The following is a 128,671-nucleotide window of genomic DNA, read 5'->3' on the forward strand; positions in this document are numbered from 1 at the left end:
TCTTGGGGATGTACAGTCATATACCTCATTGATCACAAAATTCCTACCAGCAACAACACAGAGGTTGAATTAAATTTGAAAGGTACAAAAAGCAGATGACATCTGCTAAAACGAGAGAATACTGTACAAATGAATGGCCTGAATATGTTCCAAACAATCTCATTCTGAAACAATTCTTCGAGGAGTGAGGACATCTCAGTGTCGTGAATGACTTGCTGATTTATGATGAGAAGTTGGACATACCAAGAGTCCTTGGACTCAAGGTTCTTCCGACAATCCAGCAGAGACACCTGCGCATTACAACGTGTTGAAATTCAGTATGGTGGCCAGGGATCTCAAAACCATTAGAGGAAATGATTTTGAGCTACAACACCTGTGCAATCCATCGTCAAGAGCAAAGGGAAACACTGATGGTATCCTCATTTCCATCCAGACTATGGTAACATCTCAGAGTGATCCTTTGAGCTCAAGGAGAATACATTCCTCATAGTTGTTGACTATTACTCCAGATGAATTGAGGTTAAACATCTTCATGGTACAAGCTCAGAAGCAGTCATTATATCACTAAAATGAATTTTTGCCACACATGGCATTCTAGATCTAGTCATTGCAGACAATGGTCCACTGTTAGCAAATGGATGGTTTAAAAAATTTACTGATATGAATTTGCCCACATAACTACTTCACCAGGTACCCACAAGCTAATGGAGAGGCTGAAAGCGGAGTAGACGGTAAAACCTTTGGTGAAGAAAAATGGTGTTATTAACTTAGCACTGTTGAGCTACCATTCCACACCACTTCAGAATGATTTGGCCCCATAAGAACTTCTGATGGGAAGATGACTATGGACACAACTTCCTGTTCTTCCACATGCTTGTGCAATGTCCAAACACGAAAGAATAAAGCGGGTCTCAGTCGCGCTCCTCGCGTTCAATTATCAGACGAGACTCAAGTTCCTTTATTGACCGGTTTCTTCGAGCATATGCAAGGGGGCCCGTGTGTATCCTGCTTAGATCACGCACGAGTTCCACCGAGTAACTACGTGTCAGGGTTCTTATACATTTCTGGAGATCCAGTTTAATTTAATTAAGTTCAGTTTAATTTAATTAAGTCTAACATGAGCCGTGATTACATTAAAATTCACCAAATCAACTATTTACACAGTTTCTGAACAAAGCACATTTAGTGACTGATCAAGGACACCCACTCTGTCTGACCCTGCCCTCTGCCGACAGCTGCACCATTCCCCCCTTCAACATACAGAGTGAAAGGTTTTGGGGTTCATGCACCGTACACCAATTTATTCTGGAACTTTTTCAACTTCACCTTTCCTTTCTGAACCTTTTTAGAAAGCTTATCAAAAATATACTTGTAATCTCTCGCTCCAGGCTCGCTTGTTCTTTCAGCCAAAATCTCTATCAGTCATTTCCCAGCATATGCCATTGTGACGCCTGGCTTCATTTAATAACCACTCCACATAGTTAACTACAACGTAAAACTGTTTGCTTCTCAAATGATAACTGGACTACAGGGGATCCCACTCCTGACACCAACTGTAAGATTTTGGGGTTCGGGACCACAGGTACCTAAATAGGCAGTTGACTAGTCATAAGTAATTTTAAGATGGTTTATTAGATTGATTAAGAAACAACAGTTTAGATATGATATAGTAACTAATTAGAAAAAGTATGCGACCGGTAACAGCTTGTGATAACATTTTAACTAGAGAGCGGAATGCTGTTAGGAAACTCTTCCCTCGGTCTCTCGATCTTCCTCCTCCTCCTCTGGTCTATCTTCCATGTGAAGAAGGCAGCTGCCCAACGAGCACTGCTACCTCACCAGCACCTCAGCCCCTACCATCAGTATGACACCAACATATATGCCCTTTGTTGGGGGTCTGGAAGCTTACCTAGTGTCAACCATCTATGTAACTATTCTGACCAATGGACACAGGACAGGAACACAAGACATCAGGGTGGTTACCACCCACCTTTTGTGTCACCTTACTCGAGGCCGGCATTTTAGTTTACATCTTGCTGAGGGTCATATCCTAACCCTTTCTAAACACTTGCATAAATAAGGGGGTGCACAAGACACTATTCTATCAGCTTAAGAATGTCAACATGACAGCCTGAACTAAGACTGTTCAGAGGTCAAAGTGTTTGTGAAATCCTCTTCCCAGAGAGAATCAATGCTGTTTAGAAATTCCTATCAAGTTCTATATTATGCATAAAATACTTACTTAGCAAAGGCCCCAATTTCTTACAGTTTCCCCCTTTCAGAAGGAAACATCCTTATTGATTCCTCAAAGCTAATTTTTAGCTAACACAGATTTTTCTGAAATACAAGCTGTTTCCCTAATTTCTTGATTACATATTGTATATAACATACTAAAGCTACTAGAATGATCTGATTACTTGGTTTGGCACTCCCCTTTGAGAGGGAAATGTCCTTAGGGCGGGATTTTCTGATTCACCTGCCGCCAGTGTCGCCCGATCCCACCGAAAGTCAACAGGCTCCTGGCTGACCCGCCACATACCCCACAGCGGGACCCGCCACGACAGGGCTAGAAAATCCCAGCCTTTTACTTTTGTAGCAGTGCTGCTAATTTCCGAGCTCTTAGCACATAGGTATATATAATTAAAACAACAGATTATGATCACGGCTCGTGTTAGACTTAGTTAAATTAAACTGAATTTAATTAAATTAAACTGAATCTCCAGAAATGTATAAGAACCCTGACACGTGGTTATTCGGTGGAACTCGTGCGTGATCTAAGGAGGATACGTAGGGCCCCTCTTGCATATGCTTGAATAAACTGGTCAATAAAGGAACTTGAGTTTTGTTAGATAATTGAACGCAAGGAGGGTGACTGAGCTCCCGCTTCAAATGACGCAGTCGGCAGCATCTGTCAGACCCACCCTGAGGACAGAATCATGATCTGGTGAGTATTATTTCAAGGGTTTGAAAAATACTCCCGGACAATTCGTGTCAGACTAGAAGTATGGGCAAAAGGCAGATCTGGATGTGCACGAGGGATAGAGAGAGTATGCTGATAGCGAGATAGGTATACGAGAAATGGCAGCTGCCGCAGAAGAGCCACCCTCAGGCCGGAATCATGATCCGGTGAGTATTATTTCAAGGGTTGAACAATACTCCCAGACGATTCGTGTCGGACAAGAAGTGTGGGCGGTAAGGCAGGTTCATAAAAGAGTGGGATGGGGAGGGGACAATGTCACTCCACCTCATGGATTTAAAACATTCTCCAGCTCTCCCTTCACCTGTATCCATCTTGTGGTAAGTTGTTGTTAAGTATTATTTCTCCTTACCCTTCAATTGAGTCAACTACAGATTCTTATACTTGTACCTTACTTTGACTCTAAGATGGTAATAATGGTCAGGGAGAGTAAAATTAATTGTCTTAAAGTCAGTTTCTCTATGAAGTATGTGTCAGTGGCTTAATCAGTTTAAAAAAAAAATTCTTACTTTTCAGGCCGTGTTAACCATTTCATGTCACGCTGTTTGTCAGGTAGCTGAGCAAGTCTGGGACCCGTTCTTCAGTGCAGCTGCACCATGTTCTCTTGCATGTCAGTTACTTCACAAGTTACAAATCACTTCCGCACACTCACACCAGCACCTCAATTCCTTATTCAATCCTCTGTTGGAATTTCACATTTATTAGTCATCTTCACACGTTTCCCTATCTATTGGATGTGGTCTCTAGGGATTCTCTTTTTACCAAATTTTCTATTCGGGCAGTGTTCCTTCCGCTACACATCACTTCATCGTGCTTGGTGGTAATCTCTCTGCCCTCTCCCACTAATTCTTGTTTTGCATTTGTGGAAGGTTTATCAGGTCTATAGGGATTGTGCTGTGCATTCTGCAAATCAACTTCATCATCCAGGATTTCACTGTCTTTAAAAGGATGCACCATTCAATAATTCTTCCTGACTTTCCAATAATCTTCTCAAAAGATCAAAGAGTGTCTCTGTCTCAAGATCTTTGCTTATCTCCCCCTGTGCGGTCCCAATGTCTCAGATGGTGGCCAGATTATCAAATTCAGTTCTCTTAAGAAGTTCATAGGCAAAGACACAGGTATCTTCAAGAGAAAGCTGTCACCTATCTACTCTTTCCTTTCACTACAGCGTACATCAATACTAGATTTATATATTCCATTGAATTACACCCAAAGTGAGTTCTTCCAATTCTCATTTGGGGCTGTGTCCTTTTTCCCTAACTCTATCTCTTATTCTAAGTGGGGCATCCCATTAATTGCCATTGTATCTCTTTCAGGAGTTCTGGAGAAACTTTATATCCCAATAAGTGTTTTCATAATATCTTTAAAACAGAAATTAAATATTCCCACTTGATTCCAGGTATTTTGCTTGGGTGTTCTTTCCCTTAAACAACATCCTATTTTCTCTAAAGCGGCCCACTAGATCAGGCTTGTCCATGGGCCAACCCCCAAGGGAGGATGTGGCAGGGCCCTGATACAGCATGTGGGGGGAGGTGGGAGTCGGGGGAGACTGACAGACCGGCATCAGGATGCACCATGGCGCTACATCAGGTACATGGGCAGACAGTGACTTTTTGTGGCAGGCAAAACCAAAGGCAGATGCCTCACTGAATCAGTGCTCAATCAGGCTGTGAAAGCAAGGCAATAAATTAGCCTTCTTACCTGCAGCTTGTTCACAGAGATGCAGATGTGTGTTGTTTGGAATGACAGTGAGATAAATTTCCATTCCTCTGGGCCTGTTTCTTTTTCTTCTCAAAATTTGCGTATTGGCCCCCCAAAAAAGAGAAAATTTGAAATGTAACCCCCTAAGCAAAAAGGTTGGACAAACTTGCACTAGATTGTGCCTGACTTTTTTTATTTTAAAAGTATCCCAAATTCAAATAGTGTTGTTGGGCTGGCAGGTTTTGTCAGTATTTAGTTTATTTCTTCCAAAAACACTTCAGTTATTTTCTTTTCTGATACTGAGAAACCACCTAGATTCTTTTTTCCATTAGCTTTTATTTTGGAAAAATTAGACTTTGGTTATCCCCTTAAACATTAGGCATTTCCTTTTTGAATGCTTGAAATAGCAACTCATGTCCAGTTATTTATCAATTCCAATTTCAGAAGCAGGCTTGGTGGTTTTGCAGAGACAAAAGCATTTGTAATCAGCTTAGAGGTGATTTCCATGTCTCCCATACCCAAACATTTTATCTCAAAAGATAACAAATAGTAACAAATGGCCTGAATGGCTAAGGACAAGTCTCTGAAAAACCTTTATGCTGTGCTTTAATTCTCAAAACTGCTGGGTTCACTCGGAGCTGGAAACCATCATCACTGTTTAAAAAAAGCACAAACAATCCATTGTGGCTCTGGCCAAGAGCCCAATGGGTTAATATGTCCAATTATATCTGTAAATTTAGAAACTTAAAATCTAATCATGCCCAATATACATCAGTAATCCGAAGATTGTGTGATGAATTTTTTTTTAAAAAACAGCTGTCAGCAGAAAAAGTTAACTCCACAATAAAAACAGAAAATGCTGGAAAAACACAGCAGGTCTGGCAACATCTGTGAAGAGAGAAACAGTTTGCTTGGGCTTCACAGGAACAGCACCTCATCTTCCAATTAGACACATTACAGCCTTCCAGACTTAACATTGAGTTCAACAACTTCAGACCATGAACTCTCTCCTCTATCTTTACCCATTTTTTAATCCCCTTTTTTAAAACATTTTTATTTTTTATCTATTCATTTTTATTTTAAAAAATTTTTATTAATTATTCATTGTTTTATACCTTTTTTATCCCCATGTTATCCCCTTTCCTATGTTTTCCCCTACCACTGCCACCCCCAAAAAGCCATCTGTTACTTGTTCCGTGTTGTTCTTCCACAGAGTGCTGACCCTTGTTCTACTATTAACACATTCTGCTTCCTTCTTCCTTACCTTTATGCCACTATCAGCATCTTTTTTAGCCCTTACCACTACCATTAACACTCCCTTTGTCTTTCTGTTCATGACATCTTTGTCAATCTCTCCTTAGCCCCCACCTATCGCTGACCTTCTATCCTGCTTCACCTGCTCCACCCCCTTAAACAATCGTTAGCTCTGAATAAGGTTCATACGGACTCGAAACGTTAATTGTTTCTCTCTCCACAGATGCTGTCAGACCTGCTGAGTTTTTCCAGTATTTTCTGTTTTTATTTCAGATTTCCAGCATCCGTGGTATTTTGTTTTTACCTTAGAGTTAACTGTCTTGCTTGTTTTGGAGGGTGGGTGGGGTGGGGGGTGGAGGCGCAGTAACCTTGGCACGCAATCCTGTGATTCGCGTCACGTAATTTAAAAAAACCTCCCCGATCAGAAACCAAACTCCATTTTAAACTTAGAGATAAAAACAAAAAACTGCGGATGCTAGAAATCCAAAACAAAAACAGAATTACCTGGAAAAACTCAGCAGGTCTGGCAGCATCGGCGGAGAAGAAAAAAGTTGACGTTTCGAGTCCTCATGACCCTTCAACTTGTTCTGTTGAAGGGTCATGAGGACTCGAAACGTCAACTTTTTTCTTCTCCGCCGATGCTGCCAGACCTGCTGAGTTTTTCCAGGTAATTCTGTTTTTGTTTTCCATTTTAAACTTGTTTTGTTTAGTTCTTTTGTTGTGTCCAACTTCCCCGAATGTTTGGTTAAATTTAAATTATTTTGAAACCATTCAGCATTTTATAAGATGTTTATTACCAAATACCTCTTGTGTTATCCTCTTGCACCTTCAAAACCATTGTCAAGTTCCGATATTTGTTGCTTAACCGAATTTGAAAAAAATAATCAGTAAAAAGTGTCTTCAGTTTGAACTTTAGTCGTTCTTCTTGTGGTCACTCTGATACAACATGTCTTGAGAAGTTCAAATTGCATTGCTGCCAAACTGCAGGCTTACCTTTATATTTCGGGAACAAACAGGCCTTCACAGTTCTACACTAGGGCAGTTCAATTTTTTTTCTAAACAGACGCACACAGTAGTTAAAATCAATAAAACATGTCATTTGAATTTTATACATTTTAGCTTCTTCCCTGAACTCAATTTTTTTGAATCTTCGACATTTACAATCAACACCCTGCTTTAACAATAACTTGACTCGAATGTACAGTATACTCTCAGATGGGCAAAAGTACTCCATAGGGTGGGGATAAGGATCGTGATTGATGTCAGAACAGGAGTCCGGTCTCTGTGAATACACCAATGGCCAAGGGCAGAGTGAGGCAGTAGGGTGGGAGGGTGAACGTTTGATGGCAGTGAAAGAAGGAACATTGAGGGTGGTTGGTGGAGACTCAGAGGCTCCTGGGGGTGGGAAGGAGGAGTTCAGGAGGTTAATGTGGATGGGGGTGGGATTTTTAAGAAGGAAGGGAACGTGCACGTTCACCAGGACATCCCTGAAGGAAAAGGGTTATGGCTGGGAGGTCACGGAGGGGAGGTGAAAAGCGATGCCGGGGAAATGAACTGTGATGGGGGAAAGGAAATGGGTGACTGGGGGAGGATAAAGGACGGGTGAGTGAAAGTAAAACCGAATTAGCACCATGCTGTCCAAATTGAAAGTGAAACGAGGGTTGTGGTGGGTGAGATCAGGTGCTGCATGGGCACGTGATGAGCAGGTGGGTGGAGATGCGGGTCAACTCAGACAGACAACTGAAAGCGAACCCCAGCAGGCAGCATTCAAAATGCTAAGCACATTGAGGTGAGTGTGATACGTGAAGGATCCACGTGTGTGGGAGAGTGCTTGCACGAGGCACTGAAAGGCCCTGCCACATACACACACACACACTTCTCCCTCCAGAATCACTTGTTAGCCAGCTGCTCCCTCTGTGGCGACAGTGGATGAGGTTGAGGGGCTCACAGGCAAAGGGGACTCGGAGGGAGAAGAGTCCTGAGTGGGTAACCCAGGTGTGTCCAGTTGCCACTCCTCCTCCCTCCGGGTGCCCGGGGGCTCAAGCTTGACTCCTTGAAGGGAAAGGGCACCTGGAGGGACATTGAGTTGCTCCCTTTCCCTCTCATATTGTCACTGCAGGAACTCACCCATGGATCCCACAATGGAGTGCAGGTCTGTTCACATCTCCGCATTCTGCTGGACCAGGGTCTCCATGGCGTCCGCCATCTTCCCCACGGGGACCTCCAGATGCGCACATGTGGGCACCACTTCATCAGAGAGCAGGCTGACGCATTCCTCTGACTCACTTGCCACTCTGTTTAGGGCTTCCAACAGCTCTGCGCGATGTTCCCATACCTTCTGTTGACTCTCCAGGATGAGTTGGAAGGTCAAATCTAGAGTCTCATCATCTGACTCGGACCTCATAGGTACCTGACCCCCAGCAGTCCTCCGAGTTCCAGGGTGCTCGCATGAACCTGTTTCCTCCTGCTGCGGACGTGTCTGTGTGGTGACCACTGGATTGTGAACCCGAGCTTGCTCTAGATCTAGGTTCCACCAAGGCATGTGCCTCTGCGCTAGTGGAGGATGTGGGTAAGCGCTGTGACAGGTCTTCCAGGCTGCTTATTTCCAGCTCTTCAATGGAGGAGGCGTCCTCTTGGCTGGAGGTGAGGACGTGGTTGGAGCTGAAGGACTGGCTGGCTGAGGGTGTCGGACGCTTGGCAGAGCTCCCTGTGAATCAAAGTAGAGATGTTCTGCATGGCAGCAGAGTCAAAAACAGGAGAGAGAGCACTCACATTTGCATTGAGAGGGGGATGATGTAGTGCAGGATTCTCACGAGGATGTTCGCCGCTGACCCAGCTGGGAGGGGAGGAGTGGGGAGAGGGAGGAGAGGGGGCTGGCCTTATAAATGATACATTCCCGATGTCCGATGGCAGGGAACATGGCCTGCCATCAACAGGCTGAATGGACGATTGCAAACTAGTTTCACAAAGCCGTGAGTTTTGGCCTCCTTGCCATATTGTGCGCTCACGCCACCAAACACGCCTGACGCCAGTGGGCACAGAAAATCCCAGCCCATATCTTGAATGCTGTGTCCATTTTGGTGACTAAGACACAAGGGAGACATTTAAGTGCTTGAGGCAGCGTAGAGGAGATCATAAGGCTGGCTGCAGTGTCAAAGATCTCAGTTATGAGATGAGTTTAGACAATTTGGCTCTTTCAACCTTTGAAGGAACTGTCTGACAGGTGATTATATTGAGGTAAATAATAGTGGTTTGGAAAAGGTAAATGCAAAAATTACTTTCAAATTACAAGAGCCTTGAACTAACAAAATGTGCAAATTTAGAATTGTTAGTGTTAATTGTATAAATAATAGTTAAATGTCTACAGGTAGGGGTCACTCATTGGATAATAACTTGTGCACTCAAAGAGACACTTAGGTCTGCTCCTGGGCTTGGCCAAGGTGGCCATCAACAGGCCCAGGCAACGGGTGACGGCGGGGGGTGTTGTCCGACCCAACTGTCTGCCGGCCGCTCTGCCACAGCTACGTTTGCGGCCGGGTGGCCCTGGAGAAGGAGCACGTGGTGTCCACCAGTATGCTAGAGGCCTTCCATGCTCGGTAGGCACCACGGGGACTGGGGTGCTTTATTGACCCCCTCGAATCACATTTTGATTTGATGTTTGTAAGTTTCCTTTAAGATTAGTTTTTCTTTCTGCAATATCCTTTTAAGGGGCTGTTCTTTTAATTTGTCCCTCGTTTTCTTAATTTAGTTTAATTGGTTGCTCAAAAGAGTTAAGAGACACTCAGGCCTGCTCCTGGGCCTGGCCAAGTTGGCCATCAACAGGCCCAGGCAGCAGGTGGTGGGGGGGGGGGGGCGTCAGCCAGCGTGTCTGCTCCTCTACCATGGCTATGTTCGTGGCTGGGTGGCCCTGGAGAGAGAGCATACGGTGTCCACCGGTACGCTAGAGGTTTGTCGTGATCGTTGGGCGCCGCGGGGGCTCGAGTGCAGCATCACCTTTGGAAATGACATTTTGAAATGAGCTTAAAAGTTTCCTTTCACGTTTTTGTTATAGTTACAGTGTCCCACCAGGGACTGTCACTCCTTACTGATTATTCGTTTCTCAAAAAGAGTATTCATTATTTTGTTTCTCAAAAAGAGTATAAAGGGACACTTAGGCCTGCTCCTGGGCCTGGCCAAGTTGGCCATTAATGGACCAGGAGCAGGTGGTTGAGGGTGTTGTCCAGCCCGACTGTCTGTCCCTCTACCGTGGCTATGTTCGCAGCCGGGTAGCCCTGGAGAGGGAGCACATGGTGTCTGCCGGTACATTGGAGGCCTTCTACGACTGGTGTGCGCTGCGGGGGCTGGGGTGCATCACCACCCTGGTAATGATATTTTGGTTTAATTAGTTAAATTTCCTTTCATGTTTTTGTTTTAGTTACAGTGCCTCACCAGGGTCTGTCACCCCCTTCTCATTTATTGATTTTAGTTTAATTTTTTTTTGTTTTACTTAAAAGATTATAAAGAGACACTTAGACCTGCTCCTGGGCCTGGCCAAAGTGGCCATTAACAGGTCCAGGCAGCGGGTAGGCGAGGTGGGCGTCCAGCACCTGAGTTTTAGGGTTAGGGTGAATGTCTCGCTTGCCTATTTCCAAAGGTAGATTCTGGGAGGATGTTTACTTTTGTGGGACAATGTAGAACTAGCGGGCTCAGTTTCAAGATAGGGCTTTGCCATTTAAGACAGAGAGAGGAGGAATTTCTTCTCTAAGGCTCATTAATGTTTGGAATTCTCTTTCACAGAGAACAGTGGAGGCTGGGTCATTGAGTATATTCATGGCTGAGATAGACAGATTTTGGTTTGACCTGGGAATCAATGGTTATGTGGGGTGGGGGACAGGCAAGAAATGGAATTAAGGCCACAATCAGATCAACCATTATCTTACTGAATGGTGGAGCAGGCTCGATGGGCCAAATGGCCTACTCCTATTTGTTATGATCTTATTTCTTATGACCTTATACAGTAATACATGGTAAGGATTAAAGGGTGGTTGTAGATAAAGTAATGGAGAAATGGACAGGGGCCAGACTTGGGGCACCAGCTAAGTTTCTGACTGATAGTGGGGTGGAATTTGCTAATGACTAGTTTAGAGACATGCAAAAACATGAACACGTGGTCATGAATACTGCAGCTGAAAGCCCTTTCAGCAATGAACTCTGTAAAAGGAATCATGCAGTGATAAACGAAATGCTGCGTTAAATCTTAGCAGATCAACCAAACTGCAAGTTGACAACTCACTGGCATGGGCAGTTCACGCAAAGAATTCACTTCAGATGGTTGGCAGGTATAGTCCCTATCAATTAGTCTGTGGGAGGAATCCCAAATTACCTTCAGTGCTGGCAATAGTCCTCCTGCCCTAGAGTGGACCATGATTAGTTCAACTTTTTCTGTACATTTGAATGTTTTACATGCAGGGAGAAGGGCTTTCATCAAGCCCGAGGTCTTGGAAAAAATTTGGAGACCTCTAAGGCATTGTTTAAGACTGTCCAGTCATGAACTGGAACAAGAGTAAAAGAATGGAAAGCAAGAAACTGCAATGTGTGTTTGTATAGTCGATCTGAGAGTGACCCTTGCAGTAGAAAATAGTCACCTACTGGAGAAAGAGACTCCGACCATGCAAGATCTTACAGTCCTGAAAGATATCAAAGTACAAGTAGAGGCTGCAGCTTGTATAACTTGCAAAATGAAAGAAGAGCTACAGAACAGTCTCAAGATGGAACTAGAAGCAGAAATCCTAATGGTCTCTGCCAACAAACTAAAGGGTAAACTAATAAGGAATTAGATGGAAGGAATTTGGAGTTTATTCTGAGTACCAGATAGGGGACATTCTTGCAGATGGGACTTATGAGGCTAAAGGTGAGTCTCATTGCTTGGGGTTTTGAAGAATGAATGGGTGATATAGATGTTAGAGTGGACTCACCCACATATTGAATCCCATATCCACAGCTTCCACAAGAGCCAGTGTTTCCACAGCTAGCGTACTTTTAACCATCTTTTTTAAATTTTCTTTACTTCCTAACTAAAGGACTCTGTCATATGAGCAGGGACATGTGTTATGAATTTTAGAAATCTTTATTTTTAATGTTTTAAACTCTTCATCTCCCTGAGGCAGCTCTATGCCTCAGGGAGCTTTTCCAGTCTGCACCTGTGCGCATGCAAGAACTTGCGCCATCGCCCTCCCCCCTTCTCCCACCCCCCCAACACAGCTAGCGCTCAGTGCTGCCATGCATGTTTCATGCTGGTCGAGCCTTAATTGGCTTGCCAGTGTAAAATCGCAATCCGGCCCCAATTGCGGGCAGTGGTCAGCTTCCCAACCACCCCCACCGAGCCCACCTGATGAGGGAAAAATCCTCCCCGTGAAAAGAAAATGGAGAAATGCGCACTTAAGTTTCCTTCCTTGGGCGACCCAAAGAGCATGAAATTAGTTATTTTTTAGTGATGCTTCTCATGTCAATCTTCCTGTAGGGCATTCATGTGCAGCGGGCTTCATAATATTTTTAGTTGATGAAAATAGGAAATGTCCTTTAGTTAGGAAGTAAAGAAATTTTTTAAAAATGTTTAAAAGTACGTTAGCTGTGGAAACACTAGCTCTTGTGAAAGCTGTGGATACGGGATTCTATTTGACAAATATTTTGGGAGAAATTCTATTCAAGGGGTATACTGAAAACACCTTGCCTATTGAATATGACATAATTGTTCGTTGTCCTGGTCTGACAAGGCCTGGTCTTTGCACTGGGATAACATTCATTTAACAAAGAGTTAAGTGAAATAAGATTAAGGATTGGTCTTGCTAGTGTGTAACAAATGTTAGAAAAAAAGAAAATCTCCAAGCTCAAATGAGTTGATGCAAATGATCAATTATCTATTGTTTCACAAAAAGGAGCGCTTGTACCAAAAGATTACTGGGAGTCCGAGAAGAGGGATGTCCTGGAATGCTATAAGAGAATCTGGAAAATCATTTTTACTTTAATTTGTCTTGAAATAATGTTTGTGATTATTATTAAAATCTTTTTTTGAAAAAAGAGAAAAGAGGACCATGTTAATTGTATAAATTAAGGTTAAGTGTCTACATGTGCAGAGTACTCATTGTACAATGACTTGTGCACATAAAAAAAAGAGACACTTATTGACAACTGGTGATGGGTTGTAGAGGCTGAGCTATACATTTGCAATGTCTTACTTTGTGAATAAATTTAAAACTGCGTTAAGATTGACTTCTGGCCTCCTTCACCAACTGGCTATAGAGATTTAACAGCATGAAATTGCTCTTTGCATAAACAGCGTAAATATATGGAACAAACTGTATGAAAACACTGAAATTGGTTTTTAAAAAATTGATATTACAATTTAGGGTCTTTCTGGATGGTTACGTTGAGGTGGACAAAATGGCCCTCCTCTGTTATCTTGTGATCTTGTTGTGTAGCAAATCACTCAGTCCAGTGTTGATAGATGATGTTTTACAATACTAGACTGACTCTTCATTGCCGTACCGAGTGCTGCACTGTTGGAGATGCCATCTTTTGATGAGGTATTAAACTGAGCCTCCATTACCTCCTCAGTTGGATGTAAAAAAATCTAATGGCACTATTTTGAAGAAGAGCAGGGACATTTTTCCTGGCGTCTGGGCTAATATTTGTTTCCCAACTACCCTCACTAAAACAAAACATCAAGTCATTTTCACATTACTGTTTGTAGAATATTGCTGTAAACATTTACTATATCACAACAATGATTCCACTTCACATACTTCATTGCCTGTAAAGCGCTTTGGGATATTCTGAAGTCGTGAAAGGTGCTATATTAATACAGATCTGTCTGTCCTTTGCATTACTAAAGAGGAGCATTGATAGAAGCTGGAGAGCAGATCACTTGGTTGACTTCTGGTTGCAGTTAAGAGCATATTATAGGAAGACCTAAAAGGAAATCTGAAGGGAGAATGTTGGTAGTGGGGGAATTAAATGACTACTGTTATGAATAGCTGTATTCTATTCGATATACTGTGTAAACAAACATGGCTGATTTAAAAAAAAAATCTACTCTTGCAAAACACAGCATCAGCATGATAGATACATTTTTGAGCATAAAAATTTTAAGTGAGTTTGACCTTCAGGTTGAATATAAAGCTTCTGGCTCAGGGAACTTCTGAGCAAATTACCATTTGTAGCACGTTTTCTGTTCATCACTGGATAAATTGGCCAGCCTTTGGTATTCTTCCATAACCGTGCTATGAGATTCAGTTACAAATTTTACTCTTGGTTTTTGAATGCATCCATGAGATTCATGTTTTGATTGCAATTGCATCATCCACTCAAAGTCATGCTGCAATTCAAATGAATGTGAACAAACATATTTTAGAACTTTGAAATTCACAAGTCAGCATATGGCTCCTCAGAATCTCTGAATGAAACCTTCATGCAAAAATTAAGCAAACTGGTCTTCCCTGTCACTTCAACATCTCAGGAGCTGAGTTGTTTTGCAGTAAATGAGCTAAATCTATCTGTACATTGCATCTTGTTTTCTGTTTGAGCCACCACCGTTCAGAAAACATTTGCTAAAGATCACTTTCCAAAATGTAATTTGTATTTCAAAGACACAAGCATAGAATTTTTCCAGGTTCTGATCATTTTAGTTCATTTTAAAATTCTGTTCAGATTAGTCAGAATTAATGACAAACAAAGAACTATAAAGTAAAAATGTGGCTGAGACTGTAAAATATTTAATTAAATATTTGCAGCTTTTTTCCTTCTCTTTAGTCAGCATTGTGTAGCTTGCTTGACTAAGAGGGTGAACAGACTATCTGTTTTCAGCCATTTGATCCTGCACAGGCTGCTGGAAGACTTGAGATGAGTAAATTCAATAATCCTTTGTTCTATTGCCCTTCTCCTCCAGGTAGCATGCTTTAAGAGGGCATTGGTGACCATGGGCTTTGCTTGGCAAAGAACTGCAGTGGTTTGCCATTGTCTTCTGCAATGTGCCTAACCAGGAAACTCTCCTGCTCTTACCACCTGCCATCAGGTATATCAGAAAGATTTACAGACTGATAATCAACCTGTTCGGCCATGTTACAAACACACCTTCTGTGGCTATCATGTCCTGAAGTGGGACTTGAACCCGGAGCTTCTGACCCAGAGGTAGAGACGCTACCGCTGCACCACAAGACCTCCTTCTGCTCCTCTACCCCATGAAAAAGCACATCCCTTGTTCGGTACTTATCTGGAAGACCTAACTGAGATTGCTTGATGTGCAAAGAAGTTTGAAAGAGAACCTGAATGATTATTGCTGAAGTTGGTGCAGCAGTCCATTGAGCCACCAGGCTGTCCTTGCATTTTTCCTTTTAAAAATAGAATTGAAGGTTCCTGCAAATATCACTTCCAATAGTTTCTTTGCATTAAATTGTACTTCAAATGAAATATATTGGCTTAAGGAATGCCTATGTTGTTAGCTTACCAACATGTTCACCTTTGAAATAATCTTCAAATCTGCTTATCTTTTAATTTGTTTTGTTTTTGACATCGAGAGAAATACATCAAGAGGTGACCAACTAATCTGAATCTTCAGTACAGCTGAGAGAAGCCATTGGCAGCTAATATTTACTGACAGCTGATGTTGAGCTGTTGAAAGAAGAGTCAGTTCTGCTACAAAGTGGCTTGATGTGTGTTGTTTTCACCATGCAAGTCTGGTTAGTCAGTAACATAAATTTTGGATTTTTTTTCCCCCCTTTAGTTGTAATCTGCAAATGTAGACATTGGATTTCATGCAAGGTTTGTTTTGCTGCAGAGAGCTTTATTGTTGGCAAGTGAACTGAGTTGAATTGAACTAGACATGCCTATGGGGACAAGAGCTTTATTTATTTCAGTATAAATATTCCATCTTAAATCATAAAAAGTCATTTTGAACAGTTTTAATTACTGAATATATTCAAGTTGGTGTTTTGCTTTTATGATCTCAAAATGGAAATGGTGGTTTTTGTGTGATAAAATCTTTAAGGAAATGGTGAAAAATGCTGAGTTGTGGATTTTTGCAATAGGTAAGAAAATGTAGCACAAGTATACAAAATGAATAAAATTGTAAAAGCAGTATTCAGTATGAGATACTGGTCATTTCAAATGAATTACAAAAGCAAGATGATATGGTAACACAAAAGAATATATTGTTAAACACAGCAGAGTATTGTTTATTATAGATTGTTATGCAGTCAGTATTAATTATATACATGTGTGATATTGCTCTTAATAGATTAATTAATAGTCTTTCCCTTCCTCCCCCCGAGTATAGTCTTAACCCCAGTTTCTGATATCACTGTCTTATAATGATTATAGTTCAGAAGACAGCCACTTGGCCCATCAAGTTCATGTTGACACTCTGCAAGGGCAGATTAGCTAGTCCACCTTTATAGCCTTGCAATTTTTTTTAATAAATAGAGATAGACTATCTGATCTTGTATTTCATTCTGCCTACATCATTCACAAGTCAGAAAAAGGTGTCTTTCATTGGTGGACTAGGTCTTTGCCATGGCATTCTTCGCCCTGGTAAGATGGAGTGTTCTGCCACAAGGTGCTGTAATTTTTGGCTAGGTTGCTTTATGTTGAACCTGGTCCTCTCCTAAAAAGGAAAGTGGCAGGTTTGACAGATGCTACTTTGTTTTGGTAGCTCTTTGTGTCCCTGTATTGTGTACCCAATACTCGTGTCCGTATCAATGTATATTAAAGGCACAGGTTTATTGCTGGCTAGTTTATGACAACATATTGTGGATGAAGCTCATAAACTATGACACACACTGCTTTACTAAATTTATATTTTCTGATTCAAGCTCCACTTTTGAAACTTGTATTTTCTTCTATTTGTGGTTTTTCTTCAATTTGAGGTGTTTCTATGCTCTTGTGTTTCCCCAGCTTGATTCAGAGAAGAAAACTCACTGCCAGTCTTCCAGCAATGGGGTTGCTCTTGATCTGACCATTGAGGTTGCAGATGCATAAAGAATTAGCTCCATATCAGTCTGCATGTCGCTATCATTTTCTGATAGTTTTTCAACAGCTGTATTGCTGGACAAAGTTATAGTTACTGAAGATTTAATTGATTGTTTTGAATTGAAAATAGCAGCTTTAACCTTGTAGTACACAAGCAAGTTAGTTGTGGGCGTTGCATTTTATAAGTTCACATAGCTTATCATTTTTCTAAAGTAGCTAGTGAACTGAGATGGTAAAGTATTGCTAAATCATATCATCTTTTTTATTGAACAGGAGCATTTCTGCTTAAAAATAAACCCGGTGACAGATAGAAATGGACATTTTACTGTAGTGGAGTTGTAAGGAAGTGTCTGTTTTTTCATAACCTAGTTCCATATGCAAATTAAATTTTGATTTTCATAGTTTATGTGATCCCTTTTAACATGATTGAACATTCTCATGCCATTAAAAAGATTTGTGCTTTCAGTTAGAGAAATGTGGCCCTAATTTTGGACACTTCATTAAAAAAAACTAGCTTTTAAATCTTTGCAGTTTTTAAATAAACTGATCCTAAACTTCTATTTTACAGATCAAAATAGAGGTGAAGTGCTGATAGTGCATCCATATTTAGTTTAAAAAGATATTTGCCATACCTATTGAAAAAACTTGGGTTTTGTATTATATAATGGCGTTTTATTACTGTTATATATAAATAGAATGCACTTTAATTTTAGCTGCACATTGATTTGTAACTAATGAAAGCGTATTCATTCTAAGTAGTATATAGGGTGCAAATATATGAAATAGTTTTCTTTCATAGCATTTGTTTAGTAAGTATGCCCTTAAGCTCTCATTCTGGATGTTCTTTCAAATTTCACTGTCACTGAATCAAAAAGCAATAAGAAGGATGTTTCTATTCCTGGAAAACATGAGGAATTTTATGCAGCCCATAAGAGCAGGAAACGTGTGTGTGACTAAATTAGGCAGGATGCGAAATTTTGATTTCTCAATAGCAAACTGAGATGCAATGATAAAGTCAGTGGCATGTTTGTGGTGTATTGGAACATTACGCCAACCTGTGGTGGATTTCTACTTGTAATACGTTTGCTCATTGAATGCTCATTAACATGAAACAGTTTTCAATGAAATTCTACGTTCAAGTTAGTCAGTGGCGCACGGGAATCTCATGGTACCCAGTTCACGATTGTTTAAAGGCGGCTTGCACCTGTTGGCTTTTTTCCCAGTTGTGTTGTAAGGTCAATGGTTTTCCTTGTTTAACTCTATGGCACAAGGGAGGGTAGCAGGCTGGGACTGGCAAAGGTGAGTCAGTGATGAGGGGGTTTTTGGAGCAGGATTGTGGGCATAGAGGAATGGAAGAGGGATCCAGTAGAGGACAGAAGGTTGGGTCAGGGGCGTGAAGAAGTGAAGTGGAAAGGGACTGGTGTTCTGGTTGGGGTTTTGGAAGTGGTGGGGGTGGGGAGGGTGATGGGGTGGTGGTTTCTGAGGACAGTCAGGTAAGAAAGTGAGGGACCTAAAGGATGGTGTCAGTACTGTCCATTGTGTACTGTCCACTGTCCATTTGTGTCCATTTCAGGGTGTTGGCTGGCAGAGTTCTTACAGGGTGTTCACCTGCAACATTTCAATTACCCCCCCACCTAAGAGTGCTCTCAGATAAACATCCTTTACAATGCATAGAAGGGAGGGCCAGCTGAGTGTGAAAGATCAGCATGTCCCACAGAGTGGTGAGTACAACACTGGGCACCAACATAAATAATGAATGCAAAATACAAGATTGTATCTTCCATAATAAAATAAATGCCCCTAACTCCCCTGTAATCATCAATGGATGCCAAATATGAGACATGTCAGTACATTTAGCTCTCTGACTAAGCTAGTCTCAACATAAGTGAAACCAATGTAATGTGAAATATTTGCAGGTGGAATTTAATTTTGGAAAGCACCCATGCTACATTTGTTGCCTCCTTATTTGCAGCCTTCACTTGCATGGTAGCTCAAAAATCACCAAGGAAGGCCATGCATAATTAAATGTGTCTGCCACAGCTTCCTCCAGACATTTAGGGCAGCCTCTGGTTTCCTACTGCTAATAAGACAGTGTAGAACTTCACTTAGCCCTGAAACTGTGTCTACAGTGCTTCTTGCCACTCAGATAGCAGATTTAACTCCTCTCGGGTACTCATGGCATCCACCCACATCTGACATGGCAACAGCAGCAGGATATGCAATACCTCAATTAACATATTTTCAGAGGTCAGAACATGGTGAGCTGCAAGTAATGGCTTACATGTTGCTTGGCTGGGCAGCACACTCATAACTGATAGCCAATGCTTAATCATGCCCATGTGGGATGATTGAGTAATTACTATGTTGATAATGTGGGAGAACTGAATCTATGGGAGTTCATAATTGGATGCTGATGGAGGCCTGCACTCCAGGGCTTTAAATGCCTGTGACCATTGAAGCAACTAGCAGCAAGATGGTATCCAAGAGACTTTCAAATCGTGCAAGTGAACATATATTTACAAGTGCCAAGACTATATACAATGATTGTACATTGTGTGTGCCTACAATATGTCTTAACCTTTTGTTGCTTACCGCTATATCTAATTGTAGCCCTGACATTCGCAGCGGAAGTGGGTGCGGCCTGCTGACTGATGGCTTTGGCGGGCGTCCTTTGGTTGCCCAAGGCCTAGAGGGCCCCAGCCTGCTAAGGGTCTCCTGGTCAGGTGCAGGTGAATTCTGTTACTCACAATAAGAAGTTGTGGTGGAAGAATTAATCCAGGCTGGTCTTTTGGTTCAAGCTGGTTTATTTTCAAGACAACTCCTCAGTACCACTGACTTCCAAGTAATTTCCACAGTGTTCCAGCTGTTTCTTTTTATTCTATTTAGATGGGATAATCAATGCCCATCGCCTGTTTAACTAGCAATTGTCTTTAACAAGCTGATTGACAGGTTCCCCTCTTTTTTAAATTAAAACTTTGAAAAAACAATTTTTTTTTTTAAACAAACAGAAGGAAATAATGTCACGTAATTCCACATCGATATAGCTTCCGTATTTCCTTTACCAAATATATATACAAACAATTATGAAACAACACAAGCTTTTTTTTCTCCATTGCATCATAACATAAACACCTCTTCCAATACATTTAATAATTTCTTAGAGCAGGAACTTCTTTTTGTAAAACAGTCTGATAGTTGGTGACTTGTGTCAACCCATTTTATCTTAAGAGACCTCTCTTCTCTCTAGCATTTCTTTTATGCTGGCTAGGTCAATCCTTAGCCTTTTTTCCGTGATACTTTTCGTGGAAAGAACATTGTCCCAAAGAGACTGGTTATCAACCTAACATTCTGTGGACAAACTTCTCACATTGCCCCTTATCCAATATACTGACAGAAATATTATATGAGTAAACCCCCATATCTATTGCTTCTACCAAGGCCAGCGTTTCAGCTGCTAAGGTGCTTTTCACTGCCCTTTTTATTTTCTTGGCCTCCTAAGCCAGCAGGCAACATTTATCATTCTTTCCCACCAAGGATATGATAAACCTTGCTGTGCTAGAGTACCCATCTGGAAGATTGGCACGTGAAGCATCACTAAAAATAACCAACTTCATATCTTCTGGATCACCCAAGGCTGGAAACTTGAGCACACATCGCTCAGAATTCAAGTGTTTTATTTGCTCTCATAACTTGCTCAACTGTAACATGTTTCATTGTGGTACTCAGCTCCTACACATCATAACTAGCATCAGGCCTAGTCTGAGTGCACAGCCAGTTCAACTTCCCAATCAAACTTCTCGACTGTTCCTTGGTAGCAGGATCTTCTTTTTAGTGAGGATCCAACTTGAGTTATTGGGATATGATTAATATTTCACGACTTGCTCTGCTTAATGTCTAAACCTATGTATTTAAAGGCCTATGAAGCCTGACGTCCAACCTGGAATTCCTTCTTTATCCTTGATTACCCATTGTCCAAATTCTTCAGAGCCTTCCCACAGGAAATCATCAACATGCATGATAAAGAGTCCAGCTAGTTTCTCCTTATGGTACCAGTAGAACATCGCAGGGCCTGCCTTTAACTGAATGCAACCTGTTTTACACAGGACAGAACTCACGGAAAAATACCATACTCTTGATGCATCATTCAACCCATAAACACACTTGTTCAATTTCCATAGCTTTCCTTCTACATCCCCAGCTTCTTTGGGTGGTTAAAAGAAACTTCCCTTCGAAACTTCTCCCCCTGTAAAAACGCAGCCTTTATATCAATCGATTTGCACTCCCACGAATAGGATGCCAAAATAGCTAAAAAAAATCTTCAAATTCACTTTCCCCACAGTAGGTGAGTCCACTCAGACATCCTGATCTCCTAGTCTCTCTTCAAAGCCTCGGGCTACTAATCTCGCTTTGGCCTTATATGTGCCGTCTGGGAGTACCTTTTCTGTACAGATCCATCTGTGAGATAAAGCTGGCTGTCCTGTCAGGTATTTCAGAATATACCCCAAATTCCTTCCAACTTTCTAGCTCTTTCCATTTGCCTTCCTTGATCAGCTTATTTTCCAATTTATTAGCAGCTACTAGAATCTCAGTCATAAGGACATCTACTTCTAGATGTTCATCTACTCTACTACTAGAGAGCAAGCTAGACTGCTAGCTTGCTCTCTAGTCCTCCTTGTTAAGCTACAGCCTCTACTTGCATTCCCTTCCCTTTCTGGACTACTACTATATGATCATTCTCCCATGCGAGCAGAACCCCTGTTCTCAAATCTGATTTTTTCCTAGGGTCACGACCATTTTCTGGTCCACTGTCAGAACTCATACTGTACTCTGGTTTTCCACATCTTTACCTCAGTTTGCCAATCGATAGGTCTTATCTCCTGTCCTTCATCCTACACATATAGCCAATGTTTGTATTTACCAGTGGCCTTTCCTGCTCTCCCTATGAGTGGCATCCCTCCATATACTGATCCTTTTTAGCATGTAAGCTATCTCTGTTCCTGCTTTGGGTAGTTGCCCTTGTGGACGAATAGTGTTGTCCTGTACCTCAGTATTACTTTGTTCATGGTCAGTCAACCCTATATCTGCTGTCGTCTGCTCTTCATACCTACCTACCTACCTACCTGTGTGTGTATGTGATGTGCACGGTGCCTCCTCATGCTCTATGTCCTGTTCAGAACCTGTAAAGGTATAGTCAGTACCAATTAACCATGAAGAATGTACCCTAACAGTTTAATTGCCGTGTTGCACAATTACTACTTTCCCATTACTCCCTACTACCTTGCCAGGTCCTTTCCACTCTTTCCCTTATAATATACCATGTCTCCTTGTCTAAACTGTATTCCTGATGGTCTTGTGGTGCTGTAGGGCTCGCCAAATTTTCTCCAAAACCTCAGCTTTAATGAAAGCTTTTCTGTCCCCATGCAAAAAGTGTTCAGATGAGCTGAAAAGTTGGAGCTAATGCTAGTCCCTTCTAGAGCAGGGGGAGCATCCAACACCCTTGGCAACTTTGGATTTCTTCCATACACCAACTGGTGTGGACTGTACCCACCCCCTGCCCAACCATTTGGAGAGAGTTCATGCTAGTGCCGTATGCAATTTACAATCTGGTTGATCAGCCAATATTTTATGTAACATGTCATCTATTACTGCATGGTTTCTTTCGCAAAGACCATTACTAAACAGGCTCTCAGCTGCAGTGTGCATAACTATGATGTTTAAATTTCCGCACATATCTTGAAATCCATCATTGGCGAATTCCCCACCATTATCTGTGAGGAACTTCATTGGTGTTCCTAATCCTGTTCCTATCCATTTCGCCATGACCTTATTGACAATGGTCCTTTTGTCTTTACTATGTATCGTAGTGGAAAGGCTAAATCTGGTTGCCATATCTATGAATTGCAGTAAAAAAATACCCCTATCCTTGTCCCAAACTTTTAAGTCCATTGCCACTGCATCGTTAAACTCTCTGGCTAGTGGCAAGCTCACAACAGGATGTGGTGGTGTCTTGCGATATTTAAGGCAAATTTCACACTGAGCAGTGATTTGTTCAATAAGGTCATCATATCCTTTATGATGATTACCCCCCCGCATCTCGAAGCAGAGCCTTCAGTTTCTGTGGCACCAGATGTGCAAACTGTCTGTAATTTCCAAATGATTTTTTTGTCCACCAAATTCTTATTCTCAGCAGTTAACAAAACTTCATGAATTTTTGATGAGAAATCTCTGGCTTCCTTAGTGGCAAGCAGTAATGGCCTGACCGAGTAAAATGTAGATCCACATTTTTTACCCCCCAAACACGACTGCTCTATCATTCTTCATATCTAGCGTCATCTGAACCTTCTCCATCGCAGATCACCTCAACAATAGTGGTATCTCGCAATACCACAATAGTGGAAAGCCTTAATATCCCCATTAGCACATTTCTTAGCTAATATCACCACTGTCAACACCTCTGTCTTTTTGTCTATGACATCTTTGGGCAATCTCCACCTATCACTGGCCCTCTATCCAGCTCTACCTGTTCCACCCCCCCCACCAGCTTATATTTCACCTCTTTTCTATTTTTCCTTAGTTCTGAAGAAGTTATTCGGACTCGAAACGTTGACTGTGTCCCTCTCCGCAGATGCTGTCAGACCTGCTGAGCTTTTCCAGGTATTTTTGTTTTTGATCAAGATACTCATCACCAGATTCAAACTCAGTGATCAATACAATTCCATCATGGCAGTCACCATCATCATTTTCAGTTTCAGATGAATCCATCTTGTCGGTCACTTCAAAAACATGATTCCTTCGCTGTGGGCAATTCATCATGTAATGATACTGGGAATCACACCAAAAAACCATTCCCCGTGCATTTTTTGGGTTTAAATGCTTACGATCACCATCCCTGACTTGCTTTTTGTCCCGACTCTCAAATTAGCTAGGGTTACGATAATTTTCAGACCTCTTGTCATTAACCCCATCTTTGTATTGGAATCTTTGTCTAATATTTGGTCGACCTCAAAATTCAGCCACCATTGGATCCTCTATCCTTTGTTTTACGGCATAGTTGTTTACAATTGCTAAGAAAGTGTTAGGGACAACTGTTGCCCCAGAACTTTTTTCAGGGCAGCAGCCATTTGATCTAGGAGGGGTTCTATTCTCTGGAATTGAACCCCTGTTAGCACTAAAAGACTATCAACATGAGAAATGCAAGCACAGCAATTTAAATGCCAATACTGATTCCGGAAGCTCAAGTTCAAATCTGTGGTCTGCTGTACAATTTATCAAAATCCATGATATATTCTTCCATGATTATCTGATTTCCTAAACCTATCAAAAATTGTCCAAGCTTCATAAGCTTCCAATTACTCATCATTTTTGTGAAACTTATCCAAAAATTGTAACAGAAGGTTCAAGACCTCTTCATGATCCAAATCATCCACTTTCCACTCTGAAAATACCCTACTCATCTTAATTTTGGCTGGTAATGATAACACCAAAGCCATACCTTGCTTCTTCTGGGATATGGAAGTAACCCAGGTTCACATTTCAACTTCAGCCTTCCATTGCTGATAAGGTTCAGAGTCAGAAAAAAAAAATTGGTGGATAGTCAAAGTTTGCGATTTAGCACCATCCTTCCACCATTCCATAACTTAAATGGTCAGCAACAGTACACTTCTTTTCCCTCGGAGGATTGAGACAAAAATCTTCATATATAGCAATCAACCAGCAAAGCTTAAAGTTCATCCTCAGCTACCATGTTACTCACAATGAGAGGTTATGGTGGAAGAATTAATCCAGGCTGGTTTTATGGTCCAAGCTGGTTTATTTTCAAAACAACTCCTCAGTACCACTGCCTTCCAAGTAACTTCCACACAGTGTTCCAGCTGTTTCTTTTTATTCTATTTAGATGGGATAATCAATTGCCATCACCTGTTTAACTAGCAATTGTCTTTAACAAGGTGATTGACACACTCCTTAGCCTGACCTGCTGGAGGCAATTGGGTCACTGGCAGAGGGGAGGTGAAGTGGCAGGGCACCCTTGGAATGTTTTGGGATGAAGCCCCAAGATACCACCTCCCTGTGGGCGCCCGATGGTGCGAAGGGGCACCTTGAGGGAGGTTGAGGTGCCCTGTCCCCCTCTTGCCTAGCCACTGCTGCACTGCACCAATGTCTACAGCGACAGAGTGCAGATCTGAGCACACATCCAGCAGCCACTGTGCATTCTGCTGGACCTGGGTCTCCAAGGCAGCCACCACCCTTTCCATGGAGGCAGCCAAATGCTCATGTGCCAGAACCACAACAGCAGACTGGATGTGAATGGACTCTTCCAGCCTTTGATCCAGTCTGTGCATGGACTCTGACATCTCTGCCTGATGTTCCCCTCCTGTCTTTGCATTCTCAACAAGCCCCTTAGGGCAGAATCCAGAGGCTTGTCACCTGCATGGGGCTGAGCAGGGGCCTGGTAGAAAGACAAAAGAATTGATTTTAATGCCACTGATTGCATGAACAGTTCAAGAGCATGCATGCCCATGGCAGCTGCTGAGCCCTTCCCAGTAAGAAGCTGGTTGTCCTCTAACTGATATGAGATTGAGAGCATGAAGTAGCTGACACACATATTCAGTACAGATGTCCAATCTGCTGGTGAGCGCAGCAACCCAAACTCCTGTGTGAAATCGCTCTGCACTTGTGCACTTAGACTGCCTTATGACAGTGTCATTTTGCAGTGAGTAGATAGTGCACTTACCCTGGTGGATCACAGCAGATCATTCATCCTTTTGCAACACTGCTGGGCATCTCTGCACTGGACTCTATGACCGCTAACATCCGCTGCAACCCCTGTCCAGGCCACCGTGGTCAGGTGGGAGGGCCTCCTGCTGCCATCCCAGGGAAACAGCGCCTCCCACCTTTTCTGGACAGCCTGGAGGAGAGTCTGCAGGGGAGGCTTCAATGAACCATGGGGCCGCATGTTGTTTTCTTCTTCGAGTGGAGGGAGTGCATAGTGGGGTTGTGGAGATTGGAAGTTGGGTCATAGGGCATGGGTGATTGGGAGGAGTAGACAACCAGGCCAGGGGAATGGTTAGGGTTGTGGAAGGGTATAAGTAGGAGGTGCTGGGTTGGGTTGCACTATTATTCACTGGGTTACATCAAAGATTAAACAGTGTAACAATTCCAGGATAAGTATTGGGGAAAGTAACACAAAACTAGCCCAAGTCCTCCACACTGAGATCAGTGTACGAGACATTTGCAGAGGGTCCAGGGAAAAGCAAATCAACCTAACGGAAGTTTAAAATTCCCGGGCAATTACAGCAGCTTTGCACACATCAGGACTTCCTCAGAGTGTGCATTAGGAACTTATATTCAGTGCATCACTGCTCCCAATACCTGAAAAACTGGCTCAACAAATCCCAAACTAATGGATGAATTTCATTGAAACTTGGTATACAAATAGGGCATGGCCCAAGAAAGAACTGATTAGTTTCTGGATAAAATCCGGCTCCTGGAATTTTTTTAAAGGATTCATTAACATTTGGAGATAGGGTAAATTGACTTTTTAAAAAAAATGTTATTGATTGTCTCAGCTGCCCCGGATGGAATTTATCACAGCTGTCAAAATGTGAGCAGAATTTTCAGAGCAGGTTGTTAGATGTGGATTAGCCTGAAGCCTCTTCATAAGATAGAAGCTCTGAATTAAAAGATTTCTTTTTACAGCTTTGTAGTTACAAAGCATTAAATAGACAGGGAACAGCCTCAAGGAAGAACTGTGTAAGTGGAATAATGTTGAGTTAACACAGCATGGTGGAGGTATGCACTCTGAGTGCCCTCTTCACTTGTTATTAACTGTTTTTCTCTGATTACTGAAGACATTTCTTTTTAACCTAGTTTTTCCACCAAGTTAGGCTTAAGGTCAGTGTGAAAAGTGCAACCACCAAACTTCCTACTATTACCAGAGTAATATTTCCACTTCTCACATTGTCTGATTAAATGATTTGTCAAAATAACTGAACTGATGCTGGTTTCTCTTTTGCTCAGAGGAAAGAATTGAATTGTTTCAGTTAGCTAGATTGAAACTGAAGCTCTTGAGTTTAAAAGAAAATTGCAATGCACCCCTATGTACTTTCTAATGCCACCTTTGCACTTGTATTACTAATAGCTGTCAATTTTTGTAATGTTTTATTGAGAAAATAGTGTATTTACATTTTTATAGTAATAGCATTGAAATATATTTTTTAATTATAATATTTTAACAAATTTACCTATTTTATCAATATCTGGTCTTGCAGGTTCAACTATAAATGTGAGGGAAATAATTTTGCCAAATATCCAAAGGCTTCCAGCATTCATCTGTATGATATACTCCAGTCGTGGAACTGAGATGCATGTGAAAATGTGCAGGATAGTTGTGTCCAATCTCTATATTTTCTTACACTTTTAGTCAATAATAAACATGGTCCCTGCTGTGAGGCAGCTGCTGAGTTACTTAATTAGTTAGCTAGTTAGAACTGGTTCCCTAGTTAGCAGGAGGTGTCAGCTGTGGCTCAGTTCATAGCACCCTCGCTTTTGAATCAGAGGGTTGTGGGTTCATGTCCCACTCCCAGAAACCAAGAACTGTGATTGTGCTCGAAAGAGTTGCAATCTGTGACTGTTGATAACTCGAAAGAGTTTCTCTAGTTAGCAGTAGTTGACTCAAGTCACTGGAATCTCAGCTAGTATAAATATATGAGGTTTAGCAAATGCACAAAGTAAGTAGCATGAAGGCTCAGCTTTCCCTGAGTGCAACAAGGCCAAGTGCTTAACTCTAGGAATTTGGTATGTGAGGGAATTTGATGCAGTGAGGGAGGAGGTGTTGTTTGGTCTTTTTACAAAAAGTGGTCTGAGAGAGGCAGCTGAAGACTGAGAGACCTGATAGTCGATGTCTGGAGGCATTAATTAGGTGATCAGGTAGATGATTGATGAGTTTTCAGTTTCTTTTCTCTCTAAACTGGGGCGGTAGTTTAAACTGGTGCTGGGGAGATGAGTATCATATTAAATTTATGGCATAACTATACTCCTTAACATAACTATGGATAATCATTGAGTGATGTTTCTAAATTTGAAATCTAGTCAGTTAAATAAAACACAATAAAGATGGCAGGGCAGATGTGTGGCAACTGTAGTATGTGGGGACTGGTGGACATCAGTGTATTGTCCACAGCAACCACATCTGCAATAAGTGTAGCTCGAAGAACATTGTCTCACGGGTGATGATCACGAGTCTGAGCTTCTGGCGATGCATCAGAAAGGGGGAAAGTTACCTGGGCACTTTGTTCTAGGACGCAGTCACACCCCTTCAGATTTGGCCTGTGGTTAGGTACAGGAGGCTTTGATTGTAAGAGAGGTAGGTATGGGGATGCAACAGGTAGCAATGGAGGAGTCCAAACCCTTGCAATTGTCCAACAGGTTTGACACTCTTGCAGTTTGTGTGGACAAGACCAGGGACTGTAGGGAGGATGAGCAAAGTGACCACAGCACTATGGTGCAGGGGGCCATTAATGTGGGGGGAGCAAAAAGGAATGTACAGTAATTGTAGCAGGAAACAATAGTTACTGGAATCGACATGTTTCTCTGCAACCGAGGGCGAGAGTCCCAAAGTTGGATTCTGTACAATATAAATTCTGTTGATTGAAAAAGCCTGGTGATCCTTTTATTATTAGTAGCAAGAATGAGGAATATTCTGAAATATTGTGCTCATATTAAATCATAGTACAAAATGAGTGGAGTTTGATAAAATGTTGGTACAGGATTTTTAAAGGCGTAAGGTAAACTGTTGGGTCTGAACACATGGAGGGCTCAGCAGGAGCAGGCTGGTACATTACTTCAGTTTTCCTTGTGCTGATTCTAAGGCCAAATTTGTCACATGCATGGGAGAGCAAGTCCACGTTTAATCACATTTCCAGCTCTGAGTTGACCGCTAACGCACAGTCATTGGAAAACCAGAAATCACAAAGCATGTCCTTGGAGGCCTTGGTCCTGCCTGCAGTTGTCTCACTTTGAGCAGCTTCCCATCCCAAGCAACATCTGATTTCCATGCCAGGATCACCATCATGGAAGACATCGCAGAACAAAGCGGAGATAAACATGCTAAAGAATGTTGGTGCTAGTACACAGCCTTGTTTCGCTCCATTAGCGACTGCAAATGGGTCAGAAGACTCACCATTATCCAGGACATATGTGAACATACCTTCATAGAAGTGTCGTAAGTATACTGGAGGTTTGAATGTAGTGTATGTTAGAGAGGGTTGTATAATAGGGAATTAAAGGCACTGTGTATGATTGGAAACGGGCTGTAGAAAATTGAAACATTGTATATGGGGGGGGTGGTGTAGAATGGATAATTGAAGGCACGGCCTATATTAGAGAAGGGGTGTTACTGAGTGTATATTGACGACAAACTATGATGTAATTGGTTCTGCCTATACCCCCTTTTGCTTCTCCCGGTTCCTCAGTCTGTCCTTGCTCTCTGATAGCAATGTCCACTCTCTCGAGTTCCTGCTGTCGGAACAGCGAGCTGTTCAACACCCTGCTCGACTGGGAGAACTCTGCTGCCCGCAATCAACCGCATGTGCCCCGAACGTCCGCCAGTGTTCAGGTGCAGAAGGTTAAAGTTCTGGTGATATATACTGGAGGGACCATCGGCATGATGCCACAGAGTAATGGTGAGTGAGAATGCCCAAGTCCGATGTAGCATAGGAGGCAGCACCTGCTTCTTCTGGCAAAAAATGAAACAAACTCCAGGAGTAGCCGTTTCAAAAACCAATGGGTTTCAAGGTGAAAACAAGTAGGGACAATTGAAAAGGGAGTTGAAAGAAGAATGACTTGAAAACACTAGTGGAGTAGCACTAAAAATATACAGATACCTAGACCAAAGTTGCAAACGTTGAGAGTGAGCTAAAAATGAATCGCAGAGCTGTACTTATAAAAGACCACCTAAAGTAAGAATTTACAAGAAACAGTACAGCTCTACTCGATAAACAAATGTTGGGCTTCACCCACCCCAAAGCCGGTCACTCACATAGGGAACAGGGCTGTGAAAAATCAGGTGGCGTTTGTCGTGGTGGGTAAGAGCTGTCAGTGATGGCGGTCTCTGTCCTATTTGTATTAAGGGTTAAATATTGGCCAGGTTACTGGGGTGAACTCGCCTACTGTTCTTCAGATACTGACGTGGAGTCTTTTATGTTTGCCTGAGAGAGCGCATGGCGCTCCGGTTTCACACCTTTTATGAAAGTCAAGATTTCCAACATCGCGACACTCCTTCAGTATTGCATTGAGGAGTCATTCAAGGTGATGTGCCCAAGTTTCTGGAATGGGACAAGTCCAGAACCAACAAACTCGGAGGTAAAACCAAAAACAACTTATATTCGTGTAGCGCCTTTAACATAATAAAACATCCTAAGTATAAGTTGTTGGTTTTAGCTCCTGAGTTTGTTGACACCAAACCACCAAGGCACTATTACGCCAGGTGGCCATAAGCTTTAAAGCTAGGTTTTAGTGAGTGTCATAAAGGAGGAATGGGAGGTAGAGAGGTCTTGGTTACTGAAGGAGCAGCCACTAAAAGAATTATCTCACTAAGCAAGGGCAAAATGAATTTTGGCATTGGACATTAGCAGCTCAGATCTAAAAACTACTTTTGAATGCCAATTATCTCACGGAAAAGGAAAGTTTTATGCTTTATGACCTTGATGGGCAATGTAGGAGTAGGCCATTTGGCCCTTTGAGCCTTTGCCAACATTCACTAGATCATGGCTGATTTATTTTTTAAATTTCTGTTTTTTTAAATTTTAACAACAATTATAATGGATAATAGTACAGAAAATAGCTTACAGTAAAGCAATAATTTAATAAACTTACATTTGAAAGAGAAGGGAAAGAGAAGTAGGAGCAAGAAGAAGAATAAGGAAAGAGCAAAAAGATGAAAAAAACCCTCCCCAAAAAATAAGCAATTCAACTACAATTATAGGACAGATATAGTTTCACATGATATAACATATACAACCTAATTAGGATCAGTTATATGAAAGTCGAGAGCTATAGTTCCTCAAAATAACCTAGGAATGCTTCCAAAGCTACATAAAATCTATCAGTGGAGCCTCTTATAGTGTACATTATTTTCTCAAGTTTAAGATTCTGCATAAAATCACATATCCAATTAGTGAAAGAGGGCGGGGCAAACTGTTTCCAATTGAATAGAATAATACGTTTAGCCAATAATGTTGAAAGACGAGTGCATCAGTCTGGATTTTAATAAGTGGGATGGCATTTGGTTCTGCTCCAAAGAGTGCTGTAATAGGAAAAGGTTCAATGTTGCTACTAAAAATATTTGTTCAAAACAAAGCCAATTCAGGACACAACCAGTACATATGAATTAGAGAGACTGGGGCAGTATGGCATTTATCACAGGTTGGATCAAAATTTGGATAAATCTGAGATAATTTAACTTTGGATAGATGGATACAATGTAAGATTTTTAATTGTAGCAACCCATGTCTTGCACATGCAGATGTGGAATGTACATGAGAGAGGACAGACTTTCAGTTATCTTCTGATAAGTCTAGTCAAAATCTTGTCTGCAAAGAGTTTTTAAAGTAGGAAGTGAAAGGCAGTGTTGCGAAAAAATTAGAGAATATAATTTGGAAATGAATCCCCTAACAAAAGGATTTAGTTCTAATATAATATCTATCGGTGATTTGGGGGGCAACAAAAGAAACTGAGCTTTTTGTTGCGGACAAAATCTCTGATTTGTTAGTAGCAAAAGAAGTGTGTACAGGGCAGATCATATTTCATAGAGACAGAGAGAGAGTCAAAAGAAGCAAAAATATTTTCAATGTATAGGTTAGCAAGGGTTTTGACACCTTTCGCATGCCAGACTTGAAAGGCAGAATCTCCTAATGAAGGCGGAAATAAATGATTTGCGTCAATAGGGCTGTATAAAGAGAGAGCTTGTAGCCCAAAGTGTATTCCGAACTGGGTCCAAATCTTAAGCGACTGCCTAACAATAGGGTTTGAAGAAAAGCGACTGGTTGAGGAAGGAATGGAGGAGCACCAGAGAGCAGGCAGAGATGTGGATTGACAAGAGGCTGCCTCCAATTGCACCCATGCTAAACTAGCCGAGTCAGAATGAAACCAAAAGAAAAATTACGGATATTAGCAGATCAATAATAAAACTGAAAATTTGGCAGTGCCGAACCACCTCAATGTTTGGGACTTTGTAGAAAAACTTTACGAATTCTGGGTGTTTTGTTATTTCAAATAAAGGAAGAAATGAATTGGTCTATTGCAACAAAAAACACTTGAAAGTAAACAATGGAATGCACTGAAATAAGTATAGGAAATTTGGCAAAACATTCATCTTTACAGAATTTTTACGGCCCACTATTAAGGCTATTAGGAAAGTAATTTAGATAATTAATAGCAGGCAAAGAGCCCAATCGGCCTTCGTGTTTTTCAGGAAACCTCATCCACGGGTGGGATGAGCTTCCCTGAATGTTTTATAAAATCAATGAACAAAATTTTCTAAATTGACAAACATGTCCCAGCTCGTGTGACACTGTCACGAGGGGACATGTGTAAATAATTTTTCTCTTTCTTTATTAAAAAATTTCAATATGTACTTAATCTCCCTAAGGCAGCTCCGTGACTCGGAGATTGCTGCGCTCTTTCGTGCGCATGCCCCGTCTCTCCCCACCCCCACCTGCACAGGTAGCGCTGAGCATCACACTGGGCAGGCCTTAATTGGCCCACCCATGTAAAATGGCAGCATGCAGCCAATTGCGGGCGGCGATCAGCTCTGCGCCTGGTGCCGCCAAGCCTGCCCGACACAAGTAAACTTCTGGCCTGTGACTCAATGACTGTGTATATGTACCTTATTTTTAAAATTTCATTCCCCTTCTGGCTAGATGTGAAATTTATCTCATGAATTAATGGTGAGTGCTAAAATGTTTCTATTCTCACAATCTATAACTAAATAATCATAAAAAGTGTAATGTGTATTTATAAATTGAGAAATACGAATTATGCTTCATTACAGCATTAAGTCATCTTGTTTTATTCATACAATCTGGTCATGCAGCAAAAATATCTTACAGATACTCTTGTAATAAATTTCCAATATATAAATTTCAGCTACTACTTTGGATTGGACTGTTAGAAGGTGGAAAGTAGCAGACTGGGATACGTCATCAGTGAACTTAATTTCTTCTAGTTACAACACCAGGGTACAAAATATACTGAGATTTTCTATGAACTGACATTCTAATGATAAAGTTTATTAGCTGTCCCTTAGCTCCAATATCAGAAACATAGGTCATTTTGGACGAAAATTACTTCAAAGTTGCTCAGTGCGATAGCCCAGATTGCATGTTGTCCAATTTTGGGTTTAGAGAACATAACTGCCATATTCTGTGCAATCCAGCTAGTTTGCAGAAGGACAAATGAGGATGGAACAGAGATCTTTGGGCAACTTTAACTTAACCCACCTCCTGGGAAACTGATTAGATCGGGGGCAATGCTAATTTTATTCCCTGCCTGATTTTACTCTCCATTGAAGCTAATGGAGAATAATATTAATTGGGATGTAAAAGTGGTGTTCCATCTGATCCTGTGGGTTTCCCACCCATCGAGTCAGCTTTGAATTACTACCAAAGGGGCCTACCTGTATATTAGCCTATAGAGGAGTCACTTTGTTAGTAATCCATCTCATTTTATTGCAACGTCCATGACTTTTACACAAACAGCATTGTTTTGTTCCATGTCTGATACATGCTCTAAATTTTGGAATTGTTAAGAGTTTGGTGAGACACTGTACTTTCACTTCTAGAGCTTGGCTTCAAATTAGGTTCCAAGAGTTTCTTTCTCATTCAAATATAGCAAGTTTACTGTGCTTATATGATTTCTCTCTTGCTGATTTGATGTGCATGTCCACAAAAGGTTCAAAGAGCAAGAGATTTACTGACAAGCTGGTGAAACAGAATGCGGAGGGGGTGGGGTTTATGGTGCCTAGAAGAGTGGGAAACGTGGCAAGCGGGCTGACTTACTTAGGCAGAATGCAAAGTGCAGAGACAAAATCAACAGCAGGTTTGCAACAGTGCTGTGGCGGGTTCAAACTTGTAATACGTTTGCAGGCCATGAATACTCATCCTACCTTCAAGGTAAAGTCAGCAGTGCACAGGAATCTCATGGTACCCAGTTCATGGTTGTTTAAAGGTGGCATGCACCAGTCGGTTTTGTGCAGTTGTGTGTCAGGTCAGCAGTTTTCCTTGTTTAACTCTATAGCACAAGGGAGGGGAGCAGGAGAATGGCAGCTCACGTGGAGGCTAGGGACCAGCAAGGGTGAGTCAATGTTGAGGGGTGGGACATGTGGAGTGAGATTGGGGGCATGGAGGAGTGAAGTGGGAAGGGCCTGGTGTGCTGGAGGAGAGGTGGTGGGAACAGTCAGTCAAGGTAATAAAATGAGGGGCCTAAATGGCACTGTCCAAATCTGTGTCCATCTCAAGGTGTTGGCTGGTAGAGTCCTTTATAGGGCTTTGAGCTCATCTACATTTCAATTAATTCCACTACGAATGATCTTGGACAATGTCCTTTACAATGCATAGAAGGGAGGGCCAGGAGAGCCTGCAAGTTCAGCCGTGTCCCACAATACAACACTGGACACTAATATGAACATTCAATAAAGACTGAATGCAAAACCACAACGTGGTTTCTTTCACATTAAAGGAAATGTCCCTAACTCCCCTGTAACTATCAATGTGTGCCAATCATAAGGCATACCAGTATTTAGCTCTCTGACTAAGCTAGTCTCAACAAATAATGATGATGCACACATGAATAAAATGAAACCAATATAATGTGAAATATTTATACAAGTGAAATTTAATTTTGAAAAACACCTCTGCCACCTTTGTGCTCTCAAGACTTATGCTAATGGCAATGGAGTTGAGCAGGAAAGTTTTGGTGGTGACGCAGAGCCTCCCTGTTTGACCAGGGGGCTCTTTTAAAGTCCACCCATAGCTGCAGCACTGTCAACTGTCAACGGGTTTCACCACTGAAAAGCAGCCCCTGCCATTGAATCATGTATTTCCCGTGCATAGCGCCTGCACTTAGAATTTTAATTATAATTGCTTGGGAAACTGGAAAAAGAAAGAAAGTGGAAGTGGTGTTCACTCTGGTTATGCCATTGAGAACAGCATGCTTTCTAAAATTAGTTATTCATGGGATGTGGGCATCACTGGCTAGGCCAGCATTTGTTGCCCATCCCTAATTGCCCTTGAGAAGGTGGTGGTGAGTTGCCTTCTTGAACCGCTGCAGTCCATGTGGTGTGGGTACATCCACAGTGCTGTTAGGGAGGGAGATCCAGGATTTTTACCCTGTTGACAAAATCGCACCCCCCCACCCCTCCCCCTCCCACCGCCCACCAAAGTGTGTAAAACAGAAAAATGGTGCACATAACATGCTCTTTAAGGGAATTTTAGTGTTGGGATTTTTGTACCATTTGAACTAAAGTTGTTTGAACATTACATGACTGGTTTATTATTGGCACTTTATTTAATAGTTTTGTATGTATGTCATGGAGAATCTTCATAAATGTTCCAAAACTAAACACTTCTCTGTGTATAGCTGGGAAAGTGTAGCAACAATTACAATGTTACCAAAGATAAATTCTTCTAAAGGAAGCAGGCTTGACCATTGCTTTTGGTTACAAATGTTTGTTTGATATGTTTTGTTTGTTTTTAGGACTTGCACCACAAGCAAAAGCCCTTGTCAAAGCCCTTCGAAAAATGAGCTGCCTACATGATGAAAATTATGCTCAAGAAATCAAGCTTTACGACTCTTCTGATTCATCAGAAAATACTTTGGTTCTTCCGTAAGTCATAGAGTCATAGAGGTCTACAGCACAGAAAAAGGCCCTTCGGACCATCGAGTCTGCACCGGTCAAACAAGTACCTAACTGTTCTAATCCCATTTTCCAGCACCAGGCCCATAGCCTTGAATGCCATGGTATCGCAAGTGCACATCCAAATACTTCTTAAATGTTATGAGGGTTTCTGCCTCTACCACCCTTTCAGGCAGAGAGTTCCAGATTCCCACCACCCTCTGGGTGAAAAAATTCTTCCTCACATTCTCTCTAAACTTTCTGCCCCTTACCTTAAATCTATGCCCCCTGGGTGGTGGTGGGGGTGGGGAGATGGTGGGGGGGTGTGGGGGGGTTGGGGGGGGGTGGTGGGGGGGTTGGTGGAGGGGGGCGGTGGGGGTGGGGGTGGGGGGGGTGGAATCCCATCGGGAGTCGGCCTGGGTCTTTACAATAGCTACCCAGAAGTTAGAAGAGGTTTTAATTCTTCTAATTTTTTCTGGGTAACTATTGATATAACGCCATTGGAACCATATGAAATTTGCAATTTAAATTGCATTTTCAATGGTTCCCTGTGTAGGACAATTGCGAAGAGGAAGTTTGCACTTTTGGACAATTGCCATGCAAACCCTTAGCTCGGAACTTCTGAAGGGGTCTCCCTAGCGGCCCAATGGGGTACCCCCCTCCAGTCCAATGCTGGGGAGCTGGGAAGTTACGGCCCAGTACTAAACTTCAGAAATGCATGGATAACAAACCTAGATTCCATACAGGATAAGATTGAATTGGATTTCTATCTAGATCTGACTCCTTTCAGGAAAAGTGATATACTGGTAGATATTATACTCCGCTTGGCTTGGTTCATGGCACTCTTGCCTCCCAGTCAGAAGATGGTGTGTTGAAGACCTGCACCAGGACTTGCTTGCATAATCCAGGCTGACACTTCAGTATTGGAGGAGCTCTGCTTTATTGGAATTGGCATCCTGTGAATGAAATATTAGATTTTAAGATAGTTAAAGGTCCATTTCAGTATTAAAAGAAGAGCAGGAAATGTTTTTGGTGTCCTGGCCAATATTCTTCCTTAGCCAACATCCCCAGAAACAGAAGATGTCATTCATTCCTCACTCCAGCGTAGCCACAGCTGATTTTGCTGAACAAGATGTGACAAAAAAATCCCTGGATTTATTGGATATTTTCCATAGGGTTTTCAGGCCCCACCGAGGTTGGGAACAAAGGTGGATAGGGACCAAATACACTGGCACCAGCTGGCGGCCGGTTTTCCAATGCCGTTTTTAGCACTGGTCATTTTAGGGGAGGTGGGTTCAGAGCCTGCTGCCACAAGGTGGGCAACCAACCAGACTGCCTTGTTAAGGGAAGCTAAAGGAGGCCAACTTTAATTATGCAGTCAACCTCCAGGTTCCCAATGTGATTGGGGGGTGGGGCAATTTAATGGCCTGGAGAGAGGCACCCAGTTCCAGGATAGGAGGCCAGGTCTACAAGCCCTCCCTGTCTGTCTGAGTGCAAATGAATAACCTGTAGAAGGATTCCTGCTTTGCCTAGCAGCCCCCCACCACCACCACCCTAGTGGTGGCCTGGCTGCTTTTCTTAATTTTGATTTGTATTGTTAAAAATATTGCTGAAATGGCACTTTCATGTTGAAGCACCTTCTCAGGTAATCATCCTTTACTGCAGCCTGCTGTACTGCTCAAGCTAAAAGCCTTCTGATTGGCCTTCCAGTTAGGTCAGACCGCCTCCTGCCCTTGATTGGGCAGGGAACCTGTCTTTATGCTGATTAAGGGGGAACATTGGTTAAAACCCCAAAGAGTGACTGTTTCCCGACGGGGTGGGTTTTGGAAATACTCCCGACGCTTGTTTTCTGCCCCTAAATTGAAAATTCAGCCTCTATATTTTCTTAATTTCATAAAGAATAAGTTATTCACATTTTGATGCTGATTTTCAATGTTACCAGAGCTTTGCATTTAATGGGGTATTTTGGTTTGCAAGTTTCAGCCTCTGCAAAACCATTGAATCCCACCTGCTTGAAAGTGAGGTGCTGTGATGGAAGTTACCAGTGGAGCAGTTGATTTGTTCTTTTGGTTGATGATATGATGTAAAGAGGGGCTCATTCAAGGGAATTGTTGATACTGCCAACAAATTTCTAAACAATGAACTGTATGATAATCTTGTTTTGACGAATTATCACATTCACCAGTAGGACGCAAGCAAAAGGCACATATTACTGTTACATTTAATAATAATAATTTACCAATTAATAACATTAATAATTGACAAAATATTCTAAAGTAACTGCTATTTAAGAGATGATAGATGGCTAAAAAGAATTGTATGTTGTTACAATCCCTCTGGGGATTGTTAACATTTAAAGAGAAATTTGAACACTCAGTGATTAATCGAAAGAACTACACCACAAGATTTCACGCTTTTAAACAAAAACAAACTTTATTGTATGTAAAAGGAAATTAAACAAAGCAAGCAACACTAACAACACTATAGTACATAAAGGTTCATGCTATAAACTTAGTTCTATTTTTTAGTTCCCCCCAAGAGTTCCCTTATACATTATGATATTTTGAAGCTTTATTTACTACTTCTGGGACCAACCCAAAGATATGCCACAACTCTCTGAAATTCCCTTTAATTCTCCTCTGAGTTCCAGCTATTCTCCAAGGTACAAGTTTTATGGGGATCCTTCGGTTAGCTTTTGGCTAAGTAACCCTCCAACTTGCCTTTAAGACCTCAAAACTGTGGACTCCTCAGTTCAAATGTAGGGCCTTATTGCATTCTTGCTTAGTGGTTTAAAAATTAGGAACACCCTGGTTCCTAATGACCTCTATGCTTCTAGTCCTACAGTTGTCCCACAGTTCCTGCTGACTGACAAAGCTGACTGCTTCCAAGCTAAGTGCAAAACTGCCAGTTTTCTGTGAGGAACACCCAGGCAGATTAAAACAAAGGAACTGTCCGAACCTCGCAGCCCACCTCCATGACAGAGTGGTATACTTTGGGATGCTCCCAACAGAAACGTAAACTAATTTTTTCCTTCAACACAGCCCTTTGGTTTTGTAACTCACATGAATAATTTATATCTTCAATGGATATAATTGCCCTTTCACCAGACCCCCTGGGCCCATGAAGTAACCCTCATGTTTACAAAGCTGATTTCAGCTTCTTTTCATCTGGAAACTGCATGAATAATGCAGATCCCTTATTGGAATAATTATAGATGTCATGGCTCTACCAAAAGCTCACTGATGGGTTATCCAATGTTTAAGTTTCTCACTATCAACCCTGGTCTTATTGAATAAATACAGACTACCTTTTAAATGTTATAAACTCAGGCTTGTTTGATTTGCATTTAATATCTGAGTTGTTACCGGTTTCTCAAAGAGGTGTTTCTATTTAACTTACATTTTTTAAAAATCAAATTGCCAAACTGAGTTATATTTCTAAAATGTATGAATTATGAAACTGGATATTCACAACAATGTTGTGTTGGTAAGGGGAAGCACATCAGATTTCATTGGCACAGAAGTTAGATATATTTCATGCATATTGTCATGGATGCCATATTGCTTGTGCAAAACCCAAGAAAAGTTTATTTAATTACCTATTTATTGATGTTGGGTAAGTTTTAAACATGGTGGAAATGAAAATCTTCCTATTTGTTCCTTTTACAGTCTATCTAAGTCAAATAAAAGGGTTATATACACGATAATTGAATATTCACCCTTACTGGACTCCTGTAACATGACCACAGATGAATGGATTAAAATTACAATTGATATAAAGGTAAGCTGAGACTTGGGTCAAATATCTCATGTTGGATGATTTTGCTGATGAGTATGGTAGTCACATAGGCAAAGGCCTCAAATTTCTAGTGTGGGGGACTGTATCTCAAGCAGATCTCTTACTAACAGACCAGAATTGTGAGCAAAATCTAGATCCGTCAGTTTCTGCTCCAACTGTATTCTTCCCAGAAATCCAAAGCAAGGGAACTGCCTCATCTTTCAGTCACTCTGCCTTGCTGCAGTCATTTGGAGGCATGCCGAGGGCTGGTGGCGGATAGGGTTCTCAAACTTCTCTGGTAATTCCATTCCAGGTTAGGTCCAGTGGATCCCAAGACTGATAAGGGAAGCATGAGTCCTGCACTGGGCCTTCAAATGGCTCCAAAGATCTCTTGTACCACCATGGTAATCCATCTCAAAAGGTTCAATAGGCTTTAAAGTCAGTGGGAAGCTAGTAATTTTGGGCCCTAGATTTTCATCTGTGTTGATATTAGGAGCTAGAGATAGTTTTAAATAAGCTATATGCGTGTGTTAGGAATAAGCTATAGCTTTAAGTTCAATTTTTTTTTATTTGTGGGCTAAAAGGGTGAAACCTAGGGCAGAATTTTTAGGTTGGCGTGCGGGTGCGCGCCTGACCTGCTCGAGCATGAAATAACACGTGATGGTGTTGGGTGAGCTTCCCAACGTCATGCTGCGCACATGCGATATTTCGGTCAGCAGGCGTGCACGATAATCGTAAGCGCGCCCGCTGATAATTAAGAGGGAAATTAAGCCCACTAAAGTTCCAATTGTCCCCAATTTTTCATGGTCCGTCCAACCTTACGGTTGGTGGACGGGTGAATCTGCCAGGCGGACTTTGCATTTTTGATGAAATCTCATCCAAGGGCTGTTATTAAATAAAAGTATATGGATAGAATTTTCATCATGTATATTTGGCTCCCAGGCAAAAGCAATAATACCCTCTTTCATTTCCACAACATCCACAGGAACCTGCTTTTCCCTCATTCTGAAGATTTCAAAGTTAGTCACAAGACCCTGTATACCCTTCAGAGTTCTATCTACTTTCACACACAAGTAATCTCCATTTTTCTACCAGTGTAATTTACAGTCCACCACGTTGAACAGATTGCGCACTCTTATTTCTTGTCATGTCGGAAGCTGCATTAGAGTGACTCTGGCTGGAATATCTTTGTTCTCTGGCACCCAGAATGCAATAACATTATCACTGGGAGACCACGAGAAATCCTTTATTCCACTAATCTTCAGACTCTTATCCAACAGTCCCATTGAAGGCATTTCATAAATACTAAGTGTGTCTTGTGCCATTCGTGCAAAAAACTTCCCATCATGGCTCCATTTGAATATAGGCCAATGAGCTGAGCTCCCACAATGAAATCCTTATTTCTTCTGGCCTATTAACACATCCTGAATGATGATGGCTTGAGGATCATCTTTAGTGTCCATTAAAGAGATAAATGACACCATGTATCTTTCACATGGAGAGAAATTGATTAGCTGGACACCATGGTGGCTAAAACGATGAATCTGCTTGAACTTCTCCCCACCCCAAAGAGCAAAACCACACTGATGGAACATTGCTAAGTAAGTGCCTTTGGGGGACCAACGAACTTATGTCTCTGTCCAACGTGCACGTTCTTCAGTGACAACAGGTTCCTTTATGTCATTCCACAAAATAGCTGTTCTATCTCCAGACGCATAGATAATGCTGCACTGATCTCGACAGTCCGGATCCTCTAATCAGTATCGAAGATACCCAAAATCTTTGAATGGTTGTTTCGGTGGAATTTCCCAATCATCGCTGATGGTCAAAGGTTACGGGGAGAAGATGGGAGAATGGCGTTGAGAAACTTATCAGCCATGATTGAATGGCGGAGCAGACTCGATGGGCCGAATGGCCTAATTTCTGCTCCTATGTCTTATGGTCTTATGGTCATGTATATGTTCAAGTGACTGATTCTAATGTGTGGACATTTTTTTCCAGATTTTAAAATCTTGATTTATTAGTTTTAAATTCTTCAGCTCCCTGAGGCAGCTCCCTGCCTTTGGGGAGCTTTCATTCCGCACTCCCCCATGCCTGTACTCACATCAGTGCCTGCCCTCCTCTCACCCCCACCCCGGCAGCACTGAGCATTTCCGCGTGCATTTCACATTGGTTGGCCGTTAATTGGCCAGCCAGTGGGAAATTGCAGTTGGGGGGTTGCTCCAGGGCCCGCTGATTGCGCCTGCATGCCAACCTAAAAATCCTGCCCCTTGGTCTAGTTTCATTTAGTATTTTCTCTGTGATGGAGTCAGCAAGTATGAAGCCCTGTATCACTCGAGATATAAATAGTACCTTGGCCTCAAATGGTCAAATCAGTTATTATATCTTCTTTGTGCTAAATTTGTCAGCCCTCTTTTAACAGTACTATCAGCTTGAAGTGCCTGGTATACAACATGAAAGATAAGAATGAGATTTATTCATTGCTGGAGTAAAATTTGACATCAGTTGTATTCCTAACAAACCAACATGCTGCTGTTTGATTCCTTGAGTAGACAGAATACCATTCTGATAGATAAAGCCCTCTAAGATTTATGTTATTCTTTCCCTCAGAAAAACTACCAACGGTACAGTGGTTTTGTGATTCTTCATGGCACAGATACAATGGCTTACACAGCTGCAGCCCTTTCATTCTTGTGTGAGAACCAAGGAAAGCCCATCATCTTGACTGGCTCTCAGGTAAGTTGCAATATTTTAAACAGGGACATTATCCACTGCCCTACATTTGCAAGGGAAAGGATGCAGTGATTTAGATTTCTCACAAAGTACATGTAGAATATTGTGCAGCTGCTGAATTTGTACAGAAGGGTAACCAGTACAAATCATGAGTAAGACAAATAGGATTGATCTTGTTTCTGGTATTGCCTGTGTGCAAAGCTTAATTTTCAAGAGATCTCTTTATTGCTTCTACCCAAGACGAATGCCAATTTTGTCATTGGAAAAAATGCTCTGCATTGTACACTTTAATAATTTTTTACAACACTTGGGCCAGAATTTTTCCGTTGGCCCGCACACCGACGCATAAAATGATGCGCGGTGACGTCAGGCGAGCATCCCGATGTCACCGTGCGCCATTGCGATATTTAGGTGGGGGGCGCGTGATGTTCTTGGATGCGCGCCCGCCATTAATTAATCATGTAGTTAAGACTCCTGAGGCATCAATTGACTGCAAATTTTATGGGGCCCGTGTGATCTTCAGGACGTCGCACGGGCACAACGGGCAGGTGGGTAGGAGACATTTGTATAAACCTCATCCACGATTGGGATAAGAGGGGTGAGCGGGGTCACGAATGTGATCTTTCAGATATTTAAGTGTGAAACTTACTTATACTTGCGTGTGAGCAGGAATACTTCAAAACTCTTACCAGCTGCTTGGGCAGGAGTAACAGCCTTCAGGTCAGGACTCTACAGTAAAGATCATTTTTGGGGCCTGCAGCTTTCAGGAAGCCTTCCCTTAGCCTGGGAATGGGAGTTGTGTTCTCCACTGGAGGCTCCTTCGCTGAGGAGGAAGGGAGGGCCAGAAGGGGGAGGAGGCCAAGAGTCCACATGCAGCATCCAGGGGAGCCACCTTTGGGAGGAGAGGCGCAGGCACAAGGGGCGCAGGGCCAACAGGAAGTTCAAGGTGGAAGGGGCCGCAGAAGATGCCATTTCCTGCTGCCAGAGTATACTGGCGGCAAAGCAGCTACCTCAATATGTCTGAGGTACAGTGCCGAAGGAGGCTCTGTCTCTCAAGGGAGACAGTCACCTCCATTTGTCAGATGATAGGCCCTGAGATCTCTGCAAACTGTGTGGGTGGGCACCCCATGCCAGTGGCCCTAAAGGTCACAGCTGCCCTCAATTTCTCTACCTCTGGCTCCTTCCAGGGGTCGACGGGTGATCTTTGCGGTGTCTCCCAATCAGCTGTCCACACTTGTGTCAAGCAGGTTACAGACGCTCTGTTCAGGCGTGCATTGACTTTCATCCACTACCGCTGGGACCAGGCAAGCCAGACAGAGTGAACCAGAGGCTTTACAGCCATTGTTGGCTTCCCCTGTGTCCAGGGTGCAATAGACTGTATACATGTGGCCATCAAAGTGCCAGCAGGTGAGCCCGGTGCCTTCGTCAACAGGAAGGGCTTCCACTCCATGAACGTGCAGATAGTGTGTGACCACAGGATACTGATTTTACAAGTCTGTGCAAGGTACCCAGGCAGCTCCCACGACGCCTACATTCTCAGACACTCCCAGGTACCGAGATTCTTCAGTGCTCCAGCCCAGCTTGATGGATGGTTGCTGGGTGACAAGGCCTATCCCCTCAAAAGGCAGCTCATGACGCCTCTCCACCATCCAAGAACAGAAGCTGAGCAGCGGTACAATAGGAGCCACGCCTCCACAAGGACTGTGGTGGAGAGAACCATCGGTCTTCACAAGATGCACTTCCGATGCTTAGACCGCTCAGGGGGCGCACTCCAGTAACCCCCCAGATCGTGTGTCAGTGATAGTGGTTGCATGCTGTGCTCTCCATAATCTTGCGCTGGAAAGGGGGGACGCAGTGGACGATGAAGATGTCGACGCAGTGGTTGCAGCTGCACACGATGAGTCCAGCAGTGAGTCCGAGGATGAGCACCCAAAGGGAAATGCTGAGGGGGTAGACGCTGACCCGGGCACACTCCAGGGGGGCAGGGACACCTGGGGGGCTTTAATCCAAAGAACCTTCAGCTAGCACACCACACGCCAGGGCCGCAAGCTCCATGCTCGATATCTGAGTGCTAAAGCTGCCTGGATACTAACTAACTAAGGCCCTTGTCAATAAAACTCAATGTCAAACAACTCACTCATTACATCATGGCTTCCCGTACACTTGCAGAAGTAAAGAATCACCCTGAGGCATGGCAACATGTCAACGTTTTATTGAGGGAACAAATGTAATTTCATAAACCAAAAAAAAAAGGTGTTGGACATCACACCAAGTCTTCAATAAACTACGATGGCCAACATAAAAGCACCAGTGAGAAACCCTGGTGTACCTAAGATGTGTTAAATATGGGTGCTACGTCTAGGTGCTGTCCCCACGCTGGCACTGGCATTGGAGACAGCCTGCTCACTGTGCTGTCCTGTTGGCCTCGATAACCTTGGCGGACATCCTCTGGTCCGTGGAGCCTTTGATGGCCCTGCCTGGGAGGGAGCAGCCAGCTCCACAGCTGGCATCTTCCCCAATCACCACAGCCTCATTGGATGCCACAGTCACTGACAGAGGAGCGGAGGAGCTGCCGCCCTCATCCGGAGCACCCTGAGAGTAGCCGGCAGAGACGAAAGACAGCTGCTGCGCCGACGTGAGGTCGCTTCGGACCTCCCTGCTCACCGTAGATGGGTAGGCACCGAGCTGGGATACATGGTGCCTAAATCATCTCCCACACAGGCAATGACCAGCTGAGGTCAATGCCGCTGTGAAGGTTTGCAGGTCCGAACGCAATCCCAGGAAGTCCTGATTGTTCTCCTGGAGGTGCCTCTCCACGAGAGTCACCACTCTCTTCATGGAGGAAGCATAGCACTCAGCCATGAGGTTCATTGCATCGGTGATGCTCCACATGGACTCCTCAAGCACGGGCACCATGCCACGCATTGCCTCATGTATCTCCGCCAGATCCTCCCGCATACCCTGCTGCACTTCCAGCATTTGCTGCCTCACGGATGACTCCAGAGGCACATCATGAGCCACCAATTGAGCATGTACCTGGTCCCCAGCAGTCCTCCAACTGCCAGCACCCTGGGCACTCTCTGTCTCTGCCCGCACCTCAAGCGAGTGTGAAGTACCCTCACTGCCATGCCCTGGGACACTAGCCAAAGATCTAATTCCCACTGACGTGCTAGTATCTGCACTGGTGCCTGCCTGACTGAGATAGTGTGATGCTGGTGAGTGGATTTCCTTTGGGGCCTCAGGGGTGAGAAGTGGGCACTTTGCCTCCTCCTCCCGGCCCTGCTCCGGTGATGCTGAAAGGAAGAAAAAGGACATTTGATTAGTTACAGTGCAGACAATGTCAACTTGCATGCTGCTCCCCCAGATCATTATGCGCTCATCCTTCCATAATCAATGGTCAACCCATGTTGCTAACTTCAATCATGGAGCATTCAGCAGTGCCATGGCTTTTGGGACACACATGGTGACCTGAGTGCTTGCCAAACATACCTCCCCATGGAACCCCAGCCTCTCCGCCACCAGTGGACCTGGGCGCATGGTGCCTCTCCAGATCCATGGCCTGCTGTTTGTAAGGTGTTAGAATCACCACTGGGCCTGGCTTCCGCCGGTCCACATCCGTTCTGCGGAATTGTGCGCAATCTTCTCCTGAAAAGGAGAGAGGAGCATTGATTAGTCCAGTCTGCACCTGAATTCCCATCGCATCCCTGCCAACCCAGCCAGAGTGGGACATTGTAGGACTCCAGTTCTTCTTCATCCTGCAGCTGCCGCACACTCACCCAAAGAAGCCATGGCTGACCCCCCCCCACCCCTCATTGCCCAAATGCTGCCTCCTTAACATGTGGCACCACAAGGTGTAACTTTGCTAAGCAAGGAGGCACAAGGAGCGCAAAGTCCAGCAGATGGATTGGTGCCCTGCCAACAGGAAGCTCCCCTCCCAGCATGTTAGCACCCTGACTTTGACATGCTTCCCAGTTCCAGCACTATGCCTAGGTGTAGAACCTTGACTTTCACCCTCATTCTATACTCTGGGTGTCACACATGCTGCGGATGCAGAAAACATCCTAGCTCAACCCTCTTGGGGTTGGGGGGAAAGGGTGACGACTGCATTAAGTGACCTGAGGCAACATGGTACTAACCCTTCCCGAGTGCAGGAGGTCATTGAATCTTTTGCGGCACTGGACCCATGTGCGCCACACCACATCATGGGAGCTGACACTCTTGGCCACCTCCTCCCATGCACGTTTGGTCAGGTGGGGAGGCCTCTGCCTCCCACCGCTCGGAAGAGGGACCTCCCACCTTGCCACCACCTCCAGGGGGCAGCTAGGCACTTGTCGGAGAAACAAGGGGCACACTGCCCTGCTGGCCTACCCTCCGGCCAGGCCTGCCCCAATGGACTTGCATGATGCACATTACTCCTCTGATGTGCTCTTCTCCTGGCCATTGTGAGCAGCCTTGCAAAGGCTGCTAGGCCTTCATTTAAGGCTGCCGGGTCGTCACTGGACCTGGTGGTCTGTGCACGCCCGCCACCCGTCCACCCACTCCCGCTATCCTCAGGAGTCGTGACCTACGCTGGGCGGGCCTTAATTGGTCTGCCTGCGTAAAATGGCGATGTGGACCCAATTGTGGGTAGCGATTGGGCCTACGCCCGCCTGTGCCCGCTCCCGCATGGCCCGCCCGACATGGGGAAAATTCTCCCCTTGGTGCATTGGCTAGGGCCAGATCTAATGTGTGGGAGGTGGTGGCATAGTGGTAATATCCAGAAGCCCAGGCTAATGCCTTAGGGACATGGATTCAAATCCCACTCCGGCAGCTGGTGGAATTTAAGTCAAATTAACTAATAAATCTGGAATTAAAAAACTAGTACCAGTAGTGGTGACCATGAATCGATTGTCGTAAAAAAACCATCTGGTTCACTAATGCCCTTTTTAGTGAAGGAAATCTGCTGTTTTTCCCTGGTCTGGCCTAGATGTGACTCCAGACCCAAAGCAATGTGCTTCATTCTTAAATGCCCTCTGAAATGGCCCAGCAAGCCACTCAGTTGTACCAAACCGCTACAGAATCAAAAAGGAATGAAACCGGATGGACCATCCGACATTGACCCAGGCTCCTGAAACAGCAGTGGGAAACCCAGCTCAGCTGACCTTGTAAAGTCCTCTTTACTAACACCTGGGGGCTTGTGCCAAAATCAGAAGAGCTGGACTACAGACTAGTCAAGCAGCAGCCTGACATAGTCATGCTCACCAAATCATACCTTACAATGTCCCAGAAACCGCCATTGCCATCCCCGGGTGTGTCCGGTCCCACCAGCAGGACAGAGCCACCAGAAGTGGCAGAAGAGTAGTATGCAGTTGGGAGGGAGTTGCCTTGGGAGTCCTCAACATTGACTCCAGACCCCATGAACTCTCATGGCATCAGGTCAAATATGGGCAAGAGCACCTCCTGCTGATTACAACCTACTGTCCCCCTACCGCCACCACCCCCACATCAGTTGAATCAGTAATCCTCCATTCTGAACACTAATTGGAAGAGGTGCAAAGGGTACAAAATGTATTCTAGGTGGGGAACTTCAATGTCCATTGCCAAGAGTGACACAGTAGTAACACCACTGACAGAGCTGGCCAAGTCCTAAAGGACATAGCTGCTGGCCTGAGCCTGCAACAGAGAACCAACAAGAGGGAAAAACCCGCTTGACCTCGTACTCACCAATCAACCTGTCACAGATGCACCTGTCCACGACAGTATTGGTAGGAGTGACCACAGTCCTTGTGGAGACAAAGTTCTGCCTTCGCATCAAGGATACCCTCCATCATGTTGTCTGGCACTATCACCATGCGAAATGGGGTAGATTTAATACAGATCTACAAACTCAAAACTGGGCATCCATGAGGTGATGGGGTTCAGCAGCAGCAGAATTGTACTCAACCCCAATCTGTAACCTCATGGCGCGGCATATCCCTCACTCTACCATAACCATCCAGCCAGGGGATCAACCTTGGTTCAATGAAGAGATCAAGAGAACATACCAGGTGTAGCACCAGGCATACCTAAAAATGAGGTGTCAACGTGATGAAGCTACAACATAGGACTACTTGCATGCCAATCTGTGGAGGCAGCATTTGATAGAGATAGGTGATCCCGCAACATAGGAAATAGGAGCAAGAGGAGGCTATTGAGCCCCTTGAGCCTGCTCTGCCGTTCAATTAGATCATGGCTGATCTTCTACCTCAATGCCACTTTCCTACAATATCCCTTGATGTCTTTACTATTTAGAAATCTATCAATCTCTGTCTTGAACATACTCAATGACTGAGCCTCCACAACCCTCTGGGACAGAGAATTCCAAAAATTCACCACCCTCTCAGTGAAGAAATTCCTCCTCATCTCAGTTCTAAACGGCCAACCCCTTATTCAGAGACTGTGTTCCCTGGTTCTAGACACCCCCAGCCAGGGGAAACATCCTTCCTGCATCTAACTTATCGAACTCTGTGATAATTTTTTATGTTTCAATGAGATTACCTCTCATTTTTCTAATTCTTCAATGGGAAATGAGGGTCATAGAATAGCAGGAAGGGGCAGAGAGATAGAACCTAAGAATACACCAACAGTCAAGACTAGATGTTACAAAGATAACAAAACTACAAAGCTAAAGCCTCTGTGTCTGAATGCGTGTAGCATTCATAACAAAGTAAATGAATTGATAGCGCACATTGAAGTAAATAAATATGACCTGATAGCCATTATGGGGACATGGCTGCAGGATGACAAGGATCGGATCCTGAATATTGAGGGGCATATTACATTCAAGAAGAATAGGAAGCTAGGTGAAGGTGGAGGGGTAGCACTGTTAATCAAAGTTAGCATTGGTGCAATAGTTAGAGATGACCTTGATTCAGGAGATCAGGATGTCGAATCAGTTTGGTTGGAGATGAGGAAAAGCAGGGGAAAGAAGTCACACATGGGAGTGGTCTACAGGCATTCTAACAGTAACCACAATTTAGGACAAAAGTATACAAGAAGAAATATTGGGTGCTTGTGATAAAGGGATGGCAATAATCATGGGTGATTTTAATCTACATATAAACTGGAAAAAAATCAGATTGGCAGGAGTAGCCTGGATGAGGAGCTCATAGAATGCTTTCAAGATAGTTTCTTAGAGTAGCACATCCTGGTACCAACCAGAGAGCAGGCAATATTAGACTTGATATTGTGTAACGTGACAGGATTAATTAATGACCTCAGTGTGAAGGCTTCCCTAGGTGACAATGACCACAATATGATTGAATTTTCCATCTGGTTTGAAAGGGAGAAGAGTGGGTCTAACTAGTATTTTAAACTTAAATAAGGGCAACTATGTAGGCATGAAAGCTGATCTAGTTGAAGTGAACTGGGACACTTGGCTAGAGGATAGATCAATAGAGAAGCAGTGGCAGACATTTAAGGGGATATTTCAGAATATTCAGAATAAGTATATTCCTACTATAAGGGAAAATTCTAAGGGCTGACCCACCATATGTGGTTAACTAAAGAAGTTAAGGAAAGCATCAAAATTAAGGAAAAAGCATATAACTGCGCAAAGTTGAGTGGCAGGTCAGATGATTGGTCAGAATATAAAGAACAGCAGAGAATGACTAAAAGGTTAATCAGGAGTAAGAAGTTAGAGTATGAGAGGAAACTAGCTAGAAATGTAAAAACGGATAGCAGGAGTTTCTACAGATATTTAAAAAGGAAAAAAGTGAGTGTTGATCCTCTACAGAGTGACAATGAGGAGATAATAGTAGGTAATAATGAAATGACAGATGAAATGAACAAATATTTTGCTTCTGTCTTCAATATGGAGACAAACCGTTCCAGTAATAGCTGTAAATCAGGAGGTGAAGGAAGAGAGGAACTTGGTGAAATTACAATCACTAGGGAAGTGGTACTGAGCAAACTGATGGAGCTGCGGGCTGATAAGTCTCTGGGTCCTGAAGGACTTCAACCTAGGGTCTTAAAAGAGGTGGCTAATGAGGTAGTGGATGTGTTGGTGTTAATTTTCTAAAATTCCCTAGATTCTGGAAAGGTTCCATCAGGCTGGAAAGAAGCAAATATAATCCCTCTGTTCCAGAAGGGAGAGAGGCAGAAAACAAGAAACTATAGGCCAGTTATCTTGACGTCTGTCATGGGGGAGGTGTTTGAATCGATCATTGAGGTTATAGCTGGGCACTTAGAAACACTCAAGATAATCGGGAAGAGTTGGCATGGTTTTGTGAAAGGGAAATCATAGCCAGTAACTTCCATGCTCCCCAGCGTTGGATTTGTGAGGTACCCCAAAGATGTACTGGGGAATCCCTCTGGCATGTTCCCAGGCAAGCGTTTGCATGGCAATTTCCCAGAAGCACTAACTTCCTCTAGACGTTTGTGCTACGCTGGGAACCATCCGAAAATGTGATTTAAATCTCAAACTTCGATGGTTCCGCCATTACCCAGAAAATGTTAGAAGAATTAAAACCTCTTCGAACTTCTTCTGGGTAACTTTTGTGAAGACCCAGACCGACACCATGGGACTCGCTCACAGCCCCGCCCCTCCCCGACGGGACTTCCCCCATCCTTCCCCTGACCTCCGACAACTAAACCATCCCGCCTGCCCCCCACACCGACCTCAGCCCCCCTGCCCCCGATGTTGGATTCCCCCCCCCCTTGACCTCGGACCCCGCCCCAACCTCAGACTCCCGATTTCCCCCCCCCACCCGGACCTCGGACACCCCAACCTCTAAACGCCTCCACTTCCCCGAACTCTGCACAGCCACCCCCGCCCCCAACCTCCGGACTCCCCACCGATCTCCGGACTCCCCCCTGACCTCTGGACCCTGTCGATCTCTGCACCCCCCCCCCCTCACCTGACTTCCAAAACGCCCATCTCGATCTCCAGATGCCCCTCCTGACCTCAGGACCCACCTCCCCCACCACTCCTCAACACCAGACCTCGGACCCCCTGACTGCCGGAAACCTTCAACCGCAAAATCCTATCTACTCACCGTAGACGCTTACCTTCCCCTGGCCTGTCAATTTCCTTGGCCCTTTAAACTTACCAGCTTTACGGCAGCAATTGCTGTAAACAAAAAAGGCGTGGCCTCCTTGAAAATGTTGGATCTAAACCTTTGCTGGGGCCTACGAGGATTCTTTCGATGCAGGCCCAAGCAGTCCCGGCGAACAGGAGTGGCAACAAAATTTTCAAGTACAGGTAACTGCACATTTATTTCTTCTAATTTCTGCGGGCCAGCACTTTCTGACACTACTCGGAGGTTACGGCCCCATGTTTAACCAAGATATTGGAGTTCTTTGAGTGAGTAACGTGTGCTGTAGATAAAGGGGAGCCTGTAGACATGCTGCACTTGGATTTCCGGAAGGCATGTGATAAGGTGCCACATCAAAGGTAAACGCAGAAAATAAAAGCTCATGGTATAGGGGGTAATGTATTAGCCTGGATAGAAGATTGGTTGGCTGGCAGAAAACAGAAAGTATGTATAAATGGGTCTTTTTCTGATTGGCAGGATGTGAAGAGTGGCGCCCCACAGGGGTCTGTGCTGGGCCTTCAACTTTTTACAATTTATATCATTTACTTAGATGAGGGGAGTGAAGGCATGATAGCTATATTTGCGGATGATACAAAGATAGATAGGAAAGTATATTGTGAAGGGGAACTAAGGAGGTTGCAGACAGTCATACGGACTCAATGTTAACTTTGTTTCTCTCTCCACCGATGCTGCCAGGCCTGCTGAGTTTTTCCAGCATTTTCTGTCTTTATTGCAGACAGATATAGGTAGGTTGAGTGAGTTGTCAAAAATATGGCAGCTAGATAATAATGTTGAAAAATGTGAACTTGTTTACTTTGGCAGGAAGAATAAAAAAGCAGAATATTACTTGAACAGAGGATTCTGAGGTGCAGAGGGATCTTGGTATTCCAGTGCATGAGTCACAAAAAGTTAGTATGCAGGTACAGCAAGTAATTAAGAAGGCTAAAGGAATACTATCCTTTATTGCGAGAGGGATTGAACATAAAAGGAAGGATGTTATGCTTCAGTTATGCACGGCATTGGTGAGGCTACACCTTGAATATTGTGTGCAGTTTTGGTCTCCTTATTTAAGGGAGGATGTAAATTCATCGGAGGCAGTTCAAAGAAGGTTTACTAGATTGATACCTGGAATGAGCAGGTTGTCTTATGAGGTAAGGTTAGAAAGGCTGGGCTTGTTTCCAATGGAGTTTAGAAGAATGAGGAGTGACTTAATTGAAGTATATTAGATCCTGAATAGTATTGGCAAGGTGGACATGGAAAAGATGCTTCCTCTTGTGGGTGAGTCCAGAACTAGGGGAAACTGATTTAAAATTAAGGGTTGCCTTTTTAGGACAGAGATGAGAAAAATAATTTTCCCTCAGAGGGATTTTGGAACTTTGGAACTCTCTGCCTCAGAAGGCAGTGGAGGCGGAGTCATTGAATATTTTTAAAGTGGAGGTAGATAGATTATTGTTAGACAAGGGAATCAAAGGTTATTGGGGGTGGATGGGAATGTGGAATTTGAAACACAAATAAATCGGCCATGATCTAATGAATGGCGAAGCAGGCTCGAGGAGCCAAATGACCTACTTCTGCTCCTACTTCACATTTCGTATGTTCAGGCCCAGTCTCCCCAATCTCCTCATAGGACAATCCCGCCATCCCAGGAATCAGCCTGGTGAACCTTCGTTGCGATCCCTCTCAGGCAAATATATCCTTCATTGGGTAAGGAGTCTAAAATTGTACACAATACTCTAGATGCAGTCTCACCAAGCTCTATACAATTGCTGCAAGACGTCTTTACTCCTGTGCTCAGATCCTCTTGCAATAAAGGCCAACATACCTTTGCCTTCCTAATTGTTTGCTGCACCTGCATGCTAGCTTTCAGTGATTCATGAACAGGTACACCCAGGTCCCTTTAGACATCAACACTTCCCAATCTCTTACCATTTAAAAAATACTCTGCCTTTCTGTTTTTCTAACCAAAGCAGATAACTTCACATTTCTCAACATTATATTCCATCTGCCATGTTCTTGCCATGATCTAAATCCCCTTAAAGCCTGTTTGCATCCTCCTCACAACTCAAATTCCCATCTAGTTTTGTGTCATCAGCAAACTTGGAAATATTACATTTGATCCCCACAACCAAATCATTGATATAGATTGTCAATAGCTGGGGCCCAATATTGATCCTTGCAGTACTTCACTAGTCACAGCCTGCCAACCTGAGAATAACCAGTTTATTCCTACTCTGTTTTCTGTCTGTTAACCAATTCTCAATCCATGCCAGAAAACAACCCCCAATCTATGCACTCTAATTTTGTTTATTAACCTCTTGAGTGGGACTTTATCAAAAGCCTTCTGAAAATCCAAATATACCACATCAACTTGTTCTCCCTTGTCTATGCTGCTAGTTACATCCTCAATAGCTTTGTCAAACATGTGGCTGATTAATACACTCCCTGATCGGGAGTGATTCCTGCAGTGCCAAACATAATGTTGAGAGTGATGATGTCGAGCAGTGTTTCTGATGTCATCATGGTGGTGATTCATTATGTGGTTGGGGCCCATGTTATTTAAATGTTAATTAAACATGTAATAAAGGTCATTAAGGACCTTATCCGTGCGGAATCGATATCAAGAGATTTCGGAAGCACAATTTTTGTTTCTTGGAGCTGCTGGTGATCGTTTGTCTCGGCGCTCCGCAAAAAAAAAAATTCACCTTCAGGGTGAGAACCATGCCATGTGGGGAATTAGTTTTTTAATGGAAAAGCTTGTTTGGGCAGGTTTAAAAACTGCAGCTGAGACCAGAGTCTCAGCTTTTCAATTAACACATTAGCCACTCCAGCAGGCTCTTGCTGAGACACGTGCAAGTCTTCAGTTACCACGGCACAGGCCAAGGACTGTGTCAATGGCTAATGGACGGGGGTGATGCTGCCCCCGTCAGAAGTGCTATGAGAGAAGCTTCCAGAAGGAATCAGCTGCTGGTCATCATCTACCACCTAGGATTGGCTGGTCCCCCCTGCCAACCAGTAGGTTTCCAGCAACTGGGTGTGCGACCAAGCTCCCAGTCCCTCTGTTGCCCTGGCTTTGTGCCCCTGAGCTCAGAGCTAGGGTGATGGTATGTAGGTCGGAACATATCCCACGAATGCATCTGCAATGTGCTCAATTCAAACCACGATACTTAGCAAGGAGATACCTTGGTATTTGTAGCAGTTACCTCGATGCCCTTTGTTTTTGTACAAGGTGACTATTTTTACATCACGCATGTCCCGAGGCACAAATCTTTCCTTCCAGCAGACACACAAAAGTTCATAGAGATGCTGCAGCAGCGCTGGTTTTTCACTATTGATGTTTTCAGGTGGAATGCCATTGTTTCCTGGGGCTTTACCACTGGCAGGATGGTGAATGGTCTTGTTGAGCTCTGGTGTACTGTGGTGGGCTCACTGTCCAGCTCCCCTATGACAGGAAAGTCTGGAGTGGCGCTGAGGGCTTCTTCAGTGACAAAGTTCTCCGTTACATATAGAATTTGAAATAGTTCTCCACCCACATTTCCATGCTTACTAGGTTCAGTGAGATCATCCCTGGCTTGGTCTTCCAGGGGCCTGATTTGGTTGCTGCTGGGCTGGTTGCTTTCTTGATTGTTTCATAAATCCCTCGAGCATCCCCGGATTCAGCAGCAGACTGTGTGCTGTTGTAGAGTTTCAGTTGTATTGATTGGCGCCGTGCTGAGCAGTCTGCTGAGACTTGATTCTGGCAGCTCTGCGAGCATCTAGATTTTGTTTGCTGGGGACTTGCTTGTAGTCCAGCAAGGCCCTCTTTGTTTGAATAATTGGCTCCATTTTAGTCCAATAAGCTTCAAACCAGTCAGCATTCCTCTGATCTCTTTTCCCGTAGGCAGTGAGTGCAGAGTATAGATGGTGTTATGCAATAAAGTAGCTGAAACCAGTTGCAGAGGGCTGTTGGAAACCGGATTGTTTCTGATTTGGAGTCACTAAACAGTAATGCAATGAGGCCCATGCTTGAGCTGGAGAATCTACAGTCATTAGGTTTTGGATGAGAGTTGGAAGGTTCACCTAGCTGAATGCTGCTGCAAGGACCCCAGGAAATTTCATACCTTCGTGAATAGCAGGAACATTGAGGAAAATCAAAATGCATTCCTGAGAGCTGTGGCACACATGATTTGGCCTCAGGAGAAATGAAGGAATCCTCAAAATCCTGTAAAGAATAGGGGAAGTCTTGGACAGCAATAAAAGTAGAAAGAGGAGCATTCTGTTGAGATTCTTGGGTATGAAGTATAAAGGGCGAGTTAAAAGGGCGCAAGAAGGAGCGAGACTGAGAGTGGAGTCGGAGAGTTAAAAGAGTGCGAGAAGGGGAGAGACTGAGGTAAACACAGTAAATTGTGGTATACATAGGAATTATTCTAAGTTAAGATAATAATTAAAATAAATTAGTAAATACTGTAGTAAACGCTTTATATAAAGTATAAGGTATGTCAATGAAGCTTGGCAATTTGAAATGTGCATCTTGTGGGATCTGGGAACTTGAGCAGACACAAAGTGCTCTCAATGACTACATCGATGACCAGCTGCAGAAACTTGAGCTCCAAGTTGCGGAGCTAGAGCGGCGGCTGGAGTCACTGTGGTGCATTTGCAAGGCTGAGGATTACGTAGATAGCACGTCCAGAGAGGTGGTCACACCACAGCTAAGAAATACACAGTCAGAAAGGGAATGGGTGACTGCCAGGGTATCTAAGAGAAACAGGCAGATAGTGCAGGAATCCCCTGAGGCTATCTTGCTCTCTAATGTCTTTTCCTGGGTACTGGTTCCTCAGAGGATTGTAGCAAGAGCCAGGTTTGTGGCTCCACAGGTGGCTCAGCTACACAGGAGGGGAGGAGGAAGAGTGGAAGTGCTTTGGGTGGTAGGGGATTCCATATTTTGGGGAGCAGACAGAGTTTCTGTGGCCCTAGATGTGACTCCAGGATGGTATGTTGCCTCCCTGGTGCCAGGGTCAAGGATGTCACAGAGCAGCTACAGGACATTCTTTTGGGGGAGGGTGAACAGCCAGAGTTCGTGGTCTGCATTGGGACCAATGACATAGGTAAAGGGATGAGGCCCTGAAAGCAGAATTTGGAGAGTAAGGAAGCAAATTAAAAAGCAGGACCTCAAGGGCATAATCTCAGGATTATTCCCAGTGCCATGTGCTGGTGAATTTAAGAATAAGAAGATTGAGCAGTTCAACACGTGGCTGGAATAATGGAGTAGGAGGGAGGGCTTTAGACTTCTGAGGCATTGGGATCAGCTCTGGGGCAGGTGGGGCCTGTATAAGAAGGGCAGGTTACACCTTAACCGGACTGGGACTAATGTCCTCGCAGGGAGGTTTGCTAGTGCTGTTGGGGAGGATTTAAACTAGATTGGCAGGGGGAGGGGAACCTGAGGGGAAATTCAGAGTGCAGAGGGGAAAAACCATCTGTGGGAAGTAGTGAAGTATCAACTGATAATGAGGATATATTAGAGAGTTGCATCAAGCTAGAATACTTGTAAAGTTTGATAGAATTAGAGTAGGCAACAGTAAGTCATTAGATGGGGTCAGAATAAGCGGGAAAGTAAAAAAGCCTAAATCAGGGCTAATGTGCATATATGTGACTGCACGGAGTGTGGTTAATAAGATTGGTGAACTGCAGGCACAGATTGACAAATAGCAATAATATCATAATTCCATAACAGAGACCTGGCTCAAAGAAGGGGCAGGACTGGGTGTTAAATATTCCTGGGTACAAGATGCTTAGGAGAGACAGGAAAGGAAGAAAAGGGTGGGGGCTGGAGTGGTAATATTGGTTAAAGATGGCATTACAGTACTGGAGAGAGAGGATGTTCCAGAGGGGTCAAGGACAGAATCTCTCTGGCTGGAGGTAAGGAATGGGAAAGGTGCAATAACATTGATTGGTGTTGTTAATACACCCAGCCAGTGGAAGGGATGTGGAGAAACAAATTTGCAAAGAAAATACAGAGAGGTGCAAGAGTTTAGAGTCATCATAATGGGGGACTTCAATTATCCAAATATAGACTGGGATAGGAATAGCACAAAAGGACAAGAGGGGCAAGGGTTCCTGGAATGTGTTCAAGATAATTTTCTACAGCAGTATGTTTCCAGTCCAAGGAGAGGACATGCACTTTTGGACCTGGTTCTGGAGAATGAGTTGGCCCAAGTGGATCAAATATCAGTGGGAGAGCCTCCAGAGGACAGTGACCATTGTATCATAAGGTTTAGGTTAATCATGGAAAAGGACAGAGAAAATTCCAGAGCAGGAATAATTAATTGGGGGAAAGCCAGCTTCGATGGAATGAAAATACATCTGAGTTGAGTGAGTTGGAATCAAATGTTGGCAGAAAAGACACTGGCTGAACAATGGGCCACCTTCAAAGAAGGCAGGCAATATCAAAGTATATTCCCTTGAAAGGGAAAGGAAGAATAAATAAATCTAGAGTGCCTTGGATGATGAGAGAGATGGAGGTAAAGATGAAAAGGAAGAAGTATGCATACAAGAGCTATCAGGTAGAAAATACAATGGAGAATCAGGCTGAATATAAAGGACCAGAGGGGAAGCGAAGAAGCTAATAAAAAAAAAGCAAGGAGAGAGCATGAAAAGAGGCTGGCAGTGAACATAAAAGGGAATCCCATGGTCTTCTATAAACATGTAAATAATAAAAGGGTGGTGAAAAAAAGAGTAGGGCCGATTAGGGGGACATAAAACAGTTACTGGTCCCTAACCAGATCATAACAGATGTCATTTACAACAGACACACCCAAGTAACCCACAAAGTGACATTGCTGACCTGGTGGCCTATGCTCACGGTTACCTCTACGAGCTATTCCCCCTGTGACTGAGAATTAGGTGGAGGCAGCCTGCTTGCCAATGTTTGTCTGGGACTGAGGTGCCCTGGCGATCGGCCTCGTCATGAAGCTGCACCAACATCAATGCGGGGGCAACTTCTGTCACAGGACATAACTCTAGAGATTTTTTATCTGTTGGAGGAGTCACAGGGATAGTGATGATTATGGAGCCTGGTGAGTCACCACTTGCCGCCACCTTTTTCATGATGCCCCTGATTGCTGGAGGAAACCACCAGTTGAGGCATAGCTGGTATCAACTCCATTTTTCATTGCACCATTTGTGCCATTAACTGGTCAATGCTACAGACTGCATCATGCTTTTTGTGCACGTCAGTGGACTGTTCCTGCATCCTCCCTTCCTTCCTTCTTGGGATTGAGAATGACTTGCTTCCACTCCAGTTCAGTGGGTTCTGAGAAGGCTGATAAGCCCAATGTGCGATCTGCAGATTCTGCCTGATGCGGGGCAGGTGGTATTTGAAGGGTCAGGTAGGTAAGTTGCTTGGAGGTTTGTGTGCTCTCTCCTACTCCTTGATTTTGCTTCTGCTTGTTCCCAAAGTCACTTAATGTGTTCGATGTCTTCCCAAATGAACCTTTTCCATTTTGGTTAGTCAAAAGCCAGGGATTCCATCGGTAGCGATGTTTGATCTCTTCAGGGATGCTTTGAGGCCATCCCTAAAGCATTTCAACTCTCCTCCTTGGATTCTCCCGCTGCGACTGAGTTCCAAGTAGAATAGTTGCTTTGGGAGTCTGGGATCAGCCGTACAGATGTCATGTCCTTCCCAGTGGAGCTAGCATTGAGTGATGAGGGCATTTGTTGGACACGTTGGCTTGGGAGAAGACATTGCTGCATTCTGCAGCTACTCTGAGTGATATCACATATGGATCTCCATGAGGTTGGCCACACTATCAATGGAGGAGTTCATGTGCTCGAAGCACAGACATTGTGGAGGACATGAGATGAATGGACTCCTTCATTCTTATCCCATGACACCACAGTGCCCCAGGTAACTCCTCTCATGGAGAGGCAGCTCCAGGGACAGAATCAGAGGTTCCTGGGGTTGCACTTGGACCTGCAAGCCTTCACACAGGCAATGACCTCCAGTGGTCAGCGCCGTTGTGGGAGATGGATGAGATTGGGTCGGGCGCGCGCCTGCCCACGAGGTGTAAAACTCTGTCCATAGACTTCACCAATACGCAAACATAACAAGACCCCAGGAACACTTGTGGTACAAATGGGTAGCTTGCTGAAACTAAAATCTGTGCTGCCATATTTATTAAAGCAGAGCAATCTGAACCAGTAGCAATCCTAATATTTTAAAATTTCGCAGTGGTGACACCTTCATGAAAGATGACCAAAAATGGAAAGGAGGAAGTTTTATTTGAAGTGAAATTAAAAATGAGTAGGTTTGAAAACAGATTCCACATTTTACGGTCCTGAGGGGGTGGGCCAAAAAAATGTGGCGACTCTTCAAAGGTCCATTGACTTCAGCAGGATTGTAATATACCGCCGGCATGAAATCCCACTCCTCGTATTTTTTTTGTTTAAATCTAGTTTCCATTAATGTCTTTTTTCTCACTAACTATCTCCAATAATTTGGAAGCAGGAAGATTCTGCATTCCATTGAATGCTTCCCTCTAGCTTCCTCTATGAGAGTCCGTTTAATCACTCACTCTAAACTTTGGAATTCTGAATGAAAACGTAAGAATAATAACAATAACTGAGGGCAGAATTTTATGCCTCGTGGGTGGGTGTGCGCCCGACCTGATCGGGCATAAAATAGCGTGAGAAGACGTCGAGCGCGTGTACCGACATCATCCAGCACGTGCGCAATGTTCAGGTCGGCGGGCACATGTGGGTGTCGGAGCTGTGCCCGCCATCAATTAAGAGGCCACTTAAAGCCATTAGAAACCCAATTGAACCTGATTTCACGGTTTCCCGTGCAGTTTCACGCTCGTTGCACTGGCATAATGGGCAGGCGGACAGCCCACTTTTAACAAAACCTCATCCAAGGGCGGGATAAAAAGGGTCAGCAACATTGCCATTGTGAGTAGTGAGGAGTTTTGGAGATAGTTTGCTGTTGGTTGCTTATTTGAACTTGACAGCTTCACCTCTGTTCTGAGCTTCAGTCTTAGCATTTCCAGACTTAATTTCAGGACTCATTGATGCCTCCAAGGCATCTTTGGTTTCACGTTGTTCAGCTGTGCTTTCTTGAGACAGTTCAGGGCAGACCAGAGGGAGTTGGAAAAATTGGGGCCTCATCGCTACCAGTAGGTCATTCACTGTTACCTTGGGCACAAGCGTTGTGAGGTCTAGTGCAGCCAGAAAAGAGGGAGTCAGAGAGGAAATAGTAGGTTATCAGGTATAACAAAAACAGAATGCCAAACAGCTAGGCAATTTCCACACTAATCCCAAACCAATAAATCTTTTACGTGCTCTCTGTCTTGCCAGATCAGATTTTACAGCTGCTTCTGTTCTTCCAGGTTCCTATCTATGAGACGAGAAATGACGGCCATGATAATTTGCTTGGGGCACTGCTGATTGCCGGTCAGTATCCAATACCAGAGGTAAGTGTGTAGCTTCCAGTGAGTTCAGATATCTGGGGCAGAATTTTGCCTCCGTCGGACGGGCTCGGTGGGGGCCAGTGGGAGCGGTTGAGAAGCTGACCGCCGCCTGCGATCAGGGCCGGGCCGCGATTTCACGATAGCGGGCCAATTAGGGCCCGCCCAGCTTTCAGTGCTGCCTGCGTGGGGGAGGGGAGGGGAGGGGGAAGAGGGCGAGCACACGAGTTCACGCATGTGTGCAGGAAAAGCTCCCTGAGGCACAGAGCTGCCTCAGGGAGTTGAAGATATTTTAAAAAATAAAGCATTTTAAGATGTTAAAAAAACATGTCCCCTCATGTGACTCCGTCACACGAGCAGGGACATGTTGGAAATCAGTATGAACATTTTTTTTGATGACGGATCGAAACCTCATCCCGCCCGTGGATGAGGTTTCACAAAAAATGCCAAGGCAGCTTGGCCTTTTCACCTGCCCGCCAACCGTAAGGCTGGACGGGCAGCAAAACATTTTATTCAAGTACAGCGTTAATGGCCTTAATAGGCCTTTCAATTGTTGGTGGACATGCTGCCGACTCCCGCATGTCTCCACCGACTGAAATATCGCGCGTCATTTTACGCCCATTCAGGTTGGGCGCACGCCTGCCTGACGAGCTAAAAATTCTGGCCTTGATCTTGTTTGATATTGTCATTCAGCAGCTATTTATTACCTTACATTTGTATAACTGACTTTTTGTTGAATGGTTTAGGTTTGTCTGTATTTTCAAGGCAAATTATACAGAGGAAATCGGGTGACTAAAGTTGATGCAGAAAGTTATATGGGATTTTCTTCACCTAATGTGCAACCACTGGCCGAAGTTGAAGCGAAAATTAAAGGTAAATCAGTTATAATTTGATTATTTCTCAATTTTCAGCACTTTCTTCCCTTTCTACACATTGAGGAGGAAGTTTGTAAAAGGAAATTAAATATGTTGGGTGTGATTTGGCAAATTTTGACGTTAGAAATCTGAAATGAAAAGTAAATATCCTGGAGATTATTAAGATTATTAAAATCAGTAATTTTTCTGAAATCTGTGGGGTGAATTTTCTCCCTGTCGGGCGGGCTGGTCAGGAGCGAGCATGGAGCCAATCACCGCCCGCAGGCGGGGGGAAGAGGGAGAGTCAGAGCCTGCGTGAAAGAACGCAGAAATCTTGTGCCTCAGGGAGATTAAGTTCATATTGAAATATTTAAATAAAGAAAGGTAAAAATTATTTAGACATGTCCCCTCATGTGACAGTGTTACATGAGCTGGGATATGTTTATGAAATGTGAATAAATTACTTATAGATTTGATTAAACCTTCAGGAAACCTCATCCTGCCCGTGGATCGGGTTTCCTGGAAAACGCGAAGGCCGCTTGGGCTTTTTGACTGCCCGCCAACCTTAAGGTTGGACAGGCAGCATTGACAATTAGCTTAATTGGCTTTTTAATGGCCTTAACAGGCATTTGACAGTTTCACACTGGCTGGCCGTTAATTGGCCAACCAGCGTGAAATCGCGGTCGGGGGCCGATTGTGGTCAGCAGTCCGGTTCCCAACCACTCCTGGGCCCACCAAACCTGCCTGCCCACCGAGCTGAAAATTCAGGCCTGTATTTCTTTTGGTAACCCCTATGATGTAAATAATTTAACTCCTCTACCTTATTCACCTTTGCTGTGATTTCCCTTAAAGGTATTGCTTCTGGAAACCTTATGGACACATCCATGATTGTCAGTAAATACTGATTTCCATTTTTAGTCTTAGGGAGGGGCCCTATGCAATCAATCGGCTCTGTAGTTGCTGGGTTTATCCTTACATCCTTGTTCAAAAAATGGGCGTAAGGATTAACCCAGCAACTACAGGCCAGTCAGTTTTACCTTGGTGGTGGGAAAGCTTTTAGAAATGATAATCTAGGGTATAGCATTTTCAGGTCGGTGGGTGGCAGTGTTCAGTGGGCCCAGGATCGTCCGGGGAACAGACCGCCGACCGCAATCGGCCCCTGGCCGCGATTTCACGCTGGCTGGCCAATTAGTGGCCAGCCGGTGTGAAAGGCGCTGCCGGGGTGGGGACGGGAGAGGTGCGAGTGTTGACATAAGTGGGGGAACACGGAATGAAAGCTCCCTGAAGGCAGAGAACTGCCTCAGGGAGCTGAAGAATTGAAATTCAATAAAAACAGGTTTTTAAATCCTGAAAAAATGCCCACGGATCAGAATGAGTCGCCTAAACATATGGATGCTGAAATTTATGTCCAGACATTTTAATCTTTTTTGTAATTATTCTCGGAAACCTCATCCCGCCCGTGGATGGGGTTTCCTGAAAAATGCAAAGACCGCCTGGCTGATTCACCCGCCCGCCAACCATAACACTGGACGGACAATGAAAAATCTCCTTTTAATTACTGCTTTCATGGCCTTAATAGGTCTCTTAATTGTCGGCAGGCGCGTGCCCGCCGACCGAAATATCGTGCAAGTGCGCAATGATGCCGGGACACTCGCCCGACGTCATCACACGCTATTTTGTGGCCGATCGGGTTGGGCGTGTACCTTCCTGATCAGCGTAAAATTCTGCCCTAGGACAAATTCACAGTCACTTAGACAAATCAGGACAATTAAGAAAAGCCATCAGATTTGTTAAAGGCATGTCATGTTTAACTAACTTGAATCTGTTCTGTAATTAAGTAAAGGCTCTGGTGGGGATGCCGACCGCTGCCCGTGATCGAGGCAGGAAGGTCATTTCACGCTGGCGGGCCAATTAAGGCACACCCATCGTGAAACCCGAGCAGCAGCGCTCAGCGCCGCCTGTGTGGGCGGAGGGAGTGTGAGCCAGGCAAGCACGACCTTCGCACATGCGCATGAATGCACACTCCATAATCTACCTGAGGCACAGAGCTGCCTCAGGGAGATGAAGCGTTTAAAAAAAAAAAGACATAAATAACGTAATAAAACATGTCCCCTCATGTGACTCTGTCACATGAGCAGGGTCATGTTATTAATTAAATTTTAAATGTTTTCTTTTATTTTTAATTGCTTTAGGAAACCACATCCCGTCCGTGGATGAGGTTTCCTGAAAGGTGCAAAGGCTGCTTGGTCTTTTCGCCTGCCCGCCAACCATAAGGTTGGATGGGCAGTGAAAAATTCTATTCAATTGATCCTTTAATGGCCTTAACAGGTCTTTTAATTGTCAGCGGGCGCGCAGTAGACTCCAGCGCACGTTCACTGAACGAAATATCGCGTAACTGCGCATTGACATCAGGATGCTTGCCCAACGTCAGTGCGTGCTATTTTACACTTGAGCGGGTCAGGTGCACGCCCGCTTGCCAAGCTAAAAATTTTGCCCCTTGAGGCACAGAGCTGCCTCGGGGAGATGAAGAGTTATATAAAAAAAAATAAAGAAATTAGAAATGTGATAAAAGATGCCCTCTCATATAACTCTGTCACATGAGCAGGGACTTGTTATTAATTAAGTTTTAATATTTTTATTTGCTTTAGGAAACATGATCCTGCCTGTGGATGAGGTTTCCTAAAAAGTGCAAAGGCTGCTTGGCCTTTTCGCCTGCTCACCAACCGTAAGGTTGGACGGGCAGTGAAAATTTAACTTAATTGCTAATTTGATGACCTTAATAGGCCTTTTAATTGTCGGCGGGCATGCTGATGACTCCGGCGCGCGCCTGCCGACCAAAATATCGCACGACTGGGCATTGACATTGAGATACTCGCCCAACATCAACGCGTATCGTTTCACGCTCGATGAGCTAAACATTTTGCCCATGGCATCAGCTCAGTTGGTAGCACTCTTGCCTCTGACTCAGAAGGTTGTAGATTCAAGCTTCACTGCAGAACTTGAGCACAAAAATCAAGGCTGACACTGCAGTGCAGTAATGAGAGAGTGCTGCACTGTCAGAGGTTTCTTGTGCCTGTCTTCTCAGGTTGGATATAAAAGATTCCATGGTGCCATTTGAAAAAGGACAGGGGAGTTATCCCCAGTACCGTGGCCAATATTTATCCCTCAGTCAACATCACAAAAACGGATTATCCACATTGCTGTTTGTGGGATCTTGGTGTACATGCGCAAAATGGTTGCCGAGTTTCCTACACTCCAACACTGACTACACTTCAAAAGTACTTCATTGGCTGTGAAGTGCTTTGGGAAGTCCTATGGTCATGAAAGGTGCTATGTAAATGTATTTTTTCCTGTTTTCTGTTTCTTGAACTGCATGTGCAGTGAAACCATGTTTGTTTTCTTTACAGTCAACTGGGACATTGTTTGGAGACCAAAGACAACTAAGGAGTTCAGAGTGCAAACCAATATGAATCGGAATGTGGGATTGATGAAGTTATACCCAGGAATCACTCCTGCCACGGTAACTTTCCTTTTCCAAACTGATTAAGAATTTTCTAATGATCAAAATGAAATTGAAACTGCACATCAAAATGTGATATATAAGCATTTTTAAAGGTGGGGACAATTACAAAATGCCTGGTATTGGTAATACCAGCATGAGATATGAAATCTGATATAAAAGTGACAGAAAATTATTTGAAAGTAACTGAAATTGCTCTTCACTGAAATGACAAAGAAACATCTATCCAAGTGCGATCAGCTGGGCCAAGATTTTGCAAAGTTTGGCGAGCAGAATGAAAAACCTTAAGAATTCAAGTCAAAACTCTTGAGTCATTACCTTTTTTAAAGTATGATTCTGCATCGGTATGAAAATAAGTCAATTATCCTGTGGTTCAGTCTTAAAAATATGTAAACTAATTATGTTACATTGATTATTGATTACACCAAATTAAATTGGAAAAGTTTGTTGCACAAACTAATTTCTTGAACCTGAAAAAAAGCAGCTAATGCCTTTGTCACAATATTCTAGAACAAGCTTATCCCTGAGGGGTGCTGTCTTTGTACAGTTAAACCCATGTAAAATCTTCTCCAAAAGGCACACATCCTTTTGAATTGGTATGAATGGATTTTTGCCTCTGAGCCTCTCATAGCTGTCTAACTTCAGGGGAGATGGTGGCACAGTTGTCACTGGATTAGTGACCCAGGAGCCCACGCTTTGGGGACGTGGGTTCACATCCCAGCACTACAACCGGTGGAATTTAAATTCAACTAATAAATCTGGAATTGAAAGTTGCCCTGAGTCATAAAACTATCATTGATTGTTGTAAAAACCCAACCGGCTCACTAATGCCCTTTAAGGAAGAAAATCTGTCATCCTTCCCTGCTTTGACCTATGTGTGACTCCAGTCCCGCAGCACTGTGGTTGACTCTGAAATGGTCCAGTAAGCTGCTTACTTTGAGGGAAATTAGGGATGAGCAACAAATGCAGTTCATGCCAGCAACATCCACATCCCATGGTAGAGTAAAGAAGGGAAAAAAACCAAAACCTGTTGGGGCAACAAAACAAACAGCTTTTCCTTTATGTTTCTTCATATGGAGGAAACATTACTGAGCAAGGCCACCCTGCTCACCACCATCTTCTCAAGAGCAATTAGGGATGAGCAATAAATATTGACCCAGCCAGCAAACACCCACACCTCATGAACCAATTTTGAAAAATGGCCTGGGAAGAGGACACTAAATGGGGAAATGTCGCATGATGTTGCACGCAAAATATAGGAAGCAAATTAATTAAAGATAATTGAAAATAAGAAAACAAAATTTAAGCACAATGATATATGGACAAGCTACAAGGAGCGGAAAAAGTCTTGGGTGGAGCCTGAAATTCTAGTGGCATGGGAGGCCACATCCTGGGAAAATCATTGAGGAAGGAGAGCAGGAATTTGGGACAGTATCTGAATCTGCCACTTTTCCACCCCACGTACATTTCAACCCAAATTTCAATCAGGTTGGGGTGGATGTGGGCAGACAACTTCACCACCTGCTTATCCCTAAGTCTGCTGTTGGCTTGGTGGGGCTGGGTTGCCTGGGGGACCTTTTTTTGGGCGAGTTGTGAACTCCAGCCAGTGTATCCATGAGGCGCCAAAAATTATTGCAAGGTTAACCAAGTTAACCAAGCCTAGAATGGCTCAGTTACCTAATAATTGTCAATATTGTTCCCCTGGAGGAATAAATAATTTTTCACTCTTTAATCTTTGATCCCTTTTAAGGGTCTCTAGTTCCCTACAGTGTGCTATGATGGGGCAAGTGGCTCCACTTCCACCCACTTAAATTATGTAAATGATCCTGTGCCTGGGATCTGGAAGGGGATTCCTTGCAGTTCTGCATCACCACATTTATAACATTGAAGCAGGGCCCCCAAAATGCCCAAGTCTTCAAGCCCATGTCTGTCACCCAATTACACGGGAAATGCTAAAAATGGTTGGATGACAATTGGTTTCTCCAAATGATAGTGGCGTTATTGACTGATGCAAGGTGTCTTGGATTTCACAGAAGCAAAACCCTGTGTAGGATAATTGAAGTTGCCAAGGTGTATCAGCACATCTACTGCAGTTAGGTAGGATTTATTCCACACCTTGGGTATAATTTAATTCCCCCCCCCCCCCCCCCCCCCCCCTCCCCCCCCTCCCCCCCCTCCCCCCCCTCCCCCAACACACAGGCAGGTTTGGAGGCAGGGGCCATTTAATCGGGAGAAAATGTGCAGGGTGGGGATCCTGCCTCCTTCCAACTTCTGCCCAATCAAGCAATGAATGCCCACTTAAGGGCCTCATCTCACCACTGCTGATATTCAACCAGTGGCGGGCAGAGTAGTTGCCACTCGGGAAGCCTGAAAAGCAAACCCTATCGGCTTTGTTTGGAGGTGTGGTGGGTGGGTTCCTTCATTCAATGGCACCCACTGCCTGATTGAGGGACCTGGCATCAGGAAGGGGCGGGCCCTGTCTTTGCCTCTGACCCGCTTTCCTCCCACCACCCCATCCTACAACCCCCAGCGTGCTCTCACTCACCTTTAGCTTGGGGTCCCTCATTGATCCTGGACCTCTGGTGGGTGCATTACCAGTAGCTGGCACCGCTATTGACCAGCAGTTTTCAGGGGCTGGCGTTTATGTCCCGGGATCCTTAATCCTGGGGAAGGCCCGATGCTGGCCACTTAATATGCTGAGCCTTCCGTGGGATTAAGGACCCCACAGGCTGAAATCCTGACTCCTGAGAGCTACTGGCCAATAGCGAGGGCTGTTGCCAGTAATGCACCCACCAGAGATCCAGGGTCAATGAGGGACACCAAGTCAAAGGTCAGTGGGGGTGGGATGGGGGTCACAGGGTTTGGGGTCGCGGTGGGGGCTAGTGGTTAGAAGCACGGACAGGGGAATAACTCTGTGGACCTCCTCCCCTTCCTGATGCTAGGTCCCTCGATAGACCCCCATCGCAAACATTTAATTTGTCCCTTGACCTATATGACCTTGTGTTCACTTAGAGCTTCTCCATCTTAAAGATCATGTTGAGCATGAAATTGTGGGAATCATCTTAGAAACAGCTTTTGAAGTATGATTATGTAGTGTGGATCAAGTATAGTGTAAGTTGTTGACGAAACTTTTTTTAATTCATTCTTGGCACATGAATATCTCTGGCTAGGCCAGCATTTATTGCTCATCCCTAATTGCCTTTGAGAAGGTAGTGGTGAGCTGCCTTCGTGAGCCTCTGTTTTAGTTTTTAGCTTTCTCGATCTTTTTTCCCATACCGTCCCCTCCCCCCACCCCACCCCCACTAGGGCCATCTGTCACTTTCCAGAGTGTTTACCCTGGTCCTGCCATTAGCACACTCTGCTTTCCACTCTTAATGTCACCATTAGAACCTCCTTTAACCACTATTAACAGCCCTTTCATCTTTTGTTTATGATATCTTTCGCAATCTCTCCTTTGCCTCCACCTATCACTGGCCTTCTATCCAGCTTCACCTGTTCTGCCCCCCTTAAACAGTATATATTTCACCACATTTCTACTCCCCTTAGCTCTGAAGAAGAGTCATGTGGACTTGAAACGTAAACTCTGTCTTTCTCTTCACAGATGCTGTCAGACCTGCTGAGTTTTTCCAGCATTTTTTGTTTTTGTTTCAGATTTCCAGCATCCGCAGTATTTTGCCTTTATCTCATTTTTAAGGTTGCCTGGTGCAGCTTTTGAAGTGCTCACTTACATTACTCAATGCATCAGGGATGGTTCCTTGGCTTGATCATAGTGATTGAGTGAGGAATATGTTGGGTCATGAGGTTACAAATTGTGGTTGAATACAATTCTGCTGCTGATGATGGCCTAGAGCGTCTCTTGGATGTCCAGTTGTGAGCTGCTAGATCTGTTCTGAATCTATTGCATTTAGCGTGGTGGCTTTGCCACACAACGGTGTAGAGTAGTGTGAAGATGGGTCTTTATCTCCAAATGGACTGTGTAGTGGTTACTCCGACCAATACTGTCATGGCCAGATGCATCTGCAAGAGGTAGCTGGAAGAGGATGAGGCCAAGTAAGTTTTTCCCTCCTGTCAGTTCTCTCACTATCTGCTGCAGGCTGATTCTGACAGGTACATCCTTCAGGACTCAGCCATTTGATTCAGTTGTGGTGTTACTGAGCCAATGTTGACGAGGAACATTGAAGTAGCCCATCCAGAGTTCATTCTGTGCCCTTTTGATTGCCTGCTTTCTCCAAATGGTCTTCAGCATGGAGGAGTACTGATTCATCAGCTGAGGGAGGATGGTTAGTGGTAATCAGTTGGAGGTTTCCTTGCCCAGATTTAATCTGGTGCAATGAGACCTCGTGGGGTCTGGAGTCAATGTTGAGGACTCCCATGGACACTTCCTCTCCATTGTATACCACTTTACCATCGCCTCTGGTGGATCTGTCCTGCTGGTGGGACAGGATAAACCCAGGGATTGTGATGGAGAAGTCTGGGACATTGCTTGTAAGGTATGTTTATGTCAGGCTGTTGCTTGACTAATGTGTGGGACAACACTCCCAACTTGTGGTGCAAGTCCCCAGATGTTCGTGAGGAGGATGTGGTAGGTTGCCTGGGCAGGATGAGTCATTGTCGTTTCTGATGCCTAGGCTGATATTGGGTGGTCTGTGCAATTGTATTCTTATTCAACTTTTTCGTAGCGGGGTTGATACTCTGTGTGGTTTGCTAGCCCATTTCAAGGGGCAGCCAAGAGTCAACTACACAGGTGTGCTTCTGAGGTCACATGTAGGCCAGACTGGGTAAAGGCACTAGGTTTCCTTCCCTGAAGCATATTAGTTTTAATGACAATCCAGTAGTTTCATGATATGTATTTCTGAGACTAGCGTTTTATTCCAGATTTTATTAGGTACGTTAGATTTATTGAGTCAAAATACTGTAACTCACTTCCTAACAGCACTGTGGGTGTGCCTACACCAAATGGACTGCAGCAGTTCAAGGAGGCAGCTCATCAACACCTTCTCAAGGGTAATTAAGGATGGGCAATAAACGCTGGCCTAGCCAGCAGTGCCCACATCCCGTGAAAGAATAAGAAAAATTCCCAAATCTATCCTTGTTGGATCTGAACTCACATCTCCAGAGTATCAATCTGGACCCCTGGATAACTGGCCCAGTACTACGCTACAGCCCCATCCATTCAACTGCTGCATTCTTAACTGTGTAGATTTTAAAAAACTCTCATTTTGCTTTTAAAGAACTCATTTAGTGGTTAAAAGTGAAAGCTTTATTCAGAATTTAAGATTGGTTTGATGCAGTTGAGTTCAATATTACTTTAAGACATAAAAGACATAAACCAGAATCTCTAATATGAAGTTTGTATGCATTTTGCATTTATAACTACATCTTCTTTTCAGGTTCGAGCATTTCTGCAACCACCAATGGAAGGAATTGTGCTGGAGACCTATGGAACAGGGAATGCTCCAGATAATTGTCCTGAAGTATTGGATGAGTTTAAGAACGCCATTGATCGTGGAATGTTGATGATAAACTGCACTCAGTGTTTGAGGGGCTCTGTTAGTCAGACATATGCAACAGGAATGGTGAGTCACTCATCTACCCTAAGATTATAGTAGGATTTCCCATTGCTACACTCTCCTGCTCAGGATTTTTCATCTATTCATTTTAATGGGCAGACATCATTAGCTGGGGAGCACAGGAATGGATAATCTCCCACATTAATCAATGAATATCATTACTTGCTCCCCCAAAAGTTGATTGAATTAGAAAATGATTTTCAGGTTTATTAGGTGAAGGATGTATAATTATGCAACATGGTTCTCTCAATAACTTCCAAATAATCTTCCAACCCCACTACCTCTGCTACCTAGAAGAACAGCAGATGCTTGGGAACACCACCACCTGCAAATTCCCTTCCAAGCCACATACCACCCTGATTTGGAACTATTTGCTGTTCCTTTACTGTCACGGGATCAAAATCCTGGAAATCCTTTCCCAGCAACACCAGGGGTGCACCTACACCACATGGACTGCAGCGGTTCAAGAAGGCAGCTCACCATCTTCTCCGGGCCAGTTAGGGATGGGCAACAAATACTGGCCCAGCCAGTGATGCCCACATCCCATAAAGAATTTTAAAAATGGAACATTACAACTTTGGGCTTTTCTCTGAGCTGTGGAATTAGAGGGAGTGAGGTGAGCAAGAAGGCAGGCAGTCCTGTCTTCCTTTGAGATTTGTTTTTTTTGTATCTCCTGACCACACTAGTTTTCCAATCCTGGTGTTATCACCATTCTGGAGGTGCAGTAAGTCCTCACTTAAAGTTATAGTTGTGTTCTTGAAAATTGTGACTTTAAATGAAACAACTTTAAGTGAATCACATGTTTCAATTGGAACCATTGCTCAAACCGTAATTAGGTTCCTTTGGACATTTATTTCCTGTGAAAACCAATGTACAAGTTGAAATACAGTATCGTGCATGTGCAGTACTGTGCACTAAATAAAATAAATCATAGAATATAAAAGAAATATTGTAGTTAGGTACTTTAGGACCTTTTTCAGCAAAGAAAAATTAAAACATTTAGAAGTAAAATGTTGTACGTTCTTAAATGCCTACATTCATAAATGAAATCACCTTTAAAATAAAATAAATTTAAAAATATAAAAGAAATACAATATGAACGTAAATGTAAAAGAACATTCTAGCTGCCTGGTTTTGGATTGACTGGGCTCCATGTAGTGACAGAAGTTGGTCAGTGTAGATAGCAGCTGAAGCAGCCCCAGGACTTCAGAAATCAAAAAGCAGAAAGTGCTGGCAAAACTCAGCAGATCTGGCATCATTTGTGGAAAGAGAAACAGAGTTAACATTTCGAGTCTGATATGATTCTTCTACAGAATCCATATTGGACTTGAAACCTTAACCCTGTTTCTCTCCCCATAGATGCTGCCAAATCTGCTGAGTTTTGCCAGCAAGGCAGGGAACGAGGGGAAAAGGAGCCAGCTGAGGAATTCCCCAGTGGTGGCAACAGAAACTGAGGACTTTTAAAGGTGAGAATGGAGGGCAGCAATGGGAGCCAGGGGGCAAGAGGGACTTCAGGACTGAGGGTGGTAGTGGAAACAAGGGCAGGAGTGGAGGGAAGAAGTGCACTGACAACAATGCTGGGGAAAAGGTCATGTGCGCATGTGGGATGTGCAGGCCATAGAACATGAAGTCTGTGACAAACAAGGTTATAGCAAATGTTGTAATGTTAAATGGATATTTAGTCCCTACTTTATGAAGACGTAAAACGAAACAGCATTGGCTGAGTCAAACATTACGCAGGGACTTCATATAGTATAGTATAGACATGCCTGTCTGAGAATAGGAACCCAGCAGTGGTGAGGGGGAGTGGCAGGGGGGTGGGCGGGGAGTGGTGGGGGGAAGGGGGTGCGGGGGAAACCATGATTCACTTACTAGCCCTCTCGTCTGAGTCCGAAGGTTGTGGGTTTAAGTATCACTCCGGGACTTGAGCACAAAATCAAGGCTGAAAATCCAGTGCAGTACTGTTGGAGTGCTGTAATGTTGCGGGTGCTGTCTTTTGGATGAGGTGTGATCTGGCGGCCCTGTCTGTCCTTTCAGATGAATGTAAAAATTCCCATGGCACTATTTTGAAGAAGAACAGGGGAGCTATCCTCCATGTCTTGGTCAATATTTATTCCTCAGCCAACATCCTAAAACAGATTATTTGGTCATGATCACATTGCTGTTTGTGGGAAAATGCTGTGTGTAAATTGGCTGCTGCATTTCCTGCATTCCAACAGTGACTACACTTCAAAAGTACCTGTATTTGTATTGCCAAATTTGGATTCTACCAACCACCTGGAGCAGCCCAACCACTGCTCTGAAACCCCTAGCCAAGATGGTGGACGCAAAAGCATTGGTGTAAACATAGGAACATAGGAAATAGTATTAAGAATAGGCCACTCAGCCCGTCAAGCCTGCTCCACCATTCAACTAGGTCACGGCTGATCATCTACCTCAATGCCATTTTCCCACACTATCCCCACATCCCTTGATATCTTTAGTAAGCCTTGATATCCCTTTAATATCCATTGATATCTATCGCTCTCTGTCTTGAACCTTCTCAATGACTGAGCCTCCACAGCCCTCTGAGGTAGAGAATTCCAAAGATTCACCTTATGCGTGAAGAAATTCCTCCTCATCTTGGTCCTAAATGACCTGCCCCTTATTCTGAGACTCAGTTCCCTGGTTCTAGACCACCCCCCACCTCCCCCCGGCCTCCTGCCAGGGGAATCCTCCTTCCTGCATCTACCCTGCCAAGCCTTGTAAGAATTGTGTATGTCTCAATTAGGTCACCTCTCATTCTTCCAAACTCTAGAGAATATAGGTCTAATCTCCTCATAGGACAATCCTGCTATTTTAGGAATCTGTCTGGTGAACCTTCGTTGCACTCCCTCTATAGTAAGTATATCCTTCCTGAGGTAAGGAGACCAAAACTGCACTCAATACTGCAGGTGCAATCTCATGAAGGCTCTATACAACTTCAGCAGCATTTCTTTAGTTCTGTACTCAAATCCTTTTGCAATAAAGGCCAACATAGCATTTGCCTTGCCGATTGCTTGTTGAAAGGCATTACAGTAAGTGACTTAACTCCCATTTTCCAGCCACCACAACCATATTTATGCTTGATGTAAGGTATTGCCATCAGCCCTAATGTGTTTTACTCAACATTGTTGATCATGGAACTGCTAATACCATGATTTCTCCTTTCAACAATATGCCAATTAACAAAAATAGTAGAATTATTTCCAGTTAAAGAATTCTTCAACTGCTCTGTCAGCACAGATGTTTAACATGTAGCTGGGCTGAGCAGACTGCAATTCCATGTTCCTATTTTGCCTCTGGTTTGATAACAGATGCACAAGGCACACTGTTGAATCTATAACTCCAGCTGATTTCTGGACAGGACGCAGTAGATAACGCGTTTTTAAATTACCCACATTCAGTAGCTCTGTAAAACTTTTATGTGATATTTACAAAATCAATAACTTGGATTCCTGACTATCTGGCCTATTGACCATAAAATCTAGCATTCATTCCAAGAATTTATACTGAAAGGCCTATGTCAATCTCTTTCAAACTTATTTCATCATATGGTCTAAGTTCCTCTTATTACAGCTGAATTTGTTTCAAGCCCTGTGAACTTTCAATTTCAGATTTTCTCTCAACAAGGCCTGATTCCTGGGAGTGACATGACATCTTATAATCTCTTTCAAACTTATTTCATCATATGGTATAAGTTTATCTTATTACAGCTGAATTTGTTTTAAGTCCTGTAAACTTTTGACTTCAGGTTCTCACTGACCTCGGTATCATTCCTGGATGTGATATGAGACCTGAAGCTGCTTTGATCAAACTGTCCTATGTACTGGGTAAGACTGAACTGAGTATACAGGAGAAGAAAAAGGTAATGTGTTTCAGTCACAAAATAATGTTTCAGTGCTGTGCACAGAAATACTTTCTAAAAGCTTACTTTTTAGCTCCATTGAGCAATGAAGAGGACGAGCAGGCAACTTTCTCAAAAGAAAGTCGCATCTGTTCTGATGATGCCACTTTCAAAAACAGTTCCTCTGACATGTCCTCCTTCTTCCTTAACCGAGGTTTTCCACCCACAGTGGTTGACAGGGCCCTCAACCGTGTCCGGCCCATCTCCCGCGCATCCGCCCTCACACCTTCTTCTCCCTCCCAGAAACATGATAGGGTCCCCCTTGTCCTCACTTATCACCCCACCAGCCTCCGCATTCAAAGGATCATCCTCCGCCATTTCCGCCAACTCTAGCATGATGCCACCACCAAACACATCTTCCCTTCACCCCCCCCCGGCGGCATTCCGCAGGGATCATTCCCTCCGTGACACCCTGGTCCACTCCTCCATCACCCCCTACACCTCAACCCCCTCCCACGGCACCTTCCCATGCAACCGTAGAAGGTGCAACACCTGCCCCTTTACTTCCCCTCTCCTCACCGTCCAAGGGCCCAAACACTCCTTTCAAGTGAAGCAGCATTTCACTTGCACTTCCCTCAACTTAGTCTACTGCATTTGTTGCTCCCAATGTGGTTTCTTCTACATTGGAGAGACCAAATATAGACTGGGTGACCGCTTTGCAGAACACCTTCGGTCTGTCCGCAAGCATTACCCAGACCTCCCTGTCGCTTGCCATTTCAACACTCCACCCTGCTCTCATGCCCACATGTCCGTCCTTGGCCTGCTGCATTGTTCCAGTGAAGCTCAACGCAAACTGGAGGAACAGCACCTCATCTTCCGACTAGGCACTTTACAGCCTTCCGGACTGAATATTGAGTTCAACAATTTTAGATCATGAACTCTCTCCTCCATCCCCACCCCCTTTCCGATTTCCACCCCCTTCTTTTCCAATAATTTATATAGATTTTTCTTTCCCCACCTATTTCCATTATTTTTAAATGTATTTCCATCCATTGTTTTATCTCTACCTTTTAGCCTATTTCGATCCCTTCCCCCACCCCACCCCCACTAGGGCTATCTGTACCTTGCTCGTCCTGCTTTCTAACCTTAATTAGCACATTCCTTTAGATAACATTACCACCTTCAACACCTCTCTGTCCTTTTGTCTGTGACATCTTTTGGTTATCTCCACCTATCACTGGCCCTCTATCCAACTTGTCCCACCCCGCCCCCCTTAAACCAGCTTATATTTCACCTCTCTTCTATTTTTACTTAGTTCTGTTTAGTTCTGTTGAAGGGTCATTTGGACTCGAAACGTTGACTGTGCTCCTATCCACAGATGCTGCCAGACCTGCTGAGTTTTTCCAGGTATTTTTGTTTTTGTTTTGGATTTCCAGCATCCACAGTTTTTTGCTTTTAACTTTCTCAAAAGATTTGCATGAAACTTTTCTAGGGCTATTGATTGCAAGAACAATCCAATATCTGGCAAATATCTTATTCCCTCCAATCCCTGTGATGAAACGTGTAGTCTAACATTGACAACATCCTAACAAGTTAGAAACCTGGCATATGATGTGTCACAGGACATGTTTATACTTAATATTACAGAGCACAGCACCACCTACACAGGGCTAGAAGTTGGGGTGGTTGATGACCCTGTTTCAGCCATCTGTGGAACTCCGTCACATTTAACAGGGCGCTGGCAACTAATTGGTTGCTGCAGGGAAGGCTGTCCCTATTTAGGATGGCTATTGGCCCTCAAGGGCTGCTGGCCCACTCATCAGTCTCAGGAGTGCCTCAGAGAGCAATGGCCACTGCTGGGACTGCACCAAAAAGAAGAGGATGTCATGGAAGCACACCATCCTCCCAACCAGTTCAGTCAGTTCTGGGGGACGTTGGGGCACTTCAGGCAGACACTGGCATGGTGGGTGGTGGTGTGGGCAGGGGTTGCCATTGCCGCAGGGGCAGCCATTGTCGCCATTATTTTGTTGAAAGGGCACCCAAATACGACACCCTAAGGTTTACCTGGCAACTTCCTCATGTGGTGGAGGGTCCACCAACCATTAGTAAAATGCCAGCAGTGGCAGCAAAAGACCGTTCATTGCCCCACCCCTCCCCAGCCTCCCAGAGGAACATTAAAATTCAGCCTTTATTTCTGTCTCACGGATAAGAGACTTCTGTGAGGAGGAAAACTTTCATTTAAAATCAGATAGTGGCCCTAAATTCCTCTTGAAGGCACAAGCAGCAAGCTATGCAAGAATTCTTGCCAATCTTCTCTTGGCAAGTTACACTGAACCACCCACGAATCTCACCAACAAATCCTGGTACATTTTTTAAAAAGCATAAAACCAGTGGAAAACGGCATAAATAGTCAGGACACAAGGAAAGAGATCACAGAACTTCAGCAATGTTACTTCTTTAAGTCACTTTAAGTTTGAAGTCATCAACTCATCAGTTGTGCACATGAGGCACAACATTACTTAAATAAATGTACACTTGAAACTTTTCCCATTTTAATTATTCTGATGCTGTAAAGAATTAAAGTGATGGCAGCTACATTTCAAGTTTTATTGAGGAGAAATAGAAGGAAATGTTTTTTTAAAAATTGCCATAAAACACCTAAAATGTGACTCAGGATCCTGTTATGCCAAAATTCAGGAAATTTGTGATCTCCAATTTTGCATGGAGCTATTTTATTTAAGGCAGGGAGTTTGATGTTGGTTTTGTTAAATCGGGTAACAAGTTGAGGAAATTCGGACTTAGTACTAAAAATGGCCATTAGGGTTTTGGTTAGGTGCAAGATTACAGGAAAGTTAAATAACAATACAAAAGTATAGTGATATAAATGTGTCTGTAAATTCTGTATTTCTAGTATGGCAAATTCACTTAGCTTTATTTTAGCATAAACTTTCCTATATTAACATATTGTATCGTGTCATATAATGGCATATCCTTGGGAAGTGAAAATAAGCTTTTTCTCTAACACAATACCAGAATTGTGAATGAGTCCAGTCTTTAATCCATTATGTCTTATACCTGACACTTCAACTAATTTCCTTTGAAGGAACATTTTCCATAAAACACCATGCAGACATACAGTTGAGAAAAGAGAAACCCATGTAAAAATTTCTTCCACACGAAAAGAACACAATCATGAATTAAATGAAAGGAGGAATTCCCTGTGATCTTTTGATCCAAATATGAAATCTGATCTTTGTGAATGAAATAAGCTACTGAAACTTCTTTGTAGCAGTATACTTTTGGAGTATGTTATTGTGCTTGGGTGTAAAGGATGACCTGAGTGCAGCAGATAAGGGAAAACCAAATGGGAGAAGTGCGTGAATGACAAGATTGGATCATTTTTAGTCAGTGGCGGAAATTGTCCAGCAACTTGTGTCCATTCACAATTCAAGGAAGTCTTTTCTTGCCATATGGTATTGGGTGATTTCCATGTTAATAATAGCATTCATCATTCACATGCCATTAATCTTTCCATTAATTTTGTTCCGACATTTTTGTCCAGTTTTATATGTCACTGACCTGGTCTCCACTTAACCATATTTTATTGCTCTTATTAAATGTAACATAATTGTATTGACCACCACTTTAATCAATATTAGATAAAAATTAGTGTTCTAAAAGCGAGACTTTACTTTGCATATTGTAATTTTGCAACATTCATTTGAAACATTGCTTTCTCCCAGATGTTCTCTGAAAACCTGAGGGGAGAATTGAGTACAATGATTCCTCTTCAAGACCAGCAATTTATTCAAGATATTACCAAGTCTCTTGCTTCTAGGCGCAAAGAGGTAAACATTAGAGACCAGATGATGTCGCATACAATAGTTATAAACTGGCCCTGTTATTTGACATTCTGATTTTTTTTAAAAACTCCTTTAAAGACTGTAGTGCTTTTGTGCCAAAATGATAAGGTTAGGAACTTAGATTGTACGAAATAGGGTTAGCTCATATGAGTATCAATATGCTGTGTTGCTCTCTCAAAGTGTATTTAATGTTTGAAATTTGTTTTTAATCAAAGAATATGGAATGATTTTATATGTAACAAACTTCTATTATCTTTCCAAACAACATGAACAGGAGGCTATCCGAGATGTTCTGACTACTTTGTCAGCTTGTGTGGCTGCAAAGGCCGGTGATGTTGGTGCATTGGAAGCTATACTAGATATGGTAAAGAAAAGCAACAATAAAACCTGCAAAATCTGAAACAAAACACAGGGTGTTGGGAACACTCAGCAAATCACACAGCATCCATGGAGAAAACAGGGGATGACAATTCCAGCATGGATCCTTTGTGAAAATTGTTTTGATGTAGGGTCTAATCCTGAAGCATTAACTTCTCTGTTTTCTCCACTTGGTGGTTTTGTAATTCCTGAATTTTACAGCAGATTTTGTAATTAAAGCTGACTTCATCGCTTAACATCTAAAAGACTCAAAACAATTTACGTAGAAGTCACATTACCAAAACTAGCCATTTGGCCACCCAGTCTGAGTGTTTTTATCTTCTATCTGAGCAATAGGCTGAATCACGTTTTTAAAATGGGCTTTTACATTATGACATTTTGCCACACAAGTTTTTTGTAAAAGTCCAGAATTTAGAAATTAAGATTAATATTACAGGAACTATGTATCATTTAAGATTTATAATACCAACACTACAATGCCTCTTTATTTTGATTATTCTTGGAATTGTGTTCTGGAGCACCCATACACTTATACTGTAATGTGGGTAATACTGACACAAGCATCTAGTAAAATAAGATCAGCTGTGATAAGTCAAAATATCAAATAACAAGTGAACAAAAAGTATCTTAAACAATCCTTTATCCATGGTCTTCCTAATTCCAACTAGAAGATTTGGTTTTAGCATCCCTGAGTTTAGGAGGAATAAAAGTAAATCAGACTCTGTTCCCAATCCAGATTGCAGTTCAGAAACTTCTGCCAGGAAGTTCCTGCTTGTAGATGTTGGATGAAGAAGATATGATCAGGTTAATTCTGTTGAACAGCCCGCCAATACTCACCATCTAGGCTCACATGTAAAGGGGCAGAGTCAGTGAGGTACCAAAGAATGCCGCTAGAACTGTACCCTGGTATGAGTTAGCATCTTGGAGAGAGGGGAGAGAAATAGTTGGTCTTTGTGAGCGAGTGGTTATGGGATCAGAAGTGCCCAGTGAGGTTGAATATGACACTGAGATTGTGAACTGTCTGGTTCAGCCAGAGACACTGGACATGGAGGCCAATCAGTGGGGACAGCACAGACGTTTTTGGCTTGGGTAAAGATGATGACCTGAATCTTTCTGATGTTCAGGAAACTAGTTTATTCAAGACTTGAGAAAACCACAAACAAGAAAAGTCCATCAAGCACACTTCTCACTTAAGTTCCCTGAAGGAAAATTCTTCATAAACACATCCTCATCTTTGAAGATAATCCAGGGAACTGCCAATTTATTTATTGTCACATCCTCAATATCTAACCCTGGTCTCTTGCTCCTAAGTCAACAATTGTTCCCAGCCCAGGCAGCAGTAGATTATTGTCTAACATGGAGTTTGTGATTATCTTACATAATACCCATCTCCAATATTCACTCCTCTTCCCAGCTATGTATTTATCCAGTTCTTAAAAGAGTCAAAGGACACACATCTGCTTTTGTCTAGTGCCTTTTCAGTATTTATGCTGTTTTCTTGGAATTAAGTTGCTTCTGATTACTGGCCTCTCATGTGGCTTGTTTATTTTAAAATGATGTGAAAATGTTGTCTTCAAAGTATAAAACAGACGAGTCAGTATTTGAAAGATAAAGCTACTTTCTGGCTGAGTTCCATTCAAATGTTTAACCGATCTTTTTCCTTTATAAACTTCACTTAAAGGGTATTTTATGCATTTACTGTTATTATTTCAGATTGATAACACTGAAGGCTCTTTTTGTCTATTTTTCATTTATACTCTTTCCATCTCACTCCAAGGCATGTTTAGATGCAGCTTGTCTAACTCTTCATTCATCGTGTGTGAGCTATACAATGAGTACCAACAGGCTACTTAAGCATTGAATTCAACACAGTTGAGCTCAATTCTGTGCTCACTAGAGATCACACTTGGATGTTAATCTGCAGGAATCATGGGAGGAGGCTAATGTGGAGCGTAAACACCAACCATTTGGCCCAAATGGCCTGTCTCTATACTGCAAATACTTGACTATTTTGTCCGTTCCTCAGTTCAGGAATGCTGAGACCAATCCAGTATACCAGCAGATTCATATTATGAGATCAGATGGGGAATTGAACCTCGGACCTTGGGTCACTAGAGCTAATTAGAACACAGGGTGCATTTAACCTTTTGCTATTCAGCTAGAATTACTATTGTAACAAAGAGTAACACCTAAAATAACATTGTAGAGATTTTAGGAGGGCAAACCTGCAATTCACTATTTTCTCTGACGCTGATTTCAAAAAATCTGTTTTTCAGGGTGGCAGCTTGTGCAATGAGGATCATGATGGACAAACCCCACTCCATGTGGCAGTTTGTGAAGGGCACGTGGAAGTTGTGAAGTTCCTGCTCAGCCATGGAGTCACTTTTTGTGACAGAGACCAGTATGCTAATACACCACTGAAATTCAGGTTCACAGTGTTTGGGGAAACTAAACAATTTACTGTGGGTCACAGCCTTTTAAATGTAACTCATTGGTGGAAGTTTGTGTGTTTGATCCTATTTCATAAATCTCAAGAATTCAGCACAGTCAGTTCTTCATTGAACTGTAAGTGCTTTCAAAGATCATGGACAGGAGCAGCTGGGATCATGGTGGAAAATGACTTATAATTTGAGCAGTTGTGAAGCTTCCCTCTGCTTCCCTACCTCATTGAGATATCCTGACCTCTCCTCCTCTTCTATCCACACCATTGCCTCCCAGGGCCACCATGGGAATAGTATTCCCCTAGGAACCATGGTAAAGACTTCTGGTTCCCCAGTAGAACGAGAGTACTTTTCAGTGTCCTCGTCATTCACCATTCCAACTCATACTGACCTTTCAGTATAGGCCAGAGCCAGTGGCCCCTGTTATTAACCTCCTTGTGTAGGCCTCCACCTCTGCCAAGGCCTATCAAAATCCTATTCTTCAGGGTGTGTTTGTCGTTTAACTGCCTAGTCAGCTCTTTCAGTGCTAAAGTGGGATTGCTGCACTGACGGGCTGCCTCTTGGCAGGAACAATCCCACATAGAGCTCATCGTGCATCTGTGTTGAGCCCCAACCAGTTTCCTGGGTATGATTGGAAGGGTTTTGTTTTTGTTAAAATCCATGAAATTTCTTTGTAAGTTCAAAGAATTTAAACTTAATAAAAATTAACCATTTTCTGACATGTTACCTTTAGTTTCTGCACCAGAAATCCCAGCTGGCCAGATTGTCACATCAAACTGCAGTTCCAGCTGATTTGATGCACGTTTTTAAACTTAGACCATGGGAGTCCACTGAATGCATACGCTGACCACTCACGGCTGAACATGCCTTCAGCTGCAGGGGGGACTTCCCTATTTTAAAGGGGCAGCATGAAACTTGCAGATGAAATGGTTTGGACTAATGCTATTGCAAAATTTGTGGCAGTATTTTGGAGTGTTTTTGGAGATGTTATAGTGAGTTGCTGGATTTGACAAGTCAGGATGGATTTTCTCTACCAAGGTGGGTAGATTGACTCGGGAAATTTCCCGACTCGGCAGAGCTGCCTTATTAGAAAGGGCCCCGTCGGACCCAATTTTCTCTCTGGGGGAGAGGTTGGGGGTGGTGCTTGGTGCAGATGTGGGATAGAGTTACACCTGCTGTCCCCCGAAGCAGGTCGGAGGCCTCCATTGGGGTGGTCAACTGCAGAGGCAGGCTGGTTAAAAGGACCTCCTTGATCTCTGGGATTTTGTTCCAGTTGTTTTACATTTTAGGCTCTCTAGCCCTCACACCCCATAATTCATCACCTCCTCCCCATCCACTTCCCATGCCAAGCCCAATAGGCCCTCATACCCTCCATGCCAACTCATGCCCCTCCACGCACCATTTTTGGACCTTCCATCCTTCATGCCAACTCATCTAATATCCACCATGGGCAGACCTTAGAAGCCATGTTGAGATGAAATAAAGTAAAAGTCTAAATATCTACTACAGCCTTCACTATATTAAAAGTACACTTCCATACATGAATGCCCATTCAAAACTTTTGAATCTCCTCAAGTGCTTAATCCATAATAAAAATAAATTCTCAGAGAAGACAGCAGAAGATTTGGGGACCTGTCCACACCCAGACTGCATCCCTACACAACCCTTGCTCCATAATTCCCCACCTTCCCATCTGTGATGTCATACCACAGCTCCCTCTTAGTCAAAATCTTGCAGATAAAGCCACCAATAAAAATCTTGCCATAACATCTTTATCGAACATCCAATTATACAAGCAAAGATGAACCTTATGCATACCCTTAGTGCCAGCCTTGCAGGTATCTTTGCCAAGTGCTCCAATTCGGTTTTACCCCAATGGTTGCAGCATGGCTGGTGGAAGGTTGCTGACTTTCATCTGTGAAGACTAAAGATGGCCAAAATGACTGCTTTAAGAAGCTCTGGGCAGCAGTCTGGGCTTGCTGGCTGAGAGACAACAGCAAGGGCACTGGCAGAATGGAAGGTGTGAGAGCACAAATGCTGTCATCGCATCCACTGAAAGGACAGCAGGTTCATGCTGCATGGAGCCACTGTCACTCCTGCATGGTGGCATCTCAGCAATCCCATAAATCTGTTGGAAGGCAGATTGCTGGACTGTGGTGAAAGCCTATATGTCCCTTTGAGCACTGAGATCCGCAGCCATGATGGCAACAGTCTGAACCTGCTTGGCAGCAAGCATGGACTAGATCACCTCTGTCTAAGCTCCACCACAGCACTGAGACATTGGGCTGTAACTTCCGAGCTCCACAGCATTTGGGAAATACCCCAAAGATACACTGAGGAGCTCCTCTCGGAACTTCAAAGGTAAGGGTTTGCATAGCAATTGCCCAGAAGTACAAACTTCCTCTGGACAATTGTCCTGCTCTGGGAATCATCCAAAAATGCAATTTAAATTGCAAACTGCGGATGGTTCCATGTGTTACACAAATAGTTACTCAGAAAAAGTTAAAATTAAAACCTCTTCTAACTTCTGGGTAACTATTCTAAAGACACAAACCGCCTCTCCCCTGCTCCCCACCATGGGACTCCCCCGCCTGCCAACTACCCCACTCCCCCACAAGGTATTTGCCACCCCACCCAACTCCCAGCTCTCCATGGGATTCCTTCCAACCTGACCCCACTAGACACCGCCCCCTCCTCCCACACCACCCCAGAAGGCCCAACTACCCCCCTGACCCAAACCCCACCCCCTACAGGTCCGGCCTGACCCCGCCCCCCCCCTCCCCCTGCAGTACTGACCCCCCCCCCCGGACCTGACACGACATGACTCTCCCACTCCCCCGCCACCTGACCTGACCGGGAAACCACCTCCCCCCAACAACTCCCAGTGCCCCCATCACAGGCTCTGCCCTCCTCCCAACCCAACCTGGCCAGGCCCCCCCAACCACCACCTCTGACACCACCCTTCCCCATCCCCGAGGTCCGATCCGACTTCCCCACCTCCTCCTGATGTCCGACCCCGCCCCCACCTCCCCTCCCTCCCACAACCACCTGATACAGCTAGGGCCATAAAAAAGGTGGCATGCCCTTCTTCAATCCGACTCTGCTGGACTGCAACGCTGGGCTTCAGAGACAGCTGCACTGCCTGGATCTCGCCTGGCCTGAGTTGGAAGTTTGGGTGTGACATGCACAGAAGAAATTTTGCATATGTAATCGGGCACAGGCTGGCAATCCGATGCTGATTGTCACTCTGTTGCCTGTGCTGCAGTAGAAACTGAGACAGAGGCCAACAGAAGCTGCTTTATGGGTCTGCAAGTGTTGCCACAGAGTTGGCCACCATTTCCACAATGGAAAGGTTGGGCTATATTTCTGTGTGATTCCCTGTGCTAAGTTGGAGCTAGACTCCTCCATGCTCCTTGATTGTGACTGGAGACTGTTTGACTGGCCTGCCAAAGCACCAAGGATCTCAGTATGCTTGTTCATCAGTGTTCTCCTGTGTGCCACCCCATAGAAACCCTCATCTGGGTTTCATGCAGCAGAACTCGTGCGAGATGTTGCCCTCCAATGAACTATCTGTAGAGTAAAGGGTTAACATCAGAAGCACCTGATGCTGATATAACTATGATGTAATAACAGATGACTGATTAACAGAGATCTGGAGGGAGGTGAAGTTCCAACCCCATGAAGAGATCCCAAGAAGTACATAGGGCTGTAAATAAATAATGGTTTTAACATGCTACAGTCAAGAGCAACTTACTTTGGGAGAATAGACAAGCCCCAAAGAACCCCATTTAGATACTGAGCACATGACGAAACATGGTGGCAGCAGACAGCGAGTAAAAGATCTAGAAAATGCACCATGAAACAGCTACAGACCTGACAAGCTAACAGATCCTTGAGAGAAAGAATGGATCAAGGACTCACCAAAAAAGTCAGAGCATTGTGGGTGAAACGGGTACAAGCTGAGAGGCAAACCTGGAAAGCAGAGAGAGCAGACCAGAATCAACAAGTAACACCAGTGAAACAGCAACAAGCCTCATCCCACCACTGCTAATATTAAACCAGCTGCAGCTCACCATATGGGGAGCATGACAAGCAAAGCCTGTTGTGGATGCTTGTAGGCTCCGGAGGATGTCCCTTGCTCAAAGGCACTGAGTGCCTGATGAGGGGCCCGGCAGTGGTAACAGGGGTGCCCACTGAGAGCCAATCCCCTGGCCTTGCTGCCAATCCCCTCCCCATCATCCCCACCCTGCGAACAGCAACCCCCACCACCATCACTCACCTGTGGCTTGTGATTGAGTGGGTGTCATACTGGCAGCAGCCACCACCTCCCCAGTGGTACTGCCATTCAATGCAGCTGATGGTCTTTGATTGGCCAGCAACTCTCAACCAGCAGTACTTCAGCCCTCGGAGTCCTTGATTCCAGGGAAAGGCCCGCCATTGACCTGTCAAGTGCCTGAATGGAACAAGATGTGGCAGGCTTTCCCTAAAAAAGGTGACACAGGACTCTCACCGGCTCTCCTGCCAGCAGCTGAGACCCCCGCCGTCACCTCAAGATTCTGCCCACCATGAGCAGATCACAATTCTATACTGTTCTCTGGTACATGAGGTGCCAGTATCTGAGCTGGGTTGAGTCATCAATCAACTGATGGGGCTTCTTCATCAGAGTAATGGTGTTGCTCTCTCTCTTCCTCTTGAGATAGTGGTGGCTGAGCAGACAGAAGTTCTTGGATGCCTGAAAGCAGAAATTCAGAAGGGGAAGATTGGAGTGAGGGAAGGCGTGTCAGTCAGAAAGCAAGGCTCCCATGGACACCCCATGAGCAGCTCACACATCATGCTAGATGAGGAGGAGTTGGGAATTGAAGACGGACATTCAGTGGGAGCTAGCCATCATCCTCAATGTTCTCAGCAATACCAAAAGCCACAGGCTTTGTCGCAGTTGGCCCCATGATACAAAGAACTATCTCCTCCATGGACCTCAGGGGATTCAGGCAACCTTCTCCCCCACCACTTCTGCTCTGTTCCCAGTGGTTATAAGGCGCTTTGTCCTGAAGAACAGAGAGAGAAAAAGAAAGAGGGAGAGAGAAATTGAGAGAGAGAGAGGAATGTCAGTGGTTGCGTGGCACTGTTTGTGTAATGTTCCAGTCTCCAGTTGAATAGCTGGAGATGTGTGAAAACAGCAGGAGGTAGGTGTGAGGCTGGAATCATTGGGAGGTGAATAAGGGTGAAGTGGGATATCTGAATTGTTAGATCTGAGTCCTGTCTTCTAGGGACTGCAGATAGCTGAGTGATAGCGGTATGGTGCATTCAACCGCATAAGAGGTTGGTGGTGTGGTAAGTAGGAGATGTCAGGTGAAGTTGCATTCATTGAGCTTGACCACCCGCATGATGTCGTTGAATTTCTTGTGGCATTGCTGCCAAGTCCTTAGGGCTAGACTTTGGACATTGACTTCATTGGCCACTTGCTCCTACTCTCTTCAAAGGGTGAACCTTGAGGGCTTCCAGGCCACCATAAGGAAACTTAATCTCTTGCCTCTCATTAATCTCCACCAATAAGGCTTCATCAGTGTATGTAATATCTTTGCAGGACAGAAACACTGGTACACACAGTGTGGAGTTCTAGTACCCAGCTGAACTGGTTTATTCTAGTTTGGTTTATATACATACATATACAAATGGCCACAAGAGGGAGCTATTACACTCTTAATTAAACAGTTATACAATGTTTGAGTTCTATGCAATTTATATACATTTCTTGTTTTTCATTTATTTACAAATCATGCCTAACCTAAAAGATACTTTCTTTCTTGACCCAAACTTTCAGACCTCGATGAAGGACTTTGACCCATCTTGGCCTGAGTCTGGGGAGAAGGTTTCTCGAACAAAGATTGTGTCTTTGTCCTTGATCTTCAATTGAATTTTCCGCTTCATCAGTTATGTTTGTCTGAGTCTGGCTAGGATCTGAACTGGTTTCAGACATGACTTATGTGGAGTAACTATTGGTACTCTACTCATATCCTAACTATCTAATTCATAAGACTCATTTGATTCTTCCCAACTTCCTTCTTCTTCATGAACCCCTGAAGGCAAAACATGATCCATATGTAAAAACATAATCTTTCCACTACCAAACATGTGCAAGGAGCACATCTTGTGACAACTCTTCCTGATAGCCACTTCAACCAGTTATGAAGATGATCTTTCACCTTAACCTTCTGGTCCAACTGCAGATTCCTTTCTTTCAATCTACCCCTATAAGGACTCTTTCTCCAGGATTGCTTCTTTTCTACTGACTATGCTAAGTGTGGCTTCGGCATTGGAAACCTCATTCTAGGCTATCTTCTTAGAAACAAAGCTGGTGTTCTGCTGGTCATCGTGTGAGATGTGTTTTGATAGATGAACAAAAAAAAAGCCAGTTTGTGATTCAATGACAACTGATGTTCCTTCAATTTTCTATCTAGCATTTGCTAACAAGAGCAAGATAATATGGTGGAACTTAAGTATGTTTTACCCTGTTCATTCTCATGAAATTTGCAAACCCTTCTGAACAAAACTAAGGTCCGTTGTCAGGTACAGTTTCCTATGGGGAAACCCCATAAGCAGCAAACAAACTATGCAAAATATGGAGAGTTTTGTTATTTGTTCTTTGATTCCCATAGCCCACTTTGAATGGCTATCTATCACTATGGGCAGAGTTTTACGTTCCGTGGGTGGGCACATGCCCGACCTGATCAGGTAAAATAGTGCGCGATAACGTCAGGCGAGTGTCCCGACATCATCGCGCAATTGTGTGATATTTCGGTCGGTGGGCGCGTGCGAGAGTCGGCAGTGCACCCGCCGACAATTAAGAGACCTATTAAGGCCATTAAAGTATTAATTAACAGCTATTTTTCGCTGCCCGTCCAACCTTACGGTTGGCAGGTGGGCGAATTGGCTAGGTGGCCTTTGCATTTTTCATGAAACCTCATCCAAGGCAGGATGAGGTTTCCATAATTAAATGAAAAATGTTTGGGCAGAATTTTTGTAATGCATATGTTTAGGTGAATGAGTCCGATGTGTGGACATTTTTTTCTGCATTTATAAACCTTTATTTGATGGTTTTATATTCTTAAGCTCCCTGAGGCAGCTCTCTGCCTTCATGGAGCTTTCATTGTGCTTTCCCCCACGTCTGTGCTGACTGCAGCGCTTGCCCTCCTGCTGCGCCCACCCCGGCATTTCATGCTGGCTGGCCATTAATTGTCCAACCCACATGAAATTGCGGTCGGGGGCCGATTGCAGGCGGCAGGCCGTTACCCGGCCACTCCCAAGCCCGCTCACCATGCCTGCCTGACAACCCAAAAATCCTGCCTAATAAGTAACTGTTGCTTCACATTCTGCAAAATCTATGTACAGCCTCTGCCACACTCTAGCTGGCCATTTCCATGGTTGCAACGGTACAAATGGCAGCTTCTTTTCTTCCGCTTGAAGTACTGTACACGGTTTCACTGTCTCTTCCATGCCCTTATCTAACCCCGCCTACCAAATATAGCTTCTTGCGAGACTCTTCGTCAAGCTCATCCCTAAGTATTGATCATGTAAATCACATAACAACTGCAATCTGTACCTTTCAGGAATTTCAACTCTGGCTCCCCACATAACACAATTTTTATGAACTGACAGTTCATTCTTATGCATAAAAAGTGGCCCGACTTCTATATCTGGTATCTGTGTTAGCCCACCCGTTTGCAATATAGTCGTACAACCCTGCAGTAAGGGTCCCGACAAGTTTGTTTTACCAGTGTCATCTGCTGTGACTGGCAATTCATTTACATGCAAAAAGAAAAAGACATCTTCCCTATTGGATTCTCCCTTGAATGGGCATGGTAATCTAAACGTCGCATTGGTGTTACAATGATCTTCCAGTCCTTTGTACTTAATGTCATACTGATAGGCAGACAAAATTAAAGCCCTTCTCTGCATTTGGACTGCAGTTAAAATGAGTACTTTGGATTCAAAATAGTCATCAGTGGCTTGTGATCAATTTTGATCGTGAAACTATGACCATACAAGTATTTATGATATTTTCTTACTCCAAAAATCAATGACAATGCGTCACGTTCTTTCTGAGCATAATTTTGCTCACAGGCACTGAGGGTGCATAAGGCAAATGCAATTAGTCTCTCCTCCCCATTATCCAACATATGAAAGGTCACAGTGCCTACCCCACATGGAGAGGCATCACATACTAACTTTTGGACACATCATAATGTACAAGCATTGTTACATTTACCAGTTGGCTTTTACACAACTTGAATGATTTATCACACTCCTTTGTCCAAATCCACAGAACACCCTTCCTCAAGAGTTCATTAAATGGATCCAATAAGATTGCCAAATTTGGTATGAATTTACTGTAGTAATTTACTAGGCCCAAAAAAGCCCTGTGCTCAGATATTTTGAGGGTGTGGCACATTTCTTCTTGCTTCGAACTTACTCTAGATAGGATCTAACTCATCTTTGTCTACCCTATAATCCAAATACTCTGCAGTGAATTTTGAAACATTTCAGATTTTTCTGCCTTTGCCCAAACTCCATACTTTTCCAAACAGTATTGGAGCACTTTTTTCAGCCTGACATCATGGGTCTGCCTGTTTAGAGGTGAAATAAGTATGTCATCCAAATAGCACACTACTCCCTAAATTCCTTGCAAAATTTGGTTCATTGTCCCTTGGAGAATTCTGGGGACTGAAGAAACACGAAATGGCAGCCTATGAAACTGAAATAGACCCATGTATGTATCAATAGCTGAATGTGACCTAGGCTCATCATCTAACTCAAGTTGCAGATAGGCATTTGTCAGATCTAATTTTGAAAAAAAAATCTGGCTCTCTGACAACATTGTGATGTTTGGCAAAGTATTGGGTGGATACATCCCAGTACCTGGTTCACAGCTACCTCATAATCACCACATATTCTTACACCAATGTCCTGACTTTGGTACTACCACTATGCGAGTAGCCCAATTACTCTGCTCTACTTTAGAGATAATGTTCTCAGTTCCTAGTCTTTTCGGCTCTTGCTCTACTACCTTTCTTAGAGCATGGACGAGGCCAACAACAAACTGTTCTTGTGTTCCTCTGAACCTGCACGTAGGCTTTATATCCTTGAATCGGTCTGTCAATTTCACTAAACACCTGAAGGTATTGGTGATCATGTTGACCTGTGTTGTGAGTTTCGCTTCCATATTAAAAAGCTCATCCCAAATTAACTTAAATGCGGCTAACCAGTTTCTTCCTAAGAAGGCTGGTTTTCCGCCCTTCACCAAAATGATGGGAAATTTTGCACATTGCTCATTGTATGTGTCCGGAACTGACACAATTCCAATTATGGGAATTTTCACTCCTCCATAACTGCATAACTCTACTCGTGATTTCTCCAGCTGATGTTCACTCAGCTTTTCATGATACAGTAATTCAAAATCAGGTGAACTGATGCACCCTTGTCAACCTCCATGTTTACCGGAGCTCCATCCAATTGGACTACGATATCCAGTGAATTTCCACTAGACATCCTTGTGCTTCAGGTTGGATGGGTCTCGAATGAACCCTCATCGAGCTGGTGCTGTTCAACAACCATAAGCCGTGATTACTGTTTCCTCCAGCCAACATTTTCTCCATTTACCTTCTTTCAATAAGCCTTGGCAAGGTGACCCTTCTTCTTGCAGCTGTAGCACTCTGCCTTCACAAAGGGACAGTTCTGTGTCCAATGTTGGCTTACGGGACTTTGTTGTACTACTGTCACTGATAATTGCTATCATTTGGGCCTTCTGCTGCCTCAGTTGCAGCTTATTTACTTCAGCAGACCACTGGTGGTTGTTAATTGACTTCTCTCGAGTTATGTTCCACCATGTCCATGGACAATGCTGTTTGGCAAGCTATGACAAAAGTTAACTTTGGTAATGTCAGCAACTTACTATGAATGCATTCACTTTTTAAACCACACATTGTCCCACAATACTCTGTCTTGAAATTCTCCAAAATTACAATGAATGGACAGTTATTTTTCAAAGCCATGATAAACTCTCCAATGTCTTCACTGGGCAACTGACTCCTTGTTCCGAACTGATGGTTTGCAGCATTCTCCAATGGTTTGGGATAACAGTGCTGCTCAAGCTTACCCAAAATGTCAGACATGGTTGTGTCTTTTGGTTTAACAGGGGCAAGCAAAATCTTGATTTCATACACTTATGGGCCTGCTTCTGTCAAAAAATCACCCTTTTCCTTTCCCCCCATTGCCTGATTAACAGCTGGATTATCAGGATTTTGAGAATATTATTAGCAGTGAAAAACATATCAGCTGCTCCACATAGAGAACAGGCCATCCTAGACTGGGTATTGTGTAATGAGAAAGGAATAATTGGCAATCTAGTTGTGCGAAGCCCCTTGGGGATGAGCAACCAAAATATGATAGAATTCTTCATCAAGATGGAGAGTGACACAGTTGATTCTGAGAATAGTGTCCTGAATCTTAATAAAGGAAACTACGATGGTATGAGATGCGGGTTGGCTATGATGGATTGAGAAACTTTACTTAAAGGGATGACGGTGGATAGGCAATAGCAAACGTTCAAAGAGCGCATGGGTGAACTGCAACAATTGTTTATTGCTGTCTGGCGCAAAAGTAAAATAGGAAAGATGGCCAAACCATGGCTTACGAGGGAAATTAGAGATAGTATTAGATCCAAGGAAGAGGAATACAAATTGGCCAGAAAAAAACAACAGACCTGAGGATTGGGAGCACTTTAGAATTCAGCAAAGGAGGACCAAGGGATTGATTAAGAAGGGGAAAATAGGGTACAAGAGTAAGCTTGCGGGGAACATAAAAACTGACTGTAAAAGTTTCTATAGGTATGTGAAGAGAAAAAGATTGCTGAAGACAAATGTAGGTCCCTTACAGCCTGAAACAGGGGAATTTATAATGGGGAACAAAGAAATGGCTGACCAACTAAATACATACTTTGGTTCTGTCTTCAGGAGGACACAAATAACATACCAGAAATGTTGGGGAACACAGGGTTTAGCAAGAGGGAGGAACTGAAAGAAATCAGTATTAGTAGGGAAATGGTGTTGGAGAAATTGATGGGATTGAAGGCCAATAAATCCCCAGGGCCTGATAATCTACATCCCAGAGTACTTAAGGAAATGGCCCTAGAAATAATGGATGCATTGGTGGTCATCTTCCTAGATTCTATTGACTCTGGAGCAGTTCCTACAGATTTGAGGGTAGCTAAAGTAACCGCACTATTTAAAAAGGGAGGGAGAGAGAAAACAGGGAATTATAGACCAGTCAGCTTGACGTTAGAAATGGGGAAAATTCTAGAGTCCATTATAAAAGATTTAATAGCTGAGCATTTGGAAAACAGTGGCAGAATCGGACAGAGTCAGCATGGATTTACGAAAGGGAAATCATGCTTGACAAATCTACTGGAATTTTTCGAGAATGTAACTAGTAGAGTTGATGAGGGGGAGCCAGTGGATGTGGTTTATTTGGACTTTCAGTAGGCTTTCGACAAAGTCCCACATAAGAGATTAGCATGTAAAATTAAAACACATGGGATTGAGGGTAGTGTATTGAGATGGATAGAAAACTGGCTGGCAGACAGGAAACAAAGGGTAGGAATAAATCGGTCTTTTTCCGAATGGCAGGCAGAGACTAGTGGGGTACCACAGGGATCAGTGCTGGGACCCCAGCTATTCACAATTTATATTAATGATTTAGATGATGGAGCTAAATGTAATATCTCCAAATTTGCAGATGACACAAAGCTGGGTGGGAGGGTGAGCTGTGAGGAGGATGCAGAGATGCTTCAGTGTGATTTGGACAAGCTGAGTGAGTGGGCAAATGCATAGCAGATGCAATATAATGTGGATAAATGTGAGGTTATCCACTTTGGTAGCAAAAACAGGAAGGCAGATTATTATCTGAATGGCTATAAAGTGAGAGAGGGGAATGTGCAATGAGACCTGGGTGTTCTTGTACACCAGTCGCTGAAGGTAAGCATGCAGGTGCAGCAGGCGGTAAAGAAGGCAAATGGTATGTTGGCCTACATAGCCAGAAGGTTTGAGTACAGGAGCAGGGATGTCATGCTGCAATTATACATTTGGAATATTGTGTGCAATTTTTATCTCCTTATCTGAGGAAGGATGTTCTTGCTATAGAGGGAGTGCAGCAAAAGTTTACCAGACTGATTGCTGGGATGGCGGGACTGACATATGAGGAGAGATTGAGTCGGTTAGGATTATATTCGCTGGAGTTCAGAAGAATGAGGGGGGATCTCATAGAAACCTATAAAATTCTAACAGGACTAGACAGGGTAGATGCAGGAAGGATGTTCCCGATGGCGGGGGAGGCCAGAACCAGGGGTCACAGTCTGAGGATATGGGGTAGACCATTTAGGACTGAGATGAGGAGAAATTTCTTGACCCAGAGAGTGGTGAGCCTGTGGAATTCGCTATCACAGAAAGTAGTTGAGGCCAAATCATTGTATGTTTTCAAGAAGGAGTTAGATATAGCTCTTGGGGTGAAAGGGATCAAAGGGTATGGGGAGAAAGTGGGAGCAGGCTATTGAGTTGGATGATCAGCCATGATCATAATGAATGGCGGAGCAGGCTCGAAGGTCCAAATGACTGACTCCTGCTCCTATTTTCTATGTTTCTATACACACCGGAAGACTCTCAGTTATGACTCTACTCTCCAAATAATACCTGTTGATGCAGGTACTTTTGAAGATCAATTCAATCACGTGTATGAATAGCCTTTCTACTAAGACCAGGTTTTTAAGCCTATTTTTCACCAAAAAAGAAAACTCGCAAGTTCACCTGGTTTGCTCCAAACCAGATTTGTTTGGCTAGGGAAATCCACAATCCCACCTCACTGCCAGACTGCAATATCTTTGGAGGACAAAAATACCAGTGCATACAGCATGATGTTCTAGTGCCCAACTGAGCTGGCCACAAGAGGGTGATATTCCAGTGGACCGAGGAACCCTCTCTTTTTCCTAGTGCTCCATTTGTGGAGCTCCTACTTATAGCTTGTGTCAGTACAGGCAATCTACAGCAGCTTCCCTTTAATGAGCGCAGTTTTCCTTTAGAAAGAGCAGGGCTGCTTTTAAAAGGTACAGGCTGGTTGCACTACTTGCTATTAAGGACATGCTACTGTGCCCCCTGCTGGCGCTTAACACAAAAGCAGCAACACACTCATGTAAATGATTTTATATGTTGCCTACCTCAATGGGACCAGATGTGGGCTGCTTGTGTCTGAAAATGGGCCTAATGGAAGTTTTATCCCAAAGTGTTTGAAAGGGAAGGAAATATTGTTAAAGGAATAGGGACAGCTTTTAAAATTTTGTCCATGCGTAATGCTAACTTACATCAACTCAAAAAACACAAGAATTATTTCATTAAAATGCTGTAAAATGATTACTGTAATCTATTAATTTATTATTATTCTATATTCTGTTATTATTATTCTATTATAGTAATCAATTGTTATTATTGCTGGAATCTATTATTAAGGAGGTTATAGAGAGGCGCTTTGAAAATCTCCATGCAATCAGGCAGAGTCAGCATGGTTTGTGAAAGGGAAATCACATTTGACTAATTTATTGGAGTTCTTTGAGGCAGTAACAAGAAATATAGATAAAGGGGAAGCTGGGAATGTGCTGTACTTAGATTCCTAGAAGGCATTTGACAAGGTGCCACATCAAAGATTACTACACAAAATAAGAGCTCACGATGTAGGGGGTAACATATCAGTATGGACAGAGAATTGGTTAGCTAACAGGAAACAGAAAGTAAGCATAAATGGATCATTTTCAGGAAGACAAAATATGATGAATGGAGTGCCATGGGGTCAGTGCTCAGGCCTCAACTATTTACAATTTATATCAATGACTTGGATGAAGAAATCGAATGTATGGTTGCTAAATTTGCCGATAACACAAAGATAGGTAGGAAAGTAAGTTGTGAAGAGGACATTAAAAATCTGCAGAAGGACATAGATAGATAGATTAAGTGAGTGGACAAAAATTTGACAGATGGAGTACAATGTGGGAAATGTGACCTTGTCCACTTTGGCAGTAGAAAAGCAGCATTATTTAAATGGAGAGAGATTGTCGAACTCCCAAGGTACAGAATGATCTGGGTGTCCTGGTACAAGAATCAGGAAAAGTTTGTATGTAGGTACAGCAAGTGATTAGGAAGGCAATTGGGATGTTGTTGTTTATTGCAAGGGGAATGGAATATATAAGTAACGATGTTTTGCTACAGTTGTACACGGCTTTTATGAAACCATATCTGGAGTATTGTGTATAGTTTTGGTCTCCTTATTTAAGAAAGGATATCAATATGTTAGAAGCGGTTCAGAAAAGGTTCACTTGATTGATACCTAGGATGGGGAAAGGTTGGACAGGCTGGGCCTATATCTATTAGAGTTTAAAAGAATGAGAGGTGATCTTATTGAAACATATAAGATCCTAAGGGGGCTTGACAGGATAGATGCTAAAGGATGTTTCCCCTTGTGGGACATATTAGAACTAGGGGTCACAGTTTAAAAATAAGAGGTTTCCCATTTAAGATGAAGATTAGGAGGATTTTTTTCTCTCAGAAGGTTGAGAGTCTTTGGAACTCTCTTCCCCAGAGAGCGGTGGAGGCTGGGTCATTAAATATTTTTAAGGCAGAGGTAGATAGATTCTTGACTAACAAAGAAGTCAAAAGTTGCCGGAGGCAGGTAGAATGTAGAGTTCAGGACACAATCAGAGCGTGTGAATGATCACTGGGTGTACACAGAGCATACACACTTGATGACCTCAGTGCAATCAGCGGTGCAATTTTGGAGGTCAACTTTTATGCATCTGTCTCCCTCCAAGAAAGAGCTGAAGCTATTTGCAAAATTTTGCACTTTGCCATCCACTGTTGCATAAATGAGGTCACTGAGGCTCTCTTTTCAAAGAGAATCAAAAAATTTCATTCCTTCTTGCATGTGAATGGAATTGGCCACCACTTCCATGCTAGAAAAAATGGGCTCAAAGCTTTAATTGTGCAAACCTCAGTGCCAGGTTGGTGCTGGACTCCTCTATGCTCCTTGGCAGTGATTACAGGCTTTCTGGCAAGCTTCCCAAACATCCAAGCATTCTGCTGTGTATACTTATCTTGTGTAGACTGCCCCATCAAAATTCACACCTGAGTCCTCTGCAGCCTAAACCCTATGCAACCTCATCCTCTGGCAATCTGGAACCTGTGATATCCTTTGTCCCTGTCTGGCTGCAGCTCATTCATGCCTGGGCCCACATTTTTCTCAAGATAGAGAGACCAGAATGGCATCGGATCCCTGATTCTGGAAGCCCTGCCCCCAAACATAGCACCCACCATTTTTGCTGGGGCGGTGGGTGGACAAAGGGGCAGGTTGTACATTGCACATGTGTGGCTTACATGGCTGCTACAGAAGTGCAGCTGCCTGTAAACAGATCAAATTTTTGCTAGTAGAATGTCCTAAATGTGACTTGTGGGGTTTACACCTTTCAGAAGAAGGTCTAAAACTGCCAGTTATTTGGACAGGTAGGGTGCCCTTTTCGAGAGGCACGCTACCCTTTTGGATAGGTTCTGGGACATCTTCGGGAGAGGTATGGTGCCCTTTGAGAGAGATAAGAAGCCCTTTTGGAGAGGTCAAGTGCCCTTTGAGATTGTTAAAATTAGGCATGAATATGCGTAAAAAGTGGATAAGCTTATAGGAATTGTCAAGCTCATTGGAACTGTCAAGGGAACTGTAAACTTATTGGAACGGTCAAGGGAACTGTCAAACCTATCAGAACTGTCAAGCTGTCAAGGCATTTACATACTCTGGCCTTTACATTTTTGAAAAAAACTGCAGTTTAAAAATTTGCTTGCTATTTCATTCTGCCTGTTTACATAAACCTGAAGGCTCTCATTATGGGATTTGTGCTACATTAATGATTTCACAACCTATCATTATCACAGTGGGGTATATATCAGTTCATAGTTTGATCGACAGCTCAAAGTGCTTATTAAGTCGTTGAAGTGGAGTAACGAATACAAATTCTTATTTTTATAGCGGTTAGCTAATTGAAAGAAGTTAAATATAGTGAATATGGTTTTATAAATGAGAATGTTCATTTTAAAAATAGTGAACTCATCAATAGACAGTTAAGAACTTTATTTTATTTAATCTCAGCATGGGTCCTGAGGTCTGCCCATGTGGGATACTGGGTGAATTGGCATGGAGAGTGTAAGGGTAAGGGTGGGAGGCATGGGTTAGTATGAATTGGCACTAAGTTGGCATAGCATTTATTAAGGGCCATGGGGGCTGGGTGGAGTCATATGTTGGCATGGGGGTATGAGGGGCCATGGGGGTGGGTGAGTGGATGGGGGCATAGGTTGGCATGGATGGGGCATGGGAACTGTGTGGGTGGATGAAGGGGTGTGAGAGATGAGGGCTGGAGGGAAGTTTTTTGCTTTTGTAACAGCTGCAACAAAGTGCCGGATCACTGAGGTGGGCCTCTTCTACAGCTCGCCTCTGCACCTGGCAGCTCCTGTAGCTGCCTTCGAACACTTTCCGGGGGCGGCAGGCCTGTCTTCTGTTAATACTTGCCCCCCACAACAAAAATTAGACCATCCGGGGCTCTTTCTCCTAAATTGGGTTCACAGAGCTGGGAATTTTCCAGTCTCTGCACTCCTGACACAGGAGCGAAAATTCAGGCCTTGGTGTCTTAACACTTGCAGATTCCACCTGCAAAATGTACACTAAGATATGCAGAATGTCAGTATCTGAGCTGGAGGTTACAAGTGTGAAATGAAGTGATAGAACTGCATTTTCATCATTACCCTCTTGAGAGTTCCTCCTCTCCCTAACCATGTTGGATCTCTTGGGTATCTGAAAAGAAATAGGCACAAGGGTATGGTGGTAGTGTGGGTAGGGAAGGGGGGTTCAAAGTAAGAGGTGCACGTGTACACCATCTGCAACTTGTAAATCAGAAGACAGTGTAGGATGAGGGTTGAAGTGGGATGCGAGAAGGTGGATTAGGTGTGAAGGTATTTACATCTTTGATAGTTTCAGCCCCATTGCTGGTCAAAGCCTCAGAAATGGCCATTCTAATTTTGATGGTTCCATCCAACACACACACACGCATACATGCACACACGCATACATGCACACATACATACATGCACACACATGCGCGCGCACACATACATACACACATGCGCACGCACACACACATACACATACATAAGCACATGCACCTATGCACACATACACACACCAAGCAGAACTGTTATGTAGTATTCTTGCTGTGGACTAGCTAATGTTTCATAGAGTTCTAATAAAATGTTTGTGCTCTTGTATGTAAACTTATACTAAAAGCCTTATGAAGAACCATGAAGGCTGCATCAAACAGAGTACCCTCATCAACCTTCCTTTTTACCTCCACAAAAAAATTCAATCAAGTTAGTCAAACATGACCTTCCCTTAAAATCCATGTTGTTTGTCCATGATTAAGTTGTGTTTTTCTAAATGACGATTTCTACTGTCCCTCAGAATTTTTTCCAATAATTTTCCCACCACTGAGGTTAAGTGGATTGGCTTGCAATTACTTGGTCTATCCTATCCTCCCTTTTTAAACAATGATACAATATTGGCAGAGAAGATTGAAAACTGATGGTCCGAGCCTCCACTATTTTCTTCTTTTCTGCTCTAAGCAGCCTGGAATACATTTCATCTCAGCACTTTCAAAGATCCTAAACTTTATATTTTCTATCTCACTAGTTTATACCATCCAGCATTTCCCACTCCTCTACAATGAAGACAGACGCAGAACATTAAGAACCATGCCCGCATCTCCTGCCTCCACACACAAGTACCTTTTAGGCCTCTAATTGGCTCTACAATTTCCTTAGTTATCCTGGTGTTCTTTATATAGTTATAAAATATCTTTAGGTTTTCTTTGATTTTACTTGCCAGTACTTTTTCAAGCTCTCTCTTTGCTTTCTAATATATATTTCTAATTAATTTTATAATTTCATCTCTGCACTTTTTAAACTCCTCTTTCTGCAATATTCAGCTCTTGGTTACACTGAAAAATTGGCAGTGGGTGGCTGGGAAATCTACGTTCTATCATTTTGCTTAGGTGGAGGGGGTGGGGGATGCCAAGAGAAACTTGGCATGTTGAACCAAGCTGCAAGAAATCGCATAAGCTCTGAAGGAGTGTCTCTTTATGTTGATGCTTAGTCATAAACCCCTCCTAGACCAGTCTGCTGTCATTCAAAACTCTTGTTCAACCTGTTTTCTTCATGGGTGGAGTGAATGTGTTGCAAACTGGAATGAGGCTGCAGGTGCACACTTCTGAAACTTTCATTCACATTTGACTGAATTGCAGGAACTTTTAAATAGGAACTCCAGCCTGTTTAACAAACCCTATGTTCCAGTGGGATACTCCAAAATAATATTTCACCTGCATTTCTGTTTATTCTTTTTGGAGAAATTAAACATGTAATTTAAAGGTGTGTGTCCTAATAATTTCTTACAATTCAGTGGGACATTGGTTCTTCAGGAAAAATTGCAATTGAGTTGCAATAACAATACCACCATAATTGATCCATTCACCATTGTTCATTATGAAAAACAGGAAGATAGGAGAGGTTTATGACTAAGTATGCTAAGCATCAACTTAAAGAGACACTCCTTTGGAGTTTATATGACTTCTTGCAGCTTTGTTCAACAGGCCAAGTTCTTTGTCCCCCACCCCCACCCATCCACACTGCAGCAATTAACGTTCCCCACCTCCCCTCAGAAAGCTGTTCACAGAATCAGTTTGGAATACAATATAGTCCCTACTGCAGCTACCTAACCCCCTCCAAAGTAGAGAGAAAAGTGGGATTGCAGTTGAAGAGAAACACAAGTGCTAAGAGTCTAAAGCTCCAAAAGGGGCACAGTTACGGGTACAGCACCCTTGGGACAACTAAATCTAGAAAAACCTAATAAATATGAACCAAAATAGACTTTGCTTCTAAAAATAAAAGGAAAACTCTGCAAATATCAGAAATCTTAATTAAAGGAGCCCAATGTCTATAATGCAAAAATGTTTTAACATATTTTCATTTCTTTTAAGTTGCATGATTTATAAGTGTTCTTTGGTTACAGATTTAGGGAATTTATCTTCCTTATCTGACTTGGTTCATGTACCTGAGTGTGTACCTGGGTTGCAAAGAAATAATATTTAGTTCCTCCCCTGAGACACAAGTCAACTTAGAAGTGGGTGGAATTACAGAGTTGTAATCTTCTCTGTGCACATTGAAAGTGATTTGAAATATGTATTTTTATTTAGTGAGTTGCCAATCGAAGTTCTAATATTGGTGATTCTATTTCCAGAGACCTGGAGGTAAAAATCGTCCAGGCCTCAAGCTACTGATGTCAGGGGTTTTGCCACTCAGGCACCTGATTACCGATCTGGGTTAATATCAGAGCTATCATTTAGGCAAACACGAGTTTCATTTTGAATCATATCTCTATGTCATGGCTGGTTTTCATTGTACATGGAAATACTAAAAATTGTACGCAAACGTTTAGTGCAGTTTTCCTGTATCCCCTCTTATCTTCCTGTGCTCCATTGGTGCCAGAGATTTGGTGCCTATGTGGTGTATAATACCTTTCATGACAGTGACACTGAAAGTACAGTGTCACACCACTGATTTAATAGAATTTGTGAATTTGGCATCAGTCCTGCGACCACCTGAGAAAAGTACTTTTGCATTGTTAATGCAGCACATCATCTGCACTATAACTAACTTGTATACAACTGACTTTTCAAATGTTGACCTTAACTTTTACAAACAATCCTGGAGGCTTGTTATCCCACATCTATTACATTTCTTCAACTGCAGTTACACTTTGATTCTGCCCACAAACCAATATACGGGTACAGGATGACAAAACATGAGCCACGCAGGGCAACTTGCTGATGGCCCTAGAGACCTAATTCTGTGGAATGGTAGCAATGTTCAGGTGCTGTACTGCATGTGGTTATTGAATCAGAGTCTGCTGGCTTCAGGCTGTGCTGCCATGGATTATGGGTCGCCAGAATTGGGGTTAAGTATTTCCTTCTAGTTTTCATTGTTTGAACACTTTGGCACTTAGCTGTACTTTCTCTCACCCAATACCCTTGTCAGTCAATGGTATAACTGTGGCTGTCTGATCAGAGCAGTTGATACTCCCTCACTGGGGCACTCATTGCAAACCAACCAAAATTGATCAATCCATCTCTTGCATACCCTACAAATTCTCAGAATGTTTTATTGTTTATGAACTATATGTTGAATCAATGCCAGATATTAATGGGTTCATTCTTTGAATGCAAAAATGTGTCTGTGGTATGTTTAATGTTGAGACCTGGTCCTGCCATCATTCTAGAATATGCTTCTGATATTGGGGATATTAACTTTAATCTGCCTTGTTTACATTACAAATCGCAGCAGGACATTCTCCGATGAGTCCTAAATTGGATAATCTGAATCATATACAAGATACTATGAAACTAAAGACATGTCATTTTTATCTTCTGTTGCATTTTCTATTTGGTACATAATTCAGAGAATGGTTGCAGATATCATAGTGGGTAAATGCAGCACTTGGTTTGTTGCTGATGCATGCAGACTAGGGAAGGTCCAGGCTGGATTCTTGGACAGAGTTGAGCTGGAGTAGCCTTCGGAGCTCTTCAGTCAGCCTCATGGCCTCAATCAGGAAGGGAAATTACTCAGGATTCCCATTCTGATTACTTTCCAGTTTCCTCCTTCTGGAAAGTGGTCTATGGGCCGGCTATTCACAGAGTTTGGAATCCTCCATGGATCTTTAAAATTGGTGGATGGCATTTGGGTGTGGAAGTCAACCCCTATTCCTTGGCAGATCTAACTTTTGCTGGTAGGAGGAAGGGGGAGGGGCAGTGTGAGGTATGAATCACACTGGAAAGAAACTCAAGCTCAGTCGGGCCACTTGAACTTAGTGCTGAGTTCAAAAAGACCCCATTTTGGCTGTTGAAAGAGCTTTAATCTGCAGTGCAGGCGTCACAAATCTATGCAGTATACGTAAACACTCTTGAAGGGCAGATAAGGTCTGTCTAATTGTCATGATCTGAATTTTAAAAAATCCCCTGCTCTGTAAACATGAAAAAACAGGCTGAAGCTGTCATTGAGAGATTTAAAAAGCCTCTTCTGGACTGCTTTGATTGATAGGCCATCTGGTAGAGGTTAGAAAAAAAAAATCACCGGGTCTAACAATTTCAATGAGTTCTTTGTTGAAATTTCCCCAAGGGCTATTATTATGTAATTATAAACGTAAGGCTGAATTTCAAAAGCCACAATTAAGTCAGCAGGGGTTCTGAGTTCACAGTTTGATTGACAGCTCAAAGAGGCTATTAAAGGATTAGCTGTCTTTCATGTGTTGTCTGAATAGAAGTCTGTTTGTTTTTATAAGAGATTAATCACTTGATTTGAAAGATTTAAATGGGTTTCACGAATGGGAGTTTTTTCACTATCAAATGTGCATGAGTGAGATCTGTATCAGATCATTAGAAGTTTATTTTTTTCATCTCCACATGGCTCCTAAAGGAGGTCTTATGGTGCAGTGGTAGCATCCCTGCCTTTGAGCCAGAAGCTCCTGGTTCAAGTACCACTTCAGGGCTTGATGGCCAAGGAAGGTGTTTTCAAAATGTGGTGAGACAGATTGAGTATCAACTTGTAAATCCTTCCAACATGTACAATGGCAGGCTGTTAGAGAGGGAGAAATTCCTGGTTAGCCATGTGATGGAAAGAAATTGGGGCCTCTACCATCACAATCCATAGCTCCAAACTACAACATTCATGTAAAAGTGTATGATGCAGCTCGGACTCCTCGGAGGCTGGATGGACAGCTGGTGAGGATCAGATTGGTGCCAACAGCTTGGGGTGGATTTGGGACCTGCCTCCTTGCCCTACCCATGGTGGGGATCGCAGTGCTGTGGGTCAGACCTACCTTCAGGGCTTCTGAGGTCTACCCATGGTTGGTACTGGATGTGTAGATGGGCAAGGGAGGTGGCTGAGGGGCATGAATTGGATGGGAGGAGCCATGGGGGCAATGAAGGGTATGGGGATGGGTGGCTTCAGTTGGCTTGGAGGAGCTATGGGGGGCATGAAGGAAAATGGCCGTTGGTGGGGGGCAATGGGTTAGCATAGGGTGCCATGGGGAGGGAGGGGTGAAGGGATATGAGGGGTGAGAGCTACTGGGCCTAGCAAGTTGGAAAATAACTGGGAAAAAGTCCCAGAGAGCCAAGGCAGGCTTTCTAACCAGCCTTCCTTGGTACTTGTGCATCTGCCTAGGATCTGCCTCTGTGGGCAGCAGACCCTAGTCGATCCCTGGAGTGAAAATTGGATCTAAAATTGGGCCCTTTAAATCAAGGTGGATCTGCTGAGTCGGAAAGTTTTCTTGGCTAAGCTTCCCACCTCAGTAGTAAAATGCTTGCTCTCTGTTACTGCTCCGTGAGTACAGAATCGGGCTGATCATGATGTCACCCAAAGGATCACCAATCTTGTGAGCACTCCAATGTTTGTCCAGGCTCACCACAGGAAGAACAGGTAGGTAACGTGCAGGAAGGTCGTCAATCAAGTTATTTTTTAATCAATACTTTCTGATTACATGGGATGCAGAGGTACATTTTTTTGTCATTTTCATGATTTCTTGCATTAGTGATTTACATTACACCAATTATCTATTCAAAGCTGGCTTGTGCCAAGGGTTGTAACAATTATTAATATCAAATACTTCAGTGTTTACAATAGAGGTTGGTAAATTGAACACATTTTTATTAGAATAACATCTCCAATGATAACTGGAACCCATGTTTAACTTTTTTGTGGGATGCATTTCTACGTATTGCCATCTTTACTTGCTGAATCGCACCATTTTCCAAGCAACTGTTTCCTTGACTTTGAAAATATGACCTAGAAAATGATAGGTTAATTTTAAGCTCTGGTTGGGAGAAAGGCTCTTTCTATGCAGCTCTGTGCTGTTAAGGTAATAATAGAGAAATATGTTGAGGCAGTGCGTGCTCTCAGATCCCTCCTTATGACACTTGTGAACTGGCAGCAAGTAGATGAGATCAGCCCATTTTGACTTTTTTTCCCAATTTCCTGCCTTCTTGTAGGGAAACTCTGCTTAGAATTTGACATTCACTCAATGGGATTTGGTGATCACCCATTTCCTGTTACTGTTTTATGTGGCACAATGTGTAACTACATAAAAGTGCACTGTGAAATCAGTTTTCCATTATTGATACTTTTTGTCAAGTTACAAAGATTTCAGAACAGTGATTGCTCATTATAATAAGCAAAATTCATCTTCCATTGAGCATGTTACAAGAGGGTAAAACATGAACAATGTAAATATCTCTCAGTAGAAATGAAAATGTTATGAATAATACTGAAACACTTTGCTCTATCCACACATTGGAATATAGTACAGCATGGGCCCCCGAACATGATTCACTCATGCAAACAGACACATATTAGCAAGTGGTTGGATGAAAAGTAGAGATTGATGTACTGCAGACTGCTCAGTGGGGCTTTGACAGAAATGTGGGACTAGACCACTTACGCATCCAGTTGTTGGCAAGGAAAAGATGTATGTTAAAAGGACAATCTCAAACCTGGATCAAAATTAATTTGAAATGGGAGTGAAGTACAATGGAATACTGTGAAGTAAAATGTTAGTGTTTCTGGGATTTAAAAAAAAGGGCTGGACCGGTTCTCTTTTTAAAAATAAATTACAAACTATAAATGATTTTTAAAAAGGGATAGGCCTTTTGTCTACTCAGCTGTTATGATAAACCTTTAATGTGGATCAGTGCTTAAAGTTGAATAGGTTATGAGTTGACTGATGACGCTGGTAGTTTTATAGAATATTTGCAACCAGGTTGCTGCCTTTAAAACAAAACGAGTCCAACATATTGTTCTATATTTGCTACTTCTGTCACTGTATTTGTGTGAGAAAAACATAAAACATTGTTTGTTGTACACAGCTTGGCTGCAGATGATGACATGAAAACACTGATGTCTTGGCACCTTGCAGGGTATGACTTGGACCAATGGAGCTACGGTGGACAACATCCTCCTGGAGTAAGCAAACATTTTGAACAGCATTTGAGATAAACTCAGGAAAGCTACATTAAAAATCCTACAGGTTACATTCCTCCCAAATGAGACACACATGGTACTTTGACATTCTTAGCTGACTTGCTCATTAGCTGGTGTTTAAAAATAGCTTTTGGCACTTTCATGATATGAATCACATTTTTCTGCTAGGTGAAGCTAAGTTGTATGAATGTTTCTGACTTTGCCTCCAGGCATTAGCTGATGGCAATGAAGAGGTGGTCACATTCTTTCAGTCAGCAGTCAAGCAAAACAGGCAGCTAAGAGTTACATGATTCAGTGGCTTTTGTATCAACCACAACAATTCCATATTGAACTGAGATTCCAAATCATATATTTTGGTAACATCCTTCTCTTCATGCTTTAAACCAATAAATGTGTTGCTTTTCATTTTGCAATATCATGGGCTGAATCTTCGGCTCGGCGAGCGGGGTTACCGAGGCGTAAAATGACGCAGGGTAATGTCGGACGCACGCCCGATGTCACGGCGCGTCATTTACATTTTCAGTTCAGCGGGCGCACACCGGAGTCACCTGCGTGCCCGCTGAACTGTCAAAGGCCTATTAAGGCCATTTAACCAACAATTAAAATGATTAACGGAGCTGCCCGTCCTTTTTCATGGAACCTCATCCACGGGCGGGATGAGGTTTCAAGAATGATTTTAAATTTTCTCAAAAATTTCTATTGAAATTAATGCACATGTCCCAGCTCATGTGATGGTTTCACATGAGGGGACATGTCTTAAAAAATTTTTCAACACTTTATTGAACTGTTAAAACTTAAAACTAATCTCCCTGAGGCACCTCTTGACTCAGATATTTCTATGCTGTTTTGCGCACATGCACGAAAGGGTACACTCCTGACACAGGGGGCGCCGATCAGGTCTACACCACCATTTTATGTGGGTGGGCCCAGCGTGGCACGCGCCCGGAAGCACTGAGCACTCCCTGTGCAGGCAGGGGGTGGGGGCTCCCTGAGTCAGGAGTGCGCCCTTTCGTGCATGCGAGGTGCCTCAGGGAGATTAGTTTTAAGTTTTAACAGTTCAACAAAGTGTTGAAAAAATTTTATGCCATGTCCCCTCATGTGAAACTGTCAATTTCAATAAAAATTTTTGAGAAAATTTAAAATCATTCATGAAACCTCATCCTGCCTGTGGATGAGGTTCCATGAAAAATGCGAAGGCTGCCTGGGCTCTTCGCCTGCCCGCCTACCTTAAGGTTGGACGGGCAGCTCCGTTAATTATTTTAATTGTTAGTTAAATGGCCTTAATAGGCCTTTGAAAATCTAAATGACGCGGGGTGGCATCAGGACGCACGCCCGATGTCACTGTGCGTCATTTTACGCCTCGGTGGGCTGGCCCTGCCCCCGCTCGCCGAGCCGAAGCTTCTCCCCCAGAGGGACACAGTTATATCAGTGCATTATACAATGGGCTGCATTTTACGTGGCCTCTGGGGGTGTGTTTTCAACAGAGGTACAAGTAAATTAGAGCAGGTGCCCACTCCACCACCTTCCTGCCCACCCCCAAGCTCACTGCCATAATACAGGTGGTGCCCACCATATTTAAATAAATAATTAAGGGTCAGTTGGGCTTGTTAATACACTGCCCATGCCATCAAATGGTTGACGTGGTCAGTTGGGCAGGAGTGGGCAGGCCACTTTTTAAAAAACTTTTTATAAGGGCGGCAAGTTAGAGATGGGTACTATCTTCGCGGAGTCCCCTTTGCGGATTGGGGGGATGGGCGCAGCCCCCCTAAGATAGTACCTCCCCTTCTTCTTACCTGTCTGCTCCATTAAACACATCACCCCCCCACCACTGGCTCGCCCTCACTAAACTGCCTAACCCCTCGCTGCCCAAGACCCCAGACCTACCTGGCTCTGGGATCCATTGGCCTCCTCCTTGTCCCTGGTTGCAGTTCTGGCAGCGCTCAAGAGTGCGCTCTTGGCACGACTGAGACTGATGGGGCTTCCGGCCAACCTGATTGGCCAGCAGCTCACGAGGGTGCGACTCCCCCGTGAAGGGTGGAAGTCCCACACTGTCCCACTTTAGCCTGCCTGCAGCACGTTATGGCTGTGGGGCAGGGTGACGTGGAGTGGATCAGCTCCACACTTGACTTTGCTTTGGGGGAGCAATCCGTCTGCCACCCCACCCACCCTATAATATTCTCCCAAAGGGGTATTTGTGAGTCATAGGTACATGTACCTTCATTCCAATGGAATGAGGGCCTAAGTCATGGTCACATCTTTGGGAGGATTCGGGTAGATCAATGATTAGCTACACTAGGCAGACTGCTCATGACTTGCAGCAGCTTGTTACAGAGTGGCATTTGGGAGGGTCTTAAGGCGGCAGAAAAATAAATTTGTAGAAAGGAAAACTGTAAAGAATAGAACATGTGCAAGTGATTTGGGGCCTCAAAAACTCAGGATTAAATAATATATTTTAAAATGTTGACTTTTGTTTTCTGTTTCCCTTCATTGCTTTATACTCTCCTGTTGAAAGTTTACTTTTCCCTCTTGTATACACATTTGTCTTTATTATCTTTCACACGCTCCATTTTAGTGTGACCTGAAAGATATCTTTACTAAGTTGCTTCTCTATATCTTATTTTACTGTTTATAATTCAAGCCAGTAATGGCATCTAGAGCTAGGGACACAGTTACAGAATAATTAAGGGGTCTCCCATTTAAGACGGAGATGAGGAGGAATTTCTTCCCTCAGAGGGTCTTTAATCTTTGGAATTGTCTGCTCCAGAGAGCAATGGAGGCTGGGTCATTGAATATATTCAAGGATGAGTTAGACAGATTTTTGATTTACAAGGGTGTCAAGGGTTATGGGGGATAGGCAGTTAAGGCCATAGTCAAAGCAACCATAGGAACATTGGACTAAGGTGCAGGAGTAGGATATTTGGCCCTTTCAGCTTGCTCCACCATTCAATAAGATCATGACTGATCTGGTTGTGGTTTGAACTTCACTTTCCTGTTTGCTCCCCGTAATCCTTGACTCCCTTATCTATCAAAAATCTGTCTAATTCTGCCTTGACTAAATTCAATGACCCAGCCTCCACTGCTTTCTGGGAAAGAGAATTCCACATACTAACAACCCTTTGAGAGAATAAAAATCTCCTCATCTCTGTCTTAAAAGGGAGACCACTTATTCTTAAACTGTGTCCTCTAGTTCTAGTCTCCCCCACAAGTGGAAACATCCTCCAAGTATCTACCCTATAAAGTCCCCTCATGATTTTATGTGCTTCAATAAGGTCATCTCTCACTCTTCTAAACTCCAATGGGCATAGGCCCAACCTGTTCAAACTTTCTTCATAAGATAAGCCCTTCATCTCAGGGATGAGTCAAATGAACTTCCTTTGAGCTGCTTTTAACACAATTATATATTTTTTTCAAATAAGGAGACCAAAGCTGCATACAGTATTCCAGATGTGGTCTCAGCAAGGCCCTGTGTAGCTGCTCTAAAACTTCCCTACTTTTATATTTCCATTCCCCTTGTAATAAATGTCAACATTCCATTTGCCTTCCTAACCACTTGCTGCTGCATACTAACTTTTTGTGATTAATGTACCAGGGCACCCAGATCCCTCTGTACCACCAAGTTCTACAATCTTGCTCCATTTAAATAGTATACTGCAATTCTACTCTTCCTGCCAAAGTGAACAAGTTCATATTTTCCCACATTATACTCCATTTACCAAATTTTTACCCACTCTTAATTTGTTTATATCCCTTTGCAGATGCTCTATCTCCTCTTCACAGCTTACTTTCCTGCCTATCTTGGTGTTACCAGCAAATTTAGCTACTACACATTCGGTCTTTTAATTCAAGCCATTGATGTAGATCGTAAGTAATTGAGGCCACAGCACTGATCCCTGTGGCATGCCACTAGGCACAGCTTGCCAACCTGAGAAAGACCCATTTATGCATACTCTCTGCTTCCTGTTTTCTACCCAATCCTTTATCCATGCTAATATGTTACACCCTACACCATGCACTCTTATCTTGTATAGTAAACCATCATCTTATTGAATGGTGGAACTGGCTCAATGGGCTGAATGGCCTACTCCTATTTCTTATGTTCTTTAAGGACATTTGCCTGTGAGTGATTATATTCAAAATGGATCTAAGCTTTGTGAGAGAAAGTTGCAGGAGAAGCAAAATCAAGGCTGAGATGTGACTGCCATCAATGCGATGCTAAGCTATATAGATTTATCTAGACCAAGGATAGGTTCTTGGTTTTAGGTTTAAAAATGTGCACATTAATTTACTACTTGCCTGTAATTTGATGCATCAGAGTTATGAATGCTGCCTGGTTGACGTTATCTAGTTACTATTTTGTTAATTAGCAACAGCATTCATGTCATTCAGGAGCTACCATTCCAAAGACAGGAGGAGCATATTTTGTATTGTTAGTATTGGTTTGTGCTATGAGTTGAAGGTCAGGAGAAACCTGACGAGCATGATGCTTTCCAAATCCCGAGTATGGCCCAACCCTGTTGAAGAATGGCTTAACAGCGTCATGTTCTTCATGGATTTGTTTGAGGAGGGTGGAATCTGTAAATCTGGAGAAATCAAGTTTTGCACAGCACCACACGTTGAGTCCTAATTTCCTCTTACAATAGTTTGTGCTTTTGGAGGCAGGAGCTACATTTAAATTCATTTGTAAAACAATGGCATAATTTAGGCCTACATGAAAGGCTGAGCAAAGTATAAAGACTTGAGGGGACTGCATGAAAATTCTTTGAAGTGAGGGTCTTGGGCTTCCTCACTGGTAATTATCTTGTGACATAGCCTGTACCAAAGGAATATGGGACAGATCTATTTCCCTTTGCAGAGGGAAGATGGTGGTGGAGTAGTAATGTCACTAGGCTGGTAATCCAGAAGCCCAAGCTAACATTCTGGGGACATGGGATCAAATTCCACCTTGGCAGCTGTGGCATTTAAATTCAATTATTTAATAATTCTGGAGTTGAAAAGCTAGTCTCAGTAACGGTGACCATGAAACTATCATCAATTGTCTTAAAAACCCATCTGGTTCACTCATGTCCTTTAGGGAGGGAAATCTGCCGTCCTTACCTGGTCTGGCCTATACGTGACTCCAGACCCATCCACAGCAAGGTGGTTGACTCTTAACTGCCCTCTGAAATGGCCTAGCAAGCAAGCCACTCAGTTAAAGGGCAATTAGGGATGGACAGCAAATGCTGGTCTTACCAGTGATGCCCACATCACACGAAAGAATTAAAAAAAGGAAACCTTGAGGATCACTTGAATTGACATGAACTTACACTTTTTATAATATTAGTCACGCTGCAAAAACCCTTGTATACACTTTGGAATGAATTGTAACCAGCTTTTTAAAGAGTACTAAATTAGAATTACTGCTGAACAAATTTGACTGTTTGTGGAATGTCAAATTTCCCCATTATGATTTTTTAAATTCCGTTGTTTTAAAATATTTTTTTAAAGTTTATGATTTTTCAGCTTCTACATTAATCTCATTTGTATGTCCCAATCTTTAATTCACTCTAATGCGATTAAAAAGTGAAAGATAATCAATGCATTTTACTTCCTGGTTTGCCGTTGCTGAGAATTCTTCATTGTGATTGGCAGCTCAGCCCACTCGGTGACATCACTGTAACTGCTGGTCAGAGGACCCTTATAACTGGCACTGGGATTAAATTAATGTTGGAAAAGGTGAAATGCATGCTACAGAGATTGTTAGTATTTGTGGAAAGCTTTCCATGAAGTCAGTGGTGAGCGCTGTTACTTTGCCACTCACCACAAAATTTGGGCCTATGATTTTACCTAGTTCCCACTGTTTCATACATGTAGAAATATGCTTCATTCAATGTGTAACCTGTTCCACCTGCCCTTCCAGCTGCTATGCTTTCAAAGTAATTATTTTCGTTCTGAAAATCAATGGATTGTGATCCCCGTGATTACATCAGGATCATGTCCTCCAGTGTTAAAACTTGCCAGAATTCGCAGGATATTACCTTATTTGCTTGAGATCAGCAGATACCTTAATGGATGCATCTCTAGCACTTGTCCCATTCGGAGGCAGATACCCTTAACCCTACCACGTTTGACACCCCAAAGTGCTCCACTCGGCTTTGTATGTAAAAGGCCCAATACAATTTTTTTTTTAATGACTAACCCAACCTTTTTGCGTGTGAGGTTGGGGGTGGGGGGGGTGCATATTTCAATTTTTTTCTCAATCAGGAGCTAATGAGCAAATTTTGGAAAGATAAGGTTTGGCACAACATTAAACATGAACTTCAAAAAAATGCTGAGGCGTGAAAAGAAACATCTTGCTGAACAAAACAAAATGTCAAAGCAGTTAACTGAAAATGTTTAAAAATTAGTAATAATAAATATGATCATTCAAGGGTGGGCGTCTGTGTGTGTACGGCTCATTCCCACTCAGTCTTGGTACTCACTCACCCACACCCACTGAGAGTGGGTAAGAGTGCATGTTAGTGTGTGGGGGTGAGGGTGAATGAGAAACCTGAGACTGGGAGTGAGCCAGGCTTATGCACTCTCTCTCTCTCTCTCCCACACACACACAGGTGCACACATTCTCCCCTTTCTCTCCCTCACTCACAAACATACACTCACACTCTCCCCTCTATCTTCCTCTCTCTCACACTATCTCCTGTCTCTCATCCACACTCGCCCCTCTCACACACAATCTCCCCTCTCTCTTCCTCTCTCATACTCTCCCCTCCTTGTCCCTCTATCAAACTCTCCCCTCTCACACTCACACTCTGCCCCTCTTTCTCACACTCTCTCGCACACACACTCTCTCTCTCTCACTCTCACACACACACTCTCACGCTCAACACTCACACTCTCGCACTCACACACTCTCATTCTCACACATTCACTCACTCACTCATACTCACTCACACACATTCTGGTGGGCCCCGTTCTTGCTTCTGGAGCCTAGGCCCAATTTTCACTCTGGCTCCCCCAAGCCTGGCTCTTCCTCTGGGTCCCGTTCTCGCCCTGGACCCCGCCCTTCCTCCCACGTCTGGCCTTGCTTTCCACACAGCCCCGCTCTTGCTCCGGGTCCTGCTCTCCCCCTAGTGCTGCTCTTTCCCCGGCCCCGCTCTCTCCCCAGCCCCATTCTTCCCGCTTTTCCCTCGACCCCGAGTGAGCCTATCAGCAACAAATGAAGGGAGGAGCCAGATGGGATTGGGTGAGCAGCTTTAAAGCATTTTTCAAATCTAAGTCAGTTGAATGTCCAACAAGTTTGGCGGGCCAAGTCCAGAGGGGTTGGTGGGCTGAAACCTGGCCCACGGGCCGCCAGTTGGTCAAGCCTGGTCTAACCTGTTGTTGGTTCCAAGTTGTTACCTTCAACTGGACACCTCTGGTTGTGTCCTATTTGTTCCCATTTGTAGACAAGTGTACATCACTTTTTTATTTGTCAGAGATGGAGAGGCAGGACTCTCAGTTGAGTGAGTTCCAACTCCTTGTCCACCTACCTTGGCATCATGGCTTTGCAAGAGATAGGAGGTTCTGTCACTTACAAGACTGACCAGGAACTTCAGAGTTGGTAGGGACACAGCAAAATGGAGTCCCTGCTTATTCCTGGTGTGTTATACTGAACTCCCACTGGAGTTTGGCAGGGTTCTGATAGAATCTTTGAGTTAGTTCAGAATAATTTAATTTCAATCTAAGAGCAAGCTCAAATTTGACTTGGAATCATGGAGCACAGAATGAAATTGTCATGTCTGTGCCAGCTCTCTACAAGAGCAACTTACTTAGTCCTACATTCCTGCCTTTTCCCCGTAGCCCTGCAAAATTTTTTCTCTTCAGATAATTTTCCAATTCTCGTTTGAAGGCCTTCATTGAATCTGTCTTCACCACACTCTCAGACAGTGGATTCGAGATTCAACCACTCGCTTCATAAAAAAGATGTTCCTCATCTTAATGTTGCTTCTTCTGCTAATCACCTTAATTCCGTGTCCTCTGGTTATCAATCATTTAAACCAACAGGCAGTTTATCCCAATCTACTTGACTGGACCCATCATGATTTTGAATAGCTCTATCAAATCTCCTCTTAATCTTCTTCTCTACAGGGAGAAAAGCCCCAAATTCTTCAATCTACCCATCTAATATGTGAAATTCCATTAGCTGATACCCAGTACCTTCCTTATAAACTCATAGATTAAAAGTAAATTACCCTGAATTAACTCATGGATTTTACCAGACTCCTGCCAAGCTCCAGTACAAACAATTACACATGGGCACTAAACATCTACTGAAAAATTAATCCAACCTATCAGCAAATTATGTAGTCACATCTTTTCATTGAAAGGATTTAAAAGAAAAGATGGTTTGGGATTTGATCATTTGAAGCATCCCCATTATCTGATCAATTACTAATTGTCATAAGTAAATGTTGCATGTAAAGATTCTAAAAGTCATAATGTTAATGCTATGCTCGCCAGGATTAATGTAATGAAATGTAGGATTCAGATCACTGTCCTCAATGAATTGAAGTTTTTCACTGCACAATACTGGAGTGCTGACCTTGAATAGATGAGAGAGAAATGATTTTCATTGCTGGCTGGCTATGCTGAATCCATCTACAAGACCAGTGAACATGATATATGATTTGGTGCAGTGTTAAGCAGATCCCTTTTTCCCAAGCTAATTTAGTGTGATAAGAAGCAAATTTTGTGCATTAATGATTGTAACTGAGGATTTGCAGCAGCTTAGTACTGTTTTTATTGAACTTTATATAACCCCAAGAACTTGACATTTATCTGAATTTGTTTCTGTGTTTCAGATTTAGGTATCCACCGTCAAGAAAATTGACAGATTTGCTTTCTGCAGCAAGAGTATAATCAAACCACAAAGCTCAATATTGCTAAACGATGCTTCTTAACCTGCTACACGATTAGCTTTTTATCAAAAACTAGATATTGTGCTACAGATTGATTTTAATGCAGCAGCAATCATATTTTGATTGACTTGTAAAGTTGGCAAAACCAAGTAATTTGGATGAGTAGCACAGAAGGATGGTCTGCAATGCAAAGGTTCTACCTTGGAGTCACAACACGTGAATACCTGATGTCATTTGGAGTTGGGGGTGGAAGTTTTAAGTTAAGACAGAAATGTGTAGGGTGTTGCATTGGCAAGTTTGACACTGCCCTCAATCAACGTTTGTCCTCAATTAGACAAGGACATGTGAAATATTTCTCCTCACAACGTGATTTATCACATGACATTTTTCTTTGCAATCTGTCAGTTTTCTCCCTGTGTAGTAATGCTGAATAAATTGCAATGTGCAATTGATATCTAGTTGACCCTGTAGTGCTGTGACCAATTTTTAAAATATCATAACTGGAACAATCTGCCCACAGTGAGTGGACTGGTACCTGTTTTACTCTTTGCATGTGTAGAAAGGCCTTGCTGGATTTATGTTCAGCTGATGGCAAAGGTGGAAAGGAAACTGAACAAGTCTTAACAGGGTAAAATTCATTCTACCTCTGCCAATTATGGGAGTAACTACCACCAAATCATAAAATTGGGTAGCATATTGCATCGCTTCTACTCTCCTTACTCTTGTTACTTTGAACAAAGTTGTACCACTGGGGATTGCACGTTGTGGATTACACTCAGACCACTGATTTCATTATTGACCACTACCATCTAGAAGGACAAGGGCAGCAGAGACATGGGAACACTACCACCTGGAAATTCCCATCCAAGCCAATCACCATCCTGACTTGGAAATATATCGCTGTTCCTTCACTTTCGCTGGATCAAAATCTTGGAACTCCCTCCCTAACAGCACTTTGGGTGTATCCATACCACATGGGCTGCAGCAATTCAAGAAGGCAGCTCACCACCACCTTCTCAAAGGCAATTAGGCATGGGCAATAAATGCTGGCCTAGCCAGCGATGCCCACATCCCATGAATGAATTTTTTAAAAATTGCTTTCATATACTGCTGCTGGCTTTTATTTCCATTGTTACATCCATATTTGCAAGTGTGGGCTACTTCCATAAGGTTAGATACAATAGGGGCAAAGTATTGCTTTTTGTTAATGCCTCTGCACTGTCAGACTAAAGTTGATTACAATTCCCCGGACCACACACTGGCATTGAAGATTTTTTTCCTTTCTTTTCATCAAGTTTATTGATCAGTAATCGCCACCTTATTGCTTTGTGAAGCCCAAGGACTGGTGGTTGCCAATGGCCTGTGCAGTAATAAATCACCATTCATCTTGTGATCGCTCTCTGCCCACTTTTCAGTAAACAGTGCAAGACTGGGGCACATCTGTGATGGAAAACTCAACAGGGTTACATTATCTAATATCTCTTAGCTAGAAATATGATTTTGAGTTTTTATCTGTGTTGGACACACTTCATGCATTTGTATCTCATCTTTTGGTAGTTAATTTTTCTTGCTTGCTTGAAAAACTTAAATAAAATGCAATTAGAAAAAACCCACTTGTTTCTGCCTGTGGATATGTTGTACAATCTATATTACTGCCACCAAGAATTCTTGGGGCTTAGTTTCTTCTCAATACCCATTTGTTTATCTGCTGACTAATACATATTAAATTACAGAGACTAGTCCAGGGATGAGATTTAATGTGGGAGACAGGGGTCTTGCCCACTTTTCTCCAGGAGACCAGATGCTATTACATTTCAATTGGGCACTTACCTGGGCAGCAATGCCCTCCCCCCATCAGATTAAGCCCTCAATAGGCTGTAAACCCCGCCCCGAGCACTGCCAGCCAATCAGAGGCTGGCAGCTCACTGGTACTAGCAGCGCCACTGCAATTGGTGGCCGCTGCCAGTAATGCAGGAGAAATCGCCGATGGATCCCTGCTGAGAGGTGAGTGTGAACAGGATGGGGGTAGGGAGTTGCCAGTGAGTAGGGTCGGAAACAAGGGGCTGGAGGTGGATTCCTGCGGCCAACCACATCCAATGTCCAGTCCTTCAATCGGGCACAGAGTCCCCATGAACGAGTGACCTTTCTAGTAGGCTGCTGACAAAGCCGACAGGGTTTGCTGGGTGGCCTGCCCAGATGTTGAGTCCCTGCCAATTAGCCTCTGGGCAAGAAGGCCAGCCACAAGCATTCCCGCCCCAAACTTGATCGGTGGGAGGTGAGAGGGCAGCGGGATCTCCACCCTGCAACTCATGCCTAAATCATGACCCCCCCCCACCCCATCCCCAAACCCACCTAGGGTGGGGTGGGAAGGTGGCGGGGGCATTAAATTCCACTCCAGATGTTGTAAGGTTTGTTTTGAATTACTACAGTGCAGGGTTATATTATGCTCTATACGTTTCTTTATTGAACTGTAACTATAGGAAACTACTATGTTGTATTTAAATATATACACATATGAATACAAACTACAGTTTCAGGTTCTGTTTTCTGTAAGGTAAAATATTTGAGAGATAAGTTGGATATTAAAATTGTTTGGAAAACTAGTCATTTAAAAGGTCAGACACTTATTAGCTGCATTGTTTGGTTCACTGTGTTGATGTACTCCTGCTTTCTGCATTACTTTAGCACATTCATGGTTGATTTTAATTGTTGGCAGAGAACAAGTGAGCAGTGGGTAGAGAGGACCCACCATCTATCCCCAATTATTGTTGGCAGGAGGCCTGAGCCATTTAGCGACATGGGCCAGGATTTTCTGTGCCTGCTGGTGTCGGGCGTGTTCGGTGGCACGAGCGGACAATATGGCGCAATCAGTTTCACGACAGCATGAATCCAGTTTGCAATCGTCCACTCAGCCCACCAATGGTGGGCTGCGTTTCCCACCATCAGACGTCGGGAACTTCATTGTAATAAATCTGCATATCATGTTAGGCCAGCCCACCGGAATTGTCCCCCCACACTGGATCATCCGCCCACATTGGTGGGAAAACACACCAAGGTGTTTCACAACAGCATATATAAGGCTTGCACCTGGTGAGCTGCACTTCGCTCGGGACTTCGAGGTTTGTTTGCCTACCTTGGGCAGCACTCGCAGTCATCAGCGCCAGGCTTCACAGACAGCACCACATCACTTTTAGGGAGGCTCACAGGCAGCTCTCTACATACCAGACCAGCCATAAGGTGGGAGTGGCTTTTCAATGGCTGCAGGGCAAGTTCTTGGGGAAGGAGGAGAAGTGGTCTCAGGCAAGAGAAGAGGCTGCAGGACGGGGGCTGTACTGAGGAAGGAGGGTATCCCAGGGTGCATGTGGGGGCACATGCTGATCTGTGCAAGCGGCTTCAATATGGTGAGGGCTGAGGAAGCAGTCTCCAAAGGAGATAAGGCCAGATGGACATGTGAGGGTATGTGTGTGAGAATGGGTAGTAATGTCCCTTGAACTGGCAGTGAGTGAGATGGGTTTGAGTGTGTGAGTTTAGATTGATGAGATGGCTGCCTTACCCTGGCAGCACAGATGAGATCATTCATCCTCTATCTGCATTGGATGGCCAACCTCTTCTGTGCAGCATTGGCACTGATCACCGCTGCCATCGCCTACCAAGCTGGAGTGGTAATGTTGCTGCCCCTCCTGTGGCCCAAGCGGAGGTAGAGGACATTACAGTGGGCCTCGTGGGCTGCAGCCTTCTTGCCTTTCAGAGCCATATCTTCTTTGCTGCAGTCCTGGGCTGGAAGCACCGAGCGTGGCCGTACTTTAAATGTGATGCTTGGTGTGATGAAGTGGCGAGGTGACACCGTGGCAGTTGAATTGAAGCCCACCCGACACCTAAACGGCGTGTATCCCAGGAATGCATAATTAATGCAGCAGGTTTGGGATGATACAGCGTAAGAAGCCGCCATTGTGGCTGGCGGGTAAAGGATGGCTTTTCCTGCCTGCTACTGCACTTAGTGCAAATCTGGGATGATTCAGCCCATGGATTGTGTTTCCAGTCTGCCAGTGAAATGCTGTCCCCAAATGGGCAACCCCGCTGCAGCTCCCCTGCTCTTGGTTAGTGTAATTTCAACAAGTTTGGGCACAGCCTGTCTGCAGTGAGGTTCTGGAGTAAAAGTGTACATGGAAGAAGGCAAGCCCAGGCCTGGAGCGATTGGCAGCATTTATGTGGACTTCTGTGCCTCTTGGTTCCACATAATCCAGAAACTTTTCTGGTCCATTATTGGAATGGCCAGCAACATTCCTTATATGGGCTGTATTTTAGGCTACTCACCACTCGATACAATTACATGGAGCATGCACATCAATGCTGGGTGGAATTTACTGCTTTGTCTATCCTCAGGACCAAACTTGGATGGGGGGTGGGGGAAGACCAGGGGTTTGGGATGAGGGAGTATAAGGGGTTGGGAGGGCTCAGATGGAGACTCCACTCAGTTCAGTCCATGCGGGAAGGGTGGAATATGGCCTTTCTGTCCCTAGACCAATTGAGGGCCTTAAGTGGACAATCAAAGACCACTTAAGGGTCTCAACCACCACCCCACCCCTACCACACCCCCACAGCCACTGTTATTTTACCAGCAATGGGATGGCCATGCCACATGGGCAGGTCATCAGGTGTACCCTGGCGAGCATACCTGTGGGCCTAGGGGATGGAGGTCCTTCCCACTCGGTCACACTGTGCCCAACAAAGGAACCCACTGGCAGCAAGAGCTGCCCCTGCACGTAGACCCCTACCTACCTTTAAAACAATCCGGTCCCCCGTCACCAGGGCCCGCATGACAGGCCCTGACAATCCCGCCTCATCTACCTTTCCCTCAGGACTCCAGCAATGATCTTCAACCTGGGAGCACTGCAGTACCAGCAGTGGCCAACACTCCCAGTGACACTGCCGGTACTAGAGAGTTGCTGCTTTCTGATAGTCCGGCAGGTCTCGGAGGGAGAATTCTACCATGAAGACACCAGGTATGTGCCTGATTGGGATTAAATCATGTTGGAGTGCCCTGGAATGGCTTCAGTGGGGTTGCCACTGGCTTTCTAGCCAGTGGATGGGTCCACCAGCACAGTCATTAAATTCTGTACATTTGTCCAAATTACACCACCGTTTACATCATAGGACCTTGAGTTACATTCTAATGAGCCCCCTGCTAGTTCACCCTCACAAGGGCCTCTGGCAAAATGACATGAGGGGAATCTGTGTGGATCGGGTCTGCAATTGAGCCATTGTTGCCCCATTTCCCCCTAATGGATCAAGTTAAAATCACCCCTCTTCATTCTTCAGTCTTTGTAATGTCTATTTTGTTGATTCAGTCATATTTTGATCAAAAGAAAAAAATTATCTTGTCAATTTATATCAAAAGATAATTCAAATCGAGTAATTTGTATTCAGAAGAGTCAACTGTGGTCAGTATCGCATTTGAAGCATATTATTCATTTCCCTCTGGAATTCCTGTCGGTTAATTGTAAAGAACAATGCTTCATATTCTTTGAATTTTAGCGGCATCCAGAAACAATGTAGTTATTCTCTTCTGTGACACTGAGCCATGCATAAATGTAGACTTTGTAGCTATGAAAAAGGGTTCTGCATTTTTGGATGTTTATTCCTCACTATGATGAGCACAGAAACAAAACAACTAATACATTTGGCCTGATTCTATTTTTAACACAAATATGTCACTGTTTTATAAGCGGCAGTTCCTGGGACAAAATAGCAGCTGATCCATAATCAATCACTTTGTTTTGAATGTGACTCAAATAAGCTGTAGATAGAAAATTCAGATTTTGAAAATTCCGGCCCATGTGCCAAACACAGCTAACAGCAATATTTTTTTGTTAGCAAATAATTTATATTTAACTTTACCTTTTGTTTCCCTCTCCTGTCCCACCTTCATAGAGAGAGTGGATGGGAGATTTGCTCTTAAATCACTGGCTATTAAGAAGTGCATAAGTAGTGGAGGAAAAGGCTGTTTGACATGGATGAAACTGGGTGCTGTGCCCGTCAACTGTTAAAGTTGGTGTGAAGAGTGGAGATTTGGGGTCATGTTCACCGAAATCTGATTTTCCATTACCCTCAAAACTTACTCTAGTTTTTATTTTAGAAGTAAATCAACCTTTCTTTCCATGTAGTTAATATTAAGACAACAAGTTTAGAAATGCTCATGCTTCATGCACAGTATTTGCAGCATTGCATTGTCAGAAATGGGGGGGGCAACATTTTCCCCCCTTTGGGGTGTTGTGCAGGAGCGGGCGCGGGCGGATGGGCTTCCAATCGGTGCCATTTTACGTGGGCGGGCCAATTAAGGCCCACCCAGCGTCACGCTATGCGCTCCCTGTGCGGTGGGGGGGGCAAAAGAGTGCACAAATCTCCTTGAGGCTAAGTGCTGCCTCAGGGGGATCGGCTCACATTTTAAACTTTAAATAAAGCTGAGAAAAAAATTTCCCCACCATGTCCCCTCATGTGACACTGTCACATGAGTTGGGACATGGCCATAACTTTTATTTTAAAATGTGAGATTTTTAAATCCTCATGAAACCTCATCCCGCCCGTGGATGAGATTTCATGCTTTTTCAGAAGCCCGCCAGGGCTCCTGGCCTGCCCGCCAACCTTAAGGTTGGATGGGCAGGTCCATTAATGACTTCTGCTACTTTGTTAATGGCCTCAATAGGCTGACTTGGGTGTGCGCCTGCCGAACTGAAAGTCTGAATGACGCATGATGATGTCGGAATGCACGCCCGACGTCACCCCGCGTCATTTTACATGTCGACGAGCGGGCCCCGCCCCTGCTCGCCGACCGGAAGATACAGCGATGCGGCATTAAATCAAAGCATCATCTGCCTCATCAGCTGGATATATAACATCCTCTGATGCTATTCAAAGAAGAAGAAGGATTTCCTTGACATTCCTCCTTCAAGTTCATGGGCTGCTGGGATTTGGGATAATATATTTGCATAGATTGAGGATAAGTTAATGGACAGAAACATTCAGTAGCAGTAAAGGGGTCATTTTCAGTTTGGTCATTTGTAATTAGTGGGGTGTCGCAAGGATCAGTATTTGGGCCTCAGCTATTTACAATCTATATTAATGACTTAGATGACAGGACCAAGCGTAACATATCCAAGTTTTCTGGCAGTATAAAGCTGGATGGAAAAGTAACCTGCGAGGAGAATGCAAAGGGCCTACAAGGGATATAGGCAGGTTATAGGCATATATATATATGTATATGTAGATATAGGCAAATGGAATATTGGCATTTATGGCAAGGGGAATCAAGTATAAAAGTAGAGAAGATTTGTCACAGTTGGTGAGACCACATCTGGAGTACTATGTACAGTTTTGGTTTCCTTGCTTAAGAAAGGATATAATTGCAATAGAAACAATTCGTAGAAGGTTCACTCAGCTGATTCCTGGGATGAAGGGGTTATCTTATGAGGAAATGTTGGTTAGGCTGTGCCGACATTCATTGGAGTTTAGAAGAATGAGAGGTCCTCTTATTGAAACATATAAGATCCTGAGGGGACTTGACAAGGTGGATGCTGAGAGGATGTGGGAGAGACTAGAACTAGGGGGCACTGTTTAAAAATAAGGGGTCTCCATTTAAGATGGAGATGAGGAGAAATTTTTTCTCTCAGAGGGTTATTAGTCTGTGGAATTCACCTCTCAGAGAGCCGTGGAGGCAGGGTTGTTGAATATTTTTAAGGCTGAGTTATACCGATTCTTGATTAACAAGGGAGTCAAAGGCTATAAGGGGTAGACAAGAAAGTAGAGTTGAGGCCACAATCAGGTCAGCCATGATCTTATCAAATGACAGAGCAGGCTCAAGGGGCCAAATGTCCTATTCCAGCTCCTAATGCGTATGTTCGTATGCATGTTAAGTGAATTTGCAAAAAGCTGTAAGATAGAGTAGAGAGTAAGTGTGAAATTGTCTACTTGTGGGAAGAACAGCAAAATGGAATATTTTTTAAAAGGTGAGAACCTTGTAAATGTTGTTATTTAATGTGATTTGGGTGTCCTTACATGAATCACAGGAAGTTACCATGTGGGTAGAGCAAACAATTAGGTAAGCAAATAGTACCTTAGCCCTTATCACAAGGGGTTTTGAGTTACATGGAGCTTTGGTGAGAAAACACAGTTATACTGTGTACAGTTTTGATCTCCTTACGTAAGGAAGGGTATACTTGCTTTGGAGGTGATGCAAGAAAGAAAGAAAAAAATCACTAGATTGATTCTTGGAATGAGAGAGTTGTCATAGTTGGAGAAATTGAATAGAATGGCCCTATAATCTCTGGAGTTCAGAAGAATGAGAGATGATTTCATTGAAAATTATTCTTAAAATGGTTTGAAAGGGTAGGTGCTAAGAATCTATCTCCCCAGGCGGGAGAATCTAGAATGAGGAGCCATATTCTCAGGACAATGAATGGAGCATTTAGGAGGGAGATGAGGTGAAATTTCTTCCCTCAGAGAATTGTAGATCTTTGGAATTCTATATTCCAGTGGATATAAAGTCGTTGAGTGTATGCAAAACTGAGAATGATAGATATTTGGACACTAAAAGAATCAAGGAATATGGGACTAGGATACAGCAGCAGAGATCAACATGATCTTATGGAATGGTAGAGCATATTCAAGGGGCTTAGTGGTCTATCCCTGTGCCTGTACTCTTGTGTTTTTAACCATGCCGCCAAAGGAACATTATCTAGTTACCTAATTATTCATCTTGTTTACTGTTTGCGAGACTGCATTTGCCTCCATAACACTTGGATGCACTGCGAAAGTAACTCACTGTTTGTAAAAGCACTTTGTAACATCCTGGTGGATGTGATAAGGCAATGTGTAAATGCCATTTATTTATTTCTTAAAACTTTGGATTTTTGAATCAAGAGGTGATTTGCTGTCAGAAACACTGGTAGGTGCACTAGGTATATCAGGTTTGATATTACTCTTTGTATGAACCACTCGATCAAGGGAATTTATGATTATGGAATGCACAGAGTGACAAACCTGCATCAAACAAGAAGGTGAATGAGTTAACTAACTGACCTTGTTTTTTTGCAAAATATACTTTATTCATAAAATATCTAAAAGAACATTACAAAACATTTCAAAGTGGCATCACAGAAACTGCAATGATATTCAAATTATCTACACAGATAATGTTGCACTTTGAGGTGCTTCAATACAATTATGGTACGTGTAATATTCACTGTATATATTCAACGTGAGCCATACAGCTGGAGGAGTTCTACACAAATTCCAGCGCCTCGGTGCACTATGGCTGAAAGGCCTTAGACATCGAACTTTCCCAATTGCGCCTCTGCAGTGGCTGCCCCAAGCTTTAGTGCATCCCACAGCATGTAGTCCTGGGCTTGGCAATGTGCCAGTCTACAACACTCGGTTTGGAGAACTGTTTGCACTGCAAGACCAACAAGTTTCAGGCAGACTAAAGCGTTTCACTGAGTTGATGATCCTCCAGCTGCAGTTGATGTTTGCCTCAGTGTGCATCCCTAGGAACAGCCTGGACAGCAGAGTCCTGCGTCACAGAACTGCTCGGGATGAACTTCCACAAAAACCACTGCATCTCTCTCCAGACCTTCTTTGCAAAGGCTTTTTCCACAGGGAGATGGGCAACGGTCTCTTCCCCACCATGCCACCTTGAGGGTAACGTGCCAAAGGGGTAAGACTCCAGACGTGTAGGAAGGATCTGACGGGGAGGGCCTTTCTCAGTACCAGCCAAGCTACGTCCTGGTGCTTGTTTGAAAATTCTGGCAATAAGGCATTCTGCCAAATGACTTTGACAGTCTGCTGAGGGAACCATCCGACAGGATCCACCAGCCCCTTTTCCCGCAGGGCCTCTAGGATGTTACCTGCAGACCATTACCTGTACTTAGTTGAACAAGTAATTCCTGAGGTTATCACCATCATACTGTAATTTTGCTGAGTGGGGAGTGATCTTGCCTTCCTTTTAAAGTAGACGTTACCATTAATGCCTTGTATTTTTCAAAACCCTGAGCTCACAGTTACCTCTCTTCCCTTTGCAGAATCATATATTTGGGGTCGTAGTGGGGGTCAATGTCAGGGAAACATGAACAACGTCTCCCTGCTCCAGATCTGTGTAATGGAACTGTGTCAGCACATTCCCATCTCCTCCCCATTCAGTTGCCTGACAGCTTGTGACATAGCATAGATACAATCAGCCTGGTATTATCAGTGCATCTGATTCAGAACGAACAGCCAAGCTGGTCTTGTTCAACCTTTTAAAGGTGCAATGCATTGAAGAAGTTGTTTAAAAAAGATTACTCTCAGAAATAAACCAAAATATTGTGGGTAAACCATCTGTAAAAAGTATATCTTGAAAAACAAATCTCTTTGCTTGAATTGCTACAGGCCAAGCTCAAACAGTTGCCCTGACCATGCTCATTCCCTAACTAGTGGTGTTACTAACTTTTAACTTTTAATCCCAGGGCTTTGCTCAATTTCCTGATTTTATCCAGGGCAGCTGTGCTCCAGATTAAAGAATGGAAAAACAGCCAGACTTCACACCCATGGGGCAGAATTTTCCGTTTTGGTGGGGGGAGAGCAGACTTGGGTGGGCGCAGACCCGATCGGCGCCCGTGATCGGGTCCACGCCGTGATTTTACCCGGGCGGGCCAATGAAGGCCCGACCAGAGTATTTGCCGACTCCTGTGGATAGCGGGAGTGTGCGGGCGGCAGTGGGCGTACACAGACCGCCGGGTCCAATGGCGACCCGGCAGTCTGTTCAAAGGAAGGCCTGGAAGCCTACTGTAGGCTGGTGACAATGGCCAATTCAAGGGCGCACCACAGGGGGTCGGCTGAGCAGGCCAGGTTGGAGGGAAGGACAGAGGTGCAGGGCAGGCTGCAGGGTCTGTCACAGGAGCAGGGCAGGCTGCAGGGCAGGCCAACGGGGGACCGATGCGCCCTTTGCTTTTTAGATGAATGCTTTGCTGCCCTCCTCGAGTAGGTGGCAACACGGCGGGAGGCGTTGGTCCCCCAGGATGGGAGGAGGAGGCCCCCCCACATGACCAAGCATGCCTGGGAGGAGGTGGCGGAGGTGGTGAGCTTCTGCCACGTGGTGTGGCGCACCTGGATCCAGTGCCGTAAGTGCTTCAACGCTTTGTGGCGCTCTGGAAGGTTGAGTACCATGTTGGCATTGGGATTTTAACCCAGCAGGTAGACTTAGCCTTTGAGGCCCCTCCCCCAAGTCTTACTGTCGTGACTGCATTGAATCATGTAGGGCATTTTTCCTACACTGGGTGGGCAAGCAGATAGTGCCCATGCTTAGATCAGCCTGAGTGGGTCATGAGGAGATGAGTTCTCCCCCTCACCATGTGTTGCTGTTAGTTGCATGTGACTAGTCTGGGGGCAAGCTGCAGGAGATGCAGCTAGGCGCATACTCAGAACTCCAACACATGTCCTATTCAGGGTGATGAGATGGTGGAAGGGGAGCGTCAAGGTGTCGTGGCCAAGAACCATCTGCTGCCTTCAAAGCTGCACGTAGTTGCGCTTCCTTGCTATGGGAGCAAAGACCGTGTGGTTCCTAAAGTGATGTATGCAGCAGGTGGCCGTTGTGGGGGGTTGGGAGCAGGCGTACTATCTTTGTGTGGGTGATCAGCGGTAGCGGGGAGAAGAGGCACTGGAGGCCTGATATGGCCCACTGTGGTTGGGATGCGGTGTGCGCGTGCAGAGTCCATGTGCAAATTTGCCGCAATGAATGGTGTTCTCTCTTTCTCAGGAGAAGAATGCTCATAATGCATCGGAGCGTGGGAGGACTGGAGGTGGCCAGGCACACCTCCTCATGTTAAGCCCCTTCGAGCAGGAGGCCCTTGAGCCTGAGAGGTGCCATGCATCCAGGTCAACTGGTGTTGGTAAGGCTGGGGTGGCACGGCCAGGTATTTGAGGCCAACAGTGAGATCCGCAATGTCCAACATCGTTTAATTTGTTATTGTTGCAACATTGTTTGGTCACAGAGTGATAGAGTCAGAGGTGTGGATCACAGAAAAAGGCCCTTCGGCCCTTCGAGGATGCGCGGGTCAAACACGTTCCTAAGTCTACAAATCCAATTTTCCAGCACTAGGCCCATAGCCTTGTATGTCATGGCATTGCAAGTGCACATCCAAATACTTATTGTGTGATAGGAGGGTTTCTGCGTCTACCACCCTTTCAGGCAGTGTGTTCCAGATTCCCAACACCCTCTGTGTGCAAAAGTTGCTCATCACATCCCCTGTAAACCTCATGCCCCTTACCTTAAATCTATGCCACCTGGTTACTGATCCCTCCTCCAAGGGGAAAAGTTCCTTTCTGTCGACCCTATCTATGCTCCTCATAATTTTATACACCTCAATCATGTCCCCCCTCAATCTCCTCTGCTCCAGGAGAAATAACCCCAGTCTATGCTATCTCTCCTCATAAGTCAAACTCTCCAGGCCAGCCAACATCCTGGTAAATGTCGTCTGCACTCCCTCCACTCCAATCACATCCCTCCCATGAAGCGCATTTCAGAACTGCACGCAGAACTATAGCTGTGGCCTAGGCAGCATTTTCTGCACTTGGAACATTACCTCCCTGCTCCTATATTCTATGCCTTGGCTAATAAAGGCAAGTATGGCATATGCCTTCTTAAACACCTTATGTACCTGTCCCGCTACCTTAAGGAACCAGTCAACATGCACACCAAGGTCCCTCTGATTCTCCTTACTTCCAACGGTCCTACCATTCATCGTGCATTCCCGTGCCTTGTTTGTCCTGCCCAAGTGCATCACCTCACACTTATCCACATTACATTCCATTTGGCATTCATCAGCCCATCTGACCAGCCCATCTATATCCACCTGTAATGTAAGGTTATCCTCCTCACTATTTGCCACCCCACCAATGTTCGTGTCCTTTTGTTCTGGAAGGTTGAGCGCATAATGAGCCAGGGGGAAAGGGACGAAGTTTGTCACTGTGTGCACACTAACTGATCCACTGTCCTTGTTGTTCAGTTCAGCATCATCAGAGCATGGCTGCCAGGAGCAATTCCAGATGCCCCCTCTCACACCTGAGGTCCCTCAAGTGTCACCAGCGTCACACCATCTCTGCCAGGCAGGCACCAGCGCAGAAACTAGCACCTCGGTGGGAATTAGAACATCAGCTAGTGTCCTGGGGCACAGTGGAGAGGGCACTTCACATTCGCTGGAGGAGCTGGCAGAGACAGAGAGTGCCCATGGCGCCAGCAGTCGGAGGACTGCAGGGGACCAGGCACATGCTCAGTCGGTGCCTGATGATGTGCCTCTGGAGTTGTCTACAACGCAGCAGCTGTAGGAAATGCAGCCAGGTGTGCGGGAGCATCTGGGAGTGATACATGAGGCTATGTTTCGTTTGGTGTCCATGGTGCAGGAGTCCATGAGGAGCATCACTGATGCAATGAGCCTCATGGCAGAGTGCCATGCTTCCTCCATGGAGAGAGTGGCGACTCTCGTGGAGAGGCGCCTCCAGGAGAACAATCAGTGCTTCCTGGGGATGCGCTCTGACCAGCAAGCCCACACAGCACCATTGGCCACAGCTGGTCAGTGCCAATGTGGAAGATGGTGTGGGCTTCAAGTTTGTTGCCCATCCATCCATGGTGAGCAGGGAGGTCCAAGGCGACCTCACGTCGGCGCAGCAGCTGCCTGTTGTGTCTGCGGGCTCCTCTCACGGCGCTCCGGATGAGGGCACCAGCTGCTCCACCCCTCCCCCAGTGACTGATTCATCTGGTGAAGCTGCTACGACTGGGGAGATGCCACCTGTGGAACTGGCAGCTCCCTCCCAGCCGGCGCCAGCACAGGCTCCACGGGCCAGAGGACGACCGCCAAGGTCATCAAGGCCAACAGGACAGCAGAGTCAGCAGGCTGTCTCAGATGCCACTCTGAGCGATAGGGCAGCACCAAGATGTAGCACCCATAAACGAAAGCATAAGGCACCTTAGGCACACCGTGGGTTTCTCACTGGTGCTTTTGTGTTGGCCCGGGATTAGGTCGTTATAATTTATTTTTGCTTGCTTACAGTATTGTTTTGGAATTGTGAGAACATCTGATGTTTAAAATAAAAATCAGATGTGTGACCATGGTTGAGGGTGGCTCCTTTGTTCTGCATGTGTATGTTTAAAAGAAATGTCATGAGTGTTTGTTTGGACATTCAAATTTATGTCCAAAGCCCTTAGTTCCTGCTGATGGCCTGGCAGATGTTGCACTTAGGTGCTGAGTATGGATGCG

General features: G+C 43.8%; 1 protein-coding gene and 1 pseudogene across 1 annotated transcript; both read left to right on the top strand.

Moving 5' to 3' along the window:
* The first annotated feature begins 29,426 nt into the window (after positions 1-29,426).
* LOC144693091 (L-asparaginase 1-like) lies at positions 29,427-115,998 on the top strand. The gene is made up of 14 exons (XM_078562480.1): positions 29,427-29,613; positions 35,684-35,813; positions 39,491-39,602; positions 42,210-42,335; positions 60,742-60,825; positions 61,566-61,692; positions 65,081-65,193; positions 70,584-70,769; positions 74,536-74,649; positions 78,372-78,476; positions 78,760-78,855; positions 81,146-81,270; positions 105,402-105,498; positions 114,333-115,998. Exons 1-14 carry the CDS (start codon positions 29,427-29,429, stop codon positions 114,336-114,338), a joined length of 1,608 nt encoding a protein of 535 aa, XP_078418606.1. The 3' UTR covers positions 114,339-115,998.
* LOC144693593 (U11 spliceosomal RNA) lies at positions 53,882-54,070 on the top strand (annotated as a pseudogene).
* Positions 115,999-128,671: the final 12,673 nt, after the last annotated feature.

Source organism: Cetorhinus maximus, chromosome 18 (genome assembly GCF_964194155.1).
Source record: "Cetorhinus maximus chromosome 18, sCetMax3.hap1.1, whole genome shotgun sequence".
Classification (NCBI taxonomy): domain Eukaryota; kingdom Metazoa; phylum Chordata; class Chondrichthyes; order Lamniformes; family Cetorhinidae; genus Cetorhinus; species Cetorhinus maximus.

Bases quoted from the DNA above. Each gene is read 5' to 3' on its own strand.
- LOC144693091 (XM_078562480.1), top strand. From the start codon at position 29,427: ATGTCCACTCTCTCGAGTTCCTGCTGTCGGAACAGCGAGCTGTTCAAC. The intron at 78,856-81,145 runs GTAAAGAAAAGC...TCTGTTTTTCAG, and splicing joins TGGAAGCTATACTAGATATG to GGTGGCAGCTTGTGCAATGA. The intron at 81,271-105,401 runs GTATGCTAATAC...TGTTGTACACAG, and splicing joins ACTTTTTGTGACAGAGACCA to CTTGGCTGCAGATGATGACA.